Source organism: Erythranthe guttata, chromosome 3 (assembly GCF_056151865.1).
Source record: "Erythranthe guttata isolate IM_541 chromosome 3, IM_541, whole genome shotgun sequence".
Classification (NCBI taxonomy): domain Eukaryota; kingdom Viridiplantae; phylum Streptophyta; class Magnoliopsida; order Lamiales; family Phrymaceae; genus Erythranthe; species Erythranthe guttata.
The window spans coordinates 14742745-14861893 of record NC_142535.1 but is presented as its reverse complement, the minus strand read 5'-3'; the positions used below and the strand labels follow the sequence as shown (position 1 = coordinate 14861893).

The 119149-nt window shown below is 35.2% G+C and overlaps 12 protein-coding genes across 16 annotated transcripts; 8 read left to right on the top strand and 4 right to left on the bottom strand.

The window, feature by feature from the left end:
* Positions 1-7492: 7492 nt before the first annotated feature.
* Positions 7493-13821, top strand: LOC105965619 (BEL1-like homeodomain protein 2). Of its 3 annotated transcripts, XM_088815603.1 has the most exons (7): positions 7494-7856; positions 7947-8360; positions 8477-8951; positions 9024-9124; positions 9652-10046; positions 11250-11310; positions 13207-13821. In XM_088815603.1, exons 2-7 carry the CDS (start codon positions 8049-8051, stop codon positions 13639-13641), a joined length of 1779 nt encoding a protein of 592 aa, XP_088671729.1. In that variant the 5' UTR covers positions 7494-7856; positions 7947-8048; the 3' UTR covers positions 13642-13821. The 3 variants fall into 3 exon arrangements, with proteins under 3 accessions (XP_088671727.1, XP_088671729.1, XP_088671728.1); XM_088815601.1 differs by having other exon boundaries at positions 7493-7856; positions 8477-9124; XM_088815602.1 differs by having other exon boundaries at positions 7494-7765; positions 8477-9124.
* A 1102-nt stretch (positions 13822-14923) lies between these two features.
* On the bottom strand, positions 14924-21553 carry 5PTASE11 (inositol polyphosphate 5-phosphatase 11). The gene is made up of 9 exons (XM_012991138.2): positions 21401-21553; positions 21145-21301; positions 20930-21060; positions 20591-20667; positions 20375-20500; positions 20085-20272; positions 19002-19139; positions 18328-18384; positions 14924-14977 (listed from the first exon to the last, which is right to left on the bottom strand). Exons 1-9 carry the CDS (start codon positions 21436-21438, stop codon positions 14924-14926), a joined length of 966 nt encoding a protein of 321 aa, XP_012846592.2. The 5' UTR covers positions 21439-21553.
* A 9504-nt stretch (positions 21554-31057) lies between these two features.
* Positions 31058-34747, top strand: LOC105965603 (F-box/FBD/LRR-repeat protein At1g13570). The gene is made up of 5 exons (XM_012990173.2): positions 31058-31231; positions 32215-32305; positions 32402-33247; positions 33639-33794; positions 34255-34747. The coding sequence occupies exons 2-5, from the start codon at positions 32303-32305 to the stop codon at positions 34531-34533; spliced, it is 1284 nt and encodes a 427-aa protein (XP_012845627.1). The 5' UTR covers positions 31058-31231; positions 32215-32302; the 3' UTR covers positions 34534-34747.
* An 8276-nt stretch (positions 34748-43023) lies between these two features.
* Positions 43024-46225, top strand: LOC105966241 (MATE efflux family protein). Of its 2 annotated transcripts, none has more exons than XM_088815599.1 (9): positions 43024-43403; positions 44024-44219; positions 44297-44642; positions 44737-44823; positions 44954-45010; positions 45176-45414; positions 45499-45617; positions 45694-45795; positions 45934-46225. In XM_088815599.1, the coding sequence occupies exons 1-9, from the start codon at positions 43152-43154 to the stop codon at positions 45988-45990; spliced, it is 1455 nt and encodes a 484-aa protein (XP_088671725.1). In that variant the 5' UTR covers positions 43024-43151; the 3' UTR covers positions 45991-46225. The 2 variants fall into 2 exon arrangements, with proteins under 2 accessions (XP_088671725.1, XP_088671726.1); XM_088815600.1 differs by having other exon boundaries at positions 43026-43403; positions 45709-45795.
* Positions 46226-47539: 1314 nt separating this feature from the next.
* On the top strand, positions 47540-49378 carry RPS9 (ribosomal protein S9). Its single transcript, XM_012990164.2, has 3 exons — positions 47540-48035; positions 48742-49030; positions 49124-49378. Exons 1-2 carry the CDS (start codon positions 47685-47687, stop codon positions 49027-49029), a joined length of 639 nt encoding a protein of 212 aa, XP_012845618.1. The 5' UTR covers positions 47540-47684; the 3' UTR covers position 49030; positions 49124-49378.
* An 882-nt stretch (positions 49379-50260) lies between these two features.
* LOC105965568 (putative E3 ubiquitin-protein ligase ARI2) lies at positions 50261-54695 on the top strand. Of its 2 annotated transcripts, XM_012990140.2 has the most exons (7): positions 50261-50793; positions 51082-51114; positions 51211-51490; positions 51785-52265; positions 52826-53368; positions 54099-54222; positions 54316-54695. In XM_012990140.2, the coding sequence occupies exons 1-6, from the start codon at positions 50650-50652 to the stop codon at positions 54214-54216; spliced, it is 1599 nt and encodes a 532-aa protein (XP_012845594.1). In that variant the 5' UTR covers positions 50261-50649; the 3' UTR covers positions 54217-54222; positions 54316-54695. The 2 variants fall into 2 exon arrangements, with proteins under 2 accessions (XP_012845594.1, XP_012845587.1); XM_012990133.2 differs by having other exon boundaries at positions 50469-50793; positions 54099-54351.
* Positions 54696-54896: 201 nt separating this feature from the next.
* Positions 54897-58178, bottom strand: LOC105965584 (DNAJ heat shock N-terminal domain-containing protein). Its single transcript, XM_012990152.2, has 4 exons — positions 57720-58178; positions 56335-56591; positions 56059-56236; positions 54897-55657 (listed from the first exon to the last, which is right to left on the bottom strand). The coding sequence occupies exons 1-4, from the start codon at positions 58095-58097 to the stop codon at positions 55061-55063; spliced, it is 1410 nt and encodes a 469-aa protein (XP_012845606.2). The 5' UTR covers positions 58098-58178; the 3' UTR covers positions 54897-55060.
* A 1822-nt stretch (positions 58179-60000) lies between these two features.
* LOC105965560 (exocyst complex component SEC3A) lies at positions 60001-69637 on the top strand. Its single transcript, XM_012990126.2, has 25 exons — positions 60001-60395; positions 61059-61129; positions 61488-61568; positions 61680-61747; positions 61858-61960; positions 62660-62808; positions 63903-64020; positions 64373-64477; positions 64583-64684; positions 64781-64918; positions 65252-65380; positions 65486-65566; positions 65672-65746; positions 66475-66648; positions 66731-66866; positions 66934-66998; positions 67108-67278; positions 67399-67478; positions 67852-67933; positions 68209-68306; positions 68406-68514; positions 68718-68786; positions 68868-68933; positions 69011-69100; positions 69318-69637. The coding sequence occupies exons 1-25, from the start codon at positions 60218-60220 to the stop codon at positions 69426-69428; spliced, it is 2649 nt and encodes an 882-aa protein (XP_012845580.2). The 5' UTR covers positions 60001-60217; the 3' UTR covers positions 69429-69637.
* A 962-nt stretch (positions 69638-70599) lies between these two features.
* On the top strand, positions 70600-71953 carry DYW1 (Pentatricopeptide repeat (PPR) superfamily protein). The gene has a single exon (XM_012991126.2). It carries the CDS (start codon positions 70701-70703, stop codon positions 71826-71828), a length of 1128 nt encoding a protein of 375 aa, XP_012846580.2. The 5' UTR covers positions 70600-70700; the 3' UTR covers positions 71829-71953.
* Positions 71954-72608: 655 nt separating this feature from the next.
* On the bottom strand, positions 72609-75575 carry LOC105965544 (tRNA-processing ribonuclease BN). Its single transcript, XM_012990109.2, has 5 exons — positions 75349-75575; positions 75182-75251; positions 74731-75045; positions 73559-73899; positions 72609-73027 (listed from the first exon to the last, which is right to left on the bottom strand). Exons 1-5 carry the CDS (start codon positions 75424-75426, stop codon positions 72809-72811), a joined length of 1023 nt encoding a protein of 340 aa, XP_012845563.2. The 5' UTR covers positions 75427-75575; the 3' UTR covers positions 72609-72808.
* Positions 75576-80555: 4980 nt separating this feature from the next.
* On the top strand, positions 80556-82548 carry LOC105965535 (allene oxide synthase 1, chloroplastic). Its single transcript, XM_012990097.2, has one exon. It carries the CDS (start codon positions 80709-80711, stop codon positions 82290-82292), a length of 1584 nt encoding a protein of 527 aa, XP_012845551.2. The 5' UTR covers positions 80556-80708; the 3' UTR covers positions 82293-82548.
* A 3535-nt stretch (positions 82549-86083) lies between these two features.
* Positions 86084-89215, bottom strand: LOC105965525 (wall-associated receptor kinase-like 14). Its single transcript, XM_012990086.2, has 3 exons — positions 88171-89215; positions 87699-87776; positions 86084-87601 (listed from the first exon to the last, which is right to left on the bottom strand). The coding sequence occupies exons 1-3, from the start codon at positions 88919-88921 to the stop codon at positions 86319-86321; spliced, it is 2112 nt and encodes a 703-aa protein (XP_012845540.2). The 5' UTR covers positions 88922-89215; the 3' UTR covers positions 86084-86318.
* Between the last annotated feature and the right edge of the window lie 29934 nt (positions 89216-119149).

Below are 119149 nucleotides of genomic sequence, written 5' to 3'. Positions count from 1 at the left end.
TACAATACAAGGACTCATTATTCATTAATGAATATATCTTTGTGTTAGGTTTTATGATCATGCTATCGAATGAAATTAGATTTTTGTCACCATGTCTATCTCCATTAATTGTATTGATTTTGCTTATTGTTAAGTTTTGTGCCCAAAAATGAATTTCATGATTGAGTTCAGACTTAATTATTATTGTGCATCATTTTAGCTGACCCTAAATATGCACTATTTAAATGGTTGTATATAAAAAAAATGCATTATAGATTTTTTTTACTAATAATATTAATAATACATAATATTTTTTAGCAATTAGATATAAGTCAAGGACCTAAATTGATGGGGTACGTTCGGCAACTGGGCCGTACCCCCACCTTCTCGGCATAATGGGTAGGAAGCCATTAGGGCGAAGAGAGTAAAATGGGCCATGGAAGTTCGTCCGACAGATTTAAGCTCAAAGATTAAGATGGGCCAAGAGCTCGCTTGTAGGGAGCACGATCGCCAGAGTGGGTCAGAAGCTCGCACAAAAGTGGTCATCGTAGCTCGCCCCGCATTTCTATGCAAGTAGCTAGAAGTGAGAAGGGGAGACGCAATCTGACAATAGTTGGAGGGTGAGTTTCAGAGATAACTTCCATAAATGGATAAGGAATTAGTTCTCTTTTTCTTTTATCATTGTTCTACCGTTTTGTTCATTGCCGCCGGACCAAAATCCAGTGATCACCGGTGAACTTTCCGGCGTTCGAGTGAGTTGGGCTTGAAGAAAGGTCTTGAGGGTCCAAATATTGTACCATCTCTTAATCATTAATCGTTATCCTCGTTTCGACTTAATTATCGAACCAACAAATTTAATATAATGACTATAAAATGTAACTTGTAATTAAATGTACAATAAGCAATTGAAACTAGTTGGGAACTCAAAAGTCAAGATAAATGTGAACTCATCACATTTGAAATTATTAAGTGTTGTAATCGTAATTACGTATACGTTTATATATATATATATATATATATATATATATATATATATATATATATATATATATATATATATATAGTTCGTTGGTCCAATTTCAAGAATGCCTGCATTTTCATCTTGTGGTTCAAAAACACTCCACGAAAAAATCATGTCGTACTCGTGGAGTTTAAGCAATTAATACGACGCCATTTCATGTGTAGTTGTTCATATCTGTCGGGTCGTGATAACAATGGAATTCGGAAATGTTATTATAAATGGATAAGTAACAGGAAAAACGAAATGTTGATTGACGTTTGATATAATCATCATGAAAATTATAAATAATTTATCACTGTATATTCATACATAGAAACATTTACAATCATCGGTGTAGATATAACTTGAATTAGGGTCGACCTAGACACGGCCATGGGCCGGTTCGGGTCGGTTCACTCCGGTTCGCGGTTCACTTTTTCCGGAACCGGAACCGGCCCGTACTACGCACGGCTCGACGGGCCGGGTCGGCCCGGAAATTTATATTTATATATATTTTTAAAAAAATACTCAATGAATAAATAAATTAAAATAATTACTTTAAAATAGAAAACAACAAAAGAAAATAAATAAAAGGACTTTAACTTAATTTTATAGGAAAAAATGGGGTGTGAGGGTATTTATAAGAAAAAATGGGGAGGGGAGGGGGTGGGGAAATTCAAAAAATAGCAAATAACGGTCGGTTCACCGGTCATTATTTGCTTTTTTTTTTTGAATCTTTTTGAAATATTTTTTTTTTTTGAAAATCTGGGTGAACCGTCGGGCCGGCCCGACAATTCACGGTTCACCAATTCATAGAACCAAGCCCGTCCAGGGGACGACGGGCCGGTTCCGGGCCCAAAACCGGCCCATGGCCGTGTCTAGGTCGACCCAGATCGAAATCAACAGGCTGGTTAACTGGGTCAACGGGTCAATGCCCCAACCCGAACCCTTAGCATATAAGGGCCCACTTGTGGGTTATATAATTATATTATATGTGAACCATGAATCATCATCCCTTAATCGATTTACTACGAAAAAATCTATTAGTTTAGTAAAATATTAAATTATCGGATCGAGAGAAACAATAATTTAAATGAGATTACTAATTTATCGAGGTTCAACTGTATATTAATTTGAATTGATGATAATGATCCGGCAAACAGTCGAATTTAAGAAAAATTAAAAAGAAATCAAACAATCAATATTTTTAATTCTAGAAAAAGTGGGCCAACCGGCTAGGTCCGGCTGCCCAGTGGGTTGACCCATTGACCTAGTGCGTCAGTTCAAATTAAACGGCCCAAATGATTTGACAGTTGATGATCAACGTCTCATATTTATCAAACAATAACAATTTAAATATAAAAAATATATATATAATTACATGGATAAGGGTTTTTCAACACGGGCGGTCGGACCCAACCTTTAACCGTTCTAAATTAGGGTCGGATCCAGCAAACCCGACCCAAACCCGAACCCAATACTCAATGCACTTTGAATGATTGTATAATTCTTTATCAATAAAAAGAAATTAGTAATTAATTAATATTGATCAACAAAAGAGTTATAAAGTATAATTTATTTATTAGTACCTTGATATTTTTGTAGTACCAAAAAGAAAGGTAAAATAATAATGTAATGAGATATGGTGGTTGTCACAATCCATACATACATATACATAATTATATATATATATATATATTTTTTTTTGATAATTTATATATATATATATATATATATATATACACAAAAACAAACTGGTGTGTGTATATATATATATATCTTTGTTATGGTAGTCCCCCACTGGGAGACGAAAGGGCACTCATAATCTATCTTCTGACTCACGAACACAACTGTTACTGTGGTCCCTTTCTCCCTTCAAATTAATAAATAAATAAATAAATATTAAATAAATAAATAAATTTGCTAGGATTATACAAATTGTTACCGTAGCTAAATAAATTATTTTGGATCCATGCAAAATGTGTCATTTGAAATAAAATCAAGTTACTATCATTTAGATACAAGATTAATTATTATCATAATTTTTCATTTAATTAATATAATAATTATCATGGGTCCCAAAATATAAATAAACGAATATCTCTTCTTAAAATAAAGGGCAACACAACTATTCCCCTGATGTATGGTTAAATTACGGAAAAAATCCTTCATAATTTGGATAATTACAGTCATTCGCTCAATTATGTATTGTTTTACGGACATCCCCTCCTTCATTAGGTATCGTAAGGGTGGACTTGTAAGCTAAGACAATACATAATTGATGGTGGTTATAAATTATAATCACCCAAACATAAAGAATTTTTTCGTAATTTAATCATACTTCGGAAGGTGGTCTTAATTTGCCCTAAAATAAAGTGAAAAAGCAGGATCCCATTAAAATATTTTGAAATATTGTACAAATATTAATTTAGCCCTTATAAATAGGTCTCCTACACTAGTCATTGAGACAAAATAATTGTCTTTATATAATTAATCAATTGAAATGTGTCAGTTCGTACGGACTAACATTCTGCCTATTATTGGTGGTTTTATTATAAGCATGTAAATCATGCTTAATTATTACTCATTCAATAAATTCTCTCATTTTTTTGTAATTACTTATGTAGCCATCATTTATGTAATAAGGACAATTAAACCAAAATAGGCAGTGCAAAACTTTGCCAATATATATAACTAAATAAATTTACAATTAGGGTTTATTAGGGATAACCCCTTGTTCATATTTTCTAATGAGGTAGATCCAATTTTTTTCCCCCTTTTTGAGATAGACCCAATTTTGCCAACTTGACAAAATATATTATGTAATTTTCCTTTAATACCCCTGTTTTATTTTTAAACGGCATTTATTTCTTTTACTACGTGATTTGAGATTTGCTGATACGTTGCCTAAAATCACGGAATAAAATTACGTGAGATCATTGGCCGTTATATCAAATCGTGTACAATATTTTTCGAAGGTTCTCTTCAGCGTTCCAGCGGTTTTTTATCGTCTTTGAAGATTTATGCACCGTCGTTGAAGTAGGATCGAGTTTGAGCGTTCGTTGTTGGACGTTATTAACCGGGTATGAATGCGTTATTCGTTTTTATTTTTCGCTCAATGTCTAGGATTGTCGATTACAGTGGTTAGAAATTTTTAAGAGTTGTGTTGATACTTGATTCTATTAAGTAGAACGTTTTTTAACACAATTATTCCGTCATATATACATCGTTATTTTTGGCGGATGATGTTTGTTTGGAAGAGGATTGACAGAGTTAGATGAGGATGGTTCACAGTTCACACATATTGAACCAGAGTTGTTTTATATGAACATCGTAGTTGGTTTACGCATTAATTGAAATAACTGTCCGCTGTCGTGGAGTTCATGAGTCTGATCCCGGTCGATAGTTGGTTTATTTGTGTATAACAGCGGATTTTAGGACGTTGGGTAGTACATTAAAATATATTTCGTAGTATTTTTTGGGATATCGTATGAAGGTTGCATTTTAAGTTTATTTTTGATCATATTAATATATTTTTTAGTATTCTGCATTTTTTATGTCGTATCATGATTCAAGGTTTTTATCGATGGCGAATTTTGTACGGATCTTGTTGAGATTTTGCATTTTAAGTTTATTTTTGATGATATTAATGTATTGTCATTCAAATGTATTTGCAGTCTATTTAATCATTTTTTAGTATTCTGCATTTTTAATTTTGTTTCATGATTTTAGGTTTTTTCGATGGCGAATTTCGTACGGATTTTGTTGAGGTTTGGTGGGTTGGTTGCTATAAAGAGGTGTTTACGATGTAATGGCTCGGTAACTTCGGTTAAGTTTTAAACCGTTGTAATACAGTATTATACTATTATGAATACCGTATGATACTACTATTATCATTTTATTATACTATTATGAGATTATTAATGTACTAGAGTTTTTTAACTCGACATATTGGTTTGATTGTGTTATGATGTGTTTTATGTATTTTATCAAAACCCTAGATTGAAATTATGAGATTACTAATGTACTATTTTATTGGTTATGTTGGATACTTTACGTTGGTGTTGTTCTCAATGTTCTTGTCATTTCAGTGGTATATTGTTTGTAACACAATTCATATCACTACTATAACCGTAATATACAATCATAGCAGATCAATGTACTATATTGAAATTATTAATATACTATGTGTTTGCATAATACGGGATCCATAGTCGATTAACGAGATCCATAGTCGAATTAGATCAATAAGATAGTCTATTACATGATATAAGGAAAATTACCCTAATTGATTAGTATTTCAAACAAACATATTATTCAGTTTCCATATATATTATTATTTTTTCATATATATTATTATTTACCTTAATCGTTTTCATATAATAAGGAAAATTACCCTAATTGATTAGTATTTCAAACAAACATATTATTCAGTTTCCATATATATTATTATTTTTCCAATAGTCAATTAACTAAACTCATAGTCGAATTAGATACATGGGATAGTCTATTAAAAGATATGAGATAGTCTATTAATTTTAAAACACAAATCCGCTGCCGTCACTTCTCAAATCTAGGGTTTTGATGATTCTTCGGCCCATAGTCGATTAACGAGATCCATAGTAAAACTATACCAGTGGGATAGTCTATTAAATGATATGGGATAGTATATTAATACATATATAATTCGACTATGCATCTCGTTAATCAACTATGGGCCGAAAAATTATCAAAACCCTAGATTTGAGTAATCTTAGATTTGAGTAACCCTAGATTGGAGCAGTGACGGCGACGGCCGACGACGATATCACTTCTGGTGGATGTCCTGCTCATCAATTGTTGCAATATCACTGATTTAGTGCTCGAATTCGGTATGCGATTATAACAGATCTGCAATTACACAAACGTGATAGTCGATTTAGCCAAAACATATCAACAAATCGATTGATGATAGTGATTCAGCGAGTGGCGACGACGTACCTACGACAGCTTGCTCGGAGTGCACGAAAATCGTCGTTTCACGGCAGTGCAGACGTCTTCCCCTTTCAATCGGCCGTACCGGGAAGTTGTTCTAGGAGGTTTTGCAGTTTATTCGATAGTGGGTTTGGGATGATAGTGATTTAACGGGAAAATAGGAAGGGATTTGATTTTATTTCAAAAGGTAAAGTAACGAGTTTTGTGGGATTTGATTGAGGGTAATTATGTAATTAGGAAAAGTTTGGGCTGTTATCAAAATGGCAAATATAAATTTGGGTCTACCCCTATTATTTGAATGTTTAAGGGGGTTATATCTAATAGACCCTTATAATTAACGTGAAATATTGCATAATATAAAATAAAAAAAATAAAAAAAAAATTAGCTACTATCTATTTATTTTCATGTTGTGTACAATCAGCATACACCATATATTGTGAACCTAATTAACGAATCTTAATTATTGGTGTTTGGAAAAGTTTTTATAAATAGATTATGAGTTTTTTCTTGCTAGTAAATTTGTTTTTAGTGTGTGCAACTATAATATTTACTTTAGTTTTTTTCTTAATATTTACTATAATATTTACTTTATTTAAGATCTTTTAATGAGTAAAAATAGGAAATAAGCTTATTATCCAAACACTCTAAAAATTAATCCTAAAAATAAAATGTAACAGCTTATCAGCTCTTAAAATATCTTATCTGACGTAAGAGCTTATCAGCTGTTTAAAATAAGTTTAGCCAAACACCTTCTAAGTTTATTTTAAGTTATAATTTCAAAAGTATTTCTACAACATTTGTGCCTTATTGTTTTTATTTTTTAATAAATATAATTTATTGGGACATTTTAAGCTAACGTATTAATTTATTATACAAATTTTTTTTTAAAAAAAAACCTGAATTAAATATGCAAAAACCACTACAGTTTCTAAGTTATTTAAAATAAATCTCGTGTGACTTACAACAGAATAAAACATAGAAAAAAAAATACCAATTACAAGAAGTGCTTCTCTAAAAACCCTACCTTACAAATTAAAGTACAATAATATATATGCAGTAGAACATTGATTAATTAATACTCGATAAATTAAAATAACATAGCTTAAATAGTAATTTTTGCCGGTCCCAATTCGGTGAAAACTTACGAAATTATTAATTTGATAATTTAATATTTCACTAAATTAATAGATTTTCCTGGTCCTGAATGTTAAATTCTTGAGTAGATACCCTTAGAACCTTTGGAGGCCTCTAAAAGGTCATTGTGCTAAGAAAGAAAGGTTTATATACACTTTAATTTGCAGCTAAATTTTAATCCGTACATCTCAGACACAAAAATTAAACTAAATTATAATTAAATTTGAATCTTTTTCAGACAAATAATAATACCATTATTATTACATTGTGCTCAACTTTCACTACCTCAACTTTCTATTTACAACTTGATAAAATATATTTCAAAAGCAAACCTACAAAATTAAATGATATATATAAGTTTAGTATATTTATATATATTTTTTAATTAGAAAGTTAGGTGAAAGTGAAGTGTGGGAGTGAAGAGCTAAGAGAGTGGCCCTTCTTTTTCATTTTCTTCTTCTACCTTCATTGTCCCTTCTCTCTGGCTCTTTTAGAGAGAGAGAGAGAGAGAGAGAGAGAGAGAGAGAGAGAGAGAGAGAGAGAGAGAGAGAGAGAGAGAGAGAGAGAGAGAGAGAGAGAGAGAGTTAATTTGTAGCTCCACCAGAAGAAAAGGATGTGTCTAGGATTCCATTCAATCATATCCAAGCTCCTAGTAGCTGCTACCTTTCTTTTAACAGGTGACAACTCTCAACTAAATTCGAGCAAATAATTCCGAAAAAAAAAATCCCGATCGAGTTAGCGATAGAATCCATTTCAAGATTGAATTCGGTTCGTTTTCACGCGTTTTTTCTCTTCTTCATGTTCATGTTATATATTTATATATATATTAATTTGCTGGTGTTTACAATTGTGGATCAGATTATATATAGCTAGCTGAAAGAAAGAGAGAGAGAGAGAGAGAAAAAAGAAGAGAGAGATCACAATTAACCCTAAAAATCAAGACTAGCTATATATTAATTCATGTCGTCTCGTCGAAGCTTCGATGAAGGCCGAATCAACAACTTCTCGAATGCATATGAAAGATCTATGGCAGCAAAACACCACCAATTAGGGGCCGATAATAATTGGATGCTAAGAGCGCAAGGCGGCTTCGATCCTCCACATCCGCCACCGGATTCCACCGCTCTGCCGCCGGTGTACGACGCCGGAGGTATGTTGACCGAGATTATCAACTTGGTGCCGCCACCGGATCATCAGATCCAATCGAATAATTACCGGTGGCCTCATCAGAAACACCATCAGCATCTGTCAGCAGCAGCTGCAGTAAATGAGGTGAATTCATATAAATATGTATAATAAATTAATATAATTCTTGAAATTCATTAAATTTTTATTTTGTTGTTTATAAATTTTATTTATTATTTTTAATTTCTTTTTCTTTCATGCAGCTTTCATTCATGAATAATAATCATCACATCACAGATAATTCTGCTTCTTCTCCTCCTTATAACAACACCAACAACAACCAGCTCCAAGGGTTTCACTTACTAAGCCCGGCGGTGGTGGGGCCCACCGCTGCCATGGAACCGCCGTGGGTCCACCACCACACCACCACCAGATCAAGAATGGTGGAGGGGCAAGCCCTTTCTTTGTCACTCTCTTCATCTCTAAGAAACAATATGGAAGAAGCTGCTAAAATGTACAACTTCCATAATCAAGATCTCGGAGCTAATAACCCGGAAAGTATATTCAACAATCATTTCGGGATGTTCGAATCTTCGAGCAGTTCCGCGAACTCCTCGCTGAGGAGTTCGCGGTATTTGCGGGCCGGGCAAGAATTGTTGGGAGAGTTCTGCTGCGTTGTTAGCATCGGGGCCGCGCAGTCGAATAGCCGTGGCAAGAAATTCAAGAATGTTGTTCAAGGCAGAAACCCTAATGATAATAATAATAATAATAATAATAATAATTCAATCGGCGGTGGCGATTTTGCTACAGATCCGTCGTCTGCTTCAAAAGATGTTCATCGTCCCATTTCGCCCGCCGAAAGGTCCGAGTTTCAGAGGAGAAAGATTAAGTTATTAACAATGCTTGATGAGGTTTGTCAACATTTTATTTCTTGCTCTCCTTAATTACATTTTCTTGTAAGTAATTGTAGCAGCGCTGGGTTACGCTGGCTGACTGAATTTTTACTGTTAATCTGCACACACCAATGTGGGTGTATGTGTGTTTGTGTGCTTATGAATGATACTGATTATTAAATAATTGGAACATAGGTTTTGATGTGGTCTAATTGAATGTTTGTTTCATTATAAATTTTGGAATTATGTAATATTTTATCATAGACATGAATTATTGGAGCATTATATTATGTATATTTATAAAGATGAATTATTAATTAGTGGGTAATTAATATAATTAATCAATGATTGACATGCAATGAATGAATGTACATAAAAGCGAATGTAACAACTTTAATTCGACATTCCTTCTGCCGGAAAAAGTTTGCGCAGATCGCAGATTTTATATTTATAGTGGAGACCCTCAGTTGCTTCTTTATTTTCTGTCCGATCCCTTTATTTATTTATTTTAAATTCAATTAAAATAATAATATATTTTTTTTCAGGTGGACGCGAGGTACACGCGGTACTGCGAGCAGATGCAGGCGGTGGTGAACTCGTTCGAGTCGGCGGTGGGGCAGGCGGCGGCGGCGGCGCCGTACACGACGCTGGCGCGGAGGGCGATGTCGAGGCACTTCCGGTGCATAAAGGACGCGATTGTTGGGCAGCTGAAGCAGACGTGCGAGGGTCTCGGGGAGAAGGACTTCCTCGGCGGCGGCGGAGGAGGGCTGACGAAAGGGGAGACGCCGCGGCTGAAGATGCTGGAGCAGAAATACAGGCAGCAGAAAGCGATGCAGCACATCGGGATGATGGATCCGGACACGTGGCGGCCCCAGAGAGGTTTGCCTGAGCGATCTGTGAACATACTCAGGGCTTGGCTTTTCGAGCATTTTCTCAATCCGTATATTCTCTCTCTCTCTCTCTCTCTCTCTCTCTCTCTCTCTCTCTCTCTCTCTCACACACACACACGCACAAAATAAGACGTATAGATCTGTTAGTGTATAACATTGTACAGAAAGATTTCTGCATTAGGAATAATTAGAGATGGTCATGTGTGAGTGTGAATATGTACTAATTAATTAATTACATATAACATAAGAATTAAAGATATATTATATTAATCATGAACTAGGAAAAAATTGGATTTGTGATTTTAGTGATGTTACCATGTTCGATCGGTATGGGTGAAGCACAGTCGAATATCGTGAATCCAGGTAAATACAATATAAGGCTAGAATATATATTCGTGTATTTTCTATAGTTTATCTTAAATTGACTTGTAGCGCCTTAGGTCTTACATTATTTATTTTATTCTGAACGTGGAACGAATGAAATATATATTATTAATAACATAACTTACAACCGGAAAAGAGAAAAGGAAAAGGAAGATCACGAATATTGGAGGACGTTGTATATTGTACTTATTCTAAAATGAATTGGTGGTTGAAAATGCGTGTAAGCTAAATCTTATAGTGTGTCTTAACCCCAACCGGAGGCATCGTCACGAGATAATTATTGTCAAATACTCGGGCGATTAGAAAAATATACGTGCTTATTTTAGAGAATATTAAGAATATATAACATTTCTGCAATCTTAGAATATGTTGCATTATGGTAATGTATAATTCTTCTTGTGTTAATATAGTTAAAAGAAATCATGTTATATCATGCTACACTAGGTGAACGCTGCACCGAGTGAATTTTTGCTTTTCATACACACACCAATGTGGATGTTTTTATTTTTGAACTTATATTATGAATGGTAAAGATCTACTCAGTGTATTTTATTCTATGTAATATAGTATAAATCATGAAAAATATCTAAATTCAAATAGGGGTTTAAGTAAGTGACATTAATTAAATGGTTTTTATTTTTTTAAATAATGATGATTTATTATATGCCATTCATGTGATTACACTAAAAACAAGAATCCCCATAAGTTAGGTGCTGGTGCAATTATTGACTACTACAATTCCAATCCAAGAACAGTAAATATTTATGTACTAATCATTGTAGCAAATGGGAATATATATAATATTGTGGATCAAGAAAATTAAATTAAATTAAGAATTATTAAAAAATATTGGTTTGAATTTGTCTTAGGTACCCAAGTGAAGCAGACAAACATTTGCTGTCAAGGCAGACTGGTTTATCCAAAAATCAGGTACTCATTACATCTTTTCGTATCTCGTCCTATTTCTTGAAAGGGAAACTTCATATCTCATTGTTTTTTTTTTTTAATGAATTACTATATGCTGCATTTTATATGTTTATATATATGTGTGCATGTATGTATGTGTGTATGTGTGTACATATAATATATATATGCAAAATTAATTAATGAACTTCAAATTGTGCAATTATGATATAAACATTATGTTAGTAGTTACATTATTATAACAACATAAAATACAAGTAATATGCTTGAAGCTTGAGTCCCGTAAGTGATGGCTTGGCGGTTGTATCAATTGATAATATAGGTTTAAATCACATTGCAAACAATTAAGGTCAAGCTTGCAGTCACACGTAGTTAGTCTATTGTGGTTTACGTCTCTTGTTATTTATATGAATATCAAATGAATCATCTCACTAATAGATCAAAATTTTAGCCCGTTCAGACAATCCCACATGTAAGACTTCAAAATCTAGCACACATGCACACGAGGGCGCATGATTATATTACTGCAGATAGAAATATCAAATGAGTCGCCTCACAAACAATTCTTAAGTAATTGATGGAGATTCTTTAGATATAGATTGAATCTCTCAAACTTGATTTATACCAAGAATACTAGCTTGCATTTAGATGAAATAATTTGGAGCTAAAGATTTTAAATAGTAATTAATATGATGAATTTGTTTAGATGAATTCATTGATCTAGCTAGCTAGCTAGTAGCTACTACAGTTTAATTAGTCTAAATACAACCTCAATAAGGACATTTCTATGGATAATCTTGTAATAGAAGCAATAAATTTGTAAGGACATCCTCAATCGAGTATCGATATCTATGTCTTATTTTAGAGACTCGTTTAGAGAATGACTTTTACGTCAAGTAACTTTATTACAAAAAAAGATATACACGCAGCAATGGGCTCTATAAAATTAGGTCACATTATTAATTGTTATATAGTCTCCAAAGTAATTCCATAATTGGGAAAATGTTTTGAGACTTTGGTGGAAGTCTCTAAATTTGAAGATTCTCTAAAATAACTGGACTTATAGGGTTTCGAATCTTCGTTTAGGATGCCCTAATACCAAAGATCTTTTAGAGAGAAATAAAAATTCTCAATTTCATAAAACGATGCAACCAAAGAACAAAAGTATCTCGCCAAACCGAACAAATTGCGATAACATTCGATGGAGTATGAAAAATTCGAAAGACTTTGAATTGTATGATACTTGGAAAATAACTTTAAATTGAGAGCCAAGTGAATTGGAATTCCATTAGGTTGCATTTGGATATAGAATTGGATTTATATTTCATGCTAACAAAATTAATTATGTATGTATATTTCCAATCATTAGCTCTGATTAATTAATATTTTAAATAGAGATTAAATTCTGAGCGGATCAGCCGATATTTAATATAAATCGGATTCCACTAATTTTTTGACATGTGACACTCTTAAGTTTTAACTCTTAATAAATCACGCTGATTATAATTATTAGAATCATAATTATATTTTTATTTAAACTATCCACATGTCAATCATCCTATGGCATCCGATTTTCCTATTAAAACAGACCATTCGGTCTAAATTTGCACCCTTTTAAATATTTGATTTTGACTAATCCCATAATTAATAGTAACAACTAAACAAGTCCTTATTTTATTAGTTTAAATTTTACCAGGAAAGAAATAATAATAAATAAATAAAGGTAAAAACATTCTTACTGCAAAAATGTGTGAAAGAGACCAGTCTGTGTGCGTATTCAATGTATAGTGAATCATCATCTGAATTCATTACTGCATGCTGCATGCATGCATGATACTATATATATATAAGCTAATATAATAATAATAATAATAATAATAATAAATACGAATTTGTGTGCAGGTATCAAATTGGTTCATAAATGCTAGGGTTCGTCTATGGAAGCCCATGGTGGAAGAAATGTACCAGCAGGAGCTGCAGGATCACGAGGTACAACCCTCTACTGCACAAGAACCGAAACAAGACGCGTCGACCAGTATGATAAGTACTACTACCACTACTGCTGGACCCTCTTCTTCACTAACCCCAACGCACAACACTGCTTCTGCACTACAAGAAAACGACCCTTCACTAAATCACACCGTCCACTATCGCGGTAAAAACCCGGCGGGAGGTGCCGGGCCGCAGCCGCCGGAGTATCGGTATTTTATGACGAGGGATGCGGCCGAGGCTGGGGTCGGAGGGGGTGACGTGTCGCTTACTTTGGGGCTTAGGCATTCTGAGAATCATGTGCCTAGAATGAGTCGACTCTCTATTAGAGACTTTGAGGCATATTAGTAAATTCATATTGTTATTAATTATAAGCATGTATTAATGGCTTTGGCTAGTGTGTGTGTGTGTGAGAGAGAGAGATATGATTTGTTTTAGGGTTTAAAAATAAATGATGAGTGCAATTAATTGTATATAAACGAGAGAATAATGATATATAATGATTTGTTATATATAATAATTAGTATATATGTGGTGATTAAGCAGGATGCGTGTGTTATTATGTGTAGGTCAACGATGGAGAATTATCAGGTGTATTTTATCGGGTGTAGCATATATCTACAAAACCTACTTGCATATAGGAAAATGTTTGTTATGATTTGTAAGCTATTGTACGAGAGTAATTAATGTTTGCTCGGTGCATATATATTTGCATGGTTGCGGGGTTTTTTCATTGAAAAAAGAAAGAATATTGTCTGAATGTTTGAAGTGTAATAACTAATGCATAACATAAATATACAATCTATTGTTATAATTATAACATAACTACATATAATTATATCCCCAAATATTATTTTATATGTATGATAAATAGTAAATATTTATGACACATAAATATGTGTTTAAACTTAATTATATAGATGTATATATAAACTTAAAACACACAAAAGCAAGTGAACACACTATACATTTGCATATGAACAAGAAATTAATTCTAGAATAGTACTCGATGTGTATCTAAATTATTTTGAATGTATGTATCCGTAGAATATATCCAGTAGCAGAGTCGGAATTTCTATTAAGGTAAACAAATAGTATGTTATAGTAAACAAATTAGATCGAGAGTGAGCTGAAGTTCCACCTGGTGCACTAATGGCTCCACCTCGGGTATATATGTATATAGATAGATATAAATATACATCATCCGATACGATCAACATAAAATCGATAATAAAATTGCGGTCGAATTTCGATGTGGTACACCGGAACATTTGATTTGTGGATATTTTCTATAAAATAATAATAATAATAATAATAATAATAAAAAATAAAAATAAAAATAATCCAACCTCTAGGTATGACTACTCTATATAGAGCATAGCCTATAATAAGTAAATCGGTTGGCTATCTTTTTATTATTTTTCATCAAGAAATTAAATACGCTAAATCGGGACCATTTTTTTTCTTTCATTTATTGGCCTTTCTTTTTGGTCTGACTGAGCTGTCACTTTCAAACCCACTGAAAAAATCTGACCGTTGTTTTTTTTTAAATTTAAGTGTCATTTAAATTTGGTTCTTCCATTTAATTAAATTTGGTTAATAATTACATGCGATTATCACCTTTTGGTCCCTACATAAAAGGATACCCCCTGCTGCAGTTCAGAGCGTGGGTCCCACCGGTGGCCTTCAATTTTCAACCCCACATTAATCATTCATAGATATGGAGTAAATTTTAGGGTAAATAGCACTTAAACCCCTTGTGGTTTGAGCATTTTGCACATGACCCCCTTGTGGTTTGAAATTAGGCACATAACCCCCTTGTGGTTTTGACATTTTGCACATGACCCCCTTATGGTATGAAATTAGGCACATAACCCCCTTCTGGTTTTGAAATTTTGCACATGACCCCCTTATGGTATGAAATTAGCACATAAACCCATTGAATAGAAAACTGGAAAAGACTAAATTGCCCCTATCAAGTCAAAAGTTCTTGTTTTAATTTAAAAATAATTATTCTAAAAAATGAAAAGCTTAATGTACTTTTTTGTCAAATAAAAATATAATATATTATTGTGTTTTTTTCTATTTTACAGCACATATATATATTTTTTAATTTAATTTTCATTTCAACTATAGAGAAATGTTTTTTTCGAATTTTCCATAAAAGAAATAAAGACTTTGTTTCTTAAAAAAATTAAAGTTCGATAACAACTATAATATAATATATTATATAGAAAATAGTAATATAATAATCATAATTAATGAAATGTTAAAGATTTTCAAATTGATTTTTAAAATCGAATAAATTGTCAATCGTACAATAACTAGTATTATACACCTTTTGTGCTGTAAAATTAAAAAAAAATACGATGATATATTATATTTTTCATTTTACAAAAAAATACATTAAGCTTTTTATTTTATAGAATAATTATTTTTAAATTAAAACAAGAACTTTTGACTTGATAGGGGTAATTTAGTCTTTTCCAGTTTTCTATTCAAGGGGGGTTATGTGCTAATTTCATACCATAAGGGGGTCATGTGCAAAATGTCGAAACCACAAGGGGGTTATGTGCCTAATTTCATACCATAAGGGGGTCATGTGCAAAATGTCAAAACCACAAGGGGGTTGTGTGCATAATTTCAAACCACAAGGGGGTCATGTGCAAATTGCCCAAACCACAAGGGGGTTAAGTGCTATTTACCCTAAATTTTAGTAGTTTATGTTTGGCAACTAATATTATATTGGAAATCGAAATCTCGTATATAAAACCTCTAATACGAAAAAATCGAAAATTTTGATGTCAGGACTAAAAAATTTGATTAAATCGAAAATTTTGTTCCAATTTACACTGCTACAAAGCCGTTGATACATGGGTCTTGATAAATGCAGAACAATATTTAGTACATATATGACATTTTTCCTCTTTTAAATACTAACCTCACCTCACCTTGTAAATTTTCTTATTTTTTGAACATTTCGTCAATCAAATTCCAAGAAAAATCTAACAAATTTTATATAAGACTAATTTCGATTTTTTTTCGTTAATCGAATGTATTCAGCTCATCAACACACAATTCTAAATAGAAGGATCAATAGTCAAATTTAGAACATAATTTTTTGTTTTGTTTTTTATTGACCTTTTCTACAATTTTAATCTGAAACACAATTTTTTGTTGAAATTGAAAAATAGAATGAATGGGATGTGTTAATAGTTCAAATTAGAAAAACGTCCTACATATACTAAATATTGTCCTGCATTTATCATTTCAGTTTGCACATATAATAAATAAATATATTATTAGATAATATCAAATTGTATAATAGACTATAGACCCACCCGAATCAAATTCGGCCAGGCCCAGATATATGGCCCATATTCCATTTCATGTCCACAACATTTCAGTTTTTTTACAGTAGATTCTCGATTAATTAATAATTTTATTTTAAATAATAATATCTGGCAGTCCAGATTTGGTAAAACGTATTAAATTACTAATTCGATAATTTAATATTTCGCTAGATTAATAGTATTATGCAAGTCACAACTGTATTAATTTATAGAGGTTTAACTATAGTTGGCCTTTAACTTACTGATAACCCCGTTTGCTATTTCGGAAATTTCAGATTCTTCTATGGAAACTATTAAAATAAAACTAAAAAAATTGAATGAACAAATAAAATAAGAAGTAACACCAATTAAAAGTAATTAAAAAAAAAAAGATTTAGAATTACTTTGATAATTTATTTAATAATTTTCAAGCAAAGATGAGCTTTGACAGGTTTATGATCAGAGCCAAAAACACCCTCAATGGGTTCATACAAATGCAGAGTTGCTTCAATCTCTTTGGGGATGTTTGGTTTCATTTCCAAACCCACTTTCCAGTTTTATACTATTCATAAAACCGAGATCATGTTTGTTTCACAATTTTATCCAGAAATTCCCATTTTTTCTTATCAAATTTCTATTGAAAATACACTATTCATACTTTTTTCAATTTTCAAACCTACTAAAACCTACTACTAACCTATATATTTTATTCCAACAACTCATTTCTCTCTCCTCATTAATATTCACACTCTCTCTCCTCTCTCCTCATTAATATCTACACTCTTTTTCCTCACAATTTCTCTATCTACTACTAAAAATAAAATAATAATAATAATAATAATAATAATAATAATAATAATAATAATAATAATAATAATAATAATAATAATAATAATAATAATAATGATGATGATGATAATAATAATAATAATAATAATAATATAATAATAATAATAATAATAATAATAATAATAATAATAATAATAATAATAATAATAAACAATAATAGTAATAATAACAATAATATTGTTATTGTTATTAAAAATAATATTCATCGTAGAAGTAGTAATAATAATAATAATAGTAATAGTAATAATAATACTAATAAATAATAATAATAATAATAATAATAATAATAATAATAATAATAATAATAATAATAATAATAATAATAATAATAATAATAATAATAATAATAATAATGATAATGATAATAATAATAATGATAATAATAATAATAAAAAAAAAAAAAAATAATAATAATAATAATAATAATAATAATAATAATAATAATAAAAATAATAATAATAATAATAATAATAATAATAATAATAATAATAATAATAATAATAATAATAATAATAATAATAATAATAATTATTATTATTATTATTATTATTATTATTATTATTATTATTTTATTTTTATTATTATTATTATTATTATTATTATTATTATTATTATTATTATAATCATCATCATCATCACTATCATCATCATCAATCATTATATTCTACTTTTGCACGTACTTTCGTAGAGAAAATTCACCACAACCAAACATATTCTCATTTCTACACCTACATAAAACTAAAAATACACATTCATCCAAACATATTCCCATTTTCTACACAAAAACCAATAATCTACTTTTTCCATCAGAAATTTTGAAAACTAGAAATTCGTTTTGGAAACATAACCAAACATCCCCTTTACCTTCAACTTTGTACAGTATTCTATCTGTCCACGCTGGCACTCTTACCTGTACTCACCAACAATAATACAAACCATACATTAATTTATTTATTTTATTTTTAATTAAAGAAAATCAAATTTTATGTAGGGTTTTCAGCCGTCCCGAGTTAAAGTTAAATTACGGAAAAAAAAAACTTTAGTTTGGATGATTACAACCACCCCACAACTATGAATGTTCATACACGTCCACCCTCGTGATGTAAAATTTAGTACAATCTTCTAGATTATGTGGAATATTCTCCAATCTGTACCCGTTTTGCCACATCCGAGCTCCACATTATTATGCAATAAGATGATCATAAGATGTGTCTCTTGGCTTGTAAATATTAGATTGTGGTGCATCAAAAACTGCGTTTTTGCACAAAACGAGTACAAACTGGAGAACATTCCACAGAATCCAGAAGATTCTATTGAATTTGACACCATAAGAATGGACATGTAAGAAAATTCATAATTGAGGGCATTTCGGGGGTTGTTGTAATTACCTAAACACAAGAGAGTTTTTCATAATTTCACCTTACCCCAGAGGAGTTTTTCATAATTTACCCTTTTATTTCAATTTAATTGTTGATAGTGTACTATACATACAAACATAAATATAGATAAAGATATAGATATACCTACCTTGTGACTTGTGTCATAAACATTAGTGCCAATGTTGTATTTGTAAGTTGGCTTGAAATGTAAGGTCCCCTCATAGTACCCATTGAAAACTTGTCCTCTCTCAGCTTCTTGCAGAAGTTGGTCTTTGTCGGTCAACAGCTGCAATTACATTGTCACCATAAATAACTATGTTACTAGTAAGTGAATCATTAATATTGTAGTCATGTTTTTTGTGTTTGTACTTTGTTGTCATTTTATTTGTATTTTATAGTCTTATTTATTGGATATTAGTTCATGATACTCCACCTGTTCCATTATAACAGTTAAATTATCTGAAAAGTTTATATTTTCAGTACTGCACTAAATGATTTTTTTTCTATTTTAAACTTATTAATTCAATTCTAAGTGTTAACCCTCTCGTATGACATCATTAAATGATCAAGGTTATTTTAGTCTTTTTAATATATATTTTCTTCCTAAAATCAAGACATATTTATTAAGATTCTTAATACTTGTGCAAAGCTGAAAAAAGATAATTAATTAGGAACGTAGAGAGTATTATTAGTAAATGCATTATAGTACATATATTAATGAAGTAGGATACAAGATAAAATAGTACTAAGATAAGCTTGTAATTTTGGTCCTATATATTGGTATTTTTATAGATTTAGTCCTCAAAAATGTCTTATTTCAATTTTACATATAATAACTAGGCAAAATTCACATTTTTGGCCCTATTTCATTCGAATTTTGAATTTCACCCCCTTTTTAATAATATCGCTAACAACCTTGCCAAATTTTACCCTTTTTTACATATAATATTCGTCATCTCGATCACATAATAAAAGTTCTACTAGTTCAAGTGTCCATATGAGTAAAAATCCATCAAGTTATATGTCGCATCCTAAAATTATAAAAATCATGCAAAACAGGACCAAAAATACTATATTTACTAAGTTATTGCATGCAAAATTGAAACCTGGTAAGTTATTAGAAGACTAATTAAAATCCCTACTTATGACAAAATAAAGGACCAAAACTACAATTTTTCTCTATTATTTTATTATATATACATAAAATAAAAATTGAATAAGGTAGACTTACTCCATGAAGGTCATTGTGAATGAGATCTCTTGCAGGAAATGTATTAACCCCTTGTAGTCTATAGTTCAAATCCCCTAGCCAAACGGTTACTTGTGCTTGCTTCGAATATGGGTTCCAATTTTTCGAAAATAAATATTGTGATATATGCCTAAATTCTGAATTTCTTTCCTCCACATTACGTGCATGAGCTGCACAAATTTAAAAATAAATATTTTATTTTATTTTATTTTATTGAATAAATAGAATATAGAAATTAATAGGGTGAATTAATTAATTAATTAATTAATTACCAGAAAGATGGCAAGAAATGAAGACCATATTTATGCCCTTGTAAGTAATTCTAATTGCCACAGCTCCTTTCTTTCTCCTAATTAACCCTCCACACCCTCCAATTCCTTGTTTATCAACTCTTAGTTCTGAAAAAAATTACAACAAATTAGTCCATGCAAATTAACATTCGATCTAATTGAAATATTATTTTATTTTATTTTGCAAATAATTCTTACCTTTTATATGCAGTTCTGAATTCTTGGATCCAAACATGTACAATTGCAGAGATTGCATGACTGCTTTTCCTAAGAATCTTTCGAAAACGAAACCAATTTTAATCCAACCACGTACACGAGAAAAAATGTACTTTAATTTGGTACATCATCACACAATTACACACATCCATGTTGGTGTGTGTAAATCAACAATAACGATTAACTCATACGTTATATATTTAACTGGGTGTAGCATAGATTTGACCTGGTCTTGCTACACTAGTTGTCGTCCGAATTCATTAAAAACATATAGAAGAAACTAAAATTTGAGATATTATTTATATATGTAAGTATTCTTACAGATGAGATTCGGCTAAAGCATTCTCGAGCAATTCGAGTACGTTTGTACGAGGCACCTCTTGCAACCCAATTACGAGCAGATCGTACTTTCTCTCGTTTCCAACTAGCTTTCTTATATCTTCATATCCTACCTTCAACACCAACAATTTTTATTTTATTTTTCATTATTTAAAAGAAAAAAAAAACCCGAAAGTATAGATCGAATTAATAATTACCTGTCCGTTCATGTTCCAAGTGACTATGCAGATACAAAGATCGGAAGTGATCGAAAATTCGCAACGATTATTCGCGTCGACAGATTTAATCCCTTCGTGCGACGCGTCAGCGTTGTCTATTATCCCCACCGGAATCTTCATCCTTCTTCTCTTACCTCTGTTCACATGTATAAATTTCATTCATAAATAAATTAAATTTCTTGAAACAATTCTAATAAAACACTAATGATGAAAATAAAAATAAAATGATAAGTACCTTTTGGCAGAACTCAAACCACATAATCGTTGCATCATAATATATATTAATTGTTGGCTGATAATTTTAGGACAAAGTTTTGATTGAGTACTTATGATGATGTTTAAATTGGCTTTTAATTACGAGGTTGTATTTATTATTACGTGCATGGAAAAAATGTGGATTTATTATATATGGTGGTGATCAAAAGGAGGAACAAGTCAAATTAAATAATATTATTTTTTTGCTTTCACATTTGATGAACAATTTTTTCAATTTGTTAGGTTTGGATGCATTGACATATCAGATCAACAATAAATTAGAGTTGAGAAAGACTGCTCATTTCCAGAATACTCTATATATCAAATGCATATCCATCTCACACACACACACACACACACACACACACACACACATATATATATATATATATATGGCAAATTACGGTTACCCCTGAGTTATGGTCAAATTACAAAAACTTATCTACTGTTTGGGTAATTACAACCACCCCTCAACTATGTATTATCTTACAAAAAGACCCATCCAGAGGTAAATTTAGGGATGTTAATTTGGTAAAACCGAACTGAAATTTCGGTACACCAACATTTCATACCATTACCGAACTGAATATAAATTTCATATCGTTTACCGAACTAAATAACCGAATTACATAAATTTTATGTAAAAATATTTAAAATGAAGGAAATTAATTAGAGCCCCTTGTATTAATCTTTTTACAGTAAGATTTTTTTTTAAATAAGTGTTTTTTATATTATATGAAAGAATTTTTCATTTTGACAAGATTATGGGCCTTCAAATCACATATATAGTATTTCAATTTTATACGAAAGTCGAATTTAAAAAACTATAAGAATTAGAATTAAAAAAAATTGTGGGATCAAAATTAAATCAGCGAAATTCAATAATATTGCTTAAATTTCCATATTTGTTTCCCTATGTTGAATAATTTTGGATAGCCTTCCCACATGGATAGGAGATTAGCCCCATAATTGTATAATTATTATCATACATCATTAATCCTAAAAAAAGAATACAATATTAATACTAGACAACATAAATTAAAGCAAGGGGATTAATGTTTTTTCGTATATGTTTTGGGCAAATTTAACTAACGATTCTGCATATGTTTAATGTTTACCTCCTAATTTTTGCATCGACTAAACAAAAATAGTAAGAGTTAGTTACAAATTCAAAGGAAAAAAATAATGTTTTATTTATTTATTTTAATTGTCATTTTCATGAACTTGTTTGGTGAAATATTGGTATTTACATCTTGAAATATATTGCGTGCAGAAGTGTCCCATTTGGATTCAAATTAAAAACATTAATTTTCATTTTTTTTCTTTCTTTTTAATTGAAGTTTAGGTCAAATAAGTAAATAACCAAAGTGATGTGCCAATCTTGCACGCAAGGAAAATAATAACATTAGTATTTAGATGAACAACAGTCAATAGTCAATGCCAATGAAGTCTAGCATCCATCCTCGTACAAAACTTGGTAACTAGTTACAACTTTCTATTTCTTTGGACAAGACTCTGGATTTTAAGTTTCAATTTTATTATTAATTACTTTTTTTCGTGTTAAATATTCGTTGATTTAGATTTTTTTTTGGGGTCATTTTAGAATAGAGTAAATTACGGTCACCCCTGAGGTAAAATCAAATTATGAAGAAAAAAAATCATCATGTTTGGGTAATTACAAGTACCCCTTCAACTATGAATCTTCTTACATGTTCACCCTTATGGTGTCAGATTCAACATAATCTTCTAGATCAGTGGAATGTCCTCTAGTTGGTACTCGTTTTGTGTGAAAGTGCAGTTTCGGATGCACCACAATCTGATATTTACAAGTCAAGAGACACATCATATGATCATCTGTTTCAAATTGTGGCGCTAAAATAGGTACAAATTGGAGAATATTTCACTTAATCTAGAAGATTCCATTAAATTTGATACATAAGATAATGTGTAAAATAATTTATAGTTAAGGAATGTGATTGTAATTATTCAAACATGAAGGTTTTTTTTTTGTAATTTAACCTAACTTTGGCAACCATAATTGACCCTTTAAAATATCAATGATGCATTGATTATACTTTTCTTAAATTTGCTGGCAAACTCAATCTAAAAAGTGTCGATAAAAGACCCCGTAGAAAATGGTTATTTTTTGACCTAAATTGTTGGAAAAATAAGGATATTGTATATGTGAGATGAAGTGCCTAACCCCACCCAAATAATAGACTAATAAATGTTGCACCCTTCTACATTCTTCTGTTCATACTTCACATTATAATTTCAGCGATTTAAACAACAAAATAATATTTCTTGTTCGAAAATTATTTTAAAATTATTAGACGAGTTATAAAAATTGATTCCTATTTAGTGAGTCCGAGTTGTAGGGTATCAAATCGCCAAGCTCCATTCACAACCTACTGAAAACTATATGTATTCCCCTTTTGCAGTATTGATTACTGCCAAGGAAAATAGATATATATAGGTATGAATGTATAAAAGAAAGAAAGAAATGCAAGGTATGAAATAAATTGGAAAAACAAATAGATTGAGATTTTCAGCTCAGTCTTCCAATTTCACACCAGAGATTCACACTTCCAAATATACACCACCAGAGTACCTCAAGGAGAACAGATCTTCTTTCTCTCTCACAACACTCAAACCCTAAAATACCCAGAAACCACGAAGGAAGAACAGATCAAGCACTCAAGCTAACCCACTCATCAAAACCCCCAATTTCTGAACTCACAAAGAAGAAAAAACAGAGGAATTTAGGTCTGATTAGGGTTTATCTATGTCTTACCCTCTTCCAGCCTCCATGCCAACATATATAGGGACTGAAGTCAAAGAGAGCCGGTGAAGGCTGTACCGGAGGGTCAAAGTCAGCACTGTACCGTGCACTTTGACCTCCAGCCATAACTCAGTCAAGGCAGTACAAGGGAGGAAGAAGACAGACGAAGGAGCGGCGGAGAAGAGAGGGTAAGAGTTAGGGTTTCAGAGTGAGAGAAACGAAGAGAGAGAAAATGCTATTTAAGTGAGATACTGAACGGTCCAGATTAAGCCTGAGATCCAACGGATGGATCTGGCTATGAAATGGGCTGGGCTCACTTATAATAACTTGGGCTTAACTCAGTATGGTGGTGTATATTAAATGATGGCAATTGGGCTTTATGACCCAGAACATATTTGGGCCAAAATCCAACAATTCTCCACCTTGGACCAAATGTGAATCATTAGTGAAAATTTATAAAAAAATTTGGAAGTCATCATTGCTGATTTTTGACACACCAGTAAGAGCACACAGTTCATACAAGTATATCAAGTTGAATTCACTCAGAATACAACTTATCTGCACTTTTAAAATAAATGCAGTAATGCAATCACCTAGACAGCACAATCTTAGTCACACAGAAAAAGATTAAACAAGCAATCACAAAGAAAGCATAAATACCAAGTCACACAGACTACAAACTAGCACACAGCAAGTCAAGGTTTGGAAAGAATGTTCAAGTTTTGCAAACAAGAACAGAATTTTTCAGAAGGCAGACATTTAGTTCCCATGTCAGCTGGATTGAACTCAGATGGGATTTTTTCAAGGTCAATAATCCCTTTTTCAACCACATCCCTAATGAAATGGAACTTCACATCAATGTGTTTAGTTCTATCATGAAAAACAGGATTTTTACACAGTTGAATGCCAGATTGACTATCAGAAAATACTACCACTTTGGAATTAAGCATATCAACTTCCAACAACAGCCCTTTAAGCCAAATGGCTTCTTTAATAGCCTCAGTAGCAACTATATATTCAGATTCAGTAGTAGACAGAGCAACAATGTGTTGGAGTTGAGATTTCCAACTAACACAAGCACCATTTAAGGTGAACACATAAGAGGTAGAAGATTTTCTATTGTCCCTATCATTGGCAAAGTTTGAATCCACATAACCACAGAGTTCAATTTCAGTTTTGCCTTTTGAAAACATCAAACCAGTTTTAACAGTACCTTTCAAATATCTAAGTAGCCATTTTAGAGCCTCCCAGTGAGGCAAACCTGGATTAGACATATATCTACTCAAGCAACTCACAGAATATGCAATGTCAGGCCTAGTACTAACCATCAAGTACATAACAGAGCCAATGGCATTGGCATATGGCACATTTTTCATTTTAGAGATTTCAGGCTCAGTCTTGGGAGACTGGTCCTTACTTAGCAAAAAATGAGAAGCAAGAGGAACAGACACAGGTTTGGCAGACAACATAGAAATTTTTTCAAGGATTTTCTCAATATAGGAGGATTGATTCAGAAACAGAGTACAGCCAGTTCTATCTCTAATTATGTCCATGCCAAGAATTCTTTTTGCATCACCAAGAAGTTTCATGTCAAACTCATCACTAAGGCATTCAATCACATGATTAACAGTTTGAATGCAAGGACTAGCAAGAAGCATGTCATCCACATAGATAAGTAAGAACACAGGAATTTTTGCAGATTCTTTAAAGTACAAACAAGGATCATAAGAACTCCTTTTAAATTTTAAAGACATCATGCATGCATCAAATTTCTTGTTCCATTGCCTAGGTGACTGTTTAAGTCCATACAAAGATTTCTTAAGCAGGCACACATAATCAGGATGTTTTTTATCACAAAAACCCTCAGGCTGGCACATATATATTTGCTCATTTAATTCCCCATGCAGAAAAGCAGTTTTCACATCCATTTGTTTTAATTCCCAGTTAAAGTGAGCAATTAAAGCAAGCATGATTCTAACAGTGGTGAATTTCACAACAGGAGCAAATATTTCAGTGTAATCAATACCTTCCTTTTGGGTAAACCCCTTAGCCACTAGCCTAGCTTTATATCTAACAGAGTCAGATTCATGTTTAACCTTAAACAACCACTTACAGTCAACTAAAGAGCATGCAGGAGGTTTAGGTACAAGAATCCAAGTATGGTTAACATGTAAGGACTTCATTTCATCATTCATAGCATTTAACCACTCAACAGACTCATCGGAATTCAAAGCTTCCCTATAAGACTTAGGTTCATTACCATCTAGAGAATCAAACACATGAAACACATGAGAAGCAAGTTGATAATCATTCAAATGAGGGGGCCTAACAATGTTTCTTCTATCTCTGTCCCTGGCAAGTTGATAATCACTAAGATCATTCACAGAGGGAACATCAAGATTAGCATTTTGATCAAAAACAGTGTTTTCAGGCATCTCATTATTAACAACTTCATCATCAGAGTTTTCATTTTCAGTTTGAACAGAATTAACAGGTGGAATCTCCACCTCAGATGAAATGGTATCAGGTGAAACAATAGTAGGAGCAGATAAGCATGGAAATTCATTTTCATTAAACACAACATTTCTGCTAATCACAGTTTTAAAACCCTGATCACCATACAACCAACATCTATACCCCTTAACCCCTTCAGGGTATCCTAAGAAAACACATTTCACAGATCTGGGGTCAAGTTTATCAAGTTTTTGATGAACAAACATAGTACAACCAAAAACTTTCAAATTTGATAAATCAACAGGTTTACCACACCATTTAGATTCAGGCAATTCCCCATTTAAGGGCACAGAAGGAGACCTATTTATCAAATAAGCAGCAGTAAGAACAGCTTCACCCAAAAAGGTTTTTTCAAGCCAGAAGAATTTAGCATAGACCTAACTCTATCAAGCAAAGTTCTATTCATTCTTTCTGCAATACCATTTTGTTGGGGTGTGTACACAACAGTTTTATGTCTCTTAATGCCAGATTCAGAACACAGAGTATCAAATTCAGCATTACAGAATTCAGTTCCATTATCAGTTCTCAAAGTTTTGATTTCTTCCCAGTTTGGTTTTCAATCAAGATTTTCCAATTTTTAAATCTTTCACACACATCATATTTATTCTTGAGTAAAAACACAAACACTTTTCTAGAAAAATCATCCACAATAGACAAAAAATATCTATTTCCACCATGAGAGGGAACTGGGGCAGGGCCCCACACATCAGCATGCACATATTCAAGTATATTAGAACATTTAGAAGAATTGGGGAATGGAGAAACAGGAAATTTAACTTTAGTTTGTTTTCCAAGGATGCATGAGTCACATATAGGCAAATTGGTCACACAATCATCACTCAGATAATTATTCTTATGCAGAATTTCAAGACCTTTACCACTTATATGACCTAACCTTTTATGCCACAGAATAGACATGTCATGATTAACAGTGTTGGCATGCAAAACAGGTTCAGCAGAACACACATAGAGGTTTTGCATTCTAACAGCTTTGAAAACAAATTTATCATGCAACATGATTCTTTGACAACCATCTCCCCAATTACCATGCAGACCACTATCTTCAAGAATAGCAACAGATAACAAATTACTGCTCAGTTTGGGAACATGCCTAACATTTTTAAGAACTAGCTCAAAACCAGATTCAGATTTTAGGCAGATTGTTCCAATTCCAACTACAGTTCTTTCACTGTTATCAGCCATAGACACATTACCATTTTCAAGTTTCACATAGGAGGAAAACAGATGTCTATGAGGTGTCATATGATGGGTACATGCAGAGTCAAAAATCCAATCATTATCACAAAGAGAGGAGATCACAGAGTTCACATAATCATGCATTACATCACCAACCATAAACACATCACCAAGGTTATCAGTCACAACATTAGCATGTTCATTGGTTCTTTCCTTTTTAGGCTCAGAACACTCATTAGCATAATGACCATTTTTACCACAGTTATAACACTTTCTGCCTTTGGCTTTAAACTTATTCCACCCCTTGCCCTTTTTAGGTTTTTGTAAAGACTGGAGGAAGCCTTGTTTTGAAATTTATTTTGAAAGTTGCTTTGAAACTGATTTTTAGGCTTCCCTTTCACAAAATATATTTCACCAAAAGATTTACTACCCTTGGTAGTTTTTAAGTCCAGTTCTTTGCTTTTTAAACCATTTATCACAGTGTCCAAAGAAACCTTATCTCTGCCATACTTAATGGCTGACTTTACATCACTGTAAGTATCAGGGATAGCATTTAGCAAAACAATAGGAGAATAATCATCAATATTTTTGTCTCCAGTCAGTTTAATATCCTGAACCAGTTTTGTAAAAACATCAAGATTTTCATCAATGTCTTTGTTTAAATCCAGTTTGAATCTAAAGAATTTTTCCAACAAAAACATTTTGGAGGGCAATGAGGTTTCAGTATAAAGTTCTTCCAATTTATCCCACAAGGCTTTAGCATTATCTTGTTTTCCTAGTTTTCTAATCACATAGTCACTTAGGTTCAAGATAATCAAAGAATAAGCAAGTTCATCAAATTCTGCCTTCTTGGCAGCAGTAGTGTTATCATCATATGCTAATGTAACAGCTTTAAAACATTTTTGTTGCACTAAAACACCTTTTATTTTCTGTTGCCAAATAGGAAAATCCCCTTTTCCATCAAAAGGAGCTAAGGGATAAGCATTCATAGTTTCACACAGATAAGAGGCACAGAATCACACAGTCACACAGAATCACACAGAAAAATACAGAGTAACGCAGTAAATAATCAGATTGCCCTCCCCTTTCCAGATTCCTGCGACACTAAGGCGGTCCGGACAAGAAAGGGTGGATGAGAGCAATCCTTAACTACACTAAGTGCGGAAAAATAGCAAGTAGAAGAGAGTGAAAGATCAAGCAAGGTCAAATAATGCCACACAGGGCCACACAATGCCACACAGGGCCACCACGCCACACAGGGCCAACTCAATAGCCACACAGGGCTCCCAATCTCCACAGGTCAACGAACAGGAAATGAAATTAGGGTTTCAGAGGTGTTACCTTGACAAAACCAAGTTAGGTTTTGAAATTACTCCGCTTTGAGTAGAGCTAAGCTATAGCCATAGCTCTGATACCACTGTAGGGTATCAAATCGCCAAGCTCCATTCACAACCTACTGAAAACTATATGTATTCCCCTTTTGCAGTATTGATTACTGCCAAGGAAAATAGATATATATAGGTATGAATGTATAAAAGAAAGAAAGAAATGCAAGGTATGAAATAAATTGGAAAAACAAATAGATTGAGATTTTCAGCTCAGTCTTCCAATTTCACACCAGAGATTCACACTTCCAAATATACACCACCAGAGTACCTCAAGGAGAACAGATCTTCTTTCTCTCTCACAACACTCAAACCCTAAAATACCCAGAAACCACGAAGGAAGAACAGATCAAGCACTCAAGCTAACCCACTCATCAAAACCCCCAATTTCTGAACTCACAAAGAAGAAAAAACAGAGGAATTTAGGTCTGATTAGGTTTTATCTATGTCTTACCCTCTTCCAGCCTCCATGCCAACATATATAGGGACTGAAGTCAAAGAGAGCCGGTGAAGGCTGTACCGGAGGGTCAAAGTCAGCACTGTACCGTGCACTTTGACCTCCAGCCATAACTCAGTCAAGGCAGTACAAGGGAGGAAGAAGACAGACGAAGGAGCGGCGGAGAAGAGAGGGTAAGAGTTAGGGTTTCAGAGTGAGAGAAACGAAGAGAGAGAAAATGCTATTTAAGTGAGATACTGAACGGTCCAGATTAAGCCTGAGATCCAACGGATGGATCTGGCTATGAAATGGGCTGGGCTCACTTATAATAACTTGGGCTTAACTCAGTATGGTGGTGTATATTAAATGATGGCAATTGGGCTTTATGGCCCAGAACATATTTGGGCCAAAATCCAACACGAGTCTAATCTCGTCTCTCGTATGGTCTGCAAGCTATTATACAAGAATTTAGGTTTACGCAGTGCACCGATTGGTTGCAGGCTCTTTCAATACCAAAAAAAGAAAGAAAAGAAAACTTAGATGACGTTCGAACCCAAATAGATATTGAATTGTATTCACGTTCGCTTTGATTTTAATATTAATTAAGTTGAATTTAAACAAATTCTAGTCTAATATAATAGTTTTAAATTAAATGCGATATATATTTGAACTTGATTTGTTGCTATTATACATGTAACTAGAAAATAATAGTAATGTCCCGCAAGAGAGCTAGTGTTAACCAGGTTCGAATCCCCCTATTCGCTAGGTCTTGCTGAAAAAAATGGAAATAACAAATTCCGATGAATCAGGTCTAAAACTTTCGGATATTTTGAAATAAGTTTTTTATTTCAATTTTTTAAATTTCGATTTATTATTTTTTAGAATAAAAATTTTCATTTCCAAAAAAACTAAAAAAAAAATAGAGCATATATATAAAAAGTGATAATTCCATCTCTTTGATTTCCACCCTACCCACAACCGGGAAAATTATATTTTCCATCCTCAAACATTATCCACTTTTTCAGTACTGTCCCTAAACATTTCTAAGTTACAATAGTAGTCCCTAATGATGCCATTTTTATACAATTTTTGTTCTACCGTTAGTTTTCTCTGTTAGTTTAGATGGAAGTATGACATGGACTTGAAATGATGATGTCATACTTCCATCAAAACTAACAGCAAAAACTAACAGTAGGATGAAAATTATATAAAAATGGCATCATTAGGGGCCACTATTATAACTCGAAAATGATTAGGGACAATACCGAAAAAGCGGGTAAAGTTTGAGGGTTAAAAATGTAATTTTCCAACCCATAATACACTGCCTCAAATAGACCAACACGCTTTCTAAACATTTTACTGTAAGCGCTATTTTTGCCCCGACTTCAAAATCTCGAATCGGATTGAATTAAACCACAAATACATTTATGAAATCCCCAAATTTTTACCTGCTCTGTGATGCTTTAAGGTTTTCTTCAACATTCCAATTGTTCTTCAGTAAGTGCTAGGTTTTTTTAATTGTTTATTGAATTCGCCGCTAAATTTAATTATGCCGTACGAGATTCTCCAAAAAAAATTTGTGTGTTCTACGAAAGTGGAGATTCTTTCTGCAATTTACACTACTTTTTTTTTTTAATTGTTTGAAGTGAAACGATGATGCCTAATTAGGGTTGAGAAGTATTCTGGGATTTTGATGTTTGATGAAACAAAACCTAGTTCCTGTAATTTTGGTTACAGTATGCAACGAAAAATCGAAAAAAATGTTAATGAACAATAGATGATTAAGAAGCTGTTAAGAGAGTTGCTTGATGCTGGCGTGGCCCCTATGAATTAATTAAGAAATATTTCCCCCCGCTTTTCGTTAATTGGTTAGAATTAGGTATTAGAATGATACGGAAATGCATTTGGCCCATATTATTGTGATAAATGCTACCCGTATTTCGTGTTCGTGGTTTGGATCAGACGACCTTCTTAGGCCTCGTTTGGTTGGGGAGGGAGATTAGCCATGATTAACTAAATAATTGGACTTTGTTTGATGTTTAATCGACCCTTCAAATATTATGTTATCATGGCTTATCTTGCGTTCTAGGCATGTTTTTTTATTGGATTATCGAAAGTCTAATAATATAATTGAGTTTCATTAGATTATTTAATATTATCTTTGACTAATTTTATCTTGGCAACCAAACGAGGCCTTAATCTATTATGTAATTGGTTCGTAGGGTATCTGATATGCATTGTCTGCTTCGGTTCTTGTCTTAATATACTCTAATAGGATTTTATGATATCTTCTACGGTCCAATTCAAAACAAATTAGACAAGTTCTTCGTCCTTTTAGAAAGTACTATTTCTTGTATTGCATATTGTATACCTGTTATTTAGTATCCGTAATAAACAAACGGAGGATTTAGCGCATGATTCTTTTCCCTTCTGTTTTTTTCCCTTACGGTGATCTCTTTCTTCTTCGTTTCTTATAATAGTTTGAACAAGTTACATGACTAAATCAGACGTCACCTGCATAATCGTCCGATAAAGATATAGGCCAAAGTTTTAACCTTCACGAGTAATATGGTAAGTTTGAATATTTATTTGTGGTGATTATTGTATTCGATACATTTGCTATATTCGTTTATTTGTTGTGGCGTCTATGCATGTTTATTTTAACAGAAGCAAAGAGAACCAACGACTAAGGTGCCTTACAATTCGAAAAACGAGGTGGATATAATCAGCAACTTACCAGGTCACATCATAGACAAAATATTGTCGCATTTGTCACTACGAGACGCCGTTCGATCAAGCATTCTATCGAACAAGTGGCGGTACAAATGGGTCACCCTTCCTCATCTCGTGTTCGATAACCAATCCGTACTAGTCTCCACCCAAGACCAAACCCTCGTGAAAAACAAACTAGTCAACATAGTTGACCACGTCCTATTACTCCACGCGGGCCCCATACACAAGTTCAAGCTCTCCCATCGGGACCTACAAGGTGTTAGCGATATAGATAGATGGGTTCTGTATCTATCGAGGGGTTCTGTAAAAGAATTCATACTAGAAATATGGAAAGGCCACCGATACAAGCTTCACTCTTCGATCTACTCGTACCAAAAATTGGTCCATTTGGAGCTTTTTAACTGTCTTTTGAAACCCCCATCGAATTTCAACGGGTTTAAGAGCTTGAAGAGTCTTGATCTCCAGCATATCACGATGGACCAATCGGAGTTTGAGAAGATTATTGCCAGCTGTCCTTTGCTCGAGAGGTTGACTTTGATGAACTTTGAAGGGTTTGGTCTTCTTAATATACGTGCGCCGAGTCTTCTCTTCTTCGATGTGGGGGGCGTTTTTGAGGACGTGAGTTTTGTGGGTACATTCAATCTAGCTGTTGTGTCGATTGGTTTGTATGTTAATAATGGGATTGAGAGGAATCTTGGTTTTGGTACGGGGAATCTCATCAAGTTTTTCGCTTGTTTGCCGCATATTCAGAGGCTTGAGGTGCAGAGCTTTTTCTTGAAGGTATGATTTATCGGAAAATGATTTGATGGGAAAATAACGTTTAGCAGATAGAGATTGAGATTGAGATATTGTCTAAAGAATTGGAGGAAGAAAAAAAAACGTAATTTTTCGTCATTTTTTTAGTATAACAGTCAGATTATGTTTTAAGTGTGAGAATTGTTGATTTTAAAATCTAGGAGAAATTTGAGTTGCTTTTCGAACGAAGTAATGCCGTAGTAATGGAACAAGAAAAGAGAATCAAAGTCCTTGAAAACATAGTTATGGGATTTTGACAGTAGTTTGTTACGTATATTTGGTTCTTATGAAACCTTTACGTAATAACCCGAATGTGAAAATTATAAATTCATATCATCGTTTAAGTATTTAAAATCTGTTTTCGTTTTGTCTCCAGTATTTGGCTTGTGGAATTATACCTGGGAAGCTACCCACACCTTGTCTTGATCTTAGTTATCTTTCGATACGGATTAATTTCAACGACATGGAAGAGAATATGGCTGCTCTTTGCCTTCTCCGAAGTTCTCCAAACCTTCAAGAGCTTGAGCTTTTGGTAAGTTTCTTTCACTCCGAATTTCGGAACAATGTTTTTTCGTCCCAAATTCATAAAGTTCCGATTCCGATTTATTTTGGAACGGCGTTGGAATACATATTTGATTCCAATTGCCGATCTGATTTTAATTTCCAAAAATTACACTTATGATGTCAATATTGTAATGTAATTTATATTATAAGTGACTAAAATATTGGAGATTCAGGATTCCATCGATTTCAATCCAAGATTTGCAATTTTGCAACAATTTTTTTCATTCCAATTTTCAAAATTCCGATTTCCGATTTCCGATTTTTCTTTAAACAGAATTGACAAAAAAATGGATTTTTTTCGAAAGTGCTAATTCCGATCTGATTCGTCCGATTTCCACCCCTACAGATACATTACTCTTGGTTTTGGTGAGGAAAATTAAACTTTATTGTACGAAAAAACATTGACATATACTTTAATCTTTATACAGGCTCGTACGGAGGAACAAAATACTGCATTTGGTGCTCCCAATATTGTGGAGAATTTTCCGAGCTTTTCGTTTAGTCAGCTAAGGCTTATTAAAATTATTGGAATATCCGGAATAAAACAAGAACTGAACTTCATCAACTTCTTGCTTTTGAATACTCCGGTTCTTGAAAAGATGACTGTTAAGCCCGCTTCGACGGATAGTGGGTGGGAGTTGGTTAAGGAGTTGCTTCGATTTCGACGAGCTTCCATGTTTGCTGAGATAGTTTATCTGGACCCGTAAGTTTTTGTCGGAAAATTTAAAGAAATAGAAGTTATGACACTGCAGTTTATTTATTTGGTTGATGTCTTAATGTTTTATGAGCTTTTTGTTGAGATGTTGAAAGAATGGGTGTGGATTCTCTTTTCTTTCACTTTATGTATTGGAGTTATCTGAGCATATTATTGCCTGGTGTAAATTATAAATAACTAATAAAGGTATGCCTAAATTACTGAAATCCCCTTATCTTTATTTATATTGTAAAATGATATTTGCTTCATGAATATTTACTACTATATAATGTTTAAATATACAATTTTCATAAGTTCACCGTTAATGTTCACTAGTTTACTATTAATTAAATTGTTTAAGTCTTATTAAAAAAAAATATTAATTTAGATGAAGTTTTTAAAGTTCAAACCATAAACTTGTTCGCGATCAAAATCACCTAAAACTGTATGCTATAGTACACATATTTTGGGTAAATTGATGGAACGGTCAAAAAAAAAAAATCACGATCAAAGTCACCAAAAATTGTATACTATGATACACAAATTTTGGTAAAATTGGTGAAACGTTCAAAAAACTATTTCACGATTAAAATCACCAAAAACTGTATGCACACGGATTTTAGGTAAAATTGATGGAACGTCCAAAAAACTTTTTCACGATCAAAATCACCAAAAACTGATTACAATTTTATCCAAAATCTGTGCACTATAGCTTACAATTTTTGGTAATTTTGATCGTGACAAAGTTTTTGTGACGTTCCATCAATTTTACCTAAAATCTGTGTACTATAGTAGATAGTTTTTGGTGATTTTGATTGTGAAAAACTTTTTTTGACGATCCACCAATTTTATCAAAAATTTATGTACTATAACATACAATTTTTAGCGATTTTGACCGTGAATTTTTTTTAAGACATTATACAAATTTTTCACTTGTATATCGCCAAATAATATTCAATTACTTTACTTTAATCAATGTTGTTAGAACCGGACCAAACCGGCCGGTCGGACCGGTTCGACCGTGACCTGGCAAAAAAACGGTTAGGTCTGACATCTAAAACCGGAAAAATCGAAAACCGGGGTCAAATAACCAAAATCCGGTTCGACCGGGTAAAACCCGAGAACCGACGAGTCAGTCAAGGAACCCGATTTTTGGCCAAATCGTCTCGAATCACGGCTGAATTGGTTATTTGTGGCTAGATTCGAGCGAACCTTCACAAACTTAGTAGTGGGTGGCCGGATTTAGTCATGAGTGGTCGAAAGATTGTCGAATTTGATCATGGGTGGTCGCCGATTGCCAGATTTGAAGTACAAATAATGGAAAAATATAGAGTACAAGTAGTAAAATATAGTAAAAAGTGAGGTGAAATAGATAAAAGTGAAAATAATAAGTGGGAGATTAAAAATATAAAGAAAATAATATTTTTAAAATATTAAAATTAATAAAATAATGACATATTAGAAGAAATCAAAAACCCGGTTGAACCGGTTCGACCATAAAAACCCATGACCCAAATTGTCGTTCGATTCTATAGACGGTCCGGTTCTGATAACATTGACTTTAATTCTGATATGTATTATTTTATCAATTAATTAATTTTGTGCTGACAGGCAGCTTGTCTTTTTCTTCGGTGTAAATTATAACTACCTCCATTTCCGGAAGTTAAGTGTAATTACAAAAAACACATTTTTTTTGAGAAATTACATCCAGAACTTGCAAATTTTTATGTCCCTGCAAATAAAAGGGTATTCATGCAAGAAATTTACAAATTATAAGATATGAGATTTTTTCCGTAAATAGACCTTACCTCAATGGTCAATTATAATTTACCCTTTTCTTTCATCATCCATAGAAAGTTCTCATCCAAAATATTCTAGCATCTATAGAATAGCACTTATTAGTATTGGTTAGCTGATGAATTAGATGTTACATGTGATTATTAACCATAAAGGATGTTAAATAACAATCTACTAAGTAGATATACGCATAGGGTGTGTGTGCGCGATTATATACAGATTTACGGTTAACACTTACCCAATGTAAATTATCAGGTGTAACGTCTATTCGACCATAATTAGTTTGTTTTTATATATATATATATATATATATATATATATATATATATATATATATTTCTCGTACTATTTGACCCGTGCCTAATCAACTTCGAGCTTTTTTTTATTATTTTTTTATTTTTACTAGTATTTCACCCGTGCGATGCATGGGTATAATTTAAATAATAAAAAGTATTCTAGATAAAATAATTTACTAAAAATTTTTAAAAAAAATAATATATATAATATGACATAATAAAAAAATATTCAGTCCGATTGATTTAAGTACGGAATAAAACAAAATAATTAATAAAAGTAGTAAATATGAAAAATGTGGTATTAAGAATACAATGCATCATCGGTTACGAATGTTACAACTATTATTGAACCAACACACTCGAATTTTTAATGTGAAACTTAATTATCAAAGTGGGGCTTGAAAGCACATTCATTGACGTAGCTCGTCTAGTTAATACCTAGCGAGTAACTTGCACATTGTTAATTTTTCATATGCAATCATGGCACACATTACTGAAACATAAATAACCTAAAAGTGAAGAGATAAATATAATCAATATTAAATTACTTTGATAAAATAGCTAGTTCATTGAATTCGACTACAAAATTAGCATAAATTGCAAATACACTGAACGCAACAAAATAATACAAAAGTCAAATGTTCACGCCACCTCTAAACTTAACTCTCGATATTACAATGTATAATTGTACATATCACCTATAATATTAATATTAATACTAATATTAATTCTAATATTAATATAACTACTAATATCAATATCAATACCAATACCAATATCTATATCAATACCAATATCAATACCAATACAAATATCAATATCAATACCAATATCAATACCAATATTAATGCTAATACTAATACTAAACTAATACCAACACTAATATGCGTAGTCAATGTAACACTAATACTAATACTAATAGTAATACCAATGGCTGCTAATACCAATGGCAATGTTAATACTAATGCTAATACTACTACTAATATTAACTATAATACTATTATTAATATTAACACTAATAATGCTCATACTCATATTCATAGCCATGCTCATATTTATACTTATACTCGTACTCATTCTAATATTCATACTAAAACTCATACTAATATTCATAATAATATGCATACTCATACTCATACGTCTACTCGTACTCATACTTATACTCATACGCATACTTATATTCATAATCATATCAATATTACTACGAATACTAACACTAATACTAATATTGATAGTAATCATGATACTTATACTGATACTCATAATGATAGTCGCAGGGATAATGATATTGTTAGTGATACTAATATTGATATAATAATATTGATACTTGATAATGATATTGATTTTGATATTGATATCGATACTTATATTGATACTCATACTTATAATGATACGCACAATTATACTCACACTACTACTTTTTATACTGATACTGATACCCATGTTGATACTCATATTGATATTGATTATGATAATAATATTGATAATAATACTGATACTCTTATTGACACTCATACTGATACTAACACTGATACTCATAATCTGGCTAATATTGATATTGATATTTGTATTGATACTAAGATTGATATACTAATACTGATAGTAATACTACATTGACACTATTATGATATTAATACTGACAATAATATTTATACTCATATTGATACTTAATACTCATTAGTCATACTGATACAAATACTATTACTTATACAAATATTGTTGTTAATACTGATATTAATTCCGATACTAATATTAATACTCATACTAATACACTTAATATACTCATACTAATACTATTAATACTAATATTGATACTAATATTGATATTCATACTGATATTCATAATGATACTAATATTGATACTCATACTAATAGTGATATTAATATTAATATCGATACTAATACTGATATTAACATAGATATTACTATTGATATTCACATTGATATATTAATATTGATACTCATATTGATACTCACACTGATGTTTACTTATACGCATATTGATACTGATGTCGATATTGATACACATATTGATATTGTTACTGATAATGATACTGATATTGACACTAATATTAATACTAATACTGATACTGACATTAATAGAGATACTATTACTTATACTAATTTTGTTACTAAAACTGATAGTAATACTGATACTCAAAATGATACTCATACTGATAATGATACTGATACTAATAGTGATACTGATACCCATACTCATACTCAGTCTAATATTGATGTTTATAGTACCTTATGTTTAAATTCTCCCTGTGATACTCATACTGATGCTAATACCGATACTAATATTGATACTCGTACTAATATTAATAATAATGACAACGCTAGTAATAATATAATACTAATGTGAATGCTAATGTTATTAATAAAACTAATATTAATTATAATACTAACACTAATATTAATATTAATACTAATACTAATACTAATATTAATATTAATACTACTACTAATACTAATACTAATACTAATACGCGTACGCATATTCATATTAACACTCATACTCATATTGATACTCATACCCATACTCATACTGACTAATACGGATACTAATATTAAAACTCATAAAAATACTAATATTAATACTAATACGGATACTGATAGTGATACTCATATTGATACTCTTACGACGTTGCTAGTAATACTTGACAACCCATCGGATTCTGATTTGATTAGGATCTTTATGCCATATCCACTCATGATTATTTAAAGTGAAACATACAATTGACCGTGACTGAATACATATCTAGAAAGATATAAATCAACGTGCGAAAGTGTTTGATCCGCATTTCAAATGAAATCATGAAAGGAAATTATCGCCTCTGGAACTTAATGGGCAAAGTGGAGTTCGATGGGACTAACATCATCCGATAAAAATTATATCACCGGTATTTATGTCAGATAGAATCTTGCAACTAAGAAATGGGTTAATTAGTCAAAGTAATTAAGATAGTTAAAGGCACATAACTCAAGAAACAATAAGTTCATTTTTTTTTAATTGTTGTACCTTTATTAAATTGTTGTTTACCGAGTTCTTTAAATAATTTATCTAGTTGTGGTAACGAAATAAGTATTTTAAACTATTTATCCAAATTTAAGTTTATTTAGTTTTTTCAATATGATAAAATACTACCACACATAATTCACAAACCTATAACTTAAAAAAATAAAATTGTTATTTTACCACTATATTCACCCATTTTTTAGTAACGAAAGGTGTTTAAAAAATTACTTATCATAAATTAAATGGGTTTCGATTAGTTAAAATAATTCACATAGTCCAATCAAAATTCATCAGACAATAACTTACAAAAACAATTATTAGTTTACTAATAAAAAAATCATCTACCCATTTTTTAAATCTTTTATCTAATGGTTCTAACAAAACATGTATTATAGAAATTGTTTACCCACATTTAGGTGGGTTTAGATTAATATCAAACATAAATAAATTTGTATTGCCATTTAACATCACACTCGATACGTATAACGATTTCCAACCACATGTGAGGAGAACCTTGGTAATCAATGTAGCATTTTCTACTTATGAAGAAGGGGGATGAGGGTGGTATAGGTAGTGGATGTAGAAATTTAAACGTGTTCATATGAAATTCAGAATTTATTTTAATTATTGTGCAGACCTTTTTACTGTTTCTATTCGATGGAAAAAATTGGATGTAGAATATGATTGTGGTGAAATGAGTTATAAAGGGGGATTTGTACCTATTTTTAAGATATGTTTACAATTATGATTAATGATAATTACTCACTATTTATGATTTGATTAAGTTAATATGGATGATTTAACTTATTATATATGGTATTGATTTTGAAGAATATTAAACGATCTTTATTTTTGATTAAATATTTTCCATAAATTAGTCATAAAATTAAAATCAATCAGCTTATATAGGTCGTAAATAAAATTATACAACATAATATCGGGTAATTGATTAGGAATTTCTATACGGTAAAGAACATTTTGAAATTTGAAACTTTAGAATTTGAAATAAAAAATTCATAATTTCAAAATTCAAATGTAGTGTAATTATTATTTCGGATTATGAAATTCAAAATTAATATAAAAGTGACATACATAATTAATAATGAAAATTAAAATGTTAGAAAATAAATTTATTTTGTAATTTAAAATTATATTAAAAAATATCAATATAACAATCTATATTACAAATCAAATAAAATACTAAAAAATCAGAATAATAAATAGGGTAAATTACACACACCCCCCTGAGGTAAGCTTAAATAACTGTAAGGTCCCTGTGGTATCGATAATTACATTCACCCCCCTGAAAGGTAGTTAAAAACTCTAACGCGATAATGCATTGTATACATTATTCCAATTGGGTTCTAATGGACTATTACTTTAAGCTAGTTGTGGAGATAACATAGAGTTATGGGGAGTTATGGGGTGACATGGCTCCCCCAATATTTTTTAAATCACCCATAACTCTTAGTTGTCTTCACCACTTCCTGAAACCAATAGTCCATTAGAACCCTATCGGAATAATGTATCCAATGCATTATCCCGTTAGAGTTTTTAACTACCTTTCAGGGGGGTGAATGTAATTATCGATACCACAGGGACCTTACAGTTATTTAAGCTTACCTCAGGGGGGTGTGTGTAATTTACCCTAATAAATAATTTGATTAAAAATAAAACAATTATTAAAATTACATATTTAAATACACGACATACTATAACATAAAATAACAATAATAAAATTGACTAATAATGAGAAGAACATAAACCATGATCTCCATACAATTTTAATATCCAATAAGAAATTTATTGCTACAAACAACAATAATTGACTGAGAAGGAAGGTATGATAAAATCGGAATAGTAGAACAATAATAAAGATGATAACAAAGATTAAAAAAAACATAAAATTCGAAATATTAATTCTATGCAATTATTACACAAAATTCAGTTAAAAATGAATATGATCATTAGAAAACAACAGTAGTACAGGCTTTACCGTTTTCAAGACGGGAAAAATAAAATTTATTAACAATAAATGAAAAGAAATATACAAAAATGAAAAAAAATACATTCGAAGAATACATGCGTACGTTTTGTTCCGGTGAAAGTTAGTGGAGAAATGAAGTGATGATGAAGGGGTTTATATACTTGTGGTTAGATGATGAAAAAAAAAGAAAATAAATTCAATATGGTAATAATATTAAAAACATTAATGACAATATAAAGGGACACATTTATGAATTTGAATATGTTTAAAAGTGAAGGATAATTCGGAAGAAATCATTCGGTTTCCAAAATTAAATATTTTAATTTGACAAATTTGGGTAAAATTTTATTTTTTTGGAAAATAATTAAGAATCCAGTAAATTTAAAATAAAAGTTGCAGGAAATAGAATTTTGAGTAAAAGTAAAAGAATTAAAAAATCCTTCAAATAAGTATTAACTATGAGTGTGTAAATATAAGAACTATATCGAAACAATCAATTAAAAATATGGAATAACTTTTCACCTTGCTACGTGCCTACACGTGTTATGTAGGATTGGTAATAAACTAATAATCTATAAATATGGACAAATATACTATGGAAATGATTGACAAATTTAATACACACCCGCTTAATTGATTTAAATTTGGAGTGATATTTTAGAAAATAAAATAAAATATTATATTTACTAAATATCAATTCAATAATAAAAAATAAATGTATATTTGTATATATAGGTTTGCATGTGGAAATTTAAATTAAAATAAACTTAAAACATTACTTAATATAGCAAATAACTAATCATTTAATAAGCACAACTAAATTATTATTTATTAAATAGGACAATTAAAAAATAAAACTCTTTTTTTTAATTATTTTTAATTGAATGGATATTTGAATATTTCAAAATATTGAAAAAAAAAAAAAAGAAAAAAAAACCGTATTCCTTTATTTTAATATTTTAATATTAAAAAAATATTTTTTTTTTCTGAAAATTATTTGAATATTCGTGCAAAAAAAAATTATCCTGAATTTTTTCTATAAATATATTTTGAAATACTAAAAATATAAATAAGATATTTTTATTTCGAATTTATATAATATTAAATTTGGAAATAATATATATACATGTGGTAATTGTTTAAATGAGTGTACAAATGTGAAATAGGAAAGAACTTAAATACATACCAAAATAAAATTGACAACTCACCAATTGAAGAATCCACCTCATCAATTGAACTCCAACTAAGCAATTTTGATAAATGACATCATTATTTGCCACATGTCAATCATTGAGGGCATAGATTCTCTTTTTATATTATATATAGATTATATATATATATATATATATATATATATATATATATATATATATATATATATATATAGAAAATCAACTTGAGCTTATCAATCCAAAAACCAACTTAATATAAACCGTACAATTACAAGTTCAATTTCCCAGTAAATAATTTGCCGTCAGCTTTCTTCTCCTCGCCGGTGGTGGTGCTTTCGAGAGTTCCGGCGGGCGGCCATGGACGGCTTCGGCGGCGCAGGGGCGCCGCTTCTAGAGAAGCGCCGCGGCGGAGGAGAGGGTTTCGTGAAGGAGTTCGGAGCAGAGTCAAAGACGCTGTGGAAACTCTCCGGACCGGCGATATTCACATACATCTGTCAGTATTCTCTAGGCGCACTCACTCAGACATTCGCCGGCCAAGTCGGCGAGCTCGAGCTCGCCGCCGTCTCCGTCGAGAACTCTGTGATTGCCGGCCTTGTCTTCGGCGCCATGGTAACAAATTAAAATAAAAATCCAATCTTTACTTCTCCCCCTTTATATATATATCCTTTCCGAAATTTTCTCAAACACATGGCGAACTTAATTAATACTGTGTAATAATTAACCCTACTCTTTTTACACACACACACACACGTGATTTATGTGTCTGATTGTGTGTCAATCTACTCTGAAACTGAAATTCTGCTATGTAATGGTTGGTGTTTCTGATTCGTCACACCTTTGGCATAGAATTTTTGGGCAAATTACTGCCAACCCCCTGAGTTGTGATCAAATTACGAAAACCCCCTCTTGTTTGGGTAATTACTGGCACCCCTCAACTATGTATTATCTTACGAAAAGACCCCTCCAAAGGTAAATTTTGGGATGTTAATTCGGTAAAACCGAGCCGAAATTTCGGTACGCCAACATTTCATACCGTTTACCGAACTGAATATACGATTTGGTTCGGTGAATAACCGAATTACATAAATTTTGAGGCTGTAATTACCCAAACAAGAGGGTTTTTTTTGTAATTTGGCCATACCTCAGAGGGTGGCCGTAATTTGCCCTAGAATTTTTCGATTTTTTTTTTAAAGTTATTCGATGAATCGAATTTGAAAAAATAATTGCAGCTGGGAATGGGAAGTGCATTAGAGACTTTATGTGGACAAGCATATGGTGCAGGGCAAATCACAATGTTGGGTACATACATGCAAAGATCATGGGTTATCTTGCTCTCCACATCCTTCTTCTTGCTCCCTATTTACATCTTTGCCCCTCCGATCCTCACCTTCTTCGGCGAATCTCCCGAGATTTCTCGAGCCGCCGGTTAGTATTAATAATCAAAAAATACATATTTTAATGCTTCCTATTAAAATTAAAATTGAACTTTTTTTTGTGTGTAGGTAAATTTGCGATTTGGATGATACCGCAGATGTTTGCGTACGCTGTGAATTTTCCGATACAAAAATTCTTGCAATCGCAGAGGAAATTAATGGAGATGGCTTGGATATCGGCGGGTGTGCTTGTTGTGCATACATTCTTTAGCTGGCTTCTGATCTTGAAACTCCGGTGGGGATTGGCCGGAGCGGCGGTGGTTCTCAACTCCTCGTGGTGGCTGATTGTGATTTTGCAGTTGGTTTATATTTTTTATACGAAATCCGACGGTGCGTGGACTGGTTTCTCGTGGTCGGCTTTTCGGGATTTGTATGGATTTGTCAAGCTTTCTTTGTCCTCTGCTATTATGTTATGGTAAGAGAGTTTTTTTAACGGATTTTTTTTGTGGTTTTTTTGTAATCCGATTCTTGATTTCTTAATGCCGTAAATTGGGGCTAAAAAATGGCAGCTTGGAGTTTTGGTACTTGATGGTGATAGTGGTGATTGCGGGTCGTTTGGATAACCCTGTGGTACCCGTTGATGCTATTTCTATTTGGTATGTCACTTTTGTTTCTTCGTTCGATTTCTCTTTTTTTTGGGTTTTATGTTAAAATTTTAAGAAAATTTAATTCATGTTTGCTATATTCTTGATGCAACGCGTAAAATCGTTGTAAATTGTTATGCAGCATGAATATTAATGGATGGGATGCGATGATTTCCATCGGATTCAATGCTGCCATAAGGTGATTTTTCCATCCCATTTTATATTAATTACTTCAATTATATAATATATATGTGTGTGTGTATATATATATATATATATATATATATATATATATATATATATATATATATATATATATATATATATATATATATATATATTGATTTCAATTGGTTATCCAAAGTGTGAGGGTGGCAAACGAACTCGGAGCTGGAAACGCAAGAGCTGCAAAATTCTCGGTTGTAGTAGTTTCCATCACAACTATCTTGATCGGTGTAGTTTGCATGGCTCTCGTTTTAGCCACAAAAGATATTTTCCCATACCTTTTCACTAATAGCGAAGCAGTAGCAAAAGAGACCACTCGATTGTCGATTCTTCTCGCACTCACCGTTTTGCTAAACGGGCTTCAACCCGTTTTATCCGGTAAATATCTCGACATACTAATTTATTTTCCAGATATATATACTTTGGTCGTATTTCAATTTTTTTTTTTTTCGAAAAGTTTAGGGGTTGCTGTTGGAGCTGGATGGCAATCGATTGTGGCGTACGTCAACATCGGAAGCTATTACATCGTGGGACTGCCACTTGGCATAGTTTTGGGTTTCGTATTTAATTTTGGCGCTATGGTATTAAAAAAAAATTAAATGTGTTCGAATACGAGATATTGCATTTATTTAAAATTCGAATTTAGATGTAAGTTAGTTTATTCATGTGCAGGGAATTTGGGGTGGGATGATTGGAGGAGTTTGCTTGCAAACCCTGATCTTGATATTCATTACTTCAAGTAGAAATTGGGACAAAGAGGTAATTTTATACGTAACTGTATGCATATATATATATGCACCAATTTTTTTTTGTTAACTTGTTCGATTTGGGATTAAAGCGATGTTTATTTGTTTTTATGGTAAAATTTGGTAACACGTTTTTTTTCCGTATTTGCAGGCCGATGAAGCCGAAAGCCGTGTTAGACGATGGGGTGGAGCAATTGCGAGTCACTGATTGATTTCGACACGAATGAAGAATGAAAGAGATGGGAACCGGCTGTGTATATCAATTTTCTTTTTTTGCTTATTTATGCCATTTTCAGTAATTAAAAAAAAAAAAAAATTGGCTGAGATTTAAAATTTTAATACAGGTTTGGTTGAAAGAAAGAAAGAAAGAATTATGTAATCAAATTGTATTGAGATTTGGAGTATTAAAGTTGATCATACGTGTATATTATTATTTGCATCAATATATCTTTTCTCCTAGAAAACAACTGTGCTGCATTTCAATCAATTTTCGATTGTTTCAGTAATAAATGTCTTCACTGTGATATGAATAAATAATATTTTAATTTTCGAATTATTCTTTTAAAATAGGCTTCTTTCAATATTTGCTAACACGACTGGACTTGTACAATATAAAGTGTCTCATCTCAATATATCAAAATAATTTGGGTAAATTACAAACACCCCCTTGAGGTATGGTCAAATTATAAAAACACCCCTCTTGTTTGGATAATTACAACCACCCCCTTAACTCCTCAAATTTAGTGAAATCTTCGAGATTATATGGAATATTATCACTTTTGTACCTGTTTCATCTTATTCAAACTCTACATTATGAAGCAAGATGATCATAATATGTGATTTTTAGTTTGTATATATCAGTTTTTGGTGCATCGGAAACTGTATTTTTACACAAAACGAGTACAAACTAGAGCAAATTTCACGGAATCTAGATGATTATGTTGAATTTGGCACCATAAGGGTGGAGGTGTAAGAAAAAATCATAATTGAGGGGGGTAGATGTAATTATCCAAACAAGAGGGGTTTTTTTGTAATTTGACCATACCTCAGGGGGGTGTTTGTAATTTACCCAAATAATTTACTTGATTTCTCAAATATTGCTTTGGAAACATATTTTTCCAAAATAATAATTGAAATATGACTCAAGCATAGGGGTGGAAATCGGAATGGAATTTCCGAGTTCCATCAATTTCGACAAAAAGAAAAATATCAAATCGGAAATCCCCCGGTTTCCAAAATTCCGACTTCTGGGTTTTCCGATTTTTTGGGAACATAATTGGATAAAATTATCGGAAATTACAATTTCCGGTCCGATTTTAGTTGCATTTTTTAGAAAATTTGTGTTGCATTTTGGTTTTATTGCATTTTGTTGAACTCTCTTTAAATTTTATTGTATTTTGTTGGAAAAATTCGAAAAAAATTGATTTATTTAACGAAAAGTCTCATTATATTATAATTTGGTACGAGAAATTATAAATTAATGCAATTTCCAAAATTCTGCCGATTTCGAGCCATTCCGAAATCGGAATGAACTTTTGAATTCCAATTTTTTTGAAACAAAAATCGGAACCCATTTTTTATTTTCCGAAAAAAATCAAAAAATTTCAAAAAAGTTATATCCAATCCGTTCCATCCGATTTCCACCCTTACGAAGCAGTGGTATGGATTTGGGCCTAATCGATTCCCTGGCCCACGGAAAAAAAAAATATACGAAGACTATTAAATATTACTTAAATCTCAAAATAATTTCTTGAAATATAAAAAATCAAATCTTAAAATTATCTTATTGCAAAATACGCAGGGGCATATTCGTAATTGAGTCACGTTATCTGTTATCACTACAAACTTCAGCTCTCCCTCCCCCATTACTCATTTCCGAAGCAGCACAAACTCTCTCCATCCATGGCGATGGCTACTTCTCTCTCTTCTCTCACCTCATCCTTATCTTCTCTCTCATTCTCCTCCCAAATCTCCCACAAACCAGCCCACTCCGTCCCCTTTCCTCTACTAAAGCCCCTCTCCTTAAAATCCACCGCCGCCCCCAAATTCCCCGCACTCGCCGTCGCCGCCTCCGCCGCCGTCGCTGAATCGGAGGTCGAAACCGTGGACTTGAAGAAGCTGGTGAAAACTAGGCTTCCAGGTGGATTTGCCGCGCAGACCATAATCGGCACCGGCCGCAGAAAATGCGCCATCGCTAGGGTTGTTCTTCAGGAAGGTTCCGGAAAAGTCATCATCAATTACCGTGATGCTAAGGTAATTCGCGCTCCGGATTTCGATTATTACCCCGATTTTTCGTTAATTATACCGATTTGTATTGAGAATTAGCTTTTATGTGTACCTAATTTTTTATTTTTTTGAAAATTTGATTAATTTTTCTGAAAGTTTGAGAGGGAATCGTTTTATAGTATGTAAAATGTAAAATGTGTGTGGATTTGGATTCAATTGTAGAAGTTATGTGTACCTTGAGGTGTTGTCTTGCCAAAGAGATGCATGAATTTTACACGAAAAAAATATCGTTTTTATTTTTAATTTTTCCACCACACGAACAAGTTCGAGTAGTACCAGTAAACACCTGCAAAATCTGACGATTTCTTATGCTAGTTCGTATGGAAAAGAACATGTGAATATGTGGATACGATTAGGGATGTTGGTTAAGATCGAGAACAACTCCTGTTACATGGAGATGGAAGTGAATTTATCTATGTTAAATTGCATTCTCCACTCGACACAAAACTCGGATTAGGATCCATTCTTGGTCAGATAGACAAAACTCGTCTTTCCGATAAATTTTTTTCCATGAGGAATCAGCATTTATTTTTATAGAGAAACCATTTTGTGAATCCAAGTGAACGTGATTCGATTTAAATCGAACATAGAGTGGAATGTAATACGAGAAACTATTTCGTTTCCCTCGTTTTTTTTTTATCATGTTAAATTTACTTGATGATAATGTTTGTAGGAATACCTTCAAGGCAACCCTCTATGGCTACAATACGTCAAGACTCCACTCGTGACTCTAGGCTATGAAAGTAGCTACGACGTATTTGTGAAGGCACATGGTGGCGGGCTTTCTGGGCAGGCCCAAGCAATTTCACTCGGCATTGCTCGGGCATTGCTGAAAGTGAGTGACAGCCATAGATCACCATTGAAGCAGGAGGGTCTTCTCACTAGAGACTCGAGAGTGGTCGAGAGGAAGAAGCCTGGATTGAGGAAAGCTAGAAAGCGCCCTCAGTACTCCAAGCGTTGAGGTTATATTCGTAATTTTGGCATCGTATCTTGTGCTTTTTTTTTTGGTAATCGCGGATATTGTTTTGTGACTTTCTTGATTTGGCTTTTCTCAGGGTTGGAATTTCGAATCGTCCTCAAACTGTGGTAAAGGTGGAGTTTTTATCGAGTATCTTATTTCGGATGACTTGTGTAGATTTTCTTTTTGTTACTGTTAATGGGAATCGAATTCTTGTGCTTCAATTTTTTGTTGCGATACATTGAATGTTTATTATAACCGTGGTTCGTTTACCAAGCTTATGTAACTCATCGAACTCGATCTCCGGAGCTTGTGTCTGTTAACATGAATGCTGCAAATAGTTGTTGTCGTATATCGATTACTGCAGATTATGTGCATTATTCATTTATTGCAAAGTAATGCATTGCATCTAATCCATAGTATATATGTATATATACGCAAAAAAAATTGATTTTTTTTTTTATAGGAAAAAAATAAAAAAAATGATAAAACTACTCCGTAACAAAATCATATTTACTGGAAGGGTATTATTTTTGAACTTTTAACTCACTCGATTCAAAAATAGGGGTGTGAACGTGCCAAGCGAGCCTGTTTTGGAAGGCTCAAGCTCGACTATTGACTATTTGTACTCGAGCTCGAGCTTGGCGGATTGAGATTTTCTGACTCGAGCTCGAGCTCGAACTTTTGTCGAGTCGGCTCATTGAGTTTATGAGCCTGCTCAACTCATTTACCACCCCTATTCAAAACAAAGTCACTAAGTACAACCTACATGATTTTCAGATAATTAAGTTCTTGAACAAAGAGTTCAATTAGCAAATTACAATGTGCATGTTTTTTAGTTAATAGTTATGCTTTCAAATAAACCCTTAATTCGAAGATATTAGTCTGCAAATTGCGGTCGACCATTATTCCGCGACCAACATCGAGTTGCTCCGGGTGGTAGACCGTTTTCGGATGGTGCTATTTGGCTTCTTAATCGATGGAACTTTAACAAAAAAGAGAAAGTGTCTTCGTGTGAAAAAACCCTTGTGTTTTCTCGTTTTTATTTTGAATACTTTTATTTTTAAGATTTAACCGAAGACATTAATACGAAAAGAAACAATTCTCTTAAAGTTTATAACCGAAGGCAAGTCTAAAAATTAAATAAACCAATTAATGAATTAGGTACTTACCATACAAAATACAACGGCCAACACTTTTCAGCTCGAATTTGTCGACATGGTTAATCTAGTATGATTTATATTTGCAGTTTGCAAACTAATAAAAGAAGAACATAAAATCATGTACAATTAAAAAAAAAAAGATTTCTTTACAATACAAAATACTCTAAAACCAAACCATGTATGCATTAATAATTACCAAACTAAAACTCCTTGGTTTTCTCAAAAAATAAATAAAATAAAATAAAGAAATAAAAGGAAACAGAAACTCCTTGGTATATTAGACTTAGTACAATCAAACACGAAACTATATAAAGCAATTTCGTTGAGCTAAATCAGCGTAAACCCCAATCGTAAAGCACAAAACCCCTTTCTCCAATTTCTCCCTTCTCTCTCTCTCTCTATTTACTAGCAGAGATCAAAAGGAGATTATTTATTATAATTATTATTTTTTGGTTAATCAATGGAGGAGGATGATTACGATTACGGGTTTTGCAGCGATGATGAAGAATTTGATGATCGAGTTGATGAAGACGAAGGTGCCCAATCGTTTGCGGAAGTTGATGGTGACTGTCAATTTTCTCTCTCCAATGGCGGCTGTTGCAAGGTACATACATACAGAATTAATTCTCGGTTTTTTTTTTTTTTTTTTTTTTTTTTTTTTTTATTGAAGTTGCTAATTTGTGATCATTACCTAGAAATTAGAATAATTGTTGGAATTTATTATTTAACGATAATTGATTGATACGAAGAATATTAGTGTAGATAAATCAGACTTATTGTAGCCCAGTTTTTATATAAATAAATAAAAATCGGGTTTTTAGATGACGAAATTTCGTAGTTCGGACGGATGAAACAACGGTGAATTTGATGAATGTATTTCGTGGTTTTGTAGGTAATCAGAAAGGAGTCGCTTTTGGCCGCGCAGGTTTGTTCGTTCGATTAATTTTTTTATTTTTTATTTTTTATAATTCCATTGCTATTATTAACTAATGTGTAAAAAAATCGGGTGTGAATTCTGCAGAAGGGCGACGTGCAAAGAGTGATGAACTTTCTTTCGGTAAAGGAACACCACGCGCGGACTTTGCTTATTCATTACCGGTGGGATGTTGATAAGGTCTGCACGGTTTTCGTCGAGAAGGGGAAAGAACAGCTGTACGCAGAAGCTGGAGTGTTGGCTATTGAAGGCGGTAACATAAGTTCGTCTCACTGTTCTACGGAAAGAACATGTCTGATTTGCTTCGACGAATTTCATGCTGACAAGATGACAACCATGGACTGTGGCCATTGTTTCTGCGACGAGTGTAAGAACCTCGTACTTTATATGCACTTCGAACTTGAAGCCAAAATTATAACTATTTAACTAATAATTGTGCACTCTGTATTGTATGAGTCGTCTTATTCATTAAGGCCTTGTTTGGATCGGATTGCTTTGTTTTCAATGTGTCAAATTATTACTTGCTAATGTTGCTTATATTATATTTTAATGTTGCTCTGAACTTTATGCCAAAACCTAGTATTTTTCATGTCTACGTCTTCGGTTAAGATGGTGAATCCTTATACAAAGTTGTCTTATCCGATTGTTTTTTTCGGTTTAGGTTGGACGGAGCACTTTATAGTGAAAACCAACGAGGGGCAGAGCAGGCGAATCACGTGCATGGCGGACAAGTGCTACACAATCTGCGACGAAGGAAGCATCAGGAACCTGTTGAGTGCGCGGGACCCACAATTGGCGCAGAAGTTCGATCGAGTCCTCTTGGAATCTTACATCGAGGATAATAAGTCGGTGCAGTGGTGCCCCAGCGTTCCTCACTGCGGGAACGCCATCCGAGCTGACAAGGACGAGATTTGCGAGGTCGAATGTGCTTGCGGCCTGCAGTTTTGTTTTGGCTGTTCGTCTGAAGCACACTCGCCTTGTTCGTGTAAGATGTGGGAGTCTTGGACGAGAAAATGCAGCGACGAATCGGAGACTGTTAATTGGATGCAAGTGAACACGAAATTCTGCCCCAAATGTCATAAGCCAGTGGAGAAAAACGGAGGGTGTAATCTGGTCTACTGTGTTTGTAAACAAGCCTTTTGGTGAGTGCTTTCTCTTTCTATTGTAAATACTTTTGTCATAAATCTAATTACTTTGAAGAATAACTCCATCTGTATATCGGGCTCGATAGGTATGGTCAAATTACGAAAAAAACGCTCTTGTTTGGATAATTACATATACCTCCCTCAACTATAAATCTTCTTACATCTCCACCCTTATGGTGTCAAATTCAACATAATCATCTAGATTCCGTGGAATGTTCTCTAGTTTGTAATTGTTTTGTGAAAAAATACAGTTTCTGATGCACCACAATCTGATATATACAAGCCAAGAGTCACTCACATCTTATGATCGATCGTCTAGCTTCAAAATGTGGAGCTCGAATGGGATAAAACGGGTCCAAAATTGAGAATATTCCACATAATCTAGAAGATTCCACTAAATTTGAAACCGCAAGGGTGGACGTGTAAGAAGATTTATAGTTGATGGGTGGTTGTAATTACCCAAACAAGAGGGGGGTTTTTATAATTTGACCATTTTTCAGGGGTGGTTGTAATTTACCCGTATTTATTTATTATTTCTTTTTCTTGGTGCAATGCAGTTGGTTATGTGGTGGGGCTACTGGTACAAAGCACACTTGGACAAGCATCGAAGGCCACGAGTGTGGGCGGTATTCAGAGAAACAAGTTAAGGAAACCGAGTCTGCAAGAAACTCACTGTGGCGCTACACTCACTATTACCAACGCTACAAAGCCCACATGGATTCTTTGAAGGCCGAGAAAAACGGCAGAGAGGAATTACAGAAGAAGATTAGCGCTTTAGAATCCAGAAAATTGGAATCTAAGTATTATTTTTGGGTCTCAGAAGCATCGTCTAGGCTCACGAGATCGCGGCAGATTCTGTGCAACAGTTACCCGTTTGCTTACTATATGTTTGGCGATGAGCTATTTCAGATGACCTCAGACGAAAGGACGATAAATCAGAATCTGTTTGAGAATCAACAACAACAACTCGAGACGAATGTTGAAAGACTGTCGATGGCTTTGGAAGATCCTTTTGACGAATACGATGACGAAGATGTTTTGGAAGCAAGACTTAAAGCCGTCAATCTCGGTTCAACTGTTGACGTCCTTTGCAAAAAACTGTAAGTTTTTTTTTTCTTTTTTTTTTTTAATTATTTCGACGTTAAGTTGTTAAGCATGTGGTGACTTGTACAGTAGAACCTCGATAAATCAATAACCTCGATTAAATAATAGTTTCTCTCAGTCCCGACTCGGCGAAAACGTGTTAAATTATTAACTCGATAATTTAATAATTCGCTAAATTAATAGAATTTCCCTGGTACCAACTGTATTAATTTGTTTAAATGTGGGTAGGTTAGTTAATTGGATTAAATTTTACAGTTAAACCTCTATAAATTAATACAGTTGGGACCAGAGAAATTCTATTAATTTAGCGAATTATTAAATTAACGAGTTAATAATTTAACACGTTTTCACCGAGTCGGGACCGAGAGAAACTATTATTTAATCGAGTTTATTAATTTATCGAGGTTCTACCGTACTACGAACTGATTAATAGGGAGTTTATTGCATTTAGTACCTGTGTGTTATATCGAATTGCTAAAGAAATCCTCACGTTATTTTATTAGCAAAAATACATATATAGTGCATTTTCTATTTTTGCACACAACCACCTAAATTGTGAGTTTTTAGGGTCGTTCGCTGAGAAAAAAATGAATCATAGAAAGTTGTTTGCCCATAAAATAACATGAGAATATGAGTCCGACGAATAATATTTATTCATTTAAATTGTAATAAATGTTTCAGTTTAGTTTGTCTTTCAGCTAAATGCGCAAACACGATAAATTGCAGGTACGAATGCATCGAAAATGAATTACTTGAGGGAGTTGGTGCTGATAAGCAGGCAATTCATAAAATCGCACCTTATAATTCAAATGGTGTAGAGAAAGCTTCGGAAATCGGCATTTGAAAACTGGTATTTTTTCCCTTTCTTTCAGATATCTATAGTATTATTCACTCTTATTTCATGTAATATATATGTTTTAACTAGAAAGAACATATTTGACAGATTTTGCGTATATAGTAAATAGTCATTTTATTTATACCCTAACAACCGGGAGCAGCAGAGGACGATGATTTAACTACAAGGCGACCTGACAAATTTTGCAGTTATCGGAAATAGTATATGTATACTCTTGCTTAGCGTATTCAGATTATCCTTATCTATTTTTTTTCGTAGATGCAGAGATTATTTTCTTAGAATTGTTCGTAAACTAATTGTGACGAGCTAGATATGTTTTATATAACCGATTCGCTTCTTTTTCAGTTGAGGTTGTGACAATAGGTTTTTGTTATGATTTTTTTTTTCTTCTCTTTTTTCTTTGTGTAATTATCAAGTATAGTTACACCATTAGTACTTTAATGGCGGAAGTCAATTTTGTTGTTCGATATCGGTTCCCGGGGACGAATTGTTAGTCGTATTTAAAATTATGTTTAATTACTTATTCGATTGTTCCAAAGAAAATAATATTTAAAATTTTATTAGAGAGTGAAAAAACATTGTCTCTTTACCATGTATAAACTTTAATGGAATCTTTTTATTGTGATGGTAATTACAAACAAAACATCTAAAAACAAGAACAATAATAATTAGAAAGAAAAAAAAAAGTAAAAGAAGTCCAATGAAAAGTAATTGTGATGGTTACAAAACATTGTACTTTATTTACATACATTTATGCTTAAAAAAATTAGGTACACATGAATAATAGATAATTTTCTTTATGTATGTATATATATTATTTACTATAAATCCCTCATTTTCTTCTAAGTGTTTCAACTAATTCCACCACGAAAATACCAATGATGTACCACGTAACACCCGCTAAAACACACTGCAGCCACGAGCTATTAACAATCGTCAGCAAGAGCGAACCGCCAGCGTGGTCTTTCACATCAGCCACATGCTCACCGAGCTGTGACCGAACAACTATCACAGCCACAAGTGCTGTCCCAATCGGCACACCCCACCGGAAAGGGCTGTTCGAATCCACCTTTCGCCTGATCAGTAATTCATCATTATTGTTATTATTATTACGAACCTTTTTCCTAGAATAACTAGTCGAGTCTTTGGGGCTAGAATCTGGTGTGGTAGCCTCCGGTGGAACTACAGCTGAGGGCGTCCAATATTCGTCCGATTCTTTGGGCAGTACTTTAGTAGTAGTTGCTTGTTTTCTAGCTTCAGCTGCAGCTTTTAGCTTCTTAATATTCGGACCAAACTGTTTTCTTGGTTGCGAGCTTTGCGTAGCTGGAGAATTAGCATTTGTGATCGGAGATTGCCAATATAACCAATTCGATATCATTTGAATCGCTTGAATAGCCGAGAGTTTTGATGCTCTGTAATCGTCCGATTCCTTCAAAAGATAGGAGTATTTATTTTTATTGCAACATATAAGAATGATATTCAATTAAACTCTGCAAATTAACCAAATATATATATGATGATTAGAAAACTAGAGTTTATTGCATTTAGTACCCCCGTGTTATATAAAATTGCTAAAAAACTCCTCGGGTTATGTATATTAGCAGAAGAACCCGTATGATGCATTTTTTAGCACACGGTCCCTAAATGGTGGGAATTTTAGGGGGCTAGTTTGCTAAAAAAAGAATCATAAGGGTTTTGCTAATATTTATAACATTGAGGAGTTTTTTAACAATTAGAGTAAACACAGGGGGTGTTAAATGCAATAAACCCTAAAAACCAATTCCATTAGTGGACTAATCTTTAATGTTGAGATTAGGGCAGAGAAATAACCTTCGAAAATTTTGCAGAAGCTTTGTGCTTATCATATCTAGCCTGGAATTTCTCGACCTCGTCGAAAATATCCAATGTCCGTTCGCCAGCTGTATTGCTCGCACCGATTCTGACTTTCCCTCGCGGTTGCTTAGACATTACGAACTCAAGGGCAGCCAAATTGGACCTCTCCACAATCCTGTCATTCGAAATTAGAACATCAATTCAAGAAACCAAAATAAAAAATATAAAAAAATGAAAATTTTCAATTATAAAAGATGGTAAATGTAGATTTACGAGATGCAATCGACCGGACATGCATCGATGGCTTCTTGAATTTTGTTTTCGGAATCAGCCCATTGAGATACAACTCTTGCTCTACCGTATACCGATTCGACTGCAAATGTATTTTCGGCCAATAAGGCACATTTTAAGCAGCCTATACACTTGACCTCATCTACAAAGACAGCCCTTTGCTCACTATCCGATCCAAACCACGCTGAATATATTGGCTTGCCCGTGTATCCTTGCATATCCGTGATTTTCGCTAGCTCCTATATCATTGATTTTTCGAATTATTGCATAAGAATGAAAATGATAAATGAAATAATTTTCTCTATTTCAAGAACTCCACTATGAAGACAATTGACATATATTGCTACATCATACTAAAATCGAAAAATTTGAAATCAAGGAACATTTTTGATACGATAATACTTCTTCTTTCTTCAATTAAGTTCATGGATTTTACAATGTGATGATCACAAACTAAGATATTTTCTTAAAAAAAAAAACTAAGATATTTTCTTAAAAATTTACCATACACTTTGGAAGAGCTTATAAGCTCTTAAACATCTTATAAGCTCATTTTAACATCTTATAAGTTTAGCCAAACACCCCTATTGTTATTAATATTAGCAAAACCCCCTTTATGATTCAATTATGGGTAAATTACAACCACCCCGAAGAATGGTCAAATTACAAAAAAAAGAAAAACTTCATGCTTGGATAATTACAACGACCCCTAAACTATGAATCTTCTTACACGTCCACTTTATTGGTGTTAAATTCAACATAATTTTCTAGATTATGTGGAATATTCTCTAATTTGTACTCGTTTTGTGCAAAAATGCAGTTTCTGATGCACCACAATCTAATACATACAAGTCAAAAAACATATATTATGATCATCTTGGTTCAAAATGTGGTGATTGAATGGGATAAAACGGGTACGAAATTGAAAATATTCCATATAATCTAGAAGATTTCCACTAAATTTGACACCGTAAGGGGGCCGTGTAAGAAAATTTATAGTTGGGAGTAGTTGTAATTACCCAAACAGAAGGGGGTTTTTGTAATTTAACCATACCGCAGGGTAGTTATAATTTACCCTTCAATTTTATTAGCAAATTACCCCTTAAAACGTCCCATTTAGGTAGTTGTGTGCTAAAAAATTATCATACGGAGTTGTTTGCTAATATTCATAGGGGCTTTTTAGCAATTCGGTATAACATGTGGGTACTAAATGCAATAAACTCAAAATTCAAAATCCCCCAGAATCAAAGGAACACGTGAGCTCGGAGGAATTCATAATTCATGAACATCGATTTAATTAGGGCACTTAAATCAAAATCATCTGGATTTCAAAAAAAAAAAAAAAAAAGATGGTGTTTTTAGCAGACCTTATCATAAGCCAAGCGGGAAGTGGGGTCAGAGAGAAGAGCGTACGCCTCGTTGAGAACGATGGCCATATCGTGGCCGGAGGGTCCGGCGATGTCGGGGTGGCACCGCTTCTGCAGCGACCTGTACGCCTCTTTGATCTGCGCCTTGTCGGAGGAAGCGTCGATGCCGAGAAGTTCGTACAGATTGAATTCCGCCATGTGAGAGTGCTGCTGCGACGACCACGAAGCTCTGCATACTGATAATTTGCCTCTTCTAACGATTGTTGGCTTCGCCGGCGGTGGAGATTGGCTGATGATGTTGCTGGCGGAAAACGTCGTCGTTTTGGGTGGGGTGATTGAGGAAGGGGTGTGTAGGAGAAGATTTGCTGACGCGTGCATTTTTCTTCTCTGTGTGAATTGACGAATGGTTGAGGAAGAACAAGTTTTTCGCCTCTTCTTCTACACTACTCGCTCAGATATTTTTCTTTTTTTTGGATATATTACACCCACCTCCTTGAGGTAAGATGTAATTACAAAATAAACCCCTCTTGTGTTAGAAATTACTTCCAGTCCCCTGAAGTTTGTTAATTTTTTGCATCTACCCATTGTTAAAAGGCTGTTAGTGTAAGAAATCTACAAACTGCAGGGATGTTGATATAATTATGGAAAATGGAGGGTTAAGGTCGAATCGAGCCATGTGATGATGGAATGCCGAGGAGCTCATGAGATTTGGAACTGTTATCCTCTCAATCAAATTCCGGCTAAACGACCTCTATCCATATGACAATGGATATGTACGCTGCACCAACACCTGGATTAAGATTCTTACAATTTAGCAATCATTATTATGTGGAAAATTTGGGAGATTAATAATAAGTAAAATTCGGGGTGAGGAGATTATGAGAATGGGTGATGTTTTAGCTTGGTGCAAGAGTTATCTAGACTGGTTCATGCATAGTTAAATCCTGTTTGCATTATCTTGTAAACCGTCGAATAAGGGTTTTATGAAGATTAATATTGACGTTGCATTTCAGGTGGGAAAAACTATTATGCTACATCTCTTGTTGCTCGGAATTGGAGATTGTGTCTGGTGGAACGTTCAGAAATTCCTTGGCAGGCCGACCGTCGTTGATGGGAAGCCTATGCGGCTCTAAGGGCTATCATGGCTGCGAGGGAAAAGGGTTGGGATGAAGTAGTAGTTGAAGGCGACAATCTCCAAGTGATCACAATGCTTATGACAAAAGAACACAATTCTCTTCCGTTTGGGGCGTTTACTGAAAATTGTCTATCCCTTGCTTGTCTTTTTAAAAATTGTTATTTTTCTGTCGTTAGACGTTCGGCTAATACATTGGCTCATTCCATTGAGACTCGGTTTAGCTATGCATCAAGGACCTTCCCTTCTATCGAAATTGGCGGAAATAGCATAATAATATTCTCTATTTTCCCATTACAAAAAAGATAGATAGATTATGTAATTAATGCTAAAATTTGGATAATCAATCAAAAGCACGCGACTTTTTATAATTTATATTCAATAATATTTATAGAATAAATAATTAAAAAGCATGGCGATTAAGAAACCAAAAATTCAGTTGTTTAAATGCAATAAAGAAAATTTAAAAACGAATTGAAAATCACGGATTTCATTGACTAAGTAATTTTTATAGTTAAAGATAAGTAAATGCAATAAAGGAAAAAATATGTTGAAAAAAATTGTATAATTGTTAATTGAATTGATTCAGAATAATTGAAACTGAAACTTGTGGACCAAAATATGACGATATTTGACCATGAATCTTGTCATTATATTATAATAAAAACGCTATTTGGAGAAAAAATATGACCATATTTGCCCGCAAATCTTGTCACTATATTATAGGTATCCTGAGATATCGTCAAATTACAAAAAAAACCTCATGAGATAATTACTAAACCAAATTGTGAATCTTCTTACACGTTCATTGTTATGGTGTCAAATTTAACATAATTTTCTAGATTCCGTGAAATACTCTCTAGTTTCTACTCGTTACGTGCAAAAATGCAGTTTCTGATGCACCACAATCTAATATATACAAGACAAAAAATACATCTTATGATTATCTTGCTTCAAAATGTGAAGCTCAAATGAGATAAAACGGGTACAAAATTGAAAATATTCATATAATCTAGAAGATTCCACTAAATTTAACACCGCAAGGCTGAACGTATAAGAAGATTTATAGTTGAATGGTGATTGTAATTACACAAACATAAGGGGTTTGTTTCATAATTTGACCATACATCAGGGATGATCGTAATTTACTCTTATATTATAATGTATAATAATAAGAGTAAATAAAAAAGCCAATTTCACGAGAACATTTGTCCACAAAAATTACGAGAATGCCTCACCTCTGGAGTACATCTGTCACATTTCTCAAAAAAATTGAATTAATTAATCTCATTATTTCACCTGAAAGTTCAGACATCAAAAAAAATTAAGCAACTCAATTTGTTCTTCTGAGCTCGGAGGGAGGAGAATGGCGAAGTCGAGCGCCGACGACGAGGAGCTCCGCCGCGCGTGCGAGGCGTCGATCGAAGGCACAAAGCAGAAGATCGTAATGTCAATTAGGGTGGCCAAGAGCAGTGGGATCTGGGGCAAATCCGGCAAATTGGGCCGCGGTAACATGGCGAAGCCTCGTGTTCTCGGCATTTCAAGTACGCCAATCCCATCGATTTCTATATATTCTCGTATTTTGTTGAGCTGATCTACCATTTGTTGGATATCCTTCGCAATTCTATCTTTAATTTTTTTTGGGGGGTGGGTTGAAGAGTTAATTCTGGACCTAATTGAGTTTGCAAATTAATCATGAAGAGTGATGTTCATGTTCCTAAAATTTTAGAATCTTAGTTGGCTCCTTTAGTGGAGGTTTATTGGCTTAAGACATTATTATGTAGTTAATCAGGTCTTTTCAGTTGGGGCTCAAATGGTGGAATAACTGAGCAAATACGAGAATTTTACGAGTGATTATAAGTCCACGTAGCTCGAGAGGGATATCTTACAAACTTATCCCCGATTTTCATTTCGCTTGAGTTAGCTTTGTTGTATGGTATCCTTGCTATTATTATCATTAGAATTTTGAGTTGTGAAGCTTATTCCGGAGTTCGGTTCGGGTTAAATATGACTCACGAGACTGTCCTTTCATGTATTAACATACGTGATTTTTTAGTGTGTTTTAACCTGTCCAGATTGCATATATTTAGTGGTAACTAATTGTGTCAATATGATTGCACCAAGACTACTACATTTATGTTGTAGAATGATATGTAGCGTTCGATTTATTGATTATTTTGGCCAATAGAACTACATCATTGTTGCAGCGAAGGTAAAAGCTAAAAGGACTAAAGCTTTTCTTCGTGTCTTCAAATATTCCAATGGAGGTGTGCTTGAGGTAAGTTCTAAACACTTGGTTGATTCAGATTTGTGTATAATGTTTTTTGATCCATAACGCTTGGCACAATTTATAGTAAGTTAATAGCTCCCTGGATAAATATATATATATATATATATATATATATATATATATATATATATATATATATATATATACACTAATGATGTTTAAAATAATGTATTTATCATAGCAAAAATATGAAATGAGGATAGAAGGGACAGTTACAAACAATATGGTAGCGACATATGTAGCAACTTATATATCTTTTGGAACTTCTCTGATTTTACCGTGGTTTGTTTAATTTTTCTCATGTACTTATTAGTGGCTTATATAAATTTATCTACTCCACTTATAGCCTGCGAAATTGTACAAGCTGAAGCATCTTTCAAAAATTGAAGTTGTAACGAATGACCCTAGTGGATGTACTTTTATGCTGGTATAGCTCGTTACTCTATCTTTTTCACACCCATTTTGTGTTCACAACTTGGAGTATTTCCCTTTTGGATTATGTTTTTTGATATTAGTAACACTGATTCTATTGATGAAGGGTTTTGATAACCTTAGAAATCAGAGTGTCGCCCCACCTCAGTGGACTATGCGCAATGTTGATGACAGGTATGATAGTGATCCTGGTTACGGAAATACAGTCTTTACTTGGCAACTATGTCGTATAAATCTTCTGTATGAATTTTTTATTTTTATTTTTTGATGATCTTTTATTGTAGGAATCGTCTTTTGCTTTGCATCTTAAATATCTGCAAGGATGTTTTGGGTCATCTTCCTAAAGTCGTTGGCATTGATGTAGTGGAGATGGCTCTTTGGGCTAAGGTGCAATTGATATTGTCCAGTTTATTATTGAGCCTAACTCTTTACATAGTTTACTGTGACTGTTCTTGTTTCAAAACTTCTGCTGATTGTGGTCATTAAATTCTTCGGTTACATTAATTTAGCATTTCTGCAAGGTTTTGTCCTTGAGAAACTTTGCATATACTCAGTGATGAATAGTCAATTATTTGTTAGGAGACGTTAGCTATGATGTTACTTTTCAAGTTTCTTTAAAGATAATTATTTAGAGTTTCTATGCATTATTATATCTGATTATGTAAATTACGTTAAGCAAGGACTGGGGCTTGATGTGAATTTTCTTAAATCCTATATTTGTCTTTTCATAGAAGATCTTTTAGAACTATACGTTTCCAGATTTTTTACATCAATTTATTCTAATTATATGGACAGTTAATCTCATAATCTTTATTAGAAGAACATATACTAGTGTTCTTTCTTGCAAGTTTTTAATTATCAATAATATTAGTATGTAATCTGTTTTATATCTCAAGTTTTCTGTTCATATATTTAATAACTCATCTACTCCTGATTGTGTGAATCGATTCAAACATTTTTCTTTGCACAGTCGATACCATCTGCTTAAATAGAAAATGTTAGTGATTCATGATATTTATTTCCATTTTTTTGATACTCTCCACCAATAACTCTAAATTTGTCGACTGTTATGTATAACTTCTCCAGGAAAATACACAAGCAGTTACTAAGCGGCAGGGAGACCTTGAAGACGGGCTTTACCAAGTTGAAGTTACAGAAGGTGACATGAAAGTGACTGTTGAAAGGGAACTTGTGTCTCAAGCGGAGGAAGAGGACATGGAAGCTCTTCTAGGCACGTATGTATTTAAATTCCAACAATTACATTCTTACACCTTCTGAGTTTGTAGAATTTACTCAAATGGGTTTTTATGGAACGTCACATATAATGCATCTATAGAATGTGAAACAGATTTTTCTTAAAAGGAGTTACGATTGTTGCTTAAGAATAGATTATCTTTTTGCATTGGAGAACATAAAAAAAAAGTCGCAAGCTGGTTAAGTCCCGGAGCTTCCAGGGGGAATGCTTAAAGATCAATGACTACTGACTAGAGAATGCTAATCTAGGTTGATGGTCAGAGGGTTGGCTGACTGGGGTTAGGTGATGTCATGTTATGCCTGTCTAAATGTAGTTTTGATTTTCTTTAGGAGTTTTGGGTTATTAGTGCTGTTTTTGGAGGTACATTTGGCTGTTTGTAGTTAGTCTTTTCAATTGGACAGAAGGGGTTCTAAACATCTTGTATAAAAATGAAGGATATGTAAAATGGAGAGTTGAAGAAGATCCAAGAAGCTTGTTAACTGAAATCTTAAGTAATTAAGCTTCGTTAGGATGCATCATGCAATCTGGAAAGCTTGTTATTCTCGACATAAGTTATAGATAGTTGATTATAACGTAATGTTACAGACTTCACTGCTACTTAACCCCACAAGAAATGGGTTTTATTTGGGATTTCTTAATCCCATGTTTTTTCTGTTCTAATCCACATATGTCATGGACTTTCAGATATAGTACTCTGTCCGTATACATTTTAATGATCTCATGATGATTTTGGGATTTATCCCCAAAAATGTTTATTTATCCGAAAAGATGTCGCCCATTTTTTTTCATAAAAATTATCACGGACTGTGGTATTTGAGAAGAAATTTGAATTTGAAACTGTGCTCGTCTATTTTCTGGAAAAAGCCGTTGATTAGAATTCGAGTTTGAGAAATGTAATAATTGAAAACTAGCTAGCATGCTGTATCCCAAGATTTGCTACTTTGTTCTGCCTGTGTCCCCCTTTTTGTAGCTATAAGTTTTGAAGCAGTTTATAATCTCCGCATGCTTCGTCGCTACTCTTTCTGTATTACTTCAACTCATTGCTGATATTACTCAAAATTGCATAACTTGCAGTTATGTTATGGGTATTGGTGAAGCGGAGGCATTTTCTGAGCGATTGAAGCGAGAGCTTCAAGCATTAGAAGCCGCAAATGTACATGCAATTTTAGAGAACGAGCCTATGATACACGAGGTTGTTTTTTGTTCTTTATGTGATGTGTCTTTGCAGTGCATATGGACTTTTCATCTTCTTATTATATTTATATACTTTCTCCTTACTATCCCTTATAGCCAAAAAGAACTCTCTCGCCACATCCTCGTTATTTTTTCTGCAGAATAATTCGTGCAGTGATTTAAGATTGCTTAGTGGTAACCCACCTGAAATATGTCTCTGTTCAGTCTGACTTGTCCTTCAGTAAAGATGCAGCTATTAATTCGTTAAATGTCAAGAGTAACAACTTTTACAATTTGTTAGTATGTATATTGAATTTGAAGTTTTCTTTTCTTTTTACCTTTTATATAACCTGATTTTCTGGGTTATGCAGGTATTACAGGGCCTTGAGGTAGCAACAAATTGTGTTGATGACATGGATCAGTGGTTAGGTATTTTCAATGTAAAACTACGGCACATGAGAGAGGACATAGAGTCGGTATTAATCTCTAGACATTTTTATATGATTTTCTCATTACTTACCGTATTAAATGATCTTTTAAACTTAAGCTATTCCCATTATATGTTTTAATGTCATGTGCAGATTGAAACCCGGAATAACAAACTGGAAATGCAGTCAGTAAATAACAAATCGCTAATTGAGGAACTTGATAAGCTTCTTGAAAGATTGCGTATACCGTCTGAGGTCTTTTCATATAGTTTTTTTTTTTTTTTTTTTCTAACACAAGTCCTACAACATACATTTTTGGTTTTTTATTCGTTGTTTTCCTCATAAATGCAGTATGCATCATGTCTGACTGGGGGATCGTTTGATGAGGCACGAATGCATCAGAATATAGAATCATGTGAATGGCTAGCCAATGCTTTACGGAGCCTTGAAGTGCCCAAGTTGGATCGTACCTATGCAAACATGAGATCTGTATGTGAATTATCTTATCTCTCTACCTTTCTATTAACATTAATTGTTATAAACAGTTCACATGAGAAAAAATATCTTAGATGTTACCCATTTCCTAATGTGAAATAATGATGTTGCATAAATATTTTTGATTCTCATTTGAGAACAATGGTTGAAATCAAGAAGGAGGTTGACTTGGTAATGGGAAGAATATGATTTCATTAGTTAACTATGATTTTGAATTTGTTGAGCCATTTGAAAACTCATATTTTGTAAGTTTACATTGATAAATAGATAGCATTTAATGATGCTGCAATGATTGCTTATCGGCGATGGTGGATGAAACTCTTACAGGTTAGGGAGAAGCGTGCAGAACTTGATAAGTTGAAAAACACGTTTGTTAAAAGAGCAACTGAGTTTCTGAGGAATTATTTTGCTAGTTTGGTGGATTTCATGATAACTGATAAGAGCTATTTCTCTCAGGTAATGCAATGAAATATGCTTTTGTCAATTGAAAACAAAAATATAATCAGTTCTACTGATTGTGTTTTTTTTTTTCTTTCTTTGATGACACTTCGGTTATAACAGCGTGGGCAACTCAAGAGGCCTGATCATGCAGACCTGCGGTACAAATGTAGGACATATGCTCGCCTTTTGCAACACTTGAAGGTAAGATGGAAGATCTATTTACATGAAAACAATTTTTTTTTGGTGTTCTTGTTTGTTTCATTACTTCTGATACCTATTCCTTTTTGTTCAATTCTGCATCTGCAGAGTCTTGATAAGAATTGCTTAGGCCCTTTAAGGAAAGCTTACTGCAGCTCTCTGAATTTGCTTCTACGGCGAGAGGTGAGAGAATTTATGATGTTTTGTCAAAGTCCTTGTAGTTAATTTTCTTGGTCATCTTTGTTCTAAGCACTCTCTATTGTACGGTGGCATGGGGTTTTCACGTGTCTCCTAATGGTGCATAATCCCCAAGAAATGGTGTTTTGGTGCATATGCCTCATGGGCATCTCATATTTAATAAATATGGAATATAAACATAATGTCGAGAATAAAAATTCGAGCAACATTCTTGAAAACTAATAGGGATCGTAAAATGGAAATTTACTATAGAAGGCATAATCTACCGAATGAATGAAAAATTAATCGGTAGCTCTTGAGACAATATAAAACTGATGGGAAATTATTTTTAGACAACAGACAATGAGATATAAATTTTTAGAAGAAAGTATGACAAATATAAATTATTTTTTTATTATATTAATTTTCTATGCAAAACAAGGATACAATAACTTGGAAGAGGACATATCCTTCTAAAATCAACATGAAGCTCCGGATGAACAGGAGTAAAAGATTTGGAGAAAAGTAGAGGCGAAACTGTCGAATATTCTCAGTTTTCAGTGGTTTAACAAATTTGAATTTTAAGTGTCGCTTATCACAAATTTAGATGATTAAGACATTGCTTTTATTTTCTATTCATTCACATGTATTATTTATTTTACCCTGCAAACTGGTTTGGTGCTCCCCCGAGACTGAACAAACTTATCATACATGCTTTTACGTTTGCACGACAGGCTCGTGAGTTTGCAAACGAGCTTCGTACTAGTACAAAAGCATCGAAGAATCCAACTGTGTGGCTTGATGGTTCTGCAGCCTCTAATCAAAATACAAATAGTGCCGACACATCTACGGTTTCTGAGGCGTACGCCAAAATGCTCACGATTTTTATTCCGCTTCTTGTTGATGAGGTTACTGTCAACCCGTTGAAATTCTCTCTCTCTCTCTCTCAAAATGATTTTTGTCATAAACATTACCTCTTATGAAATACAGAGTTCTTTTTTCGCGCACTTCATGTGCTTTGAAGTTCCAGCTCTTGTTCCATCAGGAAGTTCCAACGGCAGCAGATCTGCACCCAATGATGATGACGATTTGGGTATCATGGATATTGATGACAATGGCAAAGCTGGTAATTATCCATAGTTTCTAAAGTCCCTGTTTGGCCCATTGGATAATACCGTTTCTCAATTTTGTAGGTAAAAAAACTGCCGACCTGGAGGCCTTAAACGAGTCACTTCGTGATTTGCTTGATGGAATACAGGTACCGTGAATTGAAACCTGAAGCTCTATTATATTTGTGTTTTACATCAGTTGTTATATGTTTAGTTGAACGAAAATTTCTCCTTCCCTTTTTCTTGTTGACTTTTTAGGAAGATTTCTATGCTGTGGTCGACTGGGCGTATAAGATTGATCCTCTTCGTTGTATATCAATGCATGGAATTACCGAACGCTATATTTCTGGTCAGAAAGCTGATGCAGCAGGGTTTGTGCGTATTTTACTTGATGATCTTGAAAACAGAATTTCTACCCAGTTTAGTCGTGTAAGTTACACACACACACACACACACACACTAATAATATTATTGATAAAAAATTTGAGCAACGAGTTTGCTTCTGTACATGTGACTCTAAATAGTTTATTGATACATAATGTATTTCAGTTTGTCGATGAAGCTTGCCACCAGATTGAAAGAAATGAGCGAAATGTTCGGCAGGTGGGAGTCTTGTCATATATACCCAGGTAAACTAGACTTAATATGTTCGTACTGAGATTAATGGTTTCGTCAACTTTCTTTTCCTTCTATTCTTTTTTTTTTCCTTCTATTCTAGAGGGATACTACTTCTCGACTTTGTTTGAGGAAAATGTTCAAAAACTTATTTCTGAACTGCTTCTATTGTTGGCATCCTTATACAGTTAAGCTTCTATAAATTGATATTAAACCTCTATAAATTGATACAGCTGGGACCAGCAAAATTCTATTAATTTTGCGAAATATTAAATTATCGAACTAATAATTTATTGAGCCGGGACCGAGAGAAATTATTATTTAAGCGAGGTTATTAATTTATCGAGGTTCTACTGCATGTATTCATTTTGTCATACTTTTGGATAGGTTTGCTATTCTTGCAACCCGTATGGAGCAGTACATTCAGGGACAGTCAAGGGATTTGGTTGATCAGGCTTACACGAAATTTGTGAGTGCTTCCCTCCTCTTAACACTGCAAATTAAACATGTTTATAATAATGAATCTTAATTTGGATCTTGACTTTGCTTATTCCCACATCTGCATTACTCCGACTTTATAAGCATTCAGTGATATGATGTGTAGTATAGTTTATAACGTTCAGTTTCCGTACTACAATTGTAACTCATGCTGTAATATATAAAAACATATCCGGCAATGTAATATGAAGTACCGACTCATGATCATCTGGAAGGGAATCGTATTTTGAAAACATAATTTGGCAGGTCACCATAATGTTTGTGACGTTGGACAAAATTGCTCAAGCAGACACGAAATATACAGATATTCTGCTCTTAGAAAATTATGCAGCATTTCAGAACAGGTACTTATCAATTTCGTTTCTACTCGTATATCACTTAATTTACGAATACTGGACTTCTTGTAACGTGTATTATACTTATGAGTTGGTACCGATGTACAGTCTATATGACCTGGCCAACGTTGTAGCCACTTTGGCAAAATTTTACCACCAAGCAAGCGAGTCTTATGAACAAGCTTGCACGCGCTTTATAAGCACAATCATATACTACGTAAGTACTCTATTTCATGCAATTGTGGTTTTGTTTCCTCAATCCTGTACTTTTAACCATCTTTGACCTTCGAGCATTTACGAAAAGCGCCAATGCACAATCTTGTAATTTCGTCTGTCTTAAATTTTGAATGGATCTTTCTTTCAATGTTTTATCAATTTCATTCTTGAAATTGAGAATTTACGCTACTTTCTTAACTGCAGCAATTTGAACGACTCTTCCAGTTTGCTCGCAGAATAGAGGATTTAATGTTCACAATCACACCAGAAGAGGTTAGTTTCGTTGGCATAACATATAATAATACATCTCTGTCATGCTTTACAATCAAAATAAACTCCGGCAAAAAATTGCAGATCCCGTTCCAGCTTGGATTGTCGAAAGTGGATCTCCGAAAGGTCGTCAAATCAAGTTTATCTGGGGTATGAAAACTGACAATCTTTGAGAAATTCGGCACTGGTTTGGTCAATATTTGCTAAAATCGTTTTCTCGTTTGTAGGTTGATAAGTCCATCACTGCAATGTACAAGAAGCTGCAGAAGAATCTGACCTCCGAGGAACTGTTGCCTTCGTTATGGGACAAGTGCAAGGTAATCTATTTGTAACAGTCGTTCAAGATTTCAAGGTATATCTTGAATTGTTTACATCACGATCTATTGATTATTGAACCTGTGTTTCTAAATGTGACAACGTATGTGCTTTAGTCTTGTATTTGTTACTTATATAAACTCTTCCTTCGAGACGAAACTTGTTTTTTTTTCTTTCCAACTGTCAAATGTCTAACCTGATGCGTCGAACGTATGACAGAAAGAGTTTCTGGACAAGTACGACAGCTTTGCGCAACTAGTAGCTAAAATATATCCAGGCGAGAATATACCAGACGTCTCGCAAATGAGAGATTTATTGGCGTCCATGTAGAGGAGTAAAGTTTAGTTTTTTCTTTTTCTTTTTATATAGTTGCCCTTATGGTTTTCCTTTATTTTCTTTTTCACCCCTGTTTGTTTTATTCATAGATCATCTTACTTAAGTGAAGATATATCTGTTAGGGCGTGTATGTATGTGCGTGTGATGTCTACATATGATCTTTAGTTTCTAGTCACTATTGAGTTTCGCTCTTTATTTGTTTATTTATTGTTGCATAGTTAATCAAGTGTTGTGGTATATGTTAGTGAAGTTTTTATTTTATTTTATTTTATTTATTAGAAGTTAGAAGTGTACATGTTAGTGAATGTTGGGTTACTCATACAAAATGATACTAAAACAGAAGTTTAGAAAATAAAGAATGGAAAGAGATAGACAAATATCGTTTCAACACATGGAACTGTTATTGTTTCCAAATGGCTCATTTTTCTGTTGTCCAGTGTTCAGTTTAGAAATCCAAATAGGTGGCGACTTACAGTACCAAGTTACGACCATACACACTCAGAAATCCTAGATTTACCTCAATACTTATACTGAGTTGACTCACCAATATAGAGTTAATTTACCAAAATATGCATAGTCAACAATGTAAAAGGAAAAGTTTCATACTCGGTAACTCCAGTTTTTTCTAACTCGGAGACTCAATCACTCAAATAAATAGGAGATTGAAAAAGAAAATTAAAAAATACGTACAGATAGATAAGTGTTACATTTGTCCCTCTCTCTAAATATAAATAGAAACAGAACCAACGGTAGGAGATATTAAAAGTTGGTCCCAAGTCAAAATCAGCCATGTACGGCGGAAACTCTGTAAAGAATTGTCGGAAAAGACAAGCTGACGATGGAAGTATTGTTCAGAGAAAGAAGGAAAAAGGAGAAGAGAGAAACGGCTCATTCGAACTGAGAGTAAGATTGAGAGGAAGTTTGAGTAAGTGGACGTTCACGATCAAAGGAAATAATTTGGACGGTCAAGATCAAGATGATTGACTTTGGATTGGGCTTTAGTTGGCTTGAGTATTTCTAGAAATCGGACCGCCGAGATTTATTTAAGCCTCCGTCGAGTCCCATTTAAATTTAAACCTTTTCCCTTTCTTTCTTTTATTATTCAAAAAATTCCTAAACACGTGCCAAACCAAAACAAGACAAGAACAAAACAAACAAACGAACAAAAAACTTTAATTCCATTTCCTTATTCCCAAACCTCCAATTATCTTATTGCAACCATTCCTCTGCAGATAAGCCTTTTCTTTCTCTTCATATGTAAGAAGAATGGTACAATTTTCTGCCATGGCTCGTTCCATAAGCTTCTCATCACATCCAATACTTAAACCATTCATCACTCATCCTATTGACAATATTATATTCACCACTTTGCAAAAGAAAAAAATTCCATTAAAATTCTCTCACCAAGAAATTAATCTTCAAGAACCGAAGCCGTCATCGAACTCGACGCATTTCGGCCGAGTGAGCAATCTAAACTTAGCCCTCGAAACATTGGAAGAGATGGGCCGAAACGGAACTCCGGCGGAACCAATCCATTTATCGGAACTAATGCAATTCACCGTCAATTCAAAATCTCTGCCAGCTGGCGACAGGATTTACGAGTACGTAATGAGATTCTCGTCAAATTACGATATCGCCATCTTCAACGAGTTGATCGGTATGTACTTCAAGCTCGGAGACTACAGAAGAGCCGGTCGAGTATTCGAGCAAATGGTATGCAAGAACATCGATTCTTGGAATACCATGATAACGGGCTTGTCCGAAAACGGACAAGAAAACGAAGCAATACAACTTTTCGCCAAACTAGTGAAAGAAGGTAATTATAATAATAGCAATAATACTAATAGTAATATTTCACCAAATGAAGAAACATTCTTGAGTGTTCTCAAGGCATGTGAGCACTTAGGAGATTCGGAGAAAGGGAAAGCGTATTTCGAATCGATGAGCAAAGATTACGGAATTACCCCCTCGTTGGATCACTACACGAGCTACGTTAATCTTCAGAGGAAAAAGAACAAAAGGATAGTTTCGGAAAAAAATCGTGCGAAAAATTCGGACAAGAGTTTGGCGTACGAGAAATTGCGATCTTTGAGCGACGAGGCGAAGAAAGCGGGTTATGTGGCGGATACGAGATACGTACTACATGATATCGACGAAGAAGCTAAAGAGAGAGCTTTGTTACATCATAGTGAAAGATTGGCAATTGCTTATGGGCTTATTAGGACAACTCCGGGTACAACTTTAAGGATTATAAAGAATCTTAGGATTTGTGGGGACTGTCACAATTTTATTAAGATATTGTCTAAATTTGAGAAGAGGGAATTTATTGTGAGGGATAATAAGAGGTTTCATCATTTTAAAGATGGAATTTGTTCTTGTAGAGATTTTTGGTAGATTTCTTGGATTGGTTTTAGTGGCTTTTTCTCACAGCCTATGTTTGGTTCATGTGATTAAGTTGTGTATATGCTGAAATATTCGAATTCGGAATGATAAATTCAAAATCGACTTTGGTCGAATTAGTTCGTTTCGATTATGAATTTTAAATTCTCGAGTTTCATTTTAGGTTATTTGTGTTCGTTTTGGTCGAATTTTCAAATACAGTAGAACCTCAATAAATTAATAACCTCGCTTAAATAATAATTTCTACTGGTCCCAACACGGTGAAAACGTATTAAATTATTAGTTCCATGATCTAATATTTCACTAAATTAACGAAATTTTGCCAATCTCCACTCTATTAACTAATAGAGGTTTAACTGTACATCCTTGATGATGGCTTTCTACAACCTACACCTGGTGAAATACACCATGTGCTTTTAAACCGTAGATCTACACATAATAACACACACACCCATGTGTATGTGTGCTTAGTGGGTAGTTATTTATATAAATCTACGGTTTAAAATTATATGGTGAATTTCACCCGGTGTAGGATCTGATGATTGTCATGATAAAGTTTCCCAATATAAAATTTTACTTAGGTAGCATAATTGAAATAAAATAAAGTGTTTCTTTTATCATAATTGAAATAACATAATACAAAATTACCATAATTTATTATTAGGAGTGTTTAATAAGGGCAAAATCGTAAAAGGGGCAATAATACACAAAAAAATTACTATAAATTATAAAATACATAATTTAGCAAAAACATCGACAAATAAGATCCAAATCTTCATCAGATTGACTAATAAGTTCCATTCATCTTGTTAATTAAACGCTGTTCATAGTTGTGATATGAAATTTCAGGTGCCGCTTAATCGAACCACTTTTCTCGACCAACAAGATCTTCGAAAAGAAATACAGAAATGCATTTTTTTACAAGATATGCAAATATATATTATGCCTAAAAAATCCTCTACATATACATAAATTCAATAATTCTCCGACACAGGCCTCGAAGGAAAGAGCCTCAGTAGAAACGTAAGCAACGACCAGAGACAAAAAACGCCCAGAATCCGAAAAGTGACCATCATCGAAATCAAAGCACCAGTTCTCTCCAATACTGCAGGTGTCACATTTGCCTCTCTCATCCCATATATCAACTTCTCCAAGAAACCCGTTGCCCTCGTCAACTGATATATCCTATACACCTGAGTAAAGATATACGAATATCTTATTTCAGATGACATCGTTTAAAAGAAAAAATGGTAAAATTACAATCACCACCTGAGGTATGGTCAAATTACGAAAGAAAAAACCCTTCTGTTTGGATAATTACATCTACCCCTCAACTATGAATCTTCTTACATCTCCACCCTTATGGTGTCAAATTCAACATAATCATCGATTCCATGAAATGTTCTCTAGTTTGAACTCGTTTTGTGCAAAAATACAATTTCTGATGCACCACAATTTGATATATACAAGCCAAAATACACATCTTATGATCATCTTGCTTCAAAATGAGGAGCTCGAATGGGATAAAATGGGTCCAAAATTGAGAATATTCCATATAAACTAGAAGATTCCACTAAATTTGAAACCACAAGGGTGGATGTGTTAGATGATTTATAGTTGAGGGGTGGTTGTAATTACCCAAATAGGAGGGGGTTTTCGTAATTTGACCATACCTCGGGGTGGTTGTAATTTACAAAAAAAAAATAAAAACGAAAAAAAATTACCTCGAAAATAATAGGTATAAGGGGCCAACAGGATGATTCGTTTCGATCAAGAACTTTCTCGAATAAGTATTGGGCTAAACAACCAGTTAAAAACGGAGCAACCGAAACCAATGCTGGAAAACCGAGTAAGGGCCATGTGACAAAAACAGCCATAATCGGGGCAAAAACCTTAAACCCCATTGTGAAAAAGGCGGACGACAAATAACCCTTTAGGCCTGTAATAAGACTCCATCTTTTCGAGGTGAAGTGGAGATACGGCTTTTGAATGCGGTGGGTTATGAAGAGAAACATTGCAAGTCCCGCGTAAAATGTGAGCTCGGTCGATAAGGAAGAAATAAGTTCTGCACCAAGATTAATGTGATTTTTCTTCTGTAAATAGTTTAACGGGAAAATGCAAATAATATCTATCGAGTTTTAGTTTTCTTTAGCATACAACACGATCGCTAAACAAGAAACACACACACACACACACACACACCATATAAAAGCTTTGCGAATTAAGGAAGCATCAGTATATTATAGCCCCGTTTCTCTTTGTGCAATTAATTCTACCAATCGTGTTTTACATCTCTGTTTTCTTATTGAGCAGTTGCTTCGTTACGACAACAAAACAAATATAGAAATGCATTATTACATGAAACCCCGAGCACTTTAGAGTTTAGAATGGTGACTTTGCCTTTATTTTCTTCAAACAAAAATCAAGTGCAGACGTCCGTGATAAGAATAAAATTCAAGATAAATCACTGAAGAATATGGTTAATTGAAGTTTCCGAAAATTCACAATTCGTTTATATCACATGTAACACACATATCTCCCTATTACAAACATAAACCGAAGCAAAACAGCCAAACCAGATTTTTAAGTTGGTTATATAGTGGAAGCCCAACTTTCCGTTGCTACATTGTATTCAGCTGCAATAGTAGAAGAGTTCCGATATTAATCGTCACATCACTTTCTTATCACATTGCAAATTACGAAACTTATGCACACATACTTTCAAAATAATCATCAAATGAAATCACTTTGACACACACACACACAGCACACACTATTTGAGATCACTATACCTTAAATAATTTAACCACCCCCCCAAAAACCATAAACGAATCGTCGCAATAACCAAACGCCAATCTCAACACGTTATAATCCACTAAAGAAAGGTACAGCATACCTGCAAAAACTTCATTCTTGAAAGTATCTTCAATAGCACCAACAATGAAGAACTGCGGAATAACGATGGATGAAATCAAAGCAACGGGGGCCAAAACCCAAAGCAAAGAACCGGACTTTTCCTTAAAAGGGGCCGACACCAATTTACTTTCCTCTACAGATTGATGACTCAGCCCCCCAAATGAAATAGACCCTGATTTCCCCCTAAATGGTTCTTCTCCCCCCTTACTCGCATTAACCCTAAAACCCAACTTCCTCGGCCGATTGAAATTAGCAGCTGGTATAACAACTCCACTCCTTAAACATGGCATAACCGCTAAAACAAAATAAAAAAAAAAAAAAAAAAAAAAAAAAAAAAAAAGCAGACAAAGATAATAATGAGTAAAAATAAATGGCACCCAATTTTATTTTATTTTAATCAAATAAAATGAGAACAGTGAACAAGAACGTACATTTCAGCTCAAATTGGGATCTGGGCATCTTTCTTATCAAGCTAGTATGGTTTCCATAGTGCTTGTTGACCTAAAACGAAAAAAAAAAAAACAAACAAATTGCAGACGAAATGTGAAGAATTTCGCGAAGAGGAAATTAATTGACGGATTGAATGAAGAAAACTTACGGAGAGGAATCGAGGAGGTGAAAAATGGGTGGGAGGAGGGTAATTTGGAAGGGAAACACAGGCGGATTGGAGATTCATGGTGAGTTCTATGCGGAAATGGGGGTTAGGGTTTTTGCGCGGTTCAATTATCCTTAAACCCTTTCGTGCCCAATTCGGCTGTCATGGTGACTCTAGTCTGTCTATTTTAAGACGTGGAAATTACAAATTAACCCTCAACTACTTACTCTATTTTACATTTGATGCAGGGGCAGCTCATTTTATAAGAATGTTTAAATATCTTGTAATAAATATTTCACTGAAAACAAAAAAAAAAAATGAAATAACTTAGAGCATATGAGGATTAAGCGATGTCTGCGACTATATACAATTGCAAAACTTATTTAGAACAAGACCAAATTAAATTTCCGACCAAATCAACTATAAGAAAACTATAATGCCCTTAGTGAAATACAAACAAAACAAACCTAATTACAGACCAAATTACTCTTGCAAGACAAAAAAAAAAAAAAAAAGAAATGAAAAAACGGGAGGGAAGAAGAAGAGAACCTGCTCTGTAGTCGACCACCGCCGCCGTCGTCGCCGTTGCATTTGACGACCGCCACAACCCCCGCCGCCTACAACTGTTATCGCCACCACAATCCCCGCCTCAACAACCCCAAAAAGCAAGTAAGGAATTACCTTTTGAATTAAGTTTTTTTCAAAAAACAAGATGTGCTAAGTATGAGTACCATTGAGATTTTGTTGTTATAATAATAAATATAAGTTCATTGAGAACATAGTTGTGGAGTTCTGTGAAAAAGTGGATGATTTTAGGGTTAGATTCCACCACCATTGTTGAAGTTTAAAAAAAAACCGCATAGTCAAAAATCGACATCTACATGTCGATTTTTGTTGTAGATGCCGATTTTTCGCCAGGATTGAAAATTCAAGGGGTATTTATGATATTTTATATATTTTTTGTGATGAATTGAGATACTTTGGAGGTGGAAATAACATCAATCTATCTAATCCATATAGCGAGCTATTAATTTATCACCTTGTTCTCGAATCGAGACCGAAAAAATCATTATAAAAAAACGAGGTTATTTATTTATCTAGATTTTATTTTACTATATATGATTTTACTAATAAGTATTTTTTCCTTTATTTATGGGCTCAACAAAAAAGCCCAATCTCACATGAGGAGCACGTGCAACACATAGTTGTACATTTGGGCGGTAGTGTAGTTAGTATATTTGGTCGGAAAGCACCCAAACCGTTAAGTCGCCGTTTGACCTGTCATCTTCTTTGACTTCCAAATTCCGTTCCAACACTCGCTCGCTCATTCGTTTCCGTCCATATCTACTCACCGACGAACCCCGTCGGAAAATCAAGATTTCAATTCTTGATTTTTATTTCAATTTTCTCACCTCCTTAATTTTTATGTTTTGGTCAAAGTTTAATGTTGTTAGGCAATAATTTTTGACTACTACTTTGATGTTAATATTCCTCTCTTTGAAATTGGACTCGTTTTTTTTTTATTTGAATTATCTACAAAAATATACAATTATAATTGTGAATGAAAATATAATATAATTAATTTAATCCGTTCACCAACCATCTAAAATCAAGAAAAAAAAAAATGTATAATTAAATATATTGAATGTTCACATGTTGATTCCAATTGATATATGTAGTTCCAATTGCTATATGTATTTAATATTACAAATTACACGCATTTACTAAGGTGGGAGTCTAATTTGGTTCCTTGACTACAAAAAGTCGAACACTTGTAATTTAAAACAAAGTCTAATTTTAGGTGCAATTTATTTTTACGAATATACCATATCGACCTGGTTGTGGCGCAATATGATAGTCCGCATGTGTATAGCTCAACTGTTTTTTAAATAATGAATCATTATAAGATCTTATGATCGAGTACTGACAGTTGTAGCTTTCGAATTTTAATTCCAATGGAAGTTGATTCCTTAAAAGTCTTATTTCATAAAAGGGAATATAATCACTAATTTAACATAACAGTTTCAAAAAAATAATCACACAAAATAAACGCAATTCCTACACAAATCAAAAGTCAAATATGTTCATTCATTTGGATTTTAACCAGATGACAAAAACTAGTAAGGTGGGATCAAATTAGTATATTATGCACACGTTAAATGATTCCTAATATTTTAAGTGCTTCCAATTAGTCCCTTTTAATTTTATGGGAAATTGCTTAGAATCCCCTATTTTGAACTTATATTTTATATAAGTGGAGATCCAAAATTGTTGATGACTATATGTAAAGAATTATTGACCAATAAAAGTAATTCAAATTAAATAAAACTATTAGTATTATTAGACATAAATACCCCTAATTAGTATATGTTTTTATCTCTCCCACTCTGGGGCAATTTTTTTTGGTGTGGTTTTAATATGGAGTTTTTAAAATGGTGTTATTTTAGGAGGAGTTATCAAATTGGGGTTGACCGCCATCTGCAACGGCGGCAATGGCCGGAGACGCCACCGCCGGTGGCGGCACCGGGAGGAGACGCCGCCACCGGTGGCGTCTTCTCTCTTTTTTTAATTATTTATTTTAATATTTTAATATTTAATATTTTAATATTATAATATTTTCTGGAGGAGATGCCGCCACCGGTGGCGTCTTCTCTCTTTTTTTAATTATTTGTTTTAATATTTTAATATTTTAATATTTTAATATTATAATATTTTCTGATTTTTTAATATTTTATTATTTTTTTAATATTTTAATATTTTATTATTTTAATATTTTTTTATGATTTTTTAATATTTTAATAGTTCACTGTAAGGCATCCATGTAAACTAGAATTTTTTTTTTAATATATTGTTAAATAGACCACAAACATTAACGTAATTGTTGTTAACTTATAAATAACCTGATCCCAGAGCATCCGATCGAGCGTCGTACGATAAACACGTATATTGTTTCGCGAGGACCGAGTGTGACTAGTTAGGGGGAAACAATATACTCGGTCCTCGCGAAACAATATACGTGTTTATCGTACGACGCTCGATCGGATGCTCTGGGATCAAGTTATTTATAAGTTAACAGCAATTATGTTAATGTTTGTGGTCTATTTAACAATATATTAAAAAATATTTTTTTTTCTAGTTTACATGGATGCCTTATAGTGAACTAGATCTTGAGTTTGACGCTTTACTTGAGTATCCTGAGATAGTGCATCCACAGCTTTGGTTGTCGAGTTGTCCCCTTATATTTTACGAGAGAGTTGAGATGCATCGTCCGTATAGGGTGCTACATCAGTTTGGGAGGGTACAACATATACCACCACATCCTACTGACCACGATATTGAGATTAAGTTGCATTCTTATGATCGTCGAGGTGCAGGGGGTAGAGATTGGGCTCGTTTTCACGGTATCTATGTTGATAGATGGCATGGCCGACTTGATTCTCCCGTTGACTATCCATTTATTGAGTTTAGTGGGCCTCAGACAGATCCAGGATATTACGAGTGGTATGAGAGGCACACACGTCGTTTGATATCACCGATTGACAATCTAGATGATATCGGTTTTCAGGTCGGAGATTCGATTTTACTAGATCTTGTTGTTAGTATTTTTCGCAAAACAACCATTACTTTCGATGTTTTTCAATTTATTTTTTCAGTTTAATTTTTTAAGTTCTTAAACTTGTAATGCCTTTTATTTCAGGGTAATCAACTTATATCCATGAGTCTTGCTGCTAGGGCAGTTTCTCGAGATGACGATTGTATATATGATTTGTATCAGGACAACGCTACACGGATGTATGCAGCTAGGACTCAACTTCTACGTAGAGATGGTGTTTCGTCCAGCTTACCTCCGATACCTGCCATACCTCATATACCTTCTCCGCATCGAGATAGACGTACCAGAAGAAGGTCCAGCGCTGCCGAAAGAGCTACTGAATTGGAGCATGACGTGAGACAGACGAGAGAGGGGAACTATTATGCATCTACATCTCGGGTACCTCCATCTGCAGATGTTGCCGGTCCATTTGCTTCTCATACACCCTTTTATGCGGATGTTTCTATGCATGGAGGTATGAACGATTTATCTACTACACATGGATTTATGGATATGTTCGGTGCGTCTACATCTCAGGTACCCACATTTACAGATTTAGTTGGTCCATCTACGAATGATTACGTTCCAGATATGTCATTGTCCGATTCTCTAGCTACCCCATATCCTCCTGCTATTGATACTCGGTTCTCTTCATGGGGTCCACATTTGGAGCTCAATTTGGGATACTCAAGTCCCCAAGAGCGGATCCGACCACAGTATAATATTTCCCCTGTTCCATATCCACCGGATGACACCCAGTTTGTTGATGATGTACCAGCAGATCCTGACATTCGTCGAAATGGTAGGCCGCGTAGGACTAGACGGGCACCTGGATGTGGCACTGGTTCACATAGGCACTGACTTCATAGTGCCAATTTTATTTTCTTGTACTCATTTTGTCTTTGTACTCATTTTGGACTTATTTATTTTATATAACTCTTTTATTGGACCTATTTATTTTATATAACTCTTTTATTTTCTAGAACTCCTTTTGTTTTTGTCTACATAGTTTTAAGATTGTACACTATTTTATTGTGTTGATTAGAGAAATATATGCAATGATTAATTTAACTCTAATTGATAAAATATATAAAATGTAATAAATTTAATACTAACATCAAACTAATGAATTTAGAATTGTTTTATTTGTAAAAAAATTTAAAAATCAGAAAATATTAAGAAATCAAAAAAAATATTAAAATAATAAATATTAAAATATTAAAAAATAATTAAATATTAAAAAATCAGAAAATATTATAATATTAAAATATTAAAATATTAAAATATTAAAATAAATAATTAAAAAAAAAGAGAAGACGCCGCCGGCGGCGTCTCCTCCAGAAAATATTATAATATTAAAATATTAAAATAAATAATTAAAAAAAAAAAGAGAAGACGCCACCGGTGGCGGCGTCTCCTCCCGGTGCCGCCACCGACGGTGGTGCCTCCGGCCGTTGCCGCCGTTGCAGATGGCTGTCAACCCCAATTTGATAACTGCTCCGAAAATAACACCATTTTAAAAACTCCATATTAAAACCACACAAAAAAAAAATTGCCCCCTCCCACTCTCTTCTCTCTCTACTCTCTCTCTCATCGCCAAGTGGGCCACGTCTCCCACTCATAATTCATCATTTTTTTCTAGTCTTTTTTAATTTCAATCACATTCATAAATAATTAGTAATTCTTCTCTCACCATCTACCTATATATACATACACATATACATACACACTCCCACCATTACATCATCCTCGTCAAGAACATCATCAAAAAATGGCTGCTGCCTATTCTCTCTCCTCTCTCTCCACTTTCAACCTTCAATTCTCTTCCCAATTTTCATTAATCAAACTCCCCGCCACTCCCTCGAAATTGATCTTGCAGAGCCGCCGCCGCTCACACGTCATCTCCGCCGTCGTATCGGAGACGCCGCCGTCAACTTCTCCGGCGAAACCCACAACGCCCCCGATCCGAAAAATCCCCGGAGATTACGGGCTGCCGTTGATCGGCGCGTGGAGAGACAGACAGGACTACTTCTACAACCAAGGCAGAGATGAGTTTTTCCGGTCGAGAATTCAGAAGTACAGCTCCACCGTGTTCCGTACGAACATGCCGCCGGGTCCGTTCATCTCGTTCAACCCTAACGTCATCGCCCTGCTCGACGGCAGGAGCTTTCCGGCGCTCTTCGATACCGACAAAGTCGAGAAGAAGGATCTCTTCACCGGAACTTACATGCCCTCCGTCGATTTCACCGGCGGTTACAGAATGCTTTCGTATCTAGACCCGTCGGAACCGAATCACGCCAAGCTGAAGAAGCTCATGTTCTTCCTACTCTCCCACCGGCGGCAACACGTCATCCCGGAATTCCACGTCAGCTACTCGGAGCTGTTCGAGAACCTGGAGAGCGAACTAGCCACCAAAGGTAGCGCCGCCCTGAACGCCGCCAATGAACAGGCGGCGTTCAATTTCTTGGCCCGGTCGTTCTTTGGCGCCAGCCCGAATGACTCCGGGCTAGGATCCGACGGGCCGAAGCTGATCAACAAATGGGTCCTGTTCCAGCTCCACCCGTTGCTGAAACTCGGGTTGCCCCGACCCGTGGAAGACGGCATCCTCCACACATTCTCTCTGCCGGCGTTTCTGGTGAAGAAAGACTACCGCCGCCTCTACGATTTCTTCTACCAGAGCTCTTCTCCGATCCTGGACCACGCCGAAACCCTAGGAATCTCCCGCGACGAGGCCTGCCACAACCTCCTATTCACCACGTGCTTCAATTCATTCGGCGGGATGAAGATCTTCTTCCCCAACATGCTCAAATGGGTAGCCCGCGCCGGCGCCAAGCTCCACCACGACCTGGCCAGGGAAATCCGCTCCGCCGCCGGCGGCGCCGCCGTCACCATGGCGGCGATGGAGAAGATGCCGCTGATGAAGTCGGTGGTCTACGAGTCCCTCCGGATCGAGCCGCCGGTGTCGTCGCAGTACGGCAAGGCGAAGCGGGACTTCGTGATCGAATCGCACGACGGCGCGTTTCAGATCAAGGAAGGGGATATGCTGTACGGGTATCAGCCGTTTGCCACAAAAGATTCCAGAATATTCGACCGGGCTGACGAGTTTGTTCCGGACCGGTTCGTCGGAGAAGAAGGGGAGGAGATGCTGAAGCACGTGCTCTGGTCGAACGGGCCGGAGAGTGGGGCCCCCTCCGTTAACAACAAACAGTGCGCCGGGAAGGATTTCGTTGTGCTGGCGTCGAGGCTGCTGCTGGTGGAGCTCTTCCGACGGTACGACTCGTTCGACATCGAGGTCGCGGCGTCGCCGCTGGGCGCCGCCGTTACCGTGACGTCGCTGAAACGGGCCAGTTTCTAGACCGGGCGGCCGAGCTAGGTTAATTAACTCGGTTTGTTTATTTAGTGGTAATTTAGTTATTTTATTCGGCGGGAGTGAAGAAGTGTGAGAGATTGACACGTGGAAAATGGTGGGAACTGTTTTTTGTGGGGTCAACGGTTTGTGGTGACTGTGAAAAGTGTTTGACTGTTGAGGTGAGGGGGAGCATAAATTTTGGGGGAAGATGTAAAATATGTGGTTCTCTAATACATTTATTTTTATAATATAAAATATAAAATATAGTCTTAATTTAATGTGTGTGGTGGCTCTTGCCAACATGTGAAGCACGTGCTCTGGTCAACTGCAGTATCCACTAAAAATAGCTCAACAGAAATCACTAGAGAAAATGTAATAGATTTTCATTTTGCACCACTAATTAAAATTTAAAACACACACACATACTTATGTGTGCCTAGGGAATTGTTGTTACAAAACTACTCGATGCACTTAATCAGGTGTAACATCTCATATCCAAGACTTTCTTTCATACTCAATTTTCTTAACTGTCGGAAAATTCACCGAACGCCGGTCTCTTGTCACAGAAGATGAATTTGACGAATGGATAGTAAAAAAAACCGGAGAGAGAGTTTGAAAGAGAATATCCAAAGTGTGTTATTGATGATTATTGAAATCGTTTATTTAATCGGACTTATTACAAGATTTTATATATGAAGATTTTTCTAGTTGCTTCATATTTTAACTCATCTTAATTAGATCGAGATTTACATTGATTGCTCCATTACTAATACTAATTTATATATTTCCCTTAGGCTTATCTATTTAGGAATGATATCCCCGAGTCTTCTGCTTCTAACAACTCTCGTTCAACTCGCCACCTACCACCTAATGCTACTCTTTTTATGCGAACCGAGATGTAGCGGTGGACTTTACATACGAGCTATATGCCAGCGAGCTCTATAATGTTTGAGTTCTTCACCAGCGATCATTTGGTATCCCTTGGTTCTTGTCTTTCATTGGGCATTTGGCCCAAGAAGCTTAGTACTGTGAGGGCCCAGCCTAAGCCCATTTTCCCGGCATCCATTAGCATTTCGACGAACTCTTCTTTTGGCGACTTTTCTGGTAGCAATATCTTCTCTTTTTTAGTGGCGAGCTCTTTATGATCTATAATTTCAGATGATGGGCTTTGGGCCCCTTAAAACTTTTACTTCTCATGGTCCACTTTATTTCGTCTTGAGAGCGCAACTTTGGGGGAAGTTTGGCCCAATCTTACTAAACTGACCCGATCACCTGGTAAAAAACACACATACTATATTGAAAAAATAGTAATTTCGGTCTTCTATGTTGGCCTATTTAGGAATTTAGTCCTGTAACTTGTCATGTTTCAGTTTTACATGCAATAACTTTGCAAATATAGTAGATTTAGTCCTATTTTGCATGATTTTTAATTTTATGATGCGAACAAATAAACCTGACGCATTTTACTTGTATGGACGCTTGGAAATTTATAAATTCGACATCTAACTTACCATTTGTAGAACTTTAATTATGTGAGACGACTCATCTATAAATCAAATTAGATGAGCATTTATAATTCTTAAGTGTTCATATAAATAAATTTCTACGAGTTTGTTAGGTACATCATTAAACGACGGCTAAAATTCAAAGTTCGAGTGAAATGGGACTAAAAATACTACTTTGACATAATTATTGCATGGAAAATTGAAATAGGACAACTTATATGACTAAATCCTAAAAAGACCAACATATAGGACCAAAATTACAACTTTACCTACATATATTTATATGTAATTATAAATAGATTAATAGTATAAAACTACATGATATATTTTATCCGCTTAAATTCTATAAAACCTATAATAATGCTACGCTTCAATGTTTACAACGATTGTTCAAATCTTAACCCACCGAGTCAGATCGAATAGATTCATCCAAAATATAGATCTCAATTTTTTTAATATTATTTTTAAGATAAGATACTAATCACAAATTTAGTAATATTGGAATTTTGTCATTTTCTGGTCAGGTTCAATAATTAAATCTGCCTCAACTTATTATACTGTTAAGTTTGAGCCCAATAAAAAATGATATGTTTGTGATCTGGGCCAATCACTTAATTAATTTCAGCCCAACTCGTGAAGTCGGGCCCAGTGCAAACAAAAGCCCACTGATCCAGTCAAACTTCAATCTGGACCGTTTATTGTGGGGTTTCAATCTGAGCCCTCCATTAGTCCCATTCTTCTACTCCCTCTCAACCCTAGCAGCATTTCACTGCTGCGCCGTTTCTCTCTCTTCTCCTTGTCCCCTTCTCTCTCTATAGTATATCGTCACTCATTGTCGTTTTCCGGCGACACCGTCGCAGGTCTAGCCGGACAATGGGTGTCCTTGCCGTCGCAGCACATTTAATGCTGAAGACCGTTGAAACTTCGTGTATAAATACTGTGGTGAGAGAGAGAGACAAGTGTGATTCACCTTTTATTCAAACCGTGACTTTTCTGGCCTTAATCCTCTTCTGTGAGGGTTTCGGTAGTTTGAGTGCAGAAATCTGGGTTTGTGCTGAGTGGAGAGGGTGAGTTATCTACTGAGTTGACTGTGCATGTGTTGGTGAGTCAACTCAGAGTGAGGCTTGGGGTCAGATCTAGGGTTTCGGATCAGTGGTTGTTGCTTGGTGCTTGTTTTCAGTTGGTGTTACCACCAGACCTTGGATCGACTGTATGAACACTGGAAAAAGGGAACTGAGCCGTTCTTATTCATTACATTTTATTCTTCCCTATGTTTTGAACTGTTCTACGGATCTATAGCTGATTTTGGAAGAACCTGTACCTAACATATACAATCATATCGGGATGCATTCATCTATATATTTTTGTTTACCCCAATTTAAAATATTTTAAGAGTTATTACACTAAATATAATTCAATCTTCATTTATTGTAAATATAATATTTGAAAATTAAAATTGGATCGACAATCTAACTCTCAAGTATGTATATTTCAATCCCAACAAAAACGAAAAGAGAAATTTAAAAAATTGAAATATAAAAAAATACCAAAATCAGAAATTTTCGAAGCAAAATTGATTAAATTCAAAAGTTAAGATAAATCCTCTAGCGAAGCCATAATTTCGAATCATGATAAAGTACAAAGTATAAGAGGGGTTTGGGGCAGCGTCTCCGACTTTTTTAGGGTCTTTTAATAGAAAATATCACAAGATAAATAAAAAACTAAAACAATAATTAAACTCTTAAAAGTTATATTCCAAAGGGTACATTAGTGGTAAGGCTAAATTACGAGAAAAATTCTAATATTTGGGCAATTACAATCACTCACTCAACTACGAATCTTCTTATACGTCTCTTACGGTATTAAATTTAGTGATATCTTCTAAATTATGTGGAATATTCTCCAGTTTGTACCGTTTTACCCCATCCGAGCTCCACATTTTGAAATAAGATGATCATAAGATGTGTCACTTGGCTTGTAAATATCGTATTATGGTGCATTAGAAACTGCATTATTGTACAAAATGAGTACAAACTAGATAACATACCTAGGAATTTAGAAGATTATATTGAATTTAACACCATGAAGGTGGACGCGTAAGAAAATTCATAGTTGCGGGGGATAATTGTAATTACCAAAACATATAAGGTTTTTTCGTAATTTGACCTTACCTCAGGGGTGTGACCGTAATTTATCTTCCAAAATATAAATATATAAACTACTTTCAAATTACTTGCACCGTGTAAATTATTTATAAATACAATTGTGTAATTGGCATTTTTAATATATGTATTTTGTGGAAAATTCCTTATAGCATTCATGTTGTACTAGATTAAATCCCTTGTTTACACTCTTACATTGCATCTTTGTATATCTACTTACATGCACAGAAACACAATAAACGCACATTTTCAACATGTTGGCCAACTAATTACACTGCAGAGTGCAGAATATAATGTAAGTCTACTTAATTACCAGTTAATTATACACACATTTTAAATGGCTCAAACAAATCATAGTGTCAATCTCACCTAGCCACACGATTCAGCAAACTATTCGACGAGGGCGATGAGCTCTGATCACTTTGCCACGAATCCTCCACCGAGAGAGGCGAAAAATCCGTCAATGCATCCGACGAATTCTTGCTGCTAAAAGTCCCTACACCGTCGAATTCCCGTTTATTAAACGTCAGATTCAGCGGTTTGTCGCTCAAATCGGACGACATCGAACGGGACGACCCCATAATGCTCATCATCATCATCTCCGGGTTAGTCCACTTACTCTGCCTAATCAGTTCCAACTCAACCGCAACTTCCATCATCGAAGGCCTCATATCCCTATGGAAGGCAAGGCATCTAAACGCCAGCTCAGCAACCTTGTGGATCGACGAACGGGTCCACGAATCAAGACCCGCCCGTTCGAGGAACGGGTCGATGATTTCGTCCAAACACCCCCTCCCGATCCGGTCGACCGCGAGGGAGGCCAAGTTGACCTCGTTCTGAGGCCGGTCAAAGTCAACCACCCTCAGTGCGGTTATGATCTCCACAAGCACCACGCCGAAGCTATACACGTCGCTCTTGTCAGAAAGATGAAAATGCTGGTGGTACTGCGGGTCCAGGTAACCCGGAGTACCCTGTGGGGCCGTCGAGATGTGGGAGGATTCTGTCAGCCCTAATCTCGACAGCCCGAAATCAGCTACTTTAGACTTGTAGTTGTAGTCAAGTAAAATGTTGCTCGACTTTATGTCTCGATGGTATATCGGCGGGTGGGTCGCGTTGTGGAGGTACGCGACCGCCTGGGCGGTTTCGGAGGCGACGGCCAGACGGACTGGCCACGGGAGGCCGCCGCCCCCGCCCCCGCGTTTCTCTCCGTGCAGGTGCTGAGAGAGGGTGCCGTTGGGCATGTACTCGTACACGAGGATTTGTTCCTCGTGATCCTCGATGGAGCAACCGAGGAGGCGTACGAGGTTAGGGTGGTTGACCGACGAGAGGAGTTTGACCTCGTTGATGACTTGGTCGGTGCTCTCGGCGTCTCGACGGCGGATCCGCTTGATGGCCACCCAGTCGCCACCGCCGCCGGTGAGCTTGCCGGAGTAGACGGTGCCGTGGGCCCCGTTTCCGAGGCGTCTCTTCTCGGAGAATGAGTTTGTGGCCTTCTCGATTTCTTTGTGGGTGTAGATGGGGATTGTTATACCTTTTGTTTCGCATAGTTTACGGCTTTTTCTACTTATGCGCCTCGATTTGGATTTTTTTCGGATAAAGCAGAAAACGAGGCCTAGGCCGACCATTAACGAAGCACCGGCGGCAACACCTGATCGAACCGGAGGACCGATAACTTTGATTAGTAGTATGGTTTTAGGTTTCATATTAATTAGCAGATTAAAAATTGAAATGTATATATATTATACCTCCAACTAAAACACCAACTCTTGTTGTTCCTCCACATTGGCCTGATAGGTACTTGGATGGATTGCATGCTAATGATTCTGTTTATTACAACATAATTACCATTAATCAATTACTATCACAAATCTTGATTTTCAATAACAAAATTTGCTTTTTATGCACTATTTAAATACTTTCCCTTTTAAAAAAAATTTAATTATATTTAAAATTTTAAAAATTAATGCAGAAAATTAAACAAACAGGTTTTTGTGATGCATTAGGTGAACTACCCAGTTTCAGTGCATTTGTTAAAATTGTTTACTTCAATTTATTTAATATGATTGTTTATTTAATTTTAACCAAATGTCATTTATACAATTAAAGTAAAAAGTGAAAAATTGTGATTGGTCAAAAGAAGCAAAATAAAATTAATGTCATGTTGAAAAGAAAAAGGGAAATTAAAGTAATATAATATATAATTAATTAGAATTCTACCTTTCCGGCAGCCAATCCCGTCAAGAAACCCATCTCCGGCGAACCCATCCAAGCACTCGCACCGGTACGCCGCCGGCGGAGGATTTCTCCCGGACGGAGGCGACACGTGGACGCACTTCGCGTTCTCCGAGCAGCGGCACTTGCCGTGCAGCCACCACCCCAATCTCACGATCTGCATATCCAGCGAGACCGACGAAGAGTTGGCGAACGACTCCATCGAAATCGCCGAGAAAAGCGTCCGGCAGCCGCTCCTCGTCAGATTCCGGTAATCGATGAACGACGTCGTGTTGTCCTGCTCCGAGTAGCAGCTCACGCTGGCGTTCTTGCCGCCGCCGCCGCCGCCGGCGGCGCACTCGAGCAGCTCGAAGTGGGTCTGCACCATCGTCGTCGGGATGAAGCAGCCGGAGCTCTGGCTCGCGCAGTCCCGGAGGAGGATCGCGTTGTGCGCCGTCGGCGCGAAGTTGGAGGCGTAGAGGCGGCGCAGCGCCTCCACGGGGCGGCCGCACATCGCCGGAAGGTTGACCAGGAACGTCCCGCCGTCGGCGACGGACTGGACCGGGAAATCGGCGGCGAGAATCGTGCCGTTGGAGGTGCAGTTGAGCTGGATTTGGCAGCCGCCGGAGAAGCCGAACGGGAAAGGGAGCGTCCGGCCGCCGCATGAGTGGTTGCACAACGATTCCGCCGGCGCTGTACACCGGAGGAGGATTGTTGTGATTACGGAGAAGAAGAGATTAAGGAGCTTCGGTTTCATTTTTATTAATTTCAAGAATCAAAGAGAAAAGTAGATACATCGGTGGGAGTATTATTTCTGTGTTATTTAGAGTTTAGACCTTTGAATATAAATAATAATATTTGTAAGATTGAGAAATAATTGATTTATAAGTGAAAAAGATTTAAAGAACAAAATGATGATGAAATATGGTTACATGGAGAGGTACCCTTTTTCTCTTTCTAGACTTAAATTTTTTTGTCCTATATATTTTCAAACATGTGTGGGACAAAAAATAATAATAACATAATAAGAGAGTTTTCGGTCCGTAAAAGTGACTTAATTAGTGGAATAAGGATATTATGTCGTGTTCGATTTTCCTTAGTAACATTTTATAGGTCAAGCTACGGGTGTAATTGAGTCGATCTTGAGCTAAGTTCGCTAGATTTTTCGAGCTCGAGCTCAAGTTAAATTTGGTGAGTTCAAGTTCATCGATCTTTTATTTGATGAACTCGAGCTCGAGCTCCACTCATTTTATATTTTATACTTTTTTTTTTCCCTAACTTTTACATAATATTTAATTTTAGTTTTTATTATAAATTATTTATATAAAAAATAAAAAGTTATAGAATAAAAAACCCTTTTAGTTGGTAAATTTAGAGGTGTTCATTCCGTAAAATCTTACCGAACTTTCGGTACGCCAAATTTTCATACCGTTTATCATATGGTTCGATGAATAACTGAATCATCATGAGCTCATGAACAACTAAAGATGAGCTCAATCTCGAGCTCGAAAAATCCTACTTGAGCTCGAGCTAGCTGAGCTCATTACGACCGGCAGGTAAAAATCTCATAGAGTTATTCCAATGTAGTTTTTCAGAGTTAGTCCAATGTAGTTTTTCACTCTATACGAGAGTGGAGTTTAGTCGGTGCACACATATATTTATGAATTTGTAAAATAAAAAATAAAATGGGAGTTTGATATTCTATATCATTAAGATTTATGTTTGTTAAGCAAGAGAGAGGACTATTGCTTGATCAACCATTAATGTGGTTTTTTTTTTTTTTGAGGAGAAACCATTAATGTGGTTAAGAATATTAATTTGGCGTATTAGTTTAATTTTCAATGTAATATAGGGGAAGGTTCAGAGCATTTCTTGATTAAGTATATAATGTGCTAATGTTTTTATTAGGAAACAAGAAATTCGAGATGGCTGAAAAGGATTACATAGTCAAATTTTTATATACAGATATGGGTAGAGTACAGCTACCTCCTGGGATAAAGTTAAATTATGGATGAAAAACAAATATTTGGATAACTACAATCGTGCCCCAATTATAAATCTTCTTATACATTTATTATTGCAGTGTCGAATTTAGTGCAATCTTCTATTGCAGTGTTGAATTTATCCTATTCTAGCTCCACATTTTGAAACAAGATGATTATAAAATGTGTCTCTTGGCTTATAAATATCAGAATTATGGTACATCAGAAACTGCATTTTTGCACAAAACGAGTACAAACTAGAGAACATTCTACGAAATTTAAAAGATTCTAATGAATTTGACACCATATGGGTGGATGTGGAAAAAAAAATTCATAGTTGAGGGAGATGATTTTAATTACTCAAGTTTTTCGTAATTTGACCTGACCTCAAGCGAGTTAGACATAATTTACTCATATGTATATACATAATATTTATATGACATGTTACATAATTATTTGATGAATCAACAAAAAAGTAAAAAAGAAAATGTTATTGTCAATGATTTGATTATTTTTATAGTGCAGATGGCAGGCATGTGGTGGGTTAGAAAAAAATGACTCAAATTTATGTCATTTTCCCAATTCCCCCTATCAAAATTTCTTCCCTCACGGGTTGAAAAATCTAAAATAAAAAAATCACTATTCTATAGTCTAAACCGTGTCCTTTGGTACTTGTAAATTTGGAGAAAATTAGTCACTAAATCAAGCTAATCAACATCTATTTATTGTTTTTCTTTTAATTAGCTAAAAGTCCTTCGTATATGATTTTATTACCAATAAGAACAATAATCTTTTGTTTTGATAAAGGTCCTTGCTCATTCCTTTTGTATAAAAATACTTGCACATTCTTATTGTTATACGTTCGTATGTAAGTTCACTGTCAATGTTCAAAAGTTTATTATCAGATTTCAAAAGTATTTTTTGCTCGTTTATTTTTATTTTGTTTTTTCTCTTTTTAATTAGAAACCATAAGTCATTCTCTTCCAACAAGCATGATATGTATTTATATTAAAAGCACAAAGGGGTCATATGCACAAAGTTCAAACTACTGGGATTATGTGCTTACAATGAAAGTACAAATGGTTATATGCACAAAGTTCAAACCATGGGAGGTTAAGTACTATGTACTCTAATTTAAATTGTATTTTGAAAATTATTACAATAATTACGTGCGTAAAATGAATTGATCAATATATAAAGTTTTTTTTTTTCATTTTCTTTAAGAAATAACATTTATTTTATTAATATATATAGTTTAGATTGATAATTTTCAAGTAAGTAAAAGAAAATAAACATCGTCTAGAATAAAGAATTCAATTCGTTTAGATCACTTGATTGACTTGCAACTTCTGGATTTTACGTTTCAATAAAGATTTTTGACCAAGAAATGTTAGAAGGGGATATTTTTGTCTTTTTCTATCTTTTTATTTTTTTGAAAATTACTGAAACCAAAATTATAGAGTATAAATATTTAATTTTGTTAGTGTTGTTGTTAAAGAAAAAGGAAAATCATAATGCCTCGTTTGGTTGAAAAGATTAACAATTTTGATTAATGTTTAATATATCCAATAACTTATCAGATCCACCTATTATCATGACTTATCATCTTGCCTTTTGTAAAAACATATTTTTTGTTAGACCTCTCAATGTTAAATAGAATAATTAATTTTTTTATTAAATAATTTTATTTTATTCTCACTAATCTTATCTTAGCAATCAAACGGGATCCATATCGATTGAACTGTTAAATAGAATAATTAATTTTTTTATTAAATTATTTTATTTTATTCTCACTAATCTTATCTTAGCAACCAAACGTGATCCATATCGATTGAACTCCGACAATTATGGTTTGGTTGATCAAACCTACCATACATCTACATACATGGATTGCACGTCTATAATGTTGAACTAAGTAACATGTGGGGCCACATTTTGTTTATTATCTAATATAATATTATTATTATCTAATTTTCTTGTCTTTGGACTTATGTTGCCAGCTTGATGCTTACATTAACTAATTATATTCTTGATCCACCATCTTATAAATAAGAATACTATTTCTAATATATTTTATACATTACATTCATTTTTTTAAAGAGAGAATACAATAAAAGCATTAATTGACAATAAATTCATTTTCCAAACATTTGACCATGACCACCATGGTACAAGACCAGTACGAATTTAAAGGAACACTTGACAATATATTTCTTTTATTTCCAAACATTTGACCATGACAATATATTTCTTTTATTTCCTTTAATTTTATTATTCTATTTTTTTTTTTTTAAGGTGGATGCTATTAAGATATCATAAATATATAAACAAGTAAATAAATAACTCATGTTAAGATAAATTTAAACAAATATTTAGTAATATGATGACACTTTGTCTAATCTACATCTTCATTAGCGGAGTCGGGATTGATTTTATGTCCGCGAAAACCGAATATGTAATTGGCGTGCGCATTAGACTAGAGAATATAATGCCGGAAGATAGAAAAATGCTTGAACAATTGAGATAATTTAGTTCACACTTCGCGTGTGGTTCCTGAATTATTGTATAAGAATTTACAAAATGCTCATGTATAGATATGTTGGTTCCTTTATAAATGCATGTATATATAAATGTCAATTGACTGATGTTCGAATTCTCTTATTCATGGTTACTAGGTCGAGTTTATCACACGTGGTTAGCCTAATATAGTCTATGTCTCTTATATGGTTTGTAAGCTATTATACGAGAATTAAGTTTATCCAGCGCACCTGTATGATTCACTGCGAGTTCCTTCATTAAAAAAAAAAAACCAAATATATCAACAAAATGGACTTATTATTTTTAATTGTCAAATGTCTCCGGTCCATGTGCTTCTTGGCTTACATAATTTACACGCTATTTCCTCTATCATGCAAAAAAATATTCACTAATTTATTCTAGAATTATGAGACAATATATATGAAAAAGAAAGAGCATCTTCAACAATATATATAGTTTGGCTGCGGCTATATGCAATACTCATTCCACTTGTGCAAGATCAAATTAAAGAAAGATTCCAAAAGATTATATTTTATTAAGATGAAATGTGACAAGTATGCCCATAAATTAAATTGGCTTTGTTTTCTCATGTAAGACCAAATACAAATAATGAGAAAAAAACAAAAATCGACACGAAGGTGTCAAAAAACTATGCTACAAATCGACACTTAAGCGTCGAATTTCATAGGTAAAAATCGACATTGACATGTCGAATTTATAGCACAAATTCAAATGTCGAATTTTATACCTCAAAATCGACATCTAAATGTCGATTTTTACCTGTAAAATTCGACCTGTACATGTCGAATTCGTTTGCGCGGGATTTTTTTTGGAAAATCGATATTCTAGCTAAAAAACCCATAAATGCATACATTCTTGGGTTCTTCCATCGTAGAATCTTCTATTTTGATGTCTTATGACTCCATACTTGCCATCTTTGTAAGATTTGTTGAGTTTTGATGATTTTGAATTTCTAGGTTTTGTGGGTTAATGGAGGAGGAAGGAGAAATGTCTTGTGGGTTTTGGAAGATGGAGAAGATGAGAGTTGGTCTTGTGGTTTTGTGGTCTTGTGATAGGGTTTTTTGTGTTTTTGAATTTTTGGTCTTGCATATTTGGAATTTTTTATTTTTTTAATAAATAAGGGTATTATAGTATTTATACATTGAAAATTTTAATTTGGTCTTGCACAAGTGGAATTAGTCTTGCATATAGCCGCAGCCATATAGTTTTTATCACCTAAATCTTCAAACTTTAGTTAACCATCTCACAACAAATATTTCAACAAGGAGAAAAAAAATTTGAAGTATATATATTTAATCATCTATAAAATTCTAATTTCTATATAAAATAAATGATTTTTATCCCTGATCCGGACCGGAACTATTCTTTTCCAGTCCAGGACCAAGAGCCCAACTATCAAGGCCCATCAAAGGGTTGGGCCCACCAGTACTAACGGCCCAAGGGGTTGCCCAGCCCATTGGCATAAAGGCCGATCCACGAAGGGCCTGATTTCCCTCCCGAGGAGCCCTTACAGGTCGGGAGGGTCATAAATGCTGGACGGCACATTTAATGCTCTGACAATGGCATTTATGGCGAAATGACCAGGTGCGGCCCAACGGCTAGTACCGAACGAGGTCAGTAGACCTATTGGAGGAGTTATCATGACCCCGGTCGTCCGGGCTGTTCGGGGAAGGACGACTGTCATCTATAATTAGCGCGGAATTCCCGGGCCTTCGAGCTCCGGGTCGAAGTGTATATAAAAGGGAGTTTCTCTTTTCCTTTAACACATACAAAAAAATCCTGAATCCTAAGGAAACACAGTAATTACACCATCACTGACTTGATCGTCGGAGAGTAACTCCGGCATCAGTCCGGCTTTTTCTTTTTCAGGTCACCGGAAGCCAAGGTCATCAGCGCAACTGTTTTCCTCCGGATCAATTGGCGCCGTCTGTGGGAAGTGTTTTACAAGTAAAGCCAGGCTAGCTCTTCACCATCTAGCACTACTGACGCACATAAAAGGATTTTACCAATGGCTACGCCCGTGGACGTAGTCCGAAACCTATCGGAGTAGCTGGATGAAGAATCAACCCCACCCCCGCTGCAAGTCATCGGGGGCGAACCTCCCTCGGACCCTCGGAGGGAAGAACCAACCCCGGCGGCTGGTGGTTCTTCTGCCGGACGTGAGAATTCCACCATAACGCTCACCCTGGAAAACCTGCAGGCCTTGATCGCTGCAGCGGCTAGGGGCCGGTCGCCCCAGGGGAGGATGGAGGATCCCGCCGCCAAAAGAAAGGCATCGGGCGGAGGCGAGGCGGGACCGTGTCTAGACGGGCCAGCGGCTTCCCCTCTCGAGGAGGAAGAAGGAATGGCGGGAACGCCGTTCACCGAAAGACTGCAGCATGGTGAACTTCCCGCCACATTCAAACATGTCACTTACGAGTACACGGAGACCACGGACCCCTGGGAACATTTGTCGAGGTTCATCACCTCAGCCTCCCTCTATCGGCTGACAGACGGCGTAAAGTGCCGTGTGTTTGCAACCACGTTGGCGGGGCCGTCACAAAGGTGGTTCAGCCAGCTTCCACGCTGCTCGGTCCACAGCTTCGCGCAATTCAGTGAGGTGTTGCTAAACCATTTTGCCAGCTCGAAAAAACAAAAGAGGAGCACCCTTACCTTATTTGCAGTACGACAGAATGAGAATGAGCCTTTGAGAAGCTATGTGCAGAGGTTTAATACGGCAACTTTAGAGGTCCCTGCCACCAGTGAGGAAGTGCTCATCAATGCATTGGCCCAGGGGTTACGCATGGGTGAGTTCTTTGATTCTCTCTCCAAAAAGTCCTCTGTCTCTTTCAACGACTTGCTCCGGAGGGCAGAGAAGTACATAAACGCGGAGGAAGCCCGGAGAAGCAGAACTATAGAGGGCATCTTACCGGCGGAAAAACGGAAGGATAAGGCCCTTTCGAGGAGATAAGGAAGCAAGAACCGACCTACCGACGAGATCCTGGCCTGGACAGGTGGGGGGGTCCTCGTTTTGAGAACTACGCACCTCTCTCGTCGGCCCCTTCGGAGATACTAGTTGCCATCGCCAACCACCCCAAACTCAAGTGGCCCCGAACTTACGCGGAGGTACCAAGAAAGCCCGCCAACGCCGGGCCCTATTGTAAGTTCCACAATGAGCACGGCCATTCCACTAACGAATACCAGCACTTAAGAGATGAGATCGAGAGATTGATCAGGGCTAAGAATCTTTCGGAATTCGTCGGCGGTAATCCCAACGGGATAAGGCAGGCCAAGAAGGGAGATAGCTCGAACCGGCCCCCGACCAACGCGAGCGGAACTACAGAGGCCCGCCCACCTAATAGTTACATTCACACGATTTTCGGTGGCCGTATTGGTGGAGACTCAAACAGGTCTCGACGGGCGCACCTACGAGAGTTGCAGGAACTAAGGGGAGAACTCGCCATGATGTACCGGGTATCTATAGCCCCTCCGATCACATTTGGAGTGCAGGACGAGACTGGAATACAACAGCCGCACAACGACGCGTTGGTCATCACGGCCATGGTAGTCAACTATGATGTGGACAGAATATTGGTGGATACAGGTAGCTCGGCGGACATCATTTACTACGAATGTTTTAAGCAGATGAGACTGAACTTCGAAGTCCGGAGGGTGGACACGACGCTCATTGGCTTCGCAGGGGAGGTAGTACAACCCATGGGCAAGGTAACACTACCTGTGTCTCTGGGAACGGAGCCCCTGCGAGCCACGAGGGCTGTCAGATTCCTGATCATAGATGCACCGTCGACGTACAACATGATAATGGGACGACCTTCGATGAACTCGTTCGAAGCCGTCGTCTCCACTTTCCACATGAAAATGAAATTCCCAGTACTAGATCGGGTAGGAGAGGTTCGCGGCGACCAGGAGACGTCCAGGCGATGCTATAATCAAGCGCTACGGGGGCAACGACACATTAATCCCATCGGATGGGGGGAGCGCTCGGGTAAGCATGAAGAGGATGGCATAGATAGGGCAAGGGAGAAAAGGGCCCGCGAGGACCCGGACGACGAGAGGGAGGGTCACATCCAGCCCATGGAAGAGTTGCGAGTGGTTCATCTCAGCGAGAGTGACCCTATGAGGGTCACCAAAATAGGAACAATGATGAATAGCAAAACGGCCGAAGAGCTGATAGCATGCCTACGAGACCATCAAGACGTGTTTGTCTGGTCTCCCGTAGACCTGGTCGGGATAGATCCCTCGGTAGCCGTCCACAAGCTGAACCTAAGGCCTGACGCTCGCCCTGTGAAACAGAAGATGAGGCATTTTGGGGACTTAGTAGGGGGAGAAGGGTCAAATGGCCACGGAGAGGGCGGACGGGCAAAAAAGAAACGCCGTTGCCACGAGTCGATCTTCGTGACCAGACCAGCGAAAAGACGGCCGATACGGGTCGAGAGATGGAAATAGCCTGAAGGTGATCGGTTGTGGGTGAATAGGGAAAAGAAAAGCTCGGGGCGTGGGTCAACACCGGTACCCACACAGACAATATAAAAACATGACATGAATTTTATGGCGTTAGGGTGAAATAAGTGAAGAGGAACTCTATAGACGCGACTAACATCGACAAAAAAGGGATGTAAAGGGAACGATAGACCAGCTTTAAATTGGTCGAGATACCAAGTGAGGTATCCCGGAAGGGGGTTAGAAGGGGTCTGGTCGCGAGAAGGCACAATAAGGTGGAAAGAGGGATCCATCCCTTGGGTAACATAAATGGCCTCAAGGTCGAATTTATCGACCAAGGAATGGGTAGGTTTCTCCACCACCTTCTTCTTCCCTGCCCTAGAAGAGGAAGGAGCTACAATTTTACGGGGAACCGGTCGCCGGCGACCGCGCCGCGGAACCGGGGAAGGGACGGCGGAACCCGTCCTCTCCGAAGAAGAGGAAGTGGAGGTATTTTGAGAAACCATGGTTGAACCAGTCAAAGAAGGGGCAAGCGCAGTATAAACAAAGGAAAGGGAATAAGGATGTACCTGGCGGAGTCATTCGATAAACGGAAGAGAGGTATTAAGAGGGAGAGTAAAGGAGATATGTGAAGATTAGAATTGGTGAAGAAAGGACGACACTCAAAGATAAAGCATGGTATAAAGTCGAAGAGCCGCCGGCAGTAATGGCGCACGGAAAACGAGGAGCCCGCGTGGGCTGTAGGGACCTAGGATTGTGTGCGGAAGGCGCAGAAGACCAGGCGGCTAACTTGAAAGACGCGGCTGATTGAACGTCGCCCGAATTAGGTAAAGTAAAACCGAGCGAACTCCGGGTCCTAAACTCGGAGATAGAACCCGGAATGGGGGACTAGTTGATCCGGACCGGAACTATTCTTTTCCGGTCCAGGACCAAGAGCCCAACTATCAAGGCCCATCAAAGGGTTGGGCCCACCAGTACTAACGACCCAAGGGGTTGCCCAGCCCATTGGCATAAAGGCCGATCCACGAAGGGCCCGATTTCCCTCCCGAGGAGCTCTTACAGGTCGGGAGGGTCATAAATGCTGGACGGCACATTTAATGCTCTGACAATGGCATTTATGGCGAAATGACCAGGTGCGGCCCAACGACTAGTACCGAACGAGGTCAGTAGACCTATTGGAGGAGTTATCATGACCCCGACTAGGGGTGGGCATTCGGGTCGGGTCGGGTTATTCGGGTCGGGTTATTCGGGTTTTTTGCAAAAAAAATATTACCCGAACCCGACCCGAGATAACCGGGTACCCGGCAACCGGGTACCCGGTTATTTCGGGTCGGGTTCGGGTCGGGTTCGGGTTTTGCTATTTTTTTTTTTTTATTTATTTTTTTTTTTTCATTTTTGAAAAATAAATAGTAACTAAATTTACTTAAGATATATATATATATATATATATATATATATATATATATATATATATATATATATATATATATATATATATATATATATATATATATATATATATATATATATATATATATATATATATATATTTATATATATATATATATATATATATATATATATAGACATACAGACATATATGTATATATATATACAGACATACGTATATATATATATACAGATTACAGACATACATATATATATATATATATATATACAGAGATACAGACTATACATATATATAGACATATACATACATATACTGCATTACATATACATATACTGATATATATATATATATATATATATATATATATATATATATATATATATATATATATATATATATATATATATATATATATATATATATATATATATATATATATATATATATATATATAAAAAAAAAAAAAAAATTCAACCGGGTACCCGATCGGGTAACCCGGTAGGATTTCTAATACCCGGACCCGACCCGGTTTGGGAGCACCGGGTACCCGAACCCGGAAAAAACCCGGTTTCATAAAAAATTACCCGATCCGGTCGGGTAATACCCGACCGGGTCGGGTTATACCCGAATAACCCGACCCGAATGCCCACCCCTAACCCCGGCCACCCGGGCTGTTCGGGGAAGGACGACTGTCATCTATAATTAGCGCGAAATTCCCGGGCCTTCAAGCTCCGGGTCGAAGTGTATATAAAAGGGAGTTTCTCTTTTCCTTTAACACATATAAAAAAATCCTGAATCCTAAGGAAACACAGTAATTACACTATCACTGACTTGATCGTCGGAGTGCTAACTCCGGCATCAGTCCGGTTTTCTCTTTTTCAGGTCACCGGAAGCCAAGGTCATCAGCGCAACTATTTTCCTCCGGATCAATCCCCATGAACCAAAAATTAATAATTTTGTACACGTATATGGTATGATATAATTGGAACGAGTGCAGCATAGAACAAACCTTAAGAATTTTGAAATTAATAGATTCTTAATTTTCAAACTTATCCAAAAACGATTTCCAAAAAGCATGATAGTGGATACAATTTCCACAAATGAGTTTAGAAATTGGGCTTTGCAAAAGTGAGCCCGGCCCAAAAAATTTGGGCTTTACGAAAAAAAAACAAAAACAAATTAGTGCTTTTAGGTTCCTGATTCCATTTTCATGTACTAGTGTATAATATAAGACCGTGTTCGGGCCGAGACTGGGTTGTTTGTTTATTATCGGCATAAAAATCGATTCATTTGAAAGATTAAGTTTGCTGAAACCTGAGAATTGTTGCCGACTCAATCTTTCTCAGTAAGTTGATGATTGACAATTGAATATTTAATTTCAAAAAGAAAATGCTCTTTACGGTTTAAAAAGTGCTATTTACCGTTCAAAACAAAAAAAATGTTTATCTCTCTAAAACCCCTAAAATTTTCGAAAAAAATGGACGAACGCCTAAGTTGGGCGCCCGCCGCCTGAACAGACGCCCAAAGTGGGCGTCTGTTCAGGCGACCGGCGCCCGACTTGGGCGTGTAAACAGCTTTTGGACGCCCGGTTTGGGCTTTTCCCGGGCGAACCGGCGCCCGGTCCAGGCGTCGGTTCGGCCGGGAAAAGCCCAAACCAGGCGTTCGATTAATAACTTTTTTTTTTTTTTTTTTCTGTTTTAAAATAAATATATTTTTTTTCTGAATTAAAATAAGTTAGTAAATTTAATATAATTTATATTTACAGAATGTCTAATTGGGCGAAAAAATTCGGACTCGGAAAAGGGAAAGGACCCCTGATTCGTCCTCAATAATCGGTATGATCAACTTCAATTGTAGACGTATCGTCCTAAAAAAAGCGTAAAAAAATTGATAAAAAAAAAAAAAAAAAAAAAAAAAAAAAAAAAAAAAAAACGTTTCAAAGCCAAAAGCCCAACTCGGGCGCCCGAAGGTGCAGTGCACGCCCATGTTGGGCGTGCAGTTGGCTCTTGCACGCCCAACATGGGCGTGCACTGCACCTTCGGGCGCCCGAGTTGGGCTTTTAAACGTTTAGCCCATTTTTTCGATTGAAAAGACGGAATTTTTACCTCGTTGTGTCCGCTATCCAGATCTTCATCCGATGAACTCATTTATGTTCGTATATCACACCAATAAGTATGATTTGTGATGAAATCGTCTTGAGAGCGAATTTTTTTAGAGAGAGAGAGAGGGAGAGTCTTTGAACGGTAAATAGCAATTTTCAAACGGTAAAAAGCAAATCCCAAAAAGGTGCAATCACTCAAAAAAAATAAAACAATACTGTTAGTATTTATTTATTTTTAATAAGTTTAATTTAATCTTATTAATAAAAGTAAGGTTGTTCTGGTGAAACCCTAGGGTTTTTTTCCCGCTCATTTTATGGCTATATTTGTTATTTAATTATTTTTTGTCATTTAATTATTTTATTATTACAATTTTCATTTAATTAGTTCTAAGCTTTAATGTGTCTAATATTTTTTCGTTGTTTATTGTTTTACCTCTTCTTCCCCATGACTTCCACTTTTCATCTCTCTCCTCTCCACTTCATATCCTTCACGATTCTCTCCCCCCCACCCCCACCCCCCCCCCCCCCCCCCCCCCCCCCCCCCCCCCTTTTTTTTTTTTTTTTTTTTTCTTTACTTCTTTACAAATCTAGCATCTATATCCATATTCTTCATTTTTGTGTAAAATTTTGTTTCCCCCTTTCATTATTTCACAATTTCTTCTTTCCCAAATTTGGCAACCCACCATTCTTATTCCACCACCACCACCGGATCCGGCCAACCCCAACCAACTCCGCCAAAATCTGAGTAAATCCAGCCACACATAACTAATCCCACGGCGATTTGTGCTCCACCCACTCCACTTCATCTTACGACTCTTCATACTCCGAATTATCCACATCTTTTCTTCACACCGAATCTATGTATCCATCTTCAAGTCAAGTTCTCTTTCTCCAGATTTCTACCCCAAATCTACATCTCTCTAAAATCCTACCCGCCTCTCCTACTTCTTTTCTCATATTTTTCTCCCTAAATCTAACTATGCATACATATTTTGAATCTCTTCAATCTCAAATTTTCTGGATTTAATTCGATCCAATAAATTTCATCCATTTTTTTCTCAATTTTATGTGATTTGTCGAAACGGGATATGATGAATGTGTTAATGTTTATATATCTGGAGTTTTCCGGAGGTTTGTTTAGTTTTTTATTTTTCTCGATTCTAAAAACAATAGGGGCAGAGATCGTTCCACTGCGCTAGATATCATCTCCATTCGTCGGATAATTTAGATTCAATATTTTTTTAACATTTTTTTGTGTTCTTTATCAGAATACAATTCTTTTTTTTTTTAATATTTTTTGCCGGATTAATGTACAATTCCTCTTTCTTTGTTTGATTCTTCCAAAGTATTAGATTAATTCCTTTATTTATATATATATATATATATATATATATATATATATATATATATATATATATATATATATATATATATATATATTGTTTGTGTTCTTTATCACAATTTAATTCTTTTTTTTATATTTTTTTTGTTCTTTATAATAATTCTTTTTATAATAATTTTTTTTAATCTTATTAATCAAAGTAAGGCTGCTCATGTTAAACCCTAGGAATTTTTTCCCATTGATAGTCATAATTTTCATTTATTTATTTAATTTAATTTAATATAATCAAGGTTAATAAATGCACTAACCACGTATCTTATTAATAAAAGTAAGGTTGCTCCCGCTATAAATTATAATTGTCATTTATTTAATTAACTAATTTTATTGTTTTATTATATTTATTATAATCAAGTATAATAAGTCTGTCTAGACTTGATGGCCCCAAATCTACATATATTTTCTTACTAACATTATCATTTTACTTAATATTAATTTGATGGAAAAATTATTTAATTGTTTAGATAAACATTTGGTTCTTATTTTATTAATAAAAATAATATTTTCCCACTAAAATTGTCGTTTTACTTAATATTAATTTGATGGGAAAATTATTTATTTTTTTTAGAAAAACATTTGGTTCTTACCACTCATTTGATAGTTATAAATTATAATTGTCATTTATTTGATTAATTAATTTTATTGTTATACTATATTTAATATAATCAAGTTTAATAAATCCGTTTAGTATCCAGACTTTTTCGCCCCAATTTTACTTATCTTTTCCCACCAAAATTGTCATTTTTACTTAATATTAATTTGATGGAAAAATTATTTAATTGTTTAGAAAAATATTTGGTTCTTATCTTATTAATAAAAGTAAAATTGCTCCTGATAAACTCTTAAGATTTAATGGCATCATTGATTTACAGTAAATTTACTGAGGCCTATTATGGGTGATAAAGAAGAATATTCGTTAAACTTCAACATTAATTGAGATAAGATAAATATACAACCATATTACATAAAAAATATAAAGTTAAATTAATAAATATGGCAAAAAAAATTTATGGATGGGGGATTATCATGAATATATATAGCAAAATATCAAAATGAATTGAAACTTAATTTTGTCGTTTAAATTGAACTTTACTTTTTATTAATTTTACTTCAATCCCGTGCATCGCACGGGCCAAAAATCTAGTTGTATATAATATATTGAAATGACTTATAATCATGGGACAAATGTCCAAATCCTAGAGTATAAAGTACCCCTTGGTTTCCGTTTTGTTGGTTGTATGGATATAATCCAATTTTCATGAGAAACTTTTGTTTAGGTCTATTAGGTAAAATATGATGTTGCTTTCCTCATGCTCCTAAATATACCAAATGTAATAATTAGTTTGTTGAGTTTATGCTGTTCTATGCTATACCCGATGAAATTTGTTGCAATATGTTCTACTATACACGTGTATAAAAGTCTTATACATTTTACACAGTCGTTGATTAGCACATATTATAATTTTTTACATATAATCATACATTTTTTTTATATAAATATATTTTAATGTTTATATACAAATTAAATATGGAAAAATTACGGCCAACCCCCTTACACAAGGTTAATTACGAAAACCCCCTCATGTTCTGGGTAGTTATAACTACCTCCTTCAACTATGTATTATTGTAAGAAAAAACTCCTCTCTAAGTTGGTAAATTTGACGTCGTAAGGGTGGATGTGTAAGACAATACATAATTGATGGTTAATTGTAAATTTGTAATTACCCAATCAAAAATTCAAGATGAGTTTTTTCGTAATTTGACATTATCTTAGTGGGGCAATCGTAATTTGCCTATTAAATAAAGATATATTATTTTGTACGTTACAAATAAAAGGTGTCAAGAATCCATTGCCTTGTCAACTCCATCAACTCTGCACAATTTCATTCGATGAATTATAATTTCCCCAAAATAGGTGAAAAATCATGTGAATGTAAGATCTCCATAAATAATAGAATTTCCTAATTTAGTAATTGAGATAAAATTGTGTAAAAAAGTTCAACTACCCCCTAACCGCCCTTTAGCTTAGAAGGGCCCCAAAACCCTTTCACAACACTAAACCACTTTTATGCTTAAAAAACACACACACACACACACTAAAAGACTTTCTTCTTATGGCCCCAATAAGACCATATGTTTATCTTCCACGCTTTTTCTGTATATAGACGGATTTGGATAAACAAGAACTTTTAAAAAGCATCTATATTTTACCAACGGTTGGAATTAAATTTATTTTTGGTAAATTACGGTCGGCCCCTGAAGTAAGACTAAATTACGAAAAACCCCTTTTGTTTGCGTAATTACAATCACCCACCTTATGTATTTTCTTACACGTTCACCCTTACGTTGTCAAATTTACATACGGGTGTTCACCCGGTCGGTAAACCGACGAACCCAACTATATATATGTAAACTTTCGATAATTCGGTTATTTACCGAACCGTACGATAAACGGTATGAAAATTTGCGTACCGAAATTTCGATACGATTTTATGGAATGAACACATTTAAATTTACCAACTTAAAGATTTTTTCGTAAGACAATACATAATTAAGGGGTGGGCTATAATTATGCAAACGAGAAGGTTTTTTACTTTTATATAATTTGACCTTATGTAGGGGTGGCTGTAACCTACCCTTTATTAATTATTATTATTATTAATTTTTTTTGACAAAGGTAAATAACTCCTCACATGGATGTACAACAATGGTGGACCAAAATGAAATGTACTATTGTCCTCGTGGTAGAGTTGGAAGAATTAGTTGAAAATATGTTTGAAAAAGTCACAAGTTTATGCTACACTAGAGAACAAGTGTATAGCATATCGTTCGTTTGTACAACAATATACATATGAGTTTTTGTTTGATCCTCATTTGGATAATTATCTTGTTTAATAAAGGGGGTTCGATAGATGCAGAAAAGACTTTTGATAGGTTGCACAGTAATTTTTCATCAAATTTCAAAAAAATGCTACAATTTAACAAATCCTCTCACTCTCAATCGTGCAAATTGTAATGTTTTTTTGGGTTTTTATCAGCTAGGAAGCGACCATAAACCAGATGAACGACGATTATCCTCATTATCTGCTGGTAGATTTTTCATTTTTTTCCGGAATGAAAAAAAAAAATTGGATCAAAGATTCGTATCTTGGATCGTGCTGAACAACACGGAAATCAATGACCAAAGATTTTTTGGGTTTAAAAAGTTTGAGAGAATATAATATTTTGAAATATGAAAAATTAATAAATATTGAAGTTAATATGTGACCTATCAAATTCCACTATGTAAATAATATTTCTGTAAATATTGAACTATTTATATATTTTAAATATCGTTTAATACTATGACTAGTATATATCAAGATCAAGAGTACAAAATATTATTCGAGCCCTCTAATTTTTTTAAAAAATTTGGAGACCCGAGACGACCACCTCTCGCCTATATTCAGAATCGACCCTGCTAATCACACGTCAAACTATAATGGGTAGCTAGGAAAACCGTTGATAAGGAGAGGTAGATGTAACATATTATAATGTGGCATTCCACTTTGCAATATAACAATATTATTGTTATACTTAGGAAATGGACAAAATTGATGTCATATTTCTTATTGCCCTTTCTATTGTATTATCTCTTTTATATGTTCTAACAAGTAACAATTATGGCAACAAAACTAACGATGCTCAAATATTCTAGTAATTTAAAATTTGTTCCATCTGAATCAATTAACAAACTTAAATAGTCAAGAGCAATTTATATCAGCGAAGGTAATAAAAACCCACTAGCACTTCTGAATATTATGACTTTTGTCGTATATAATTGTTTAATTTTGAAACTTGAATTTAGATTTATTTTAAATGAAATTATTTGATTTTAAAATATTACTGTTTACATGTTAATAGTGTTTTGATTACATATACTTATATTTTGTAATATTTTTAATAGTTAGTCAAATATATCTTACGATACGATAAAATGATCGATACGACAATATATGGAGGAAAATGGTACGCGATAGTTTCCGATTTGATAACATTGATTGGAAACTATTTTTCTTTATTATTTTTTTTTTCTTTTTTCCTTTTTTTTGTGTGTGTGTGTGTGTGTGTGTGTGTCTGTAACAATATTGCTGAGCACATTTCATTTTTATTTGACAATTATTTTAGTTGTTATGCAATGGATCTGCACCACGTACGATAGTGATGACCTGCACATTCAAAAAATATATTACAAATTTACCAATTTGGACTTTTATTAAGCTTCACGTCTTGTCAAACTATTTTAAATAAATTTCCTAAAATATTTCTAGTTGAAATTTTTATTTTTATTTTGGGTGAAATTACTTAATTGTTTTTTTTTTTTTTTTTGAGTAATTCAAGTCATTACAAGGGGAAGTAGGGGAGGGGGGACTCGAACCCTACACCTTTTACCCTATTGGTAAGGCTAGGTACCAACTCTCCTAATGAGGGTTGGTAAAAATTTTAAAATTGTAATTTCGTAAAAAATTAAAAATTAAAAAAAATCAAAAGTTGAATATTTAAAAACTTTAAAAAATTACTTAATTGTTTCAATATGAGTAGTTTCGAGGAAATGAAAAACAAAAAGGATATATTAGAATTAATTTAATTGCAGCCGTTAAAAAGAGTTTGTTTTAATCTGCACCTTAGCTTGTAAAATACACCATCATGTATGTAGCACGGACACGGCAGAACGAACACGGAGAAATAGGGAAACTGACATGGGAAAACTCTGTATTCCAAAAAGTTGGATACGAAAAATATTGGGATGCACTCATAATTTAAAAAAAAAAATATTATAATGTTTAATATCATTCCATAAATTACATTCGGGGCATATAAATTTATTTTAGTAGGGAATTTACATCTACAAAAATATTAAAACGCAACTAGAAGTGAAAATGAAACATAATATTTTACAAAACAAAAATTAAGCGCATAGAATTATGAGTTTTTATTTAAAATGAAATTTGGATTTATTTTGTGTCGAAACGCGTTTCCAAATTTTCACTATTATCAGAAACATCCCGAAACTTTTATATATTTATGAAAATGGCCCTGAAACGTTTCTGACATGTGTCATGGAGTTTTGGTTTCCGAAACGTTTCTGAAACACGGAAACGCCTGTAGGTTGAAGTTTCTATGCATCATAGACCATCATTAATCTCGCCATATACGAGTATTGACCACCTATTCTACATGTGTATGTGCCTGATTGTGCGTAGATCTACTAGTATTATCATAGTCTTATTAGTTCATTTGCTTCAATGTTTATTAATCGACTACCGTATTTTTTTTTTTTTTTTCCTGTAATGAATGAACCCACAATCAACTATATAGGTCCAGCGTAAACCTAAACTCTCGTATAATATCTTACAAACTATACAAAAGACATAAACTGCACTAGGTTAACCATGTGTGACAAGCTCCACATGACAATCGTTGGCCAGAGGATTTCCAACTTGAATCAATTGACCCAACCTTAATTGCTCAAATTATTAGGTCATTCCCCGCGGGACTCAACTATCATAGTCTTAATTAAATAGGACAATAATTAATTTATATATAATATATAAAAGAACCTTTTGTCTATTCATTCAAATCCAACAAATTGATTTCCAAAACTTAGTTCAATTATTTCTTAATTTAGTTATGATTCAAAAAAAAAAATCTCTTACGATAAATGGGAAGTTAATTAGACACTACAACGGGTGATTGTTAATCGTAGATGATAGTTAAATAACCACTCACTACATTTTTTTTTTTTTGATGGGAATAAGAACTTTATTCAGACTATATCAGTCAAATTAGGTGGAAGAACAAAACCTTCCAGAACATTATTACAAGGATATTGAGCAAGGGCATGGGCTAATTTGTTTCCCGTACGCTTAACAAACTTAAACGAAACTTGATGAAAATCGAGAGCTATTCTCTTACAATCATTGACAATGGCCCCAAAAGTTGCCATTTCGTAATCACCGTCTCGGAGTGCTTTGATTATTTGAAGACAATCTCCTTCGAGTTCAATGTTGGTCCAGCCCTTCGTTTTAGCAAAAGAGATAGCAGTGAGAGCCGCCAATGCTTCTCCTTCCGCCGGTTGAAAGTGTCCTCGTATTTTGAGCACCTGCCATCCAACGCTACACCCGCTAGCATCCCTTGCTACCGCTGCCACCGAAATCCCTTGATGCTCACGGGGTAAAGCTGCATCGAAGTTCACTTTAATAATCCCTTCCTCTGGTGGATTCCAGACACTCGGGTGACAAGTTTGTGCTGTAGCCCTTGCCCGGATCTGAGCATCCTCAAACATAGTCATGTATTCTTTACACCAACGTATAACATCCGACGCACACAAAACTTTTTCTCCGATGGCCTCCTTATTTCTTCTGTCCCAAGATTTCCACGCCACCACCATTGCCAATAAGAACTCCTTTTCTCCAAGCAAACGTTTCGCATCACAGAACCATCCCCATGTCGACGATGTATCCCCTCGTTGAATTTTTTCGAATGGCGGGGAACTCCAAACCCCATTCATACCTTGGCAAAGAAGGATCACGTGTAAAATAGATTCTTCTTCGGTATTACACCGACTACATATTGGAGATGGCCTGATCCGCCTCCTAAATAATTCGGCATTTGTCGGGACAATATTGCTACACATTCGCCAAAGAAAAGATTTAATCTTTGGGGGAAGCTCCAGTTGCCAAATAGCACTCCAATCTCTTTCATTACCGCCACTGTTGGACCCTTCCCCTCCACTTCTTCGTGTCTCCTGCTCTCTCAGGTGGTCAAGAATCATATAGTAGCAAGATCTGACTGAGAAATTACCATTCTTAGAAAAATACCAAGTCCACACATCCTCGGCGAAACCCCTGCCTATCGGCACCGCAAGAATTCTATCAATGTCCACTGGCCAAAAAACTTCATTAATAAGATCCATATTCCAAGTGCTCGAGCTCACATTTATAATATCAGACACGCGATCGGGAAATATCGTAGAGGCTGGACGTTTAGTGAATATTCGACGAGAGCCTCCATCACGAAGCCATGGGTCAGCCCATAGCGATGAGTCCCTTCCGTTTCCAATTCTACGGCAAAGACCCATTTTTAAAAAAGGAATAGTTTTCCAGATGCTTCTCCATGTCGACGAGGGTCGGAGTCCAATGTCAGCACTGAATAGATGACCTCTCGGGAAATACTTTGCCATCAATATTTTTGAAAGCAGAAGGTCTGGGTTGGTGAAAATCCGCCATGCTTGTTTCGTCACCATCGCCAAATTGAAAGCTCTAAGATCCCTAAATCCGAGGCCCCCCATCCCCTTCGATTTGCATAATTCTCTCCAAGGAAGCCACGCCATCCCCCGATTTCCATTATGACCCCACCAAAAACGTCGAATTGCTGCCTCCACGTCATTTAAAATACCCTCAGGCAATAGGAAACACCCCATTACATACGACGGGATAGCTTGTAGAACCGCTTTGATCATGACCTCTTTCCCGGCTCTCGATAGTTGCCTCTCCCCCCACCCTTTAATCTTGGACCAAATCCTATCCCTCAGATAGGTGAAGAGCTCCTTTTTGGATTTCCCAATAGCCGTCGGCATCCCTAAATACTTTCCATGTTGCTCTACTACTTGAAATCCCAAAATATGGCAAATAGCTTCTCGCTTCGCAAGGGGAATTTTCGGGCTGAACATGACAGTAGTTTTCTCTTGATTGATCTCCTGCCCGGAAGCTCGAGCATACTTCTCCAAAATATTTTTCAGCACCAATGCGTGCTCCTCAGTGGCTTTGCCAAATACCAGGGTGTCATCGGCAAAACATAAACAAGATACCATCGGAGCATTTGAGGCGACCTGAATCCCGTGAAATTCACCTCTAGTTGTAGCCCTGGAAATCATTGCCATAAGAGCCTCGGCGCAACAAATAAATAAGTACGGGGATAGTGGATCCCCTTGTCGTAGACCTCTCGAGGGAACTACCTGGCCAAACTGCATGCCATTAAAAAGAAATGAGAAAGACACAGAGGAAACACACATCATAATAAGCTCAACAAAATCAGGAGGAATGCCAAAACGAAGAAGAATTTTTCTCAGAAAGAGCCATTCTATCCGATCGTACGCCTTGCTAATATCTAGTTTAATGCCCATGTAATCAGTTTTCCTGCTAGAGTTCAATTTAATGAAGTGGTTAATCTCAAAGGCCACAAGAACATTATCCGAAATTAATCGTTTGGGTACGAAAGCAGATTGAGTTGGGGAGATTAAGTCATTGAGAACTAACTTTAAACGATTAGCTAACACCTTAGACCCAAATTTATATATGACATTGCAGAGGCTAATGGGTCTGTAATCGGTGATTTTTTCGGGATTTTTAATTTTTGGGATTAACACAATGAAAGTAGAATTCAGAGCAGCAGGAAGTCTATGATTGTTCAAAAATTCAAGGACACAAGAAAGCACATCGGACCCTAATAGATGCCAATATTTGGTAAAGAATATGACAGGTAACCCGTCCGGGCCCGGGGATTTGAGAGGAGCCATTTGAGAAATGGCTCGGGTTACCTCATCTGGAGTGAAAGGAGTGGAAAGAAGTTGATCCGCCCCCTCGGCCACTCGCGTCTCAATGCAATCTAACACCTCATCTATCTCTTCTTCGCTCGGGTTCGTGGTCTTGAAAATATGCTCAAAATAATTGGAGATAATATTCTCTATGTCTTCATTTTTCTCCATCCAGACACCCGCTGAATTCTTCAATTTATCAACCTTGTTTGTGCGGTTCCTGATAGTGGCCTTAGAGTGGAAGAATCTCGTATTGCGGTCTCCTTCTCGAATCCATTGAACTCTACTCCGTTGGCGCCAATAAAGATCATTATCCTCATATGCCCGTTCCAACTTTGCCCTAAGAATCCTAATCTCTTCCCGTGTAGCATCTGTTTGATCCACCGAGAGTAACCAATGGAGTTTTTTATGAAGCCCATCAATCACCTTTCTAGGCTGCCTTACCGATGTTCTGCTCCAGTTTATTAATGCCAACCGACATTCGCGGTTATTAGTAATAAGCTTCTCGATTGGATCGGTAGAGCCCTCCGACCGCCAGTGTTGTTCGACGATTTGTTCACACTCTTCTCTCCTAAGCCAAGTTGCATCAAAGCGAAAAGGTCTCTTCTTACCCAAGGTGGTGTTACTGGACGGGGCGCTGAAAATTAATTGTACAGGGCAATGGTCCGAGCCCGAGTATAGTAGGTGATGAACTCGGGCTGCTGGGAAGTATTCAATCCATGTATTACTTGCACAACACCTGTCAAGTCTGCATCTAACTATATAGGGAGTCTCTCTGCTATTAGTCCACGTAAAGGGTTGCCCTTCATAACCCAAATCTGTAAGACCGCAAGAGTCCAATGCATCACGAAATGCTTCGATTCGAGCTGGATTACGTTGTAAACCTCCTTGCTTCTCCTCGTTGCTGAGAATTTCATTGAAGTCTCCGCCTACCATCCATGGGAGATCGCGATTGTCGCGAATGTTTCGAAGAAGGGTCCAAGATAAATGTCTCCGTTCGTGATCGGGAAATCCATAGAAACCGGTCATTCGCCATCGTCCACTATTGTTCGTGTCATAAACCTCAACGTCAATGTGGTTATTAGAGAAACTGATAAGATCTACCTCGACATCTTTCTGCCAAAAAAGTGCTAGACCTCCTGAATAACCCACTCGATCCACTCCAATGCCATTGAGATTCCATTTAATTTTTAGTCTCTCTATAAGTACAGTTGTCGCCCTCGTTTCCGAGAGAAACAACAGTCGGGGCCGATGAGCTCGAAGAATATCTCCGAGCACATAAATTGTCAAGGGCGCCCCGAGCCCTCGACAATTCCAAAAAATACAACTCATTGCGCTCGGCGGGACTGCATCGCAGTCTCCGCCGTAAGATTAGACTCTTCATCCCTTAAAACCAACATCTGTTTTTTCCCAGTAACCGCTCTGTCCTCAATCCCCGACTCAGCCGCCTTCTTCTTCTTGCTCCTATTTGAGACCTTAACTAGCTTCCTCGTAGAAGTGTCCGAGCTACTCCCCGCCTGGAATTGAATGGTATGAGTAACCAGATCAGACTCATCACAAATAGGTGTTGAAAGGTTCTCTTTATTTGCACATGCAACGCTGGTATGAGGAAATAATTCCATTGGGGAGGATATACCGAAGATGCTAGCACCCCTAAGTGGCATTCGGGGACTGGTACCAGCACTCATTGCTTCAACCCGGTTCACAAGATGCAGCGGTCGCCTCCCAGCCATTCCATCAGGAGGACCAGTAGCCCTCATCCAAACGCCGTATGGTAGATTGTCACCTGGATCAGCAAAATCTTCATCGTACCGAGCAGGACAACGGTTTTCCCCATGCCCAACAACTCCACACAGAAAACAAAAATTAGGTAAGCGTTCGTAAGAAAACGCGGCCCAATTTTTTGTCCCATCTGGGTTATGCAGATTCATTCCCCGTTTCAAACTTTTTGTAACATCAATCCTGATTTTGACCCTCATATATGGCACATAAGCCGCTGGTTTGGGCTTTATTATCTCCACAAGTTCTCCGATCTTGCTGCAAATTTGGGTTACAATGTATTCGGTACGCATAGAGAGATGTAGGTTGTGGATTCGTAATACAATGTCCATCATGTTGATATCCAACGAGGTTGGGTCGTTATCCGCATCTAGATCTTGGAAGAGCAAAGCGTTCTTATCCACCAGCCACGGGCACCCAGAGCGAGCGTGAAGATAATCCAACCGATGTTGGAATCGAATAATAAAGCGGTTCGGGCCTAGCGTATCAATCTCGCAAGCCTTGACTGGTTGAAGAAGTCGAAGCACGTTTGATTTAATGGAGTGGGCTGAGATTTCTCTCTGGCAAACTACTCGTCCAACTAGTTGGAATCCCTTATCAACAACCCTAGTCTCCACTGGAGGGACCGTCACGGTAATTCCCTCTTCTTCTTCGTTTGTGAGCAGTAGACCCTTTGCCAAGTTTTCTGAAAGTCCATCCATCCAAGAAGAGAGAATAGATGTGGTGTTGCGCAGTGGGATGGAGGGCCGAAGGAGCGTTGCCAAAACCAGATCTGCAGAGGAAAAAACGGGAAACAAAGGAAATACAAACTGGAAAACAAACAAAGAGAAAATAAAAGGGAAGACCAGCAAGAGACGGCAGAAAGACCTATCAAGAAACCCTAGCAAAATAAACCCTAGCCGAAAATTAGAAGACCCAACGCAAATAACCAGATAAAAGACGAAGGTGTACGATCCGATGATCAAGCTACTGAGAAAAGGAAAATATCGAAAGAAAATCCCCCTGATTTAGAGGAAAACTTAAGCTACCGATGCAAAGTACTGCCTCTCATACAGAGAGAAGGCCATGCCTCTCATACAGAGAGAATTAATTTTTATAAAAGAGTACCACTCACTACATTAAGTACATATATATACACATGAATTTGTGCATGATTATGTGCAGATTTACGGTTAACAATCGGTATTTTCCCAAAATCAAGGATCCCTTCAAATCCGGGAAAACGGAGATTTTGATATTAATGACATTAATAAGAGCATAATTCCGTTTGGCGGAGTTAATGCACGAGATTGGGATAATCCTAATACATCCATGCACCAATCTTGGTCCCATCTTACTAACGTAAGAATATCTCCACCAAATCAGGAGATTAATGTGGGTAATTTTTTCTCTTCCAATTCCACGGGCCTAATGGACGGCTCAATGGGCCCTTTCCAGCTTAATGGACCTTTGTTTAGTCAATTTAATCATGGCACAAAAATTACAAGTGGTATTAGCATTAAACCAAAGGCTAGTAGGGGTCGGCCTCGTACTACAAAGGTGGAAATTTCAGACTCAACTGTAATGGATAAAAACACAGTGAAACGAAAACGTGGGGATTCCAAAACTTCTCCAAAGCGTATTCTGATCAAAGGAAAGAAGAAAACTTCAGTTCCAATGGAAGTGGATAGTTTGGAAGAGGAGAGACCGAAGAAACAACTGGTGATTCGGGATTCAAATTCGACGGAGAAATTTTCATTAACGGCGGAGGCTGAGGGTCAGCCCCGCCGATCGCAATGAGTTGTCTAGTTTGGAACTGCCGAGGGTTGGGGGGCTCTCGGACAGTTCATGAGCTCCGCGAGCTCATTCGAATAAACAACCCCCAGTTTATTTTTTTGTCGGAAACTAAATTGTCATCTAAGAAATTTGAATCAATAAAAAATGTTCTGGATTTGTACGGTGTGTGTGTGGCAGCTAATGGAAAGTCGGGGGGTTTGGCCCTTCTTTGGCAAAAGGATTTACTTGTTTCTCTAAACAACTTCTCTGTTAACCACATTGATGCGTTTATTTTTGATAATAATCTGAATGATACTTGGCGATTCACAGGTTTCTATGGTAACCCGAATGAGACTTTGAGACACCAGTCGTGGAATCTATTGAGGAAATTATCGGAATTATCAAACAAAGCTTGGTTATGTGCGGGTGACTTTAATGCGATGCTATCGAATTCTGAAAAAAGTGGACGGTATTTGGCATCCTTTAAAGACATTCAGGAATTCAGTGACTGTTTGAGGGATACGAGACTCAATGACTTGGGTTTTGTTGGGTACCCTTTTACATGGAGTAATAACAGGAAAGCTCCACATACCACGAGAGAACGTTTGGATAGAGCGTGCGGCAATAATGAGTGGATGGAGTTATTTCCAAATTACCGTGTCCGACATTTGGATGCGTTGTACTCAGACCACATTCCACTACTAATCGAGTGGAGGAGTGCTATTATTGCTCAGCAGGGGGGACGAAACAGAGGCTTTAAGTTTGAAGCGATGTGGTTGAAATCCGAAGAGTGTGAACAAATTATTAGAGAAAATTGGCATGCTAATGTATCCCAACAAACTTCACTTGACCAGTGGAGTAATTTAGAACATTGCAAATTGGGGTTATTGAGGTGGAGCAGAGTCTCTTTTGGATGCGTGCGAGATAGAATCCGTAAACTCAAGGAAAAAATTGTGAAGTTAAAAAAAAGAGTTTTAACAGCAGAGACCAAATCTGAAATACATGATTTGTCGCGTGAGTTGGATGAGCTTCTCGACAAAGAAGAGGTTATGGGGAGGCAACGAGCCAAGGCGCATTGGATGCGAGAAGGTGACAAAAACACAAAGTTCTTCCACGCCAAAGCATCGTCTAGAAGAAGAAAGAATACCATTGCGGGTTTATGTAACTCAGAAGGTGTGTGGTGCGAGAGAGAAGCAGATATTGAAAAAATTGTGTCCGATTATTTTAGTGACATATTTACATCCAAAGATCAACCAACATCTGTAATGGAGGAGGTTCTGGATGCAATAGAGCCCAGGGTTAGCGACACGTTAAATCGAATTTTACTTGAGGAGTATACAGTGGATGAGGTTAAAAAAGCGCTCGATGGTATGCAACCCCTAAAATCCCCAGGTCCCGATGGATTTCCCGTGGTCTTCTTCCAACGATTTTGGAGTGTGGTGGGCAGTGATGTATCAAAATGGGTATTAGCACTTCTCAATCGTAGAGAGCTTCCTAGAGCTGGTAATTACACCCATATTGTACTTATTCCAAAATGTGATAATCCAAGAAATATGACTCAGTTTAGACCGATCAGCCTTAGTAACGTGGTGTATAAAATTGCTTCCAAAGCGATTGTGAACCGCCTTAAACCGCACATGAATTCCATTATTTCGGATTCTCAATCTGCTTTTGTCCCTTCAAGGTTGATCTCGGACAATATTCTTATTGCTTACGAAGTTGTCCACTACATGAAGCGGAGTACGGCGGAGCATATGGCCATTAAATTGGATATGAGTAAAGCTTATGACCGTATTGAATGGTCGTTTTTGCGTGGGGTGATGTCCAGGTTGGGCTTTCACAGCAATTTTATTGATCTCGTGATGCTATGTGTGTCAATAGTTACATACTCTTTTGTTCTTAATGGGCGCTCTTTTGGTTTTCTTGCGCCGGAGAGGGGTTTACGTCAAGGCGATCCTATATCTCCTTACCTATTTCTATTTTGTGCGGAGGCTCTGAGTGCCTTGATTAAACAAGAAGAGCGTTGTGGCAATATAGCAGGCTTGGCAGTATGCAAGGAAGCTCCGTCGATATCACATTTGCTTTTTGCCGACGACACGATAATTTTTTGTAATGCTAATGTTTACTCAGCTGCATGTGTAAAGAAAATTTTACGAGTCTATGAAGAAGCTTCGGGGCAGATGGTGAATTATCAGAAGTCCAGTATCGTGTTTAGCAAAACGACTACTGAAGAAAACATTAATTTAATCTGTTCTGAACTTCCTATGGAGGTGGTCGACAATCACGACAGATACTTGGGGCTTCCTTCTACTTTGGGTAAATCAAAACGAGAAGCTTTTGCAAATCTTCGTGATAGGGTCTGTCGACGACTTCGAGGGTGGAAAGAAAAATGGCTCTCAAGAGGCGGTAAAGAAATCCTTATTAAGGCGGTGATTCAGGCAATTCCAACTTATGCTATGAGCTGCTTTCGTCTACCTCGATATTTTATTGAAGAGATGGAAAAACATATGGCTAAGTTTTGGTGGGAGAATACAAAGGGCAAAGGAATTCATTGGGCTAAATGGCAAGATATGTGTTCCAGCAAGGATTTCGGGGGCCTGGGGTTCCGAGATTTAAATGCTTTCAACACAGCCCTACTCGCTAAACAAGTGTGGCGTCTAATGGTCTCTCCTCACAGCTTGTTGGGTCGAATCTATAAGGCGAGGTATTATCCATTATCTAATATTCTTGATTCATCTCTTGGGTCAAATCCGTCGTACACGTGGAGGAGTATTTGTGGTGCTATAGACTTGCTGAAAAAAGGCACTCGTTGGAGAATCGGGAATGGAGATAAAGTGCAGATTTGGGGTGATAGATGGCTTCCGAGGGGCAGTACTTTCAAACCTTTCACTCCACGGGGTCAGTGGCCAAGTGATATGAAGGTTAGTAGCCTAATTGATAGTGTCACCGGGCAGTGGGACCCGCATATACTATCTCAAATCTTTGTCGAAGAAGATATTAATTGTATTTTGTCCATTCCGCTTGGAAGCTCCATCAACGAGGATAAACTTATGTGGCATTATAATCGAAACGGATTGTTTTCCGTTCGTAGTGCCTATTATATTGCTGTTCAGATGGAGAAAGAAAAAGATGGATCGAACTCAGCTTCAAGCTCTTCGTCGACTTTATCGGGTTCTTGGAAATGGCTATGGACTTTGAAACTTCCCAGTAAAATTAAAATTTTTTTGTGGCGATGTTGTAAAAATCTCCTTCCTACTCGATTAAATCTTATTAAACGTAAGATCATTGAGTCAGGATCATGTGATTTATGCAATGTAGGCGATGAGGATGTGTTGCACTGCCTAGCTCTTTGCACCTTCGCTAGACAAGTTTGGGCATTGAGTGGGGTACCGTATTTGATCCATTGGCCGAAGGATAAATCGGTTATTGAATGGGTTTTATGGATGAAACAACATCAAGATAGTGCACAATTTGAGTATTGTGTGGTTATATGTTGGGCAATTTGGAACGCTAGAAATAAGAAACTTTTCGAGGACATGGATAAATCGGCTATGGATATTATTTTGTTTGCGAAAAAATTTACATCGGATATGCGTGGCCTGTCTTCGGTAGTTCTTAGTACACGTCCACTTTACTCTAGTAGAAGATCAACTATTCGGTGGGAGGCACCTCCTAGGGGTGTCGTGAAAATCAATTTTGATGCTTCTCTGTGCTCTATTGATAATGGATGTGGTTTGGGTGGTTTGGCCAGAGATTTTGATGGAAGATGTGTTGGATGGTACTCTATTAGTTGTAAACAATATTTTGATCCAGTCACAGCTGAGGCAATGGCAGCTTTGAAAGCCTTGGAGTTTGCTCGCGATCATGATTTTCGTCGAGTTGCATTGGAGGGTGATTCAAGTGTTATTGTAGCAGCAATTCGTGGTGAAGACGATTCATACACAAGCTATGGAAATCTGATCAACGACATTAAACGGCTAGCTACTACTTTTGAAGAGTTTCATATTTACCATATTTTGAGGGAAGGGAATTCAGCAGCTCATGAAATTGCTAAACTATCTGCTTGGGGTCCTTGTAACTCTAGTGCTCTTCCAGATTTCATTAAGGATATTGTATCCTCTGAATTTTCAAGTTAAATGAAAATACTATATTTTCTTCTCAAAAAAAAAAAACAATCACCAAGTGCAAATAACCTGATGTAACATCTAATTTCTGAAGCATAAATATAGTGTTTTAAAATACTTTATTGTTGGTAATTTTTGTAAATGAATGACAATTAATATGATAATTTTCGTGTGGGATAGAGGAGTATTATATTTTTATCAGAATTTAATAATCCAACGTTCATGCAAGTATAGCTATTTATATCTTTGTTTGATAAAAAAATAAAATAAAATAAAGGACTTTATTATATATATATAAAATATAACATGATATTGAATATGGCAACTTGCCTCTTGTTTGCTTGTTCGTGCCAAGAACTACACATACTTTATCTTTAGAAACCAAAATAAAATTTTAAAATTGTTATTAGAAAATGGGGTTTCAAGATCAATTAATCAAGTCTAATGTACATAAAAGAATGAGTCTAAGTTCTAAATCCAGCTAAACACACACTGGCAAGAAGTTCCGGAAACGCAATTGGATAAATGTTCATCGTTCGATTGCAGTTTATTTTATACTACGTTCATCACGACGAATTATACTGGATATATCATTATTATTCGTCGACACACTAAATATGTGGTGTACACGTCACTCGATGTATAGCATAAATTTGATAATTGTGATTTAATTTGCTTGGATTTCGAACCTCAATACTACGAGTTACAAATTAAACAACATAGCATACGCTCGATATAGGAGAGGGAAATAAAAACTTGAAATTAATGATTTGTGTTTGCTCCTTAAATCAATTTCATTGTCATATTCAATACTCCATGCTTCTCATTTTGTTTGCCGACTTGGCTAATACGCATATATT

Coding starts and splice junctions, on each gene's coding strand:
- LOC105965619 (XM_088815601.1), top strand. CDS start 8,049: ATGTCGTCTCGTCGAAGCTTCGATGAAGGCCGAATCAACAACTTCTCG. Junction 10,047..11,249: donor TTCGAGCATTTTCTCAATCC/GTATATTCTCTC, acceptor AATTTGTCTTAG/GTACCCAAGTGAAGCAGACA. Junction 11,311..13,206: donor CTGGTTTATCCAAAAATCAG/GTACTCATTACA, acceptor ATTTGTGTGCAG/GTATCAAATTGGTTCATAAA.
- 5PTASE11 (XM_012991138.2), bottom strand. CDS start 21,438: ATGATGCAACGATTATGTGGTTTGAGTTCTGCCAAAAG. Junction 20,273..20,374: donor CATTTCTTGCCATCTTTCTG/GTAATTAATTAA, acceptor AAATTTGTGCAG/CTCATGCACGTAATGTGGAG. Junction 14,978..18,327: donor AAGTTGAAGGTAAAGGGGAT/GTTTGGTTATGT, acceptor TGAAAATTGAAG/GCCACCGGTGGGACCCACGC.
- LOC105965603 (XM_012990173.2), top strand. Junction 33,248..33,638: donor TGCAGAGCTTTTTCTTGAAG/GTATGATTTATC, acceptor TTTTGTCTCCAG/TATTTGGCTTGTGGAATTAT. Junction 33,795..34,254: donor TTCAAGAGCTTGAGCTTTTG/GTAAGTTTCTTT, acceptor ATCTTTATACAG/GCTCGTACGGAGGAACAAAA.
- LOC105966241 (XM_088815599.1), top strand. CDS start 43,152: ATGGACGGCTTCGGCGGCGCAGGGGCGCCGCTTCTAGAGAAGCGCCGC. Junction 44,220..44,296: donor CGAGATTTCTCGAGCCGCCG/GTTAGTATTAAT, acceptor TTTTGTGTGTAG/GTAAATTTGCGATTTGGATG. Junction 44,824..44,953: donor GTTGATGCTATTTCTATTTG/GTATGTCACTTT, acceptor ATTGTTATGCAG/CATGAATATTAATGGATGGG.
- RPS9 (XM_012990164.2), top strand. CDS start 47,685: ATGGCGATGGCTACTTCTCTCTCTTCTCTCACCTCATCCTTATCTTCT. Junction 48,036..48,741: donor TCAATTACCGTGATGCTAAG/GTAATTCGCGCT, acceptor TAATGTTTGTAG/GAATACCTTCAAGGCAACCC.
- LOC105965568 (XM_012990140.2), top strand. CDS start 50,650: ATGGAGGAGGATGATTACGATTACGGGTTTTGCAGCGATGATGAAGAA. Junction 50,794..51,081: donor CCAATGGCGGCTGTTGCAAG/GTACATACATAC, acceptor GTGGTTTTGTAG/GTAATCAGAAAGGAGTCGCT. Junction 51,491..51,784: donor CCATTGTTTCTGCGACGAGT/GTAAGAACCTCG, acceptor TTTTCGGTTTAG/GTTGGACGGAGCACTTTATA.
- LOC105965584 (XM_012990152.2), bottom strand. CDS start 58,097: ATGCACGCGTCAGCAAATCTTCTCCTACACACCCCTTCCTCAATCACC. Junction 56,592..57,719: donor CCCGCTTGGCTTATGATAAG/GTCTGCTAAAAA, acceptor TCAATGATATAG/GAGCTAGCGAAAATCACGGA. Junction 56,237..56,334: donor TGTCCGGTCGATTGCATCTC/GTAAATCTACAT, acceptor TTCGAATGACAG/GATTGTGGAGAGGTCCAATT.
- LOC105965560 (XM_012990126.2), top strand. CDS start 60,218: ATGGCGAAGTCGAGCGCCGACGACGAGGAGCTCCGCCGCGCGTGCGAG. Junction 61,130..61,487: donor CCAATGGAGGTGTGCTTGAG/GTAAGTTCTAAA, acceptor CTCCACTTATAG/CCTGCGAAATTGTACAAGCT. Junction 64,478..64,582: donor TGAGAGAGGACATAGAGTCG/GTATTAATCTCT, acceptor TGTCATGTGCAG/ATTGAAACCCGGAATAACAA.
- DYW1 (XM_012991126.2), top strand. CDS start 70,701: ATGGTACAATTTTCTGCCATGGCTCGTTCCATAAGCTTCTCATCACAT.
- LOC105965544 (XM_012990109.2), bottom strand. CDS start 75,426: ATGAATCTCCAATCCGCCTGTGTTTCCCTTCCAAATTACCCTCCTCCC. Junction 75,046..75,181: donor ATCCCAATTTGAGCTGAAAT/GTACGTTCTTGT, acceptor ATTTTGTTTTAG/CGGTTATGCCATGTTTAAGG. Junction 73,028..73,558: donor TTATACCTATTATTTTCGAG/GTAATTTTTTTT, acceptor ATCTTTACTCAG/GTGTATAGGATATATCAGTT.
- LOC105965535 (XM_012990097.2), top strand. CDS start 80,709: ATGGCTGCTGCCTATTCTCTCTCCTCTCTCTCCACTTTCAACCTTCAA.
- LOC105965525 (XM_012990086.2), bottom strand. CDS start 88,921: ATGAAACCGAAGCTCCTTAATCTCTTCTTCTCCGTAATCACAACAATC. Junction 87,777..88,170: donor CGGGATTGGCTGCCGGAAAG/GTAGAATTCTAA, acceptor TGTAATAAACAG/AATCATTAGCATGCAATCCA. Junction 87,602..87,698: donor AGTTGGTGTTTTAGTTGGAG/GTATAATATATA, acceptor CGGTTCGATCAG/GTGTTGCCGCCGGTGCTTCG.